This window comes from Lissotriton vulgaris, chromosome 7 (assembly GCF_964263255.1).
Source record: "Lissotriton vulgaris chromosome 7, aLisVul1.2, whole genome shotgun sequence".
Lineage (NCBI taxonomy): Eukaryota > Metazoa > Chordata > Amphibia > Caudata > Salamandridae > Lissotriton > Lissotriton vulgaris.
The window spans coordinates 46,707,683-46,851,861 of record NC_141695.1 but is presented as its reverse complement, the minus strand read 5'-3'; the positions used below and the strand labels follow the sequence as shown (position 1 = coordinate 46,851,861).

At 44.1% G+C, this 144,179-nt stretch overlaps 1 protein-coding gene across 1 annotated transcript; it reads left to right on the top strand.

Annotated features, from left to right (window-relative positions):
* The first annotated feature begins 77,530 nt into the window (after positions 1 to 77,530).
* On the top strand, positions 77,531 to 78,496 carry LOC147700683 (taste receptor type 2 member 125-like). The gene has a single exon (XM_086929179.1). The coding sequence runs from the start codon at positions 77,531 to 77,533 to the stop codon at positions 78,494 to 78,496; it is 966 nt and encodes a 321-aa protein (XP_086785305.1).
* Positions 78,497 to 144,179: the final 65,683 nt, after the last annotated feature.

Genomic DNA, 144,179 nt, shown 5'->3' with positions numbered 1-144,179 from the left:
CTCGTGTATTTTAGTATATCCCAATATGAATGAATACCACTTTATTAATATAAAAATATAAAAGAAATACATAAAAAAAGAAAAATGCATTTTTGAAAAAAAACAATGAAGTGAAAGCAAGATTACTAAGCCCCCATTTTTACCAATGAAAAAACAAAAAGTCCATCAACTATTTTTATGAATGCCCTTTAACCTGCAATTAGCCAAAATGGCTGAGATTGCAACAAGAAGGGGGCGATTCCGATCGTGTTGGGGAAGCCCTCCATCCCAGTTGGATCCATAGTGCTTTCTGACCGACTCACTCTCCGGGTCTCCTAACGCCCGAGTACGATGTGAACACATGCTTACGGAAAAAGGTAGGTTATGCAGAAGGGCACCCCCTTTAGAGGGTACCCATCTGTGTCACCCGCACCATACAGGCACGTGTAAGGGGGGCCCTTGGGTCCCCAATGTGACGTACTCTTAAGGCTACGGGGAAGGGGGGTCCTGTGCAGACCCCCAAAGTCCACTTCCGGGAGCTTTTACTAGTTGGAAACTCGATCTCTATCCGGCTGTCCGAATCGTGCATCGTACTGACTAAGTCGGAAATCGCCTCGATTGCAAGGCACGATTCGCTTATGGCCAACACATACTGAGTGACCTAGACCCGGAAACATCTCAGTCGGCAATTTCACGTTTCCCGCATCGTACTTGCACGCTCCTACAGTTGTATGACTCGGTCGTAAAACACACGTCCGGCTCGTAATTTTTCCAGACCGGATCGTTGTCGGCGCCATTCCGTTTGAGATCGGAATCAGCCCCTAAATGTTTAACTGAACATTTTAAAGCTATCAAAATAATTCTAGTTTCTGACAGCTTCTGAATCACATAGAAAACAATTTACAGAACATATTTTCTTTTAAATTATCGTTCACCATCTAAAAAATGTATATAAGCAGCCGTCCACCATTTTGAAAACAGTGGTGAATTGACTCGCACAGAGACCATGCGTGTTTTTCAAGCCAGCAAACTATTGAACTTTGGATAACACAAACAGTGCCACTTACAGTCCCAAGTAAGTTTACCATTAATGTATTTCATAAATTCAAAATTTAAACATAATTCAGATATACTAACCATAATAAATTTAAATGGATTACAGTATTTGCTGTATTTCAAACACAGCAAGATTTATTAAACAGATATAAGACAGCAAAAAAATACACAAAATCTGTAGGTAAAAATAGGTATTATTTTTATATGAAATAAATATTATTAAGCTTTTTAAAAATAAAATATAAATTCAAAATAAATTTAATGCAGCTGTTAACAAAATATTAAACCAAAAAACAGTTCTGCTTTGGACTGAAAAAAAGGATAGTTGTGTGGTGCGAATTTACTGATCCAACTCCCACCTGTGTTTACCTCTAAGAAAGTGTGAGATGGTGGTTGGGGCAAATTTACTATTCGAACTCCAACCTCTCTTTACATCAGGGAAAATGCTGGATGGTATTGAGGGCATATTTACTAATCCAACTCCGACCTGTGTTTATCTCTAAGAAAGTGTGAGATGGTGGTTGGGGCAAATGTACTATTCCAACTCCAACCTCTCTTTACATCAGAGAAAATGCTGGATGGTATTGAGGGCATATTTACTAATCCAACTCCGACCTGTGTTTACCTCTAAGAAAGTGTGAGATGGTGGTGGGGGCAAATTTACTATTAAATCTCCAAGCTTTGTTTGCCTCAGGGAAAGTGTGGGATGGTTGAGGAAACAAATTTACTATTCCAACTCTGACCTGTGTTTGACACAGGGAAAGTAGTGGATGGTTGGTAAAGCAAAATACCTTTTCCAACTCCGATCTGTGCATGCGTCAGAAAAAGGGTAGTATGTTGGGGGTGGGGGGAATTTACAACTCTCACTCCGACCTGTGTTTGCCTTAGGAAAGTGCTGGATGGTGGTGGGGGAAAATTTACTATTCCAACTCCGACCTGCCTTTACATCAGGGAAAAAGCTGGATGGTATTGAGGGCATATTTACTAATCCAACTCTGATCTGTGTTTGCCTCTTCAAAAGGGCTGTTTGGTTTTGAGGGGCAAATTTACTATTCTTATTCTCACCTGTGTTTGTCTCAGGGAAAGTGCTGGATGGTGTTGAGGGGCAAATTTACTATTCCAACTCTGACCTGTGTTTGACTTAGGGAAAATGCTGCATGGTGGTTGGGGCAGATTTACTATTCCAACTCCAACCTGTGATTGCCTCAGGGAAAGTGCTGGATGGTGGTGTGGGCAAATGTACTATTCCAGCTCCAATCTATATTTGACTCAGGGAAAATGCTGGATGTTGGTGGTGGTGGCAAATTTACTATTCTGACTCCAACCAGTGTCTGCCTCAGGGCAAGTATTGGATGGTGATGGAAGCAAATTTACTATTCCAACCCGACCTGTGTTTGCCTTTGGGAAAGTGCTGGATGGTGGTGAGGGTAAAATAACTATTCCAAGTCTGACCTGCATTTGCCTCATGGTAAGTGCTGGATGAGGTTGAGGAGAAAATGTTCTATTCTTATTCTGACCTATGTTTGCCTTGCAAACATATGTAAAATTACAATACATTTTTTACAGACTTTTGCTATATCAGAACATTCAATACAGAAAGCATCCAACTACAAATTTAAAACAGACTCTCAGAAGAAAAATACATTTCCCAGGTACAGATTTATATATGTTTTTATAAATAAAGTTTTAAGACCTCAACACAAAAAATCAGTCAAACCAAAGCAAAATGCCCCAAAAAAGCAAGACAAACTTAAAACACTACTCTCTCACATTGAAGGGTAATTGAAATATAAAAAACACTAAAAAATAATTCTTAATTACTATTATTTTTTTTAGAACAAACAAAACAATCTAATTTGAAACACAACCTCAGAACAGAGAACAACACACAACACAGGACCTCAGAAAATTCAGAAGCAACAAAAAAGAACACTGAAAAAAGTAAGCTTTGAAATTAACTGTTGTGTATAGCAACCTATTGATTATTCATTTCTAGTTAAAAAAATATGAACAAAACTAATCAAAAGCAACATTTTTTTTGCAAATAGCAAATCAACAACACTTCAATGAGGTTTACCAATATTCTTTTTCTTTTTCAATTCTTTACAGATAATGGCATTCAATAAAGAAGCCAAGTACATAAAATCCAGCAGAAGAAATAGTCTTTTAAGTCATAGTGAGTACGTTTATTGTAAGGAGAGACTAACTGACCCCAGGTGTCACTGGAGGTGTGTGCAATACTACCTATCACATTGCAAAGGCAGAACAGTTATTCTTTGTGACTCTGTTTTAAGAGCCACAGAGCATAACCACTCTGCCTCTGCAATGGAGTAAAGGTATGAGAAAACATAATTGAAATAAAAGCCCTTGCATACACCTCCAAAGAACCCTGTGACTGAGTTTAAGGGAGGTTTCACAACACATTCCATCTCATGTTGCAAGTAGTATGCCCACAATACCCAACCTACACAGAATTATTCAGCATAAAAAACAAGCAAGTGACCCCCTAAGAGTAAAACTTCAAACCTTTTCTGACATTAACATTCTTTATGAACTTTCTATAACAGTTACTAATGAACCATTTTGTTTACATGACAACCAAAATCTTAAAGGAATAGTAATCTTTAGCACACACCATAATCTTGTTAAGTTGGAGAGTAGTCATATTGGGATGATGGACGGTACGTTTAAATCCACACTGCATCCATTCACCCAAATACAAACTATTCATGCAGATATTAATCATACGTTTGTTTCCTTGGTGTACAGTTTACTCCCCAATAAAGAATCCTCAACATACACTGATTTTTTGTCAGTGATAAAAGCTAAAACAATGAACAAAAGTGCTAGAAAAGTGTAAATTGACTTTGAATTACCAGTGATTAACACAATAACCAAAATGTTCACAGATACCCAATTTCAAGGATGTTTTTTTCACTTTTCACAGGCATATTGGCAAACAATTAAAAAAACATCCTTAGTTGTGGATTATATAGCAAACTACAATTTGAATTAAGAAAACGAACTGCACTTTGTTTTGTTCGTCCTGACAGTGTAGATGAATGCTACAGTGTAGATGAATTCTACTGGACCAGGGTCAGTGGACTCAATAATTCTCGCCTCGGTGCCTACTCTAACCAGGGATCACACTCGGCAACTCTGGGCATTAGCTTACCTCATCTCCACAACGGCCCCCCACATATGCCAGGGATGCCTGGTTTCACCTTGGAGATCCCCAGTAGGGACCATCTGACAGGGAAAGCCAGGACGGGTTGCCCAGCGGTCTACAGCGCGGAGATACCCCATGTGGGGTGATTCATGCGCTTTACAAGACATCATTACATTACATTACATCTATTACTGAATCTGAATACTTAACTACTTTACTGCAAACAAAGACAAATTGGCACCCCTACCAAATTACTTTGAAGACACTTGAATTGGCCATATAAGCAGGTCAGTCGCAGGAGGAAACCGCGTTTCCATGTGCAGTACTGGAACTGCTATTCAACCTACTTAGAGGTAGGAGCTGAAGGACCGGGTTTTAGAACCCAGCGGCGTCAGGGAGAATGCCCGATGCCTTCGAGTTCCCCTGCCTTGGCAAACAGAGACACGGGATACTTCTTGATGACGTCAAAGACCAAAGTTTATTGGCTGCAACCAGGAACAGAGATCTACGAAGCACACACGGGCGGTTCGCTAGAGACTGCAAATTCAATGAGCGGAGCATGGTCTTTTATGCCAAAAATCAAGCCTCAGGCAACATTCAAAATTAGCATTTGGTTCATACAAATTGATCAATGACAGTGTGACAATTTAAAAGTAGCGTATGAAGACAATCCCACTTTCCGTTGTCCAGCCCACCAGAAATGACCAAGCACATTCCATTTTCTTGTTCCATCAGGCCGGACAAATCCATCATAAAACCCTGAACCCAAATCAGTGATTATGTCGTAAAGGAAGGAACAGAAACAGATTGGAAGCAAGATAGAAAGGTGGGAGCAGTGTACTGAAAACTCGGGCATGTCCTGCTCTTTGATCTTTTTCTATCCAGCTGCTTAACAAGGAACTGGCTCAGCGAGGTCAGCCTCGGGCAAGGAGTCAGTTCGGCCAGGTCACCCAGAAGTCAGCTAAGGCATACGTGTCTCAAGGACTCGTTCGGCCGCAATCATCGGCCTATGTGAGGGCAAACACTCAAAATGGCTGCCGTATACAAAATGGAACCAGAGGGTTCAAACAAAATCCCCAAATACGAAGTGTTGTCATAGATCGATTCATACGAAAACTCGTACATGCTACACTCGTCATTTGCGGTCTGCTGACACCAAAATCGTCTATTTCCGACGACCTTCATTAAACGGGTTCGGAACCACCGAACCGGACCCACAAACTCACGGAACTACAGAGCAAAAACAAACAATGCCATAGAGGGAAGGATAAACTCCTTCAATACATCAAGTGGGAAACCACATCCTAACTTCTATCGTTTCTTGGAAATTTTGAAGAAGGAGCAAAGATATAATTGCACACATCCTACATTTCTAATCTACACTATCTCCTATAACTCCTTACTTGCCGGTTTTGACCCAAGTACCCCTAATTCAATTGCCATTTTTCAAAAATACTTACATTTTAATGAAAAGTTGGGTTTCCTTAACTTCATATGTCTTCTTTTTTCAACTCTTGGATTTACGTTCAATACAGTTTTTCACCAAGAGTCCTTTACAGTCATTTAAACCATTGCAAATATTCCATAGTCCTTGCTTTAATACATGACCTGAATGAAACTATCAATAACGGGCACAGGTTTGCATAAACTTATTTTTACAGTTAAAAAAATAAACTGTAAAAATTACTGTGCAACCATACAAAAATCGCACCCCAAAGAAAAAATACTCTACCCCGATAATATAAGGGCTCATTATGATGGCGGGAGGGCCGGTGGTGACGATCTTCCCACCATCATAATGTGAATTACCCACCACCAACCACCAAATTAGGATAGCAGTGGGAATCATATAGTGTCCCCGGTAGAAGGAAAGTCTGTCTGCCATGGTCCCACAAGGCAGTCCTTTTCTGCCCACCTTGCGGAACCCGGAACTAGGGCATCATTGCGGTGGTGCTGTGCAGGCACCGCCATAGTGATTAGCATGGGCACATAATGAATGTTAGAACGCCGGAAAGGTGAGAGGACTGTGCACATAGGACAGACATTGGAACACCCAGTGGGCTACAACTCCCAAGGTGTGCTGCATCTTCATGCAATTACGTCATTTTACAATCTACATTTGAAAACAATATTTCACCTAATGTGCACGAGATGTCTGTAACTGATAGTCTAGTAAAGCAGGCTGGTAGGCAGTTACGGGGGAGCCGGGAGGGTGCTATACCCAAAAGGAAACGTGTGACTGACAAATCAGGGGAGAGAAAGGCAAAGCTCGCTAAGCAAACAAGCTGCTTGCTTACAGAAGGAATGACCACCATAGAGGTTTCTGCCGCTCCTAACAAATTCGGTTGTTGTAGACACTAGTAGTCTAATATCACCGGAAGATGAGCTTACAATTGCCAATCTGGGTGTATTTTTTAAGAATCTGCTTAAACCCCTCGAAGCTAGACTTGCTCAGTTAGAAGCAAAGCTGCTAAGTATAGAAAGGGCCTCGGTGGCAGCTGGTGACGGCCTGAATAAGGTGAAGGATATGCTGGAAGAGGGAGTGAAGGAAAAGGACGAGGGGGAACTCCCAATACAGACCTCCAACCCTATAACAGAGGGGAACTCGTTAGCACAGAACATTCTTATTACGAATGCTCCGCCCCAATCTCTGGAGGCGCCTACGACCACAGTTAATAACTGTGATCAACTCAGCAAAAAGAAAACGTCAGAAGATAGTTTTACCCCAAGTAAACTGATATTAGATTTACCCCCTGAGGTGAACCCCCTGGTAGTCGTGCTAACGGGTGTGCCGGTGTTGGAAGCATCTGGAAGGGAATCCTTCGCCTCATTCAAATATAAGGTTGTCAGCTGGTTGAGCAAAAATAAGCCCCTTCCCCCCCAATCTCGAGTGAGATTTTGATGGTACGTAGGCTATCATGGGTAGGCAACACTGCTAAAAAGATAAGTGGGGACTGTGTAGTGGTCAACTTTAGAGACCCGAGAATAGTTCACCACACATGCTCATGGCCCCATCAAGATTTTGACACGACTATTCGGCCCCAGCCTCTGTCCTTCTTTTATCCACCAGGTTTTCAGAGCGCCAATTGGGCAATGGAGGAAGGTTGGACGAGAGTGGGAGTGGGTCAAGGGAGAAGAGGGTACAAGGATAGGAGAGGATATTCCGAAGCACCAGGTCCATTTTTTAATCAGAATTGTTATAGCTGTCTGGACATGGTTGATTGACTCTGCTGTAATGAAGCGGGGGAGGGTCGATCAGAATTAGTGGGCAGTAACCATATGTTCACACAGCTTACCGGATGTCCCGCACCTGTCCACGAAGCAACGCCCCTCTTTAAAACTCAAGAAATTCAGCAGGGTGGGAGTAAGCACTCGACCCGCCTCGAGCGGCCACTTTCAAATAACACTTACTTTACAGTTCAAATGGGGTTAAGGTGGGACAAGTTAATAGTCCCGATCCAGGATCCCTAACTATATTGTCGTGGAACTTGGCAGGGCTTTTTAATAAGATGGATTGCCCAGAATGGGGATCATTTATAGATGGGAAGGACGTTTGTCTTTTCCAGGAAACCTGTGCTAGAGAGGACAAAACGCGTATCGGCTTTGCCTCTCATTTTGTTCCGGCTAGATGGGGGGGCAAGGGGTGGTCATCGGGTGGCCTCACAGTTTGTGTGGGGTCCCACCTGGGCTGCGCGGCCAAGCCGCTGAACATGTCATCTGACGATGTCCAGTGCGTGCTTTTGCAGTGGCCTAATGGCTCTAGGCTTGCACTCGTCAATGTGTACTCTAGACCAGTGAGTATCACTGCAGAGTCTAAAACAGTCGAGGAATTGTCCATCTTTTTAAGCACCATTCCTAGTGGCACTCAGCTCGTGATAGGGGGTGACATCAACTGCGATTTTGAGCCACTCCCTGGCCTGGCGGATGGTGTCATCATGGAAGATGAGCAGTGGGCAATACCGCCTTCTGCGGAACTACCTCCCAGGTCTTGGATACCGTTAGTAGTCCAAGTTATGGCTCTAACACTAAAGCACTTGCTCAGGACATGTAATGGATGGCTAAAATCAGATGTGCCTCCGAAATGCACCTACAATAAAGTGGGTCAGGAGTCTCTTATAGATTATATATTCGTTGACATTATCTCTTGGGCTAAAATAAGGGACTTTGCTGTGGTCGCAAGAAATGATAGTGACCACAACGTGTTAATCTTAGAATTCTCCATTCCTGGCATTAATATGGAGAACAAGGATAGTAGTGACGTTCCTGATCCGAGACTGACCCTCTCCAATGATAGGAGAAGAGTGAAGTGGGCTAAATTAGTGGCAAATCCAGAGCAGATATCGAAGCTCTAAGCCCGAATATTACCTGTACTCGTTGAGGTTAGTTCCTTAAACATGCTTGAACATTCTTCAGACAAGCAACACAAGCTGGGGGTGTTGCATGAACAGTTAATACTTAACCTGGCTGAGGTGTTCTACCCGCGCACTACAAAGCGTTTGACTAAGGCCAACAGAGCTACATGGTATAATTCCGCTTGCAGAAAAGCGAAAGCTGAATTAATCTCTGCCCTGAAACAGATTACTGATAAAACAGCAATTAAAGCTAGAAGAGCTGAGTATAAACTTTTACCCAAGTCCGCAAAAGAGGAATGGGACCATGAAAATTGGATAAGTCTAACTAACGCCCTTGCAGCCCTGGACTCGCGCAAATTCTGGTCAATTGTAAATACTGTCTCGACGGATACCATTGTGGCTGTCGTTGCAAATATAGCTGCAAGTACCTGGGAGGACCACTTTTGGACTCTATATGCAATGGGTAATCCGGAAGGGGGAGCAGGGGTGGTTTCTTTAGATCCCAATTCTGTAATGGATGATGTGGATTTCACGGTTAAGGAGGTTACTGAGGCAATACTCAAATTAGCCGCGGGAAGAGCCCCGGGGATGGATAAGCTCCCAGGCGACATATTCAAACATGAACCCATTATATGGGCTCCATATTTTACAGCCATCTACAATGCAGTCCTTAGATGCATGTCTCTACCTAGTACTTGGCTGGGCGCAGAGATCGTGCCCATTCTCAAGAAGGGCTCGCCTTTGCTCCCAGCCAGCTACAGGCCTATTAGTTTGATTGAAGTGCCACAAAAGATCTTCGGCAGGATAATCTTAGAGCGCCTACAGGACTGGATGGGGGATAACTCTGTATTGAGTCCATATCAGGCAGGGTTCAGAAGAAATGCATCCACAACAGACCAGATCCTAATCCTGTCCATGTTACTCTGGAAGACTGTTAAGTTTGAGGGTGGATGTCTATACACAGTTTTTGTGGACATACCTTTGACTTGGTCCTGAGAGGCAAGCTTTGGGTAGTACTGGCTGAAATGGGCATTCCCCCCCACTTCTGAATATTTTAATCCGATTCCATCAAGGGGGGTAAGGCAGGGATGCGTTTTAGCACCCACCCTATTTTGCCTCCATGTCAACGGGGTAATCTCCCATCTAAATGGGACACCGAATACTGATGCACTTAAGTTGGACGGCAGCAGGGTGCCTGCAATAATGTTTGCAGATGACACCCTGCTGCTGTCAAAATCTTCGATGTGGATACAACGGGTATTGAATGGCTTTGCAGCATTCTGTGTGGAACGTGGTTTGGAAGTCAATGCCATGAAAACCAAGGTCATGATGTTTAACTCTCCAGCAACCACACGCCCAAACCCCACAATAGGAGTAACCAGATAGGAAAGGGTTGGGATCTTTGATTAATATGGGCTAACTATCAATGAAAGCATGACCTTGGCCCTTCACCAAATCAAATCCCAACTCAAACTTACTCAGCTAATAGGAGGCATTTCCAAGATCTCTAATTCCTCCACAATTAAATCTATTGGTCCTCCCATCGAGATTTACAAAACACAGGCAAGAGTTGCAGTCATTTATGGGGGTGAACTATGGGGGCATGTCTGTAGGCCTGACATTGTCATTACAGAAAATAAATTCCTTAGACAACTTTTAACTTTACCCCCGGCACTCCCCTGCTTCCTCTCAGACTCGATATGGGTCTTAGGCCGATAGATGAGGTTGTGGATCTCAAGCCACTGACATTCTGTCGAAGGTTATGGAGCAGGCCAGAGCTCTTGAATTATAGGCAGGAGCTCCTTGAAATTTTAAACCTGGCAAAAACGATGAAAGTGTCTTTGCTTGAGCACATTAAAAATGAATTCATCAAGCTAGGGATCCCAGAGCTGTGGTATGACCCGGAAACAGCTTGCACCAGGGTCTTAATAAAAAGCTTATCCAAACTCTAGAACGACAATAACTTATCTATCTCCATAGCCAATGTACAAACAGGCACCCTTACAGACAGTCTTTTAAAGATAAAAGATTGCTGCTATTTTGAATGTGTTCTGGATGATATGTTTCCTGTTTTAACTAGGAAGTTGTATCTGCAGTGGAGGTATGGGATTTTACCAATAAGAGCTTTTACCACCAAGTGGTCTCCCACCTCCCCGGAAAAAAATCCCAGTTGTGACTGTGCCTTGGAAAACGAGTTACATATTATGTTTTTCTGTCTCGCTTACTGAAGAACAAGGAGGTATTGGCTAATTCCCTTACTCAGGAACATGGGAATCACACACTGTATGCAAGCATTTCGCATTCTAAAAACAGATCTGTCTTGGTGTAGCAAAATTCCTAGCCGCAACATAGGCCAAGCGCAGAATTTTTGTAAACAACTCCTAGTTTTAATCCCTGTATATGTACTTTTTTTAAATAATTTTGAGAATTAATGATACAGGTGGCAATGTTTGAATTTGAATAATGTATAATGTTCAAATTCTATGTTTGTCATCCAGACATATTGCGATTTTTTACCAAATTGTTTTTATTATTGTATGTTCATCTTTTTGGGCAAAAATTGCCGAAATAATGATAAAATGAAATGAAATGATTAGCATGAGCCCTTCCGCCTGTCTTTTAGCAGCGGGAATATTGACATAAAAAGACAGAGACTGGCTCTGGGGGCCCGTTGCGTGCCCCCACTGTGTGTGGGGTTGGTGGTGCACTAGTGGGTACCCATGGTACCCCCTACATTTCAGTGCAAAGAGGCCTGCTACCTTGTGCATGGAAATGTACATTGTGGCATTTTCATATTGTGGACAGTGCTGCAGCCATCAGCACTGTCCACAATGTGAAAAGGCCAGGATGCAACTGCCAGTCTGACAGGCGTATCCTAATTGGGCTGGTAAGAACGCCGCACATCTAGTTGGCGGGTCCCATCACCGTTATGATTGCGGGTGAACTGTTGTCCTGTGGAAAATAAAATTACAAGCATGAACATTTCTGCTGCCATCTTGCCCAGCAAGAGCCTCTGCTTTCGCGTAATCAGGCAACCATTTTAGACATCACAGCCATTTCATACTCTGCTGGTCACCTGTGTGTCACCCAGACCTCGCTATCATCATCCAGTGCTCTGACTAACCCTGAACAAATGTACTGGGGTTGTAAAACATTGTCAACATGACAAAGCCCCGGAGTCACTTCCTGTGCCAAACCCACTTGTCCTTTCATCCTCCATGCACAGTCAAACCCCTTTGTTAACCTCCTTCCCTGCACCTGGCCACTCAATCCGGTCCCAGGCACTAAACGACCCCTGTGGACATTGTTTATTGCCTACACATGGCAGGGCTTGTTTCACCAACAAAGGAGCCTGACTTAATCAATACCCCAAACCCTTAGATCTGACCGATCCCACATGTTTTTAGATCCTGTCGGAATGTCCAGCTGCGAGATAGCGATCATCTGTTACATCTGGGTGGGGCGATTGCTGCTATATTTGTGTGGAAACTAGCTTGAGGCAGGGATTCCAAGGATGTTTGTCCATGCAATAAACTGATGCTAAGAATGTTTGACCATGTAATAAAGTGACAAACCTGTGTATATAAGGCCGAACCACAGAGATGCAGTTAGAGCACCTCCTGACGATAGCCCCGGTGTCTGATGTGATGTGTTCTCCTCCTGGAGTAATAAACCTGTTCCTCGCTTTCCAGTTACCAGCGCCTGCCTCTTTATTTTGATAGCAAAGATTAAGGTGAATTAGAGGTGGTTTGCAATGAGCGGCATCGAAAGTCTTGGGAGTCACGCTGCTTTTCATCAGTCCGCCCGCCATCATAATGAGCCCAATAGTTTGGCAAAAAAACACAGCCACATTCCATCTATGCTATCCATGTTTGGTTGAAATCTAAATCCAAAATACCATGAAAAAGAATTAAGCGTTTTTAAAAACCGCCTTCCAAAAAACCATTGTTGCAATCCTCTCTCGAAAAAAAAAAACAATTTGAAGTCCCAAAATCCTTTAAGCAATGGTTAAAAAATGGCCCAAAATGTATTTTTTTTTAAAGTAAGTCTTTTTGAAATACCTACCACCTAGCCCGATAACCGCAACAACGTATTTACTTATTTTCAAATAAACTCATCACTTAAAAAAAAGAAAGATTAACACTTTTGTTTAATAAAATTAATAATCTATACAATTTCATAAATTTTATTAAACAAAAATGTGTTACAAAAGAAAGAAACCTGATGTGGGCCTACTCCTACTACTTTTATCTGTTTTGGAATTATGTTATGTTAATACACAGTATTTCTACCTACCTCCCTCCTCTGTCATTACAATAAACTTTACCACTATATTTAATTTTTAATAATTACATTTCACATTCCCTGCGCGGAGCTCTCCCTTGCATCTGATTCGGTGCACGACGATCATCAGATTGACGAATATTACGTATACGCGGCAATGTCATGTCTTTCTGTAAAAACAAAAAAAAGACAATTTTACTCATTGACTTCAATGTTAAACTGTGGGAAATCCTAAAGAGAAATTTAAAATATATGTTACAATTCATAATAAATTCTATAAATATTTTATAAAACAGTATTGTTAATATATATTTTTGGGACAATATTTGCATATTTAATAATAACGTTTTAATATGTTAATAAATTAAATACAACTATTTTATAATATCATTAAACAGTTTATTATTTGTTTATTTTTTGCATTATATGCAAAAATAAAACACATTTCTTTACAAATGTATTATGTATATGTTTTTCATACCTATTTTGTACTATTAAGCTTAAATAATTTCTAGATTTAAATAAAATATATTTTATATGCATGTTTAATTCTATATTTTAACATAATAATGTCCTATTTTTTTTATTAATTAAACTATATTCTTTCCTTTACCACAAATCATCCCCACTCAACAAAATCTCCTTTTTGGAAGAGTACAGTATTTTTTTTTTCTTTTTTATTAATATTAATGTATATACTTAGTAGTGAAATATGCACTAGTATTAAAAATAATATGTGAGTATAAAATTACTACCCCACCCTAAACCCATGTTTCCCTAGCATCCAGTCTCAATGGATATGTGTGAATAATTTTTTAAATATGTAAAAAAAAATGTCAATCAATCAATCAAGGTGTTTGTTTAGCGCGACTACTCAACCTAAGGGTTTCAAGGCACTGGGGGGTGGGGTAAACGCAGGTTCCAGTGTAGGTTTTGAGGTTTCTTGTGAAGATGGGGAGTGATGTTGTCTGTCTGCGGTGGAGCAGAAGGTCATTCTAGGCTCTGGCCACGAAGAAGGCGAAGGAGCGGTCTCCCGATCTGGTCTTTTATCCATTTGGAGATGGTTTCCATGCCTTCTCGAAAGTTGTGTCTGGTGGTGTAGGTTTTGTTAGATAGGGAGAGGTTGAGTTAGATTTCAACTGCCTATGACACAATGTGGAGTCCGTATGGTTTGACGATGGGGGCGAGCTGAGCCATGTAGACAATGAAGGTCGAACGTCACTGAGAGGACAAGCAGGATGAGGGCTGCTGTTTCTTCTTTGTCCAGTAGGGTGCGTTTTTTTCTGAAGCCGAATTGGGAGGAGTTAATGACGTTGTGTTCTTTGATGAATGTGGCAAGTTGGCTCTTGATGGTTTTCTCAATGCCTTTCGCAGGAAGATGGGTCTGTAGATTTTAAGGTCGGTGGGGTCTGCCAAGGTTTTCTTGAAGAGGGGGACGATCTTGGCATGTTTCCAGTTGTCGGGGAATGAGGAGGTTGCCAGAGAGCAGTTGATGGTGTCCCAGAGCATGGGTGCGATGGTGTCGGCGGCTCTGTTGAAAATGTGGTGAGGCAGGGGTCCGTGGAGGCCCCGGAGTGGATTCACTTTGTCATCTTTAGTGTGTCTTTTGTGGTGAGGGTGCCCAGTTGTAGATCTCTGGCTTTAGGGTGTCCTGGTGATTAGTGAGGGTATCGTCATCAAAGATGTCATAAATGCTCTAGATTTTGTGGTGAAAAAAAGTGCTGAGTGTCACAGAGATCTTGTGATGGAGGGATGTTGGTGGATTTGCTGGTGGGTTGGGCGAACTCCTTGATGATGTTGTATAGTTCTTTGCTGTTGTGTGCATGAGTGGAGATTCTGCCTTCTATCGCTTTTTTCCTCATTTTTCTGACGAGTTGGTGGTTGGCGCTTGTGGCGGCTATGAAGTCGTTGTGGGCTTCTGGGGATTTGGTGTTCCTCCAGGCCTTTTCGAGGTGGTGATTCAGAAAAGGGGGTGGTTCCGAACAGAGTGTCTGAATTAAGCAGACCACTCTTACCCAGTCCAAAGATCAGGGCTTGATCCATCACCGTTTTTTAGCTCACTGCACCATCCCAGCTCAGAACTTGGCTATATGCAAATTAGTCTGACCCTGGCCCAGTGCATCATGGGAACGGGGCAGACCAAACTACCAAGCCAATTCTTATACAGGGAAGGAAACAAGCTACCGGGGACCGGTTTATGGCATTTCAGCCGTCTTCGGCCCGGCTTGCTTGAATCCAGATGGTGCAATGAGCTAGGGACTCACATCTGAGTATACCCTTCCACGCTTATGGTGGACAAAAATGATTCAGAAAAGGGGGTGGTGATGAACAGAGTGCCTGAATTAAGCATACCACTCTTATCCAGTCCAAAGATCAGGGCTTGATCCATCACCAATTTTTAGCTCACTGCACCATCCCAGCTCAGAACTTGGCTATATGCAAATTAGTCTGACCCTGGCCCAGTGCATCATGGGAACAGGGCACACCAAACTACCAAGCCAATTCTTATACTGGGAAGGAAACAAGCTACCGGGGACCGGTTTCTGGCATTTCAGCCGTCTTCGGCCCGGCTTGCTTGAATCCTGATGGTGCAATGAGCTAGGGACTCACATCTGAGTATACCCTTCCACGCTTATGGTGGACAAAAATGATTCAGAAAAGGGGGTGGTGATGAACAGAGTGTCTGAATTAAGCAGACCACTCTTATCCAGTCCAAAGATCAGGGCTTGATCCATCACCGTTTTTTAGCTCACTGCACCATCCCAGCTCAGAACTTGGCTATATGCAAATTAGTCTGACCCTGGCCCAGTGCATCATGGGAACAGGGCAGACCAAACTACCAAACCAATTCTTATACTGGGAAGGAAACAAGCTACCGGGGACCGGTTTATGGCATTTCAGCCGTCTTCGGCCCGGCTTGCTTGAATCCTGATGGTGCAATGAGCTAGGGACTCACATCTGAGTATACCCTTCCACGCTTATGGTGGACAAAAATGATTCAGAAAAGGGGGTGGTGATGAACAGAGTGTCTGAATTAAGCAGACCACTCTTACCCAGTCCAAAGATCAGGGCTTGATCCGTCACCGTTTTTTAGCTCACTGCACCATCCCAGCTCAGAACTTGGCTATATGCAAATTAGTCTGACCCTGGCCCAGTGCATCATGGGAACAGGGCAGACCAAACTACCAGGCCAATTCTTATACTGGGAAGGAAACAAGCTACCGGGGACCGGTTTATGGCATTTCAGCCGTCTTCGGCCCGGCTTGCTTGAATCCTGATGGTGCAATGAGCTAGGGACTCACATCTGAGTATACCCTTCCACGCTTATGGTGGACAAAAATGATTCAGAAAAGGGGGTGGTGATGAACAGAGTGTCTGAATTAAGCAGACCACTCTTACCCAGTCCAAAGATCAGGGCTTGATCCGTCACCGTTTTTTAGCTCACTGCACCATCCCAGCTCAGAACTTGGCTATATGCAAATTAGTCTGACCCTGGCCCAGTGCATCATGGGAACAGGGCAGACCAAACTACCAGGCCAATTCTTATACTGGGAAGGAAACAAGCTACCGAGGACCGGTTTCTGGAATTTCAGCTGTCTTCGGCCCAGCTTGCTTGAATCCTGATGGTGCAATGAGCAAGGGACTCACATCTGAGTATACACTTCCACGCTTATGGTGGACAAAAATGATTCAGAAAAGGGGGTGGTGATGAACAGAGTGTCTGAATTAAGCAGACCACTCTTACCCAGTCCAAAGATCAGGGCTTGATCCATCACTGTTTTTTAGCTCACTGCACCATCCCAGCTCAGAACTTGGCTATATGCAAATTAGTCTGACCCTGGCCCAGTGCATCATGGGAACAGGGCAGACCAAACTACCAAGCCAATTCTTATACTGGGAAGGAAACAAGCTACTGGGAACCGGTTTCTGGCATTTCAGCCGTCTTCGGCCCGGCTTGCTTGAATCCTGATGGTGCAATGAGCTAGGGACTCACATCTGAGTATACCCTTCCACGCTTATGGTGGACAAAAATGATTCAGAAAAGGGGGTGGTGATGAACAGAGTGTCTGAATTAAGCAGACCACTCTTACCCAGTCCAAAGATCAGGGCTTGATCCATCACAGTTTTTTAGCTCACTGCACCATCCCAGCTCAGAACTTGGCTATATGCAAATTAGTCTGACCCTGGCCCAGTGCATCATGGGAACAGGGCAGACCAAACTACCAAGCCAATTCTTATACTGGGAAGGAAACAAGCTACCGGGGACAGGTTTCTGGCATTTCAGCCGTCTTCGGCCCGGCTTGCTTGAATCCTGATGGTGCAATGAGCTAGGGACTCACATCTGAGTATACCCTTCCACGCTTATGGTGGACAAAAATGATTCAGAAAAGGGGGTGGTGATGAACAGAGTGTCTGAATTAAGCAGACCACTCTTACCCAGTCCAAAGATCAGGGCTTGATCCATCACCGTTTTTTAGCTCACTGCACCATCCCAGCTCAGAACTTGGCTATATGCAAATTAGTCTGACCCTGGCCCAGTGCATCATGGGAACAGGGCAGACCAAACTACCAAGCCAATTCTTATACTGGTAAGGAAATAAGCTACCGGGGACCGGTTTCTGGCATTTTAGCCGTCTTCGGCCCGGCTTGCTTGAATCCTGATGGTGCAATGAGCTAGGGACTCACATCTGAGTATACCTTTCCACGCTTATGGTGGACAAAAATGATTCAGAAAAGGGGGTGGTGATGAACAGAGTGTCTGAATTAAGCAGACCACTCTTACCCAGTCCAAAGATCAGGGCTTGACCCATCACCTTTTTTTAGCTCACTGCACCATCCCAGCTCAGAACTTGGCTATATGCAAATTAGTCTGACCCTGGCCCAGTGCATCATGGGAACAGGGCAGACCAAACTACCAAGCCAATTCTTATACTGGGAAGGAAACAAGCTACCGGGGACCGGTTTATGGCATTTCAGCCGTCTTCGGCCCGGCTTGCTTGAATCCTGATGGTGCAATGAGCTAGGGACTCACATCTGAGTATAGCCTTCCACGCTTATGGTGGACAAAAATCATTCAGAAAAGGGGGTGGTGATGAACAGAGTGTCTGAATTAAGCAGACCACTCTTACCCAGTCCAAAGATCAGGGCTTGATCCATCACCGTTTTTTAGCTCACTGCACCATCCCAGCTCAGAACTTGGCTATATGCAAATTAGTCTGACCCTGGCCCAGTGCATCATGGGAACAGGGCAGACCAAACTACCAAGCCAATTCTTATACTGGGAAGGAAACAAGCTACCGGGGACCGGTTTCTGGCATTTCAGCCGTCTTCGGCCCGGCTTGCTTGAATCCTGATGGTGCAATGAGCTAGGGACTCACATCTGAGTATACCCTTCCACGCTTATGGTGGACAAAAATGATTCAGAAAAGGGGGTGGTGATGAACAGAGTGTCTGAATTAAGCAGACCACTCTTACCCAGTTCAAAGATCAGGGCTTGATCCATCACAGTTTTTTAGCTCACTGCACCATCCTAGCTCAGAACTTGGCTATATGCAAATTAGTCTGACCCTGGCCCAGGGCATCATGGGAACAGGGCAGACCAAACTGCCAAGCCAATTCTTATACTGGGAAGGAAATGTTGCGTGCTTATCTAGGTTCCTGATCGATACTGTGACCTTATGCCCCTATTCGGCTATAAATCCATTTATTCCCTATATTGGCATAACCGTTCAAGTACGATTTTCTGAAAAGTCATCTCTGGCCTCACACGAACAGAGCCACATTCCAGCATGACTCTCTGCTACTTCCTTTGCGACCAATTAGTGCAATGACAGTGCAGCAGTCACTATCTGATATTCCTAGATAACACTCCGAGTTCTTCAACAAGATAAAAACTTAGCAAACCAGGAAATCCCCGCTTGCTATGTTTTGATTAGTAATGGAACTCTAATGAGCAACTGATAACTGTCACTTCCTAGTGACATCTTTATTTTGACGTCTTATGTCCAGCAAACTTGCGTCAAACCCGGCACCTGTCAGGTATAAATATTACCAACGTTGCCTTAAGCAATGTGAGTTCGTTGCCTGTTGCTGATGCCAGCTGCCTGCATGACCCTGTGTTGGTAAATCTAGCACTCTGTCGCTGCAGCCTGCTATCCTGTGGTGGTGAAGCTGCTGATTACCATTATCGCCGCTAAAGTGCGACCTATGGTGCAGTACGCTTAAGGAGCTGAACAACCGTCCTCTGCGAAGACATCCAGCCGAATCCAGTTGCCCGCGGACGCTGTCACCCCTCCTTCCTCGACGCGCTGAAGAGAGCCGCTGCCTTTCTTGTGCAGAGAAATCCAGTCCCGGCGCTTCCGGTTTACCCTCGCGGGTGACTGGGATATCGATAGAGACCCCTGAAGGAGATACCAATCCTCCATCATTCTATTCAGAGGTATGGTGTTGACTAAACCCTTAGACGAGAATTCTTGAAACAAACCTTGGCAAAACCAACTTAACTTAAAGCTACTTACTTACTCCCCTTTCACGTGTTAGGCTTAGGTCAGGCACACTGGGGTAGGCTTAGTTAGAAGCACCAGTTGAGTATGTTAGCCTAATGTATATATGACTGTATATATGTTTTATTACTTTTAAACCATTGTATGGCTAAGAAACCATATCAATGCTTTTACAGTTCTATTTCGCAATACTTATCTTACTGTACGTACTTTTTATAATAACAGTTATTGCAATTGTGGCAATACATTTCTCTTGTACGAGAAGAAAGACTGTTCAATAAATGTTAACCTTCATTGATACACGCCCGTCTCTCTATTCTCTACATCTGTGAAAGTAAACTGCACTAGACTGACTGAGTGAAATCTGTGTCTATTGTTTCACACGACCCTAGAGATCGACTCTTGATCTGAGGAGCAAAGTTGTCATGTTGCACGGTTGTTGGAAAACTGAATCCCTTCTTGTCTGTGCCCAGGAAGCTGATCACTTCCTATGCAGAGAAGAAAGTTTCCAGTGACCTCTGAGCTAGTTGGTAACACAACCCAATTAAGTTTAGCATAGTCAGTGGAGGCCTGGAATATCCGCAGTTCCACGTCGATACTACTGTTTATGTTATTCCAATGCGCAGGGCCTAGTGGGAAACTAGGAACTACACTACATGGCGCCCTAACGTTTGGTAAGGCGATAAACTAACGCAAGACTTATAGAGTAACTCAGTCGTGCATATTTCACACCCTTTCTCCCGTAAATACTCCAATAGACGTCTGGAGTGGGTGAAAGGTTAAAATCCGCCCGACCTTAGTAGGAAGAGATTCCTATGTAAAGCTCTGGTTTATTCAACGTTGAAGGATACAGTGTTCCAAAATATTGTGCACCTAATCTTTGTCTCCTTGGAGACCTACTCTGCAAAAACTGCATTTATACAATGTCAGTAGAAAACAACGGCACCACTGGGGCCGCAGCAGATGCGACTCAGCAAGGTCCCGAATACACAGACCCGGGTGCTATTATCATCCCGGTCCAGTTAAGAAGATCTATAACTTTAAAACTTATAGAACACGGACTGACACCTCAAGGTGGTACAGTAATTTTCGTGATAGAGGCTCACGAGTATCGGCAGACAGAGGTATTCTATTCATGGATAAACTTTCCAGCGGTAAACGCTATAACACAAGAGTTTCACTATTACAAAATAGAGAAACCTCCGGAAGAGTACCCTCCTTTCGAGGAGATTGAAATTCCACTTAAATTTCAAGAGCACCTGCTCTGGTTTAATGGCGCCCTAAAACACAATGATCACATAACTAGGCTCGGTCCACTAGGTAGACCAGGAGCCACGTGGCCGGTTCTAGCCAGCTACACACCATATCCGGACATTGCAAAAATGTCTAAAGAAGAACTCTTAGTTAACATAGGAGAATTAACAAAGGCTTATAGAGAGTTAGTAAAATTATTTATTAAAAATAATTTAAACACTCCTAAAAAGAGCTGGGATGGAAATAAACAATCCACTCCCAAGGAAAAAGTTTTCCAGTCCAGAGGAAGGTCTCCTCGACGGAGGGAAAGAACTCCGACTCGAGAACGCCAGTCTCCCCAGAGGGAGCCCTCTGAGAAAAGATATAACCTTAGAAATAGGGATAATCTGAAAAAACCTGATAGATATCAAAGTATTGATACACGTCCCTCTCGATCTCTTCCACAGAATTCGGAAAGAAGAGGACGGTCAGACCCAGGAGAGCACACCAAGTCCAAAGACAAGGAACCTGCTCAAAATAAGAAATCTCAATTTCAGAAAAAGAAGGTAGCCAGTATTAGAGTAATCAACCATGCCGAGAATACTGAGGACACAGTTGAAAAACGGGGAGTGGGCATTGACAATGTTGGACAGTGCAGCAGAAATCAGTATAGCGCGCAAGATCTTGATGAGTCATCTGGAGACAGTGGACACGAATGAATACATTCAGGTTGAAACTGCCGACACCAGACTTAGCGAGCCCCATAAAATATACGAAATAACATTGCGTATGGAGGGTGATAAGACTAGGAAAATTAAGGGTCTATTTTGGGATAAGCTCTCAAAAGGCTATGATATTCTGTTAGCTGAAAAAGATTGGCCCCCGGAGTTTGTCAGGGAGTGCCCTCGTGGCGAAGAAGTGATTATGCCTGCCTTCTCGAATCACATTCCGATTCACAAAAAATACACATATGCAAGGAAATGGGCAGTGGCCCAGGCACCTGCATTATATAAAAATCATGTAGGATGGGATGAGGATTCACCGCCTCACAAAATCCAACTAAAAAGTGAACCAACTGCCCAACGGCAGTATCCCATAAAGCAAGAAGCTAAAAAACAGGTCAGGGAGATCTTAGATCAACTTGAGTACCAGGGGGTGATTGAAACATGCACCTCTCAAATGAACAATCCTTTGTTTCCTGTCTCCAAGCCAGACAATTCATATCGTCTAGTTTTGGACTACAGACACCTTAATACATGTTGCAAAACTTTTGCAGTACAAAACTCGCATAGTGCAGCCCTAATGAATAATATAGTTAGGAAAAAAATACAAAACGACATTAGACATTTCTAATGGTTTTTTTTGTCAAAACATTGCACCAGAAAGCAGATATTTGACCGCTTTCTCCGCATTTGGGTCACAGAAAAAATTCTGTCGACTCCCACAGGGGTTCAAGAACAGCCCAGGACTATTCTCAGCTAGGGTAACAGAGTTACTACAAATCTATGATGATGAAGCATTATCTTACGTAGATGATATTTATCTCACAGACGACGACTTGGATACTCACTTGAAAAGAGTGAACACCATTATACTTGGGTTCGCAGCAGAGGGTTACAAATTCAACTTTAAAAAGTCCCGAATTGCCCATCTGACAGTACTATTTTTAGGGTACGAATTATCAAGTGAAGGGAAAAGCCTAGCGGACAACTTCTTAGAGAAGTGCGCTGTACTCCAAGCTCCAAAAATGCTGAAGAATTTACAATCCATACTAGGTTTTCTGAATTTCGGAAGAACCTACATCCTAAATTACGCAGAGAGGGTTAAACCTCTCTACGAACTAATAAAACCTGATTTAAAACAAATCAATTGGACTCAGAAACACACAGAAATGTTGAGATCACTGCAAACAGACATGTTAGCAAAAACAAAATTAGATACACGTGACAACACGATCGATCTTGTAATCCAAGTCATCCCAGGAAGATGCGGATTCACGTACCTGACCTCTAATGAGGGAGAAAAAGGTACCAATTTCAATTAAATCTCACTTGTACACACAAGCAGAAAAAGCATTCAGTCACACAGAAAGAACTGTGAACGCAGTGCAAATCGCATTAGCAAATGAACGAGAACTAGCACACGGCAAAAGGATTAATATCCTTACAGCGGAATCCGCCTTCGAGGCGCTATTCAGCCCAGTAAACCTGCCTACAGGGTCACTGGATCCGAAATGGATACAATGCATAGATTCTCTAGGAGCGGAAGACGTGAAATACTATTTCGCCCCGCAATTTGAAGAACTGAATGATTTAGAACATGAAGAAGAATATCCTCTGCCAATCGAAATCCTGCCTCTCCCACAATATGCCTGTATAATCTATACAGATAGCTTTGTACAGCATTTCAACGTAGAGAGCAAATCCTACAATGCAGCATGTGCGATCATTAAAGGTCGTTGGCTGTGCGGTAAATTCAGACCGAGAGTAACAAAAACTGAATCTGTAAGAAACTGTTCGGTTCAAAGAACTGAAATCAGATCTTTAAAGATGGCGCTCGAAAATGCAGAACGTGAATTCCCGACACTTATAGTGTGCGATTCTCATTTTTGCGTCAACTCTTACAACAATAAACTGCAGAGTTGGATCGAAAACGACTACAAAGATGACACAGGTGCCACAATAAAGCATAAATTGCTCTGGAACGAGGTAGCTCTTTTAAGTAAAGAACTACAAAAGACTCACGTGATTCACGCACAGAGTCTTCAACGTGATGGCGTTCACGTTGCAGGGAATTCATTGGCTAATACAGCCACAGCGGAAGCAACTAACCCGGCTTCCGTAGCCACAAAAAAGCGTACAGATAAGTACATAGACGGGGAAACCATGCTGGCAGTAAAAACGACCGTAAAAGGCGACTGTGCAGCACTACCCGTAAACTATCTACTCAATTATGCATACATAATCGATGCAAACTCCGTTCCTTTTGCTCGAATCCCTGGAGTGGGGGACAGAGTAATTCCAAACATGAACAGGAGAATATTTTTAATAGCAGACGCACACATGGGTTTGGGTCTAAGGCACAGAGAGATCAAGGAATCACTGACTGAATTACAATCAGTATTCTGGTGGCCGGGAATGAGTGTAGAACACCAAATATATGCAAACAACTGTGAAAACTGTAATAGGGATCGCAGTAGCGAACCTTTCTACCGGCTACCAGTCAGAAAGAGCGTAATGCTGCCTACACCCCTTCCTGCGTCCTATTAACAGTTAAGACGAAAAGCACTTAAAAAGTGTGGCCCCAGCGCTCGGCTGACGCTAGAACGGTTATAAAAGATTTGCGAGTCTTTATCGGCACATACGCAATTACCACGTTCCATTCTGACCAGGGTCCTGCTTTCAGCTCTCGAGCCTATAAGGAGGCCATGGCTAGCATGGGAATTGGGTTGCGGTATTCTTGTCCGTCATACCCCCGAAGGGAATAGTGTGGTAGAAAGAAAAAACCGGGACATAAAGCAATCTATAACAGCGAAGGTATTAGGTTCAGGCGCTGGGTGGGTCAAACATTTAATAAGTGTCCAGACTAGTCTTAACAACATGCCAAGAAATTCTCTAAAAGGTTTCAGCCCATACGAACTATTGTTCGGAATTAGAATGAACGTTCAGGACCTCGATAGTCAGATGTCAGTGGTACAAGAAGAAACAACGCAGTTTGATGTAAAAGACCGTTTGGCTGTTTTACAGGAACTGAATGAAACAAGAAAATCATTAAGCAACATAAAGTTAAAGCAACAGCCAAGTACCACTGACGAGGCACCACCCGCAACAGCCCCAGCAAGGCCTGTCTGGATTCCAAAGATTGGGGATCTAGTCAGAGAAAAGATCGCGGTTAAGAAGGAATTTGGGCCTTCTTACAGAAAAGCAGTACCTGTCTTAGCAGTCACCGGAACAAGATCAGTTGTGCTACCGCCCCTTGCTGGTAAAAAGGAGAACAGAGTCGTGTCTATCGATCTGGTAAAACCACAAGCATGTGGCCTATAATCAACAGTAGGCCCAGTGGACTCCCAAGAAACAACAGAATACCCAAACTTGCAACAATCCAAGAGGTTCAAACTGAAAGACTAATCACATTCGATCAGCCTGCAGTGCACAATGAAGGACTATGCAATAATGCCATGGAACTCGTGCCTCTTGAAACACAGATTGAAACAGTTCGTCAAGAAACAACACCAGTCTACAATGATGTGGCATCAGAAAGTGCTACCGAGGGACAGATTGAAAGAACAATCCCATCAATTGACAGAACTGCCTCTGGTTATTTCATCAACTTCGACAACTTCTCTGAAGATCAAAACGATCCCGAAGTGATGCCAGAAACAAAAAAGTCTTTTAAAGAAAAAGCAACGGAACTCTTTCATCAACTGAAGGAAATCTACCTAATTTCCCCTTGGCTAGAGTTCTGGTTCGGTCTAGGTGTATTTTTCCTCTTGCTTTGGCTCATCATGGTACTGTGTTTGGGAAAATTCATTGAAGGAAAATATATTACAATGGACACAGCAAGTCAGAACATCAACCTAGTCCTGAAACCACACAGATCATCCCACGTGAAGAAAAGAGAACTGTCAACAGTAAATGTCACAGCAATTCCAATACCTGGTGGGGTAGTATGGGAGAAAACAGACTATGAGATCTATGGTCCGGTCGAAATCCTGAAGTATCCTCATCAACTAAAGGTTTCCTTAAGTGACTTTGTGACACCAAGTACATTCTCTGATGATTGGGACTTTAACAGTATTAACAACATGATGTCTGATTTAGTAATGTCAGCTAGATTCACAGATCATGATTATTTACAAGGTTCATCTAGTTATGAGCAGTTATTCTGTTACACCCATTATGGGGATCATTACTTGCATAAATCTGCACAGCCTAGAAATGTTTTTATGTATAATCAATGGGAACATTGTGCTACACCACCTAAAAGCAGTTCTAAAGCATTTTTTGAAAAATTCAAATACTTCTCAGGGTTTAACACCAGTAATGCAGAAACGTTTTATTACAAACTGTTAGATAAAACAGGAATGAAAACAATGCTGACAAATTCTAAATTGATATATTCAGAAGCATTTTATGACAAAATGATGACATTTGGTTTTGATTATTGGAAAAATAATATTGAAACGAAAACGATTTGGGGTACAAAAGATTGGCAGGTGCAAGGCATTGAAGCACTATTTAGAACCTGCATGATACCTGAACAAATGTTATTTTTAAATGACACAATACACCAAACATCTTGTCTTGGCCTAGCTAGGATCAAAGACCTTAAAACACCGTCTATACCAAAGCCAATACCTGAAAATATAACTGCAGATATTGAGTTAGACGTGTCACAAATTTTAAATTTCAACAGAACACATCCTGATTGGAAAAAGTGGTTAATCTGGCCTACAGACACAAATAGCTGTCAAGATAGGTTCCTGAATAAAACACAGGGGTTAAAAATGACCAGATTAGACTCTAGATACTCCCAAAAACAACATACAGGGATTATAACAACATACAGTGTAGGGAAACTCTGCCTAGAATGGCTAACTACATCCACACTGGCTGAAATTAAGCAACACTTGTCTTTATTAAAAGATGGTGCTGATTTGCACGATTTCATTCTTGGACCACGCAAACAGCGTCAGAAGCGTTTCATAGCGACCAGTATCTATGCTGCTTACAACGAGGCTAGGAAAGTAAAGCAAATTGAAACTGCTGAAAAAATACGAGAAATTGATCGTATTAATTTGGAGAAATCACTTTCTGTGGTAGACAATGGGTTAACGACTCTGTCTTCCAGAATATATTCGTTGGACAATATTGTATACTCTGCCTTTGATGTGATAGACAGAGATTTGCTAATGTTACAACATGGCCAGTCTCAATTACGCTCTATTATAGAATTAGGCTGGACGCTGCAAAATCTTCGTTCAGGCTATGTGCCTTGGCGTTTAATCAACACAACGTCATTATTTTCCAGTTTTAACCTTACTGATAAACAGATCAGTTTGGCACAGAAAGGAGCAGACTATACAATCCTGAGCATCGAGAAACTCGAGAGATTACCATTGACAATGTCAGAGAGTCCTGTCATTGAATGGATAATACACGGAATTATCACAATTCCGATAACAACTTTCCGATTTCATAAATGCCTTGAATACATACCTGCTGGCCAATATGAACAATTGGGTAAGGGATATGTAAAATCCGAATGGAAATTACCATACACTCATTCTTGCTATAGTGACAGCGACAAAAATGTATTTCTTAGTGGTGAGAACTGTAAACATTCACTAAGCGGTATACTTTTGTGTCAGGGTATTAATTTACACGGAGCATGTGATGGAAATTCAAACAACCTTTCATGCCACCAGCTAGTCACACCTGCAACTCAGATAGAGCCCTTCTTTATGCAACTTTCGAACGGGAGTTACATTCTTAGAACGGATCACAGATGTTGTGGCCTGACGCCAGGGAAAAGTTATCTAGTACAAGTTACGTCCATGGTCAAATGTTGTATGCAAGCATTGTTCCCGAGCGGGCCTCCAGACATAGTGACTCCCCTCTGGCCTCGTCTGAATCTCTATTCTATACGAATTGATACATTAAGCAAAATGAAGTCTGTACTTTTACAGACAACAGTGCCTATAACGTCATCTAAAGAGACGTATGATCTTCTAGTCGCAAGGACGGCTACTGAAGTCCATGACCTTTTATCAACAAATTGCCCCGTGCATTTCGTAGAAATGTTCAGCCAACTCCTTAACATGTCTAGTGCAACAAGCATCCCAGGCATATTTAAGACAGTCTTTACGGGACTGCTAACACCCTTCCAGGCAATTTTGGGAATCTTTCCTAATTTTGTGCACTCCATTTTTGGCGGCATACCACTATTTTTGGGACTCGTTGCAGGGATTCTATTTTTGACCCTCCTGCTACGTTATGGCAAGCCTCGGCTCAGACATAGCTCCCATGGGAATGGAAGAGACAATCCTAGCAATGCGCTACAGGGACAGGATAACTAACGTCCTCGGATTGGCCAGGCTGAGAGATCTAAACATGACCTGGTTCCTTTCATTCAGACCGATATGGCAAAATTGCATTTTACCTGTGCTACGGTGTATGCTTTGCGGCGATGAATGCGTGTTGGACATCTGTCTTTCACTTCCATCAGCAGTACCAATGGACGTCGATACTTTGCTCAGTCCAATAACGGCTCACGCATTGTGTTGTCCCCAGCAGCTACCAATCCTGATGACGGCATTTGTGGAGACTCCTGTACTACAGCCAAGTGGTAACAGTGGAGCGAGTGACAAAAGCAACATCATCCAGGTACAACATTCTGTGAGCATTGCTGGTCCTGCCTTCGATGACAGCAATCATTCTCACACCTGCCAAGTTACAGCGCTATCTAATTTGGTTGAACTATCACCTGAATTTGTAGACCAATTCTTTGAGAGCCTGTCTGATACGATGTTCTCACCCACAGAGAAACAATAACTTTTGAAAAGCTTTCCGACACACAGCGTTCCCATGAACTCTGAATTCGGCCTTCAGTTTTGATCAACAAAAACTGCCAGGAGCTTTGGAAATCTATTTTTTTTTTTATTGGACATTTTTAATAATTCACCTTTTTTGGCACGAACAATTCTTTGCTTAACGTAAAAACTATTCTTAGAGAACAGAAGCTTCACACTTCTATTTCTAAATACATCTAGAGACATAACAACATTACACCAGCCTCTAGCACACATGTTTATTACAATGCATTTTTATGTGATGATTTATCTCGCATTTCTTCTGTCAGAGATACTTCATGTGTAATTCCTTTTGCATAATCGTTCATTGATTTCATATGCAATAACTTTTTGAATGATTACTATGCTTTAAAAAAACGTACAGTACCTAAATTCCATGTATTACAAGTACGCCTATTTCGAATGCATTTATGTATTTTGGGGTGGGCAATGTTACACATGCATCTTATTGCTTAGTTTTAGTAATTTTGATGGACATGAAAACGTGGAGTGGGTGTTGCGTGCTTATCTAGGTTCTTGATCGATACTGTGACCTTATGCCCCTATTCGGCTATAAATCCATTTATTCCCTATATTGGCATAACCGTTCAAGTACGATTTTCTGAAAAGTCATCTCTGGCCTCACACGAACAGAGCCACATTCCAGCATGACTCTCTGCTACTTCCTTTGCGACCAATTAGTGCAATGACAGTGCAGCAGTCACTATCTGATATTCCTAGATAACACTCCGAGTTTTTCAACAAGATAAAAACTTAGCAAACCTGGAAATCCCCGCTTGCTATGTTTTGATTAGTAATAGAACTCTAATGAGCAACTGATAACTGTCACTTCCTAGTGACATCTTTAATTGACGTCTTATGTCCAGCAAACTTTCGTCAAACCCGGCACCTGTCAGGTATAAATATTACCAACGTTGCCTTAAGCAATGTGAGTTCGTTGGCTGTTGCTGATGCCAGCTGCCTGCATGACCCTGTGTTGGTAAATCTAGCACTCTGTCGCTGCAGCCTGCTATCCTGTGGTGGTGAAGCTGCTGATTACCATTATCGCCGCTAAAGCGCGACCTATGGTGCAGTACGCTTAAGGAGCTGAACAGCCGTTCTCTGCGAAGACATCCAGCCGAATCCAGCTGCCCGCGGACGCTGTCACCCCTCCTTCCTCGATGCGCTGAAGAGAGCCGCTGCCTTTCTCGTGCAGAGAAATCCAGTCCCGGCGCTTCCGGTTTACCCTCGCGGGTGACTGGGATATCGAGAGAGACCCCTGAAGGAGATACCAATCCTCCATCATTCTATTCAGAGGTATGGTGTTGACTAAACCCTTAGACGAGAATTCTTGAAACAAACCTTGGCAAAACCAACTTAACTTAAAGCTACTTACTTACTCCCCTTTCACGTGTTAGGCTTAGGTCAGGCACACTGGGGTAGGCTTAGTTAGAAGCACCAGTTGAGTATGTTAGCCTAATGTATATATGACTGTATATATGTTTTATTACTTTTAAACCATTGTATGGCTAAGAAACCATATCAATGCTTTTACAGTTCTATTTCGCAATACTTATCTTACTGTACGTACTTTTTATAATAACAGTTATTGCAATTGTGGCAATACATTTCTCTTGTACGAGAAGAAAGACTGTTCAATAAATGTTAACCTTCATTGATACACGCCCGTCTCTCTATTCTCTACATCTGTGAAAGTAAACTGCACTAGACTGACTGAGTGAAATCTGTGTCTATTGTTTCACACGACCCTAGAGATCGACTCTTGATCTGAGGAGCAAAGTTGTCATGTTGCACGGTTGTTGGAAAACTGAATCCCTTCTTGTCTGTGCCCAGGAAGCTGATCACTTCCTATGCAGAGAAGAAAGTTTCCAGTGACCTCTGAGCTAGTTGGTAACACAACCCAATTAAGTTTAGCATAGTCAGTGGAGGCCTGGAATATCCGCAGTTCCACGTCGATACTACTGTTTATGTTATTCCAATGCGCAGGGCCTAGTGGGAAACTAGGAACTACACTACAGAAACAAGCTACCGGGGACCGGTTTCTGGCATTTCAGCCGTCTTCGGCCCGGCTTGCTTGAATCCTGATGGTGCAATGAGCTAGGGACTCACATCTGAGTATACCCTTCCACGCTTATTGTGGACAAAAATGATTCAGAAAAGGGGGTGGTGATGAACAGAGTGTCTGAATTAAACAGACCACTCTTACCCAGTCCAAAGATCAGGGCTTGATCCATCACCGTTTTTTAGCTCACTGCACCATCCCAGCTCAGAACTTGGCTATATGCAAATTAGTCTGACCCTGGCCCAGTGCATCATGGGAACAGGGCAGACCAAACTACCAAGCCAATTCTTATACTGGGAAGGAAACAAGCTACCGGAGACCCCCTTTTTGAATCGTTTTTGGCCACCACAAGTGTGGCAGGGTATACTCAGACATGAGTCCCTTGCTCACTGCACCACCAGGATTCAAGCAAGCCGGGCCGACGACGGCTGAAATACCAGAAACCGGTCCCCGTAAGCTTGTCTCCTTTCCGGTGAAGAATTGGCTTGGTAGTTTGGTCTGCTCTGTTCCCATGAGGCACTGGGTCAGACTAATTTGCATATAGCCAGGTTCTGAACTGGGGTGATGCAGTGAGCTAAATAACGGTGATGGATCAAGCCCTGATCTCGTGACTGGGTAAGAGTGGTTGCTTAATTCAGACACTCTGTTCATCACCACCACCTTTTTGAATCGTTTTTGGCCTTCACAAGTGTGGCAGGGTATACTCAGACATGAGTCCCTTGCTCACTGCACCACCAGGATTCAAGCAAGCCGGGCCGATGATGGCTGAAATGCCAGAAACCGGTCCCCGGAAGCTTGTCTCCTTTCCGGTGAAGAATTGGCTTGGTAGTTTGGTCTGCCCTGTTCCCATGAGGCACTGGGTCAGACTAAATTGCATATAGCCAGGTTCTGAACTGGGGTGATGCAGTGAGCTAAATAACGGTGATGGATCAAGCCCTGATCTCATGACTGGGTAAGAGTGGTCTGCATAATTCAGACACTCTGTTCATCACCACCCCGCTTTTTTAATCGTTTTTGGCCACCACAAGTGTGGCAGGGTATACTCAGACATGAGTCCCTTGCTCACTGCACCACCAGGATTCAAGCAAGCCGGGCCGACGACGGCTGAAATGCCAGAAACCGGTCCCCGGAAGCTTGTCTCTTTTCCGGTGAAGAATTGGCTTTGTAGTTTGGTCTGCCCTGTTCCCTTGAGGCACGGGGTCAGACTAATTTGCTTATAGCCAGGTTCTGAACTGGGGTGATGCAGTGAGCTAAATAACGGTGATGGATCAAGCCCTGATCTCTTGACTGGGTAAGAGTGGTCTGCTTAATTCAGACACTCTGTTCATCACCACCCCCCCCCCCCTCCTTTTGAATCGTTTTTGGCCACCACAAGTGTGGCAGGGTATACTCAGACATGAGTCCCTTGCTCACTGCACCACCAGGATTCAAGCAAGCCGGGCCGCCGATGGCTGAAATGTCAGAAACCGGTCCCCGGAAGCTTGTCTCCTTTCCGGTGAAGAATTGGCTTGGTAGTTTGGTCTGCCCTGTTCCAATGAGGCACTGGGTCAGACTAATTTGCATATATAGTAAGGTTCTGAACTGGGGTGATGCAGTGAGCTAAATAATGGTGATGGATCAAGCCCTGATCTCTTGACTGGGTAAGAGTGGTCTGCTTAATTCAGACACTCTGTTTATCACCACCCCCCTTTGAATCCTTTTCGAGGTGGTGGCAGGTGCGCCTGGACTCTTAAAGTTTGGTGGTAAACCATCTAGTTTTCATTGGCACGGGTGTTGTTGTTTTTCATGAGGGGGGCTATGGTCTTGGTGCTGTCAGAGATCCATCTGTGCAGGCTTCGGGCTCCGGTGTTGGGGTCGTCATTATCTGCGATGGTTTGGGTGGTGTTGCTGAGTGATGAGGTTAGCTGGTCATCCGTGATTCTGGTCCAGTTTCTTTGTGGGAGCAGGTGCTGGTGCCTGTGGATGGTGGGTGTACTGAAGGTGAATTGGATGCATTGATGGTCAATCCATGGGTTTTCAGTGGTGTGGCTGAAGGTGATGGAGTTTCCTGTTGTGAAGAGGGTTTAAGGTTGTGTCCTGCTGAGTTTATGGGTTTGATCACAATTTGGCCGAGTCCAATGTTGTGTAGGTTGTCTAGGAGGGATGTGGTGCTGGGGTCTACTTGGTTGTCAAGGTAGAAGTTGAGGTCTCCCAGTAGGGTGTAGTTGGTGATGATGATGATGTCCGGGATGGAGCTGGCGAAAAGTCTGCGGGTCCAGGGTGTCGGTAGATGAGGGTTCCTTGGAGAGTGGAGGTGGGGCTGGCCAGTATCTTGAAGTGGAGGTGTTTCATCAGGTCTGTGGGCACGGCGGGGAATGTGCTCAGGCGGAAGGTGGATTTGTGGACAATGGCGATCTCTCCTCCTGGGCGTGTGGGGCGTTCCTTCCTGCAGATCTTGTATCCTTGGGGAATGGCTATGGCGATGTCCCGTCCCGAGGTGGTGTTCGTCCAGGTTTCAGTGAAGAATGCTACATCTGGGGTGGTGCAGTTGAGGAGGTCCCAGATTTCGGTGGCGTGTTTGTGTAGGGATCAGACGTTGAGGAGGATGCATTGCAGTGTCTTCGGTTTGGTTGTGTTCTTGCAGGCAGGTTGCACTGGGTCCGCGGACAGCTGACGTGTCCATGGGTGTTGGCTGGTGATGCCTGCTAGCAGTTGTTGTTGTGGTCTGGGTTGAGTGCATGGAGTGCCTTTGGTTGTAGCTTTGGCGGTGAAGAGATCAAGGGTTCCTGGTTCTGGTCGCTGTCGGGTTGCATATAGGCAGCCGCACAGCCGCCAAAATTAAGTTGGAGTCGGGGAGGATTGGACAGCTGGGAGGCGGGAGCAGGGAGGGGAGCTGGATTGGACCCGTCGCGCTGGTCGTGCTGGGTGAGGTGGGGCTGCTGAGGCAGCAGCGCTAGGGAAAAACAGGTAAAAAGATAAAGGAAAAAGTCAAATAGAGAGGGAAAAGTGCAAATACGGCAGCAAAAGTGGAAGCAGAATGGAAGAAAGACACAGAAGACACAGAGGAGAGTGAAAGTAGGAGATTGCGATGAGGGTCAAAAAAGAGTAAAAAACTGAGGAAAGACAGGAGAGTGAAGGGGGGCTTGAAATGAAGGAAATAACGAGTGAAAGAGGAGGAAAGACACTGAAGGAGAGTGAAAGGGGAGATAGGAACGAGGGAAAAAGGAGAGAAAAAGCAGAGCAGGTTAAAGGAGACAGAGGTCCACTGGACTACCAGGGATGAAGCGCAGGTAAAACCTGCGGGTGGAGGAGGGCCTCGAACACCAACAGTCAAGAGTGCAGGGGCTTGGGGGAAGGCTTGACTTAATTGTGGAGCTGCGAGGGAGGAAGAGTAATTTCACTGACAATGAGTCAGTGGTCTAGCTAATATTTTCAAATATATTTTTTTTATTTAAATAAAATTAAACCAAATCATTATTACTACCTGTGTATTTCATCTTTATGTAGTACTTGTGTATTGATTTAATACACCCTCCTCCTTTAAAATTATATACATTTTAAATAATGTTTAAATAAAAAATTATATTTAATACACTTTAATTTTGAAATAATCATTATTTTTCTAACTTACCCCATTTATAATTAAATATACATTTTTGAATGAATACTCTTAAATCTTAAAATTATTTATAATTGTAAGTGATCAAAACCCTTTATTATTAATATTTTTTAAAAGAATGATTCAACTTTATTTTAATGTAATCATTTAAAACAATATTTTTAACACATAATATATATTATCAATTTATGAATATCATTTAATTCTCTAGTAAAAATATATTACCTGAATATGAATAAACTCCCCCAATCCACAATTTACCATACACCCATACCACCATTTTTTTGTTTATATATTACAAAAAAATAAACTATTACTCATTCTATGTTAAATATTCAAAAATAACACAAATAAAAACTTACCTCAAATACATTGATTACCTACCTTACAATGCGTTGTACTGACATGCGTTGTAATGGCATGCGTTGTAATAGCACATACGTTGTAATGGCAGTAAAAGTTACATTGTAAAGGCATTACGATGTAATGCCTGCGTTGCAATGGACGTCTCCCTTCGTCTTGGAGTTTGCACCTGCAGCAGGCCGTTATCACTAGCCTGAATACTTTTTACTCACTATTACATATTAAAACTCTCGAGTTTCTCCAGATGGCTGCGAGCAAGCTGGACAATGTCAATTCCATCAGTGCTATGGCAGACTGCTCTCAAATGCTGTAGTTCATGCCCGCTTGTTCCCCTGTGCTATTTACCATCACATGACAAATATTAGGACCAGCTGAACGTGCCAAAATAATGTTATGCCTCTCATGCTGATATGCATATAGCCATTGTCTGACCCAGGGTGGTGTGGAGTGCAAAAAACAATGGATTTAGGCCCAGATCGTTGTACTGGAGTGAATGTAAGACATTGTTCTGCATTCTGTCCATCGGATGTATGACGTTACAATGCATTATTTTACCACGCATGCCTTTACAACGCGGTTTTTACAACGCATAGTGCTTTTGGGCGCTGGATAGTGAATAGTTTAATTTACTATTCCAACTCCAGTCCCGTGGATAGTAGGGAAGGTGTTGGATAGTACATTAAACCTATTCCCTATCCTAGAGCGCCCCCAGCACAATACTTTGTAATGGTTTGTGTTGTAAAAGTTGTGTCGTAAAGGCACTGCGTGGTAAAAGTTGCGTTGTAAAAGATGTTCCTCCATCACAGGAGTCAAGCTATCCAGGCTGAAGAAGGCTGATAGCCAGAAACCGGTTCTTGGATGCTTGATTCCGGTCTAGGAAAGACATAGCTTGGTAGTTCGGTCTGGACTGTTCCCATGAGGCACAGGGTCAAGTCTGATTTGCATATAGCCATTGTCTGACCAAGGGTGGTGTGGAGTGCAAAAAAACGATGGATTTAGGCCCATATCTTTGTACTGGGGTGAATGTAAGACATTGTTCTGCATTCTGTCCATCAACTGTGTTCTTTGCAATCATATCATAGTGAGCACAGCTGGGTGCCAAATGCTAGGTAATCAGCACATTTTGCACACTGCACTTTAATGTCTTTATTTGCTGCTAATTATCTGGTTTTGCCTCCACACCTGCATTTTTTGCACACAGTCCTAAACGACCAAATCTTCTGCTCTACTCTCTGGAACAAGGTGTGTGATTTTAGAATATACCATTGCTTTCGCTCACTGTTTGCCCTGGTACTTCGAAAAATGCACTGCTTAGGCTGATCAGGTTCAATTTGAAAGCAAAAAAAGACTGAGACCTCTTTCTGCTAAATACTGACTGCAGATCTGTCACCCCATAATCGGTCTGTGCTTTGCATATTTTGCACATTGTTCCTGAATGTATTTACAAAGGTTTGCTTCGTTTATGTGCATTGATTGCTTTTTTTTTTTTAATAAAAGAAATCAGCTTAACTGAATCCTCTGATTGTATGCAGCTCTGTTCTTATTGTATGTTTTATTCACTCTGTATCTAGAATACTTTCACTTGCTTTTTTTGTTTGTAAATGTTTTAAATACCTATACAGTAAAACTAACTATTACTTTGACAATATCCATCTGTCAAGCCTCATTTCCATGAATGTAAATGCCCCATTTTCTCATTCTACAGCTGTATCTGCCAAGTTAATAATACCACAGCTACTCTCACCTCTGTGCAAATGTATAGCTCAGAGGCTGTCTTTACACAGACTACGAAACATTGAAGGTTTTTTCTGACATGTGCAAATCTGACAAATATCACCAACAACTTAGAACACGTCTGCCAGTTTGTGCTCCATATAGTCGGTGCACTAATGAATATCCTGTGCCCCATGGTGACACAACAATTCTCATGAGCTCAAGAATGGTCTAATGCCATGATTGCTTTATGAGGTACGGTTGAGCACTGGCAAGTTGGTGCACTTGCCTGGACAACATGGTAGATTACTACTGCATGCGCAGACACTGCAGTGGTAGGTCTGAGAAACATTTACAGGGCTACTCATGTGGGTGGCACAACCAGTGCTGCAGGCCTACTAGTAGCATTTGATTTTCAAGCCCTGGCACACACCACGCACTTTATTATGGACTTACCAGTAAATCAAATATGTGAATCATGGATAACCAATCATATCCTAATTTATACAGAGATCGTATGCACTTTAGCACTGGTCAGCAGTGGTAAAGTGCCCAGAATCCTCTAACCAACAAAAAGAGGATCAGAAAAATAGGAGGCAAAAGGTTTGGAGATAAACATGTCAAAAGGGCCAGGACTAACAGTCTGTTGGTGATTTTTTAATGCTAAAGTAATTTGCAATTATTCAAAACTTCAAAACGGAATGCGAAGAGACAAAATCGCAGATACCATTTCTTCCCCCTGTACCGTCTCAGGTTTCCTGCAATAACACAAATGTTCACTTTTAAACTTTGCATACACCAGGGGCTTCATTTATGAGGCCCCTTGCGCCATCGGAACTTCACTTTTCAGGATGTTATGTGGCGCAGAAGCCTGCGTGGTATTTATCAGGCAGCAGTACGCCAGTTTTTGTGGCGTACTGCTGCCTGATAAATATCAGTCCCTTTAACGCAGTGTTCTGCGTTAAAGGGGCGTGCAATGGGTGTTGCTGGGGACGTTCCCAGCAACATCCATGGCCTTTTGACACTGCCCCAGATTTACGAGAAATCGTAACTCTGAAGCAGTGCCAAAAGCTTACGCCTCCCCAGGGGAGGCGTAAGGGAGGCGCAACAGGGAGAAATGTATTTATTTCTCCTCGTATTTCCTTTTTCTATGTGTGCTGCCTTCTACAGCACACATAGAAAGAGGAAAAGCCTCTTGTGATTATTTTTGTACAGAAAGGTTTCCCTTCCTGTCCAAAAATAATCTTCCCCGCAACGCAGGCACCCTTGCACCATTGTGCAAGGGTGCCTGCGCTGGCGCAGGCAGCCCATTGTGCGCCGGCGCCGGGGAAAAGGACAGGAATGCGCCGTATCTTATAGATACGGCGCATTTCTGCCCTTTTCTTTTGCCATAGGGAAGCGCAGCAGGAAGGCCTGCTGTGCTTCCCTACGGCAAAAATTCATAAATGAGGCCCCAGTATTTGTCTGTTGTCATCCTCTTGAACTGATTAATGTCTGACACATTTGCTGAAACAACATTTTAACATTTGAATATTTAAACCATGCCCCCTATTTTAAATACCTGCGTCCTACTTTGTATATTTGTTTAAGCAAAGTGCTTTATGTAAATTACAAATATTTGACAAGCGCTAAGTTCAGCTGATGCCATTTACCTAAATTTAGTGACAGGGTGAGCCCACTTACATAAAGGGCAGGCGAGGATCAGATAAGATTGTGATTCAAGGTTTTAGGCTCAAGAGATGTCACACCAAAATGTGCACGAGCCACATGAATGCATTTATTAAGATACAGTGTAGGTTTCTGCTGAACGCCAATTATCTTCTGCAGGGAAAAGTGTAGACACAGCTCTGGATTGCATGAAAGAAACCCTTGATTGAGAAATCTTCGCCAGGAGCTGTAGCCTTGGATACACTTCATGTGGTTTCCATTGTGTCTGGGTCGATGTGAAAGATGTTCCTCATCTCTGTGAATTTCACTGAATGGGTTCAAATAAGTAGTGACCTCAGCTCCAGCAACCTTATTCTTTCCTATCGTACCTACTCCACCAGACTATGTTTTTAATTTGCAATCAAAACCAATTCTATCTTGAAAAACCCTTCCTGACTAAGAACGCTCCATTGCATCCAGTCCTTGTAGTTCTCTTTTGCCTTCACTGCGGCAGCCTCTAGTTCTCAACCTGCTTCTGCGTGTACCGCTGCACCAGGATTGTAATCTTCGCTCAATCCTTCATGGTTCACTTGGTAAGGATGTTCCTACAGGATGGGTGCTGGTTGCTCTGGGCTCTGTGGGGATTCCCCTGGCCTCAGGTCTCTCTGTACCGTAAAATTCTCAGGTACCCTGAGCTGGAAAATCACAATCCAAATTTTTCAATTGGACTGGATCTCTGCGGCCAGTCACAATCCGGAAACTTGAAGACAATGAGGTACATACCCATTACCTTGTCCTCAGGAGGTAGGGGATGTTGTGTGGTGCACTGGAGGGGAGGCAGAGTCTCACCCAGTGGTCTAACCTCCTTGAAACTCTAAAGACAGCTGAGAGGAAAGATGTCTTGAGGAGTTGACAGTGGTGGCAGACAGTGGTGAGCAGGAAAAGACCATCAGAGGCTCTTTGGTGGAGAAGAGGTGGTGATGGTGCGGAAATGCCGATGGAGATGGAAGGAGGTACCTGGAGTGAGTGAGTGAAGAGCCCAGTGGAGGAGGAGGCAAATGAACCTGATAAATATGGGAGTGGAGAGGAAGTAAGTGCCCCCACCAGAAGTTAACAGCAGTAGCACAAAGACCACACATGAGCCAGATGCAGTTGTCAGAAGCAGTTGGGTAACAGACTAAGGATTTGGGGCTATCAGGAGTTTACACATGTATTCATCTCATGCATTGGGTAACACAGAATGAAGAACTGAGGAAAAGGATCCCTAAAGAGCACCTCATCATGTGTTACTGAAGCCATCTGTGTCCTGTCTCATCCTCTTCATGTGTCTGCAGAGCGTGGAGAAGATCGCAGTGGCTTTTGAAGGTGAAGACTGCAAAGACCAACAAAATAGTGATGAATAGTGCGGTGTCCTTTGTGTCCATGATATGTTATGTTATGTTATGTTATGTTAGATGTGCTTGTATAGCGCACGGCTGCCCCAGCCAAGGGGCGTCCCGGCGCTAGCTGCCTATGTCCAGGGGACGGCAAGATGGAATTGCAGGAAGTCCAGAGGTGTACATAGCATAACTAGTTAAAAAGGTGGGTTTTTATGGCTTTGCGAAAGGATAAAAGGTCATTCATTGCGCGGATTTGGGCTGGAAGTCCATTCCAAAGTTTGGCGGCTAAGTATCCAAACGAGCGGCCGCCCATTCTGGATAACTTGATGCGGGGGATAATGACCAAGTTCTGCCCTTCTGACCGAAGGGACCGCCTAGGGACGTAGGGTGAGAGCAGAGGACATAACATAGGAGGAGAGGAGAGTTTCAAAATTTTAAAAGCAAGACAGAGAGTTTTAAAATGGATCCTCTTTTCAACAGGTAGCCAGTGTAGGTTCCTGAGGGTGGAGGAGACCGATTTGTGCCGGGGTAGCCCTGTGAGAGCTCTTGCAGCGGCGTTTTGGACTATTTGTAGTCTCACTTTCTCAGCTACGTTAGTTCCCAGCAGAAGTGAACTAGCGTAGTCCAGCCGTGATAGAATAGCCGACTGTACTATCACTTGGCGGGTTTGGCGGTCGAAGAATTTTAGGATGGGCCAAAGGTTTCGAAGAATCCCGAAACAAGTGGCAGCAACTATTTTTGTGTGGTGGGCAAAGTTCAGAGCAGAGTCCACCCAAACTCCTAGGTTTTTTACCACCTTCTTGGGGGCAGGCGGTTGGTCTAAGGTATCAGGCCACCAATTATTGCCCCAGACCGTAGTGTCTTTGCTTAGTAGCAGAACCTCCGTTTTACCGGCGTTTAATTGGAGGTAGTTTGCTGACATCCAGCTGGTGATGTCACTGAGGGTTTGCCTAAAGTTCATGGCACTCAGGCCATTATCGTCTTTTAGAGCCACCACCAGCTGGGTGTCGTCAGCGTAGGACAACAATGTGAGTCCATGTTTCCTAGCTACCTCTGCCAGTGGGAGGACATATACATTGAACAGGGTCGGGCTAAGAGCCGACCCCTGAGGAACTCCTTGTTCAACGGGACATTCCTTTGAAATGAAGGGTGGGGTAGAGACCCTAAAGGATCTGTCGGCAAGGAAGGCCCTAAACCAGTCAAGGGCCTGGTCTACAACTCCTACTTCCTCAAGTCTGGACAGCAGTACCTTGTGTGAAACTGTATCAAAGGCAGCACTGAGATCTAAAAGAATCAGTGCTGCCTTTCCTCCTGCGTCCAGTATGGTCCGAAGATGTTCAATGACGCTAAGGAGTGCAGTCTCGGTACTGTGCCCAGCTCGAAATCCATGTTGAGACCTGTCTAGAATGGAGTTAGACATTAGGAAGTTGGTCAGGATGGAATTGACATAGGCTTCTGCCACCTTGGCAGGCCAGGGGAGCAGGGAAATGGGCCTGAAATTCTCCGGGAGGCTAGGGTCAAGTGAGGGTTTTTTTATAATAGGTGAGACCCATGCTTGTTTCCAGGTGGTAGGGATGTTGGCCGTAAGGAAGGACGAGTTGGTGATGGCTCTGAGTGGGCCCAGAACGTGCTCACCAGCTTCTCTGAAGAATTCAGGTTTTAAAGGATCGGCGGGAGAGCCGGATTTGATTTTGGCACAGACTTTCAGATAGTTGTCATGGCTAATGGGTGGAATAACAGAAAGTTTAGGTCCATGAGAATTGGCAATGGATAAATTATGGGGCACAGTTGTAAACGTGTTGTAGATTTTTTAAATTTTGTCCATAAAGAAGGTGGCCAGATTATCGCACAAGTCAGGGGAGGTATTGATGTTTTTTACAGTTTTTTTAGCACTCAGCTCTTTCATTATGCGAAAGATGGTTTTAGAGGCATTGTGACTGTTCTGAATTTCCGATGCATAGTATGCCGCCCTGGTCCTACATATGTTACGATGGTAGCTTTTTTGAAGCTGGCAATAAATGCTTTTTAACGTGGGGTCGTAGTCCTTTCTCCATTTGCGTTCAGCTTTTTTTAGCTCTTTTCTGAGCAAGGTGAGCTCGTTATTAAACCAGGGGCTAGATTCATGGGCTCGTGGTTTAGTTAGTTTAGCTGGAATTAATAAGTCTAGAGCTTTTGTTATCCGGTTGCAGAAACAGTCGTAGTCTAAATGAGGATCGTAGCTGGAAATGGAGGGGTCTGCAGTAAGGAGAGTGTGGAGATCTTCTAAGCGGAGTTTTTTCCATGGTCTTTTCAAGACCTGGTGGGTGGGAATGGTAGAAAGGTCACTACTAGCGGGTAAATCCATAGTTACTAGGTAGTGATCTGTCCAGGTCATGGGGCTGGGAGAATGGACTTTCAGGTTATCCAAGTTAGAGAAAACTGGGTCGAGAAGGTGCAGACCGCTGTGTGTGGGACCCTTCACGAGTTGGCAGAGCTGTAAGGCAGCAAGGTCAGCAATCAGGGAATTGATCTTGTTTTCTGTGACCGAGTCAAAATGGATGTTTAAGTCCCCAATGATGGAGAAATTGGCGGTTTTGATGACTAGGGAACAGACATTCTCCAAGAGGGACTTTATAAAGTTAGTGTCCGCGCCCGGGGGTCTGTAGATCAGGAGACCCGTAAGGGTGAGTTGGGGGTTAACTTTGATGTGATACTGAGCACTTTCACAGTCCTCTATTACTAAGTTAGTAAAGGTGCACGTAAGATGGCTTTTAGCAATCATTGCTATCCCACCTCCTCTGGAATGTCTATTTAGGGTGTACGCGGTATATCCCTTTATGGGTTGCTAAGTTTATGATGGAGTCCATGTCCTCCTTCAACCATGTTTCTGTAACAAATAGAACGTCACAGGTTTGGTTGGATAGCAACTCGAAGAGTTCTAGATGGTGTTTTGGAAGAGACCTAACATTCAAAAGACCTAGTCTAAGGGTTGCAGGGGGGGATTTGATGCACGACGGTGGAAGTGTGAGTATGGGCGCATGAAATCCACATGGGCACACGGCAAGGGAGTTATTGCAGTTAAGACTGAATTTAGTACAGTTTACCTGTCTTTGGTTCAGAGACAGTAGCTCGTTTTTAGAGTATCTATAGTAACCTTCTTTAATGTCTCCTTGGGCTTGGGGCGACGTCCTGGCGCGGACGGGCGCAGACGGGCTAGTCTTTGGCGTGTCTTCGGCGTGCTGATGGTGTGCCCGCTGCGCTCGACCGCTGCGCTTTCGAGGGGTGAGCATGGTGAAGAGGACGTGGAGTGGGCGTGGCTACATGGGAGGGGCGTGGCCCAGAGTCACGTGGGTGGTGGCGTTCAGCGAGGGAAATTGATCTTCCCACTTGAAGCGCTCGAGAAATGCTCACAAGGGAAACACAGTTTTAGTAGTTTTAAAATGAACAGAAAAACAGTGTGCTCAATACAATTTTAAAAACAGTTTAGGAGCGACAAACCCCGGCTTCCGCCTCAGGGTAGCAGGTCAGCAAACCGGCTGCAAACTCAGCGCCGTGTTTTATGCTTCCGGGAGTGGGCGTGGCTACATGGGAGGGTTGTGGCCCAGAGTCACGTGGGTGGTGGCGTTCAGCGAGGGAAATTGATCTTCCCACTTGAAGCGCTCGAGAAGTGCTCACAAGGGAAACACAGTTTTAGTAGTTTTAAAATGAACAGAAAAACAGTGTGCGTAATACAATTTTAAAAACAGTTTAGGAGCGACAAACCCCGGCTTCCGCCTCAGGGTAGCAGGTCAGCAAACCGGCTGCAAACTCAGCGCCGTGTTTTATGCTTCCGGGAGTGGGCGTGGCTACATGGGAGGGGCGTGGCCCAGAGTCATGTGGGTGGTGGCGTTCAGCGAGGGAAATTGATCTTCCCACTTGAAGCGCTCGAGAAGTGCTCACAAGGGAAACACAGTTTTAGTAGTTTTAAAATGAACAGAAAAACAGTGTGCTCAATACATTTTTAAAAACAGTTTAGGAGCGATAAACCCCAGCTTCCGCCTCAGGGTAGCAGGTCAGCAAACCGGCTGCAAACTCAGCGCCGTGTTTTATGCTTCCGGGAGTGGGCGTGGCTACATGGGAGGGGCGTGGCCCAGAGTCACGTGGGTGGTGGCGTTCAGCGAGGGAAATTGATCTTCCCACTTGAAGCGCTCGAGAAGTGCTCACAAGGGAAACACAGTTTTAGTAGTTTTAAAATGAACAGAAAAACAGTGTGCTCAATACAATTTTAAAAACAGTTTAGGAGCGACAAACCCCGGCTTCCGCCTCAGGGTAGCAGGTCAGCAACCATTGGAACCATTCTGGTTTTGATTTCATCAGTCATTGACTGTCACAATTGATGGGTACTTTGAAAGTCCAATTGAAAAACTGGATTGTGATTTTCCAGCTCAGGGTACCTGAGAATTTAACGGTACAGAGAGACCTGAGGCCAGCGGAATCACCACAGAGCCCAGAGCAACCAGCACACGTCCTGTAGGAACATCCTTACCAAGTGAACCATGAAGGATTGAGCGAAGATTACAATCCTGGTGCAGCGGAACACGCAGAAGCAGGTTGAGAACCAGAGGCTGCTGCAGCGAAGGCAAAAGAGAACTACAAGGACTGGATCCAATGGAGCGTTCATAGTCAGGAAGGGTTTTTTCAAGATATAATTGGTTTTGATTGCAAAGTAAAAACATGGTCTGGTGGAGTAGGTACGATAGGAAAGAATAAGGTTGCTGGAGCAGAGGTCACTACTTATTTGAACCCATTCAGTGAAATTCACAGAGATGAGGAACAGCTTTCAGATTGACCCAGACACAATGGAAACCACATGAAGTGTATCCAAGGCTACAGCTCCTGGCGAAGATTTCTCAATCAATGGTTTCTTTCATGCGAACCAGAGCTGTGTCTACACTTTTCCCTGCAGAAGATAATTGTCGTTCAGCAGAAACCTACACTTTATCTTAATAAATGCATTCATGTGGCTCGTGCACATTTTGGTGTGACATCTCTGGAGCCTAAAACCTTGAATCACAATCTTATCAGATCCTCGCCTGCCCTTTATGTAAGTGGGCTCACCCTGTCACTAAATTTAGGTAAATGGCATCAGCTGAACTTAGCTCTTGTCAAATATTTGTAATTTACATAAAGCACTTTGCTTAAACAAATATACAAAGTAGGACACATGTATTTAAAATAAGGGGCATGGTTTAAATATTCAAATGTTAAAATGTTGTTTCAGCAAATGTGTCAGACATTAATCAGTTCAAGAGGATGACAACAGACAAATACTGGTGTATGCAAAGTTTAAAAGTGAACATTTGTGTTATTGCAGGAAACCTGAGACGGTACAGGGGGAATAAATGGAATCTGTGATTTTGTCTCTTCGCATTCCTTTCTGAAGTTTTGAATATTTGCATAATTACTTTAGCATTAAAAAAATCACGAACATACTGTTAGTCCTTGCCCTTTTGACATGTTTATCCCAAAACCTTTTGCCCCATATTTTTCTGATCCTCTTTTTGTTGGCTAGAGGATTCTGGGCACTTTACCACTGCTGACCAGTGTTAAAGTGCATATGGCTGAGATACCCGCCACCCCCTCTCAACACAATCCCCAAGGATGGGAAACCGGAAACAGTTCTGAAGTTTTTGGAAGACGGGAGGGAGTAACCCTCCCGGCCGTATTTATTAAAATATGAAACAAAATTAAAACATTAAATAAACAGTTTCATATTATGTACAATTGAATTTTGAATTTAAAAACATTTATATAGCGCACTTATACCATGCGGTTTCATGGCGCTTCAAATTGCGAGGGGTGGCAAACGAGGAGAGTTTAGGCAACAAAAGCACGAGAAAAGAGGAAGGTTTTGAGGTTTTTCCTAAATTCAGTGTAGGAGGATGTTGTTCGGAGTGCCACGGGCAAGGAGTTCCAAAATACAGGGGCCAGAACAGAAAACTTGGTGCCGCCAGCCTTTTTCTTTTTGAATCGGGGGACAGTTAAGAGGGCCAGGTGAGAGGAGCGAAGCACCCTCCCTGGGGTGTAAGGCTTAATAGCCGAGCAGATAAACTCTGGTGCAGTGCCCATTCTGGCCTGAAAGGTAAGGCACCCAAGCTTGAACAGGGCCCGCTCTTTCACCGGCAGCCAGTGCAGTGCCTGCAGTAAAGGGGAGGCCCGATGATATTTAGGCAGGCCATAGATAAGTCGGGCCGCCTGATTCTGCACTAGTTGCAGTCGGTGGATGGCGTAGGCAGGCGCGCCATTGTAAATGATGTTGCCGTAGTCAAGGCGCGACAACACCATCGCCAGCACTATGATCTTTAGGGCGGGGAGTGAAAAGAACCGAGAGATCTTCCTGATAGTTCTGAGGGAAAAAAAACAAGAGGAAACAACAGAACTAACCTGTGAGTGAACAGAAAGTGAGGGATTGAGGAAGATACCAAGGGTTTTGACTTTGGGAACCGGGAGTGGGGGAGCACCAAGTGGGGAGGGCCAGTGAGAAGGGGACCAGGGACTGCAACCACCTCCGGTCAAGACTAGTTCAGTCTTGTCCGGGTTGAGTTTGAGGTGGTTGCAGTTCATCCAATCCTGAATGAATAACATGACAGATTGGACATTCTGGAACGATGAAGGAGAGTGAGAAAGGTTGAAAATAAGCTGGAGGTCATCGGCGTAGTTGTACACCGTGACCTCGAGCTGCTGTAACATAAAAATGAGGGGGAAAATGTATAGATTAAACAAAAGGGGGGAGAGTGAGGAACCCTGGGGGACCCCGCACGTCACCTTGTGGGAGGCCGCAGCGAAACCGGTAAGATGGACTGCCTGGGCTCTGCCGCTTAGAAAGGACTCAAGCCAGGCGAAGGCTAGGCCCTCTATGCCCGCTGCCTTGACACGGGTAAGTAAGATGGAATGGTCCACCGTGTCAAAAGCAGCGGACAGATCTAAAAGAATGAGGGCCTGAGGGAGATTGGTGTTGATGCCTTCGCGTAGGCTGTCCATAACTGAGACCACTACCTTTTCCGTAGAATGGAGGGGGCGAAAGCCCGCCTGCCGAGGGGAGAGGCAGTGGTTGATTTCCACGTGAGAGCTCAGCGTGGCGGTGACGTGGGTTTCTAGAACCTTTCCCAGGTAGGGAAGAAGGGAAATAGGACGATAGTTGGAAGGGGATGAAGGGTCCGCACCAGCCTTTTTTAGAATGGGAATAACGGCTGCAAATTTGTGGGGGGCGGGTACCACTCCATTACTGAGAGAATCATTTAGGAGTGTGAGGGGTGGGGATGGGCATGTTAGAAAGATTTCTCTCAAAATGTGGGCGGGGGCGAAATCAAGGGGGGAACCTGATTTCACCCTGTGAAGCAGGGGGAGAAGCGTGGCTGTGGTCAGGGGGGGATGGAGGTGAGTTTGGAAGAAGCGGGGGGGGGAAGGGTTGGTAAAAGTGGGGGATGGGGGAGGGATGTTGGCCTTAATCTTTATCACCTTGTCCACAAAGAAGTCGTTAAGCGAGTCACAGAGAGATTGAGAGGGTGGAATAGAGGCCGAGACTCTGTTGGATGACGCGAGCTCGTGCACTGTGGCGAAGATTTCCTTGGACTGTGACTCTGCTGACAATATTCTATTGGAATAGAATAGAGTCTTGGCATCAAGGATGCTCTGCTTATATTCCTTGAGCACAGAGAGATAGATGGTTTTAAGAGAGGGACAGTATGCTTTTCTCCATGCTCGTTCTGCCCTACGTGCGGCCAACTTTTTCTCTTTAAGAGTGGAAGTGAACCACCGGTTGGCGGCGTGTGCTCGCTTAACCGTAATACGCCTAAGGGGGGCGAAGGTGTCGCCCGCATGGGTCAACCAGTTGTTGATGGTGTCCAGTTGGACAGGGGCGGCGAGGCCAGAGAGGTCAGGGCTAGTACAGGCTAGCGAGGAGCAGAAGGCTGGCAGATCGACTTTGCCCCATTTTCTGGCCCAGGTGTTCTTAGGGAGTGGGGGCTTGGTAATAGGGGCTAAGGCAAGGGAAAATGAAATTAAAAAATGATCGGACCAGGGGCAAGGGGAAATGGTGGGGGGAGTGGTAGGGATGTTCAAGGTCCAAACCTGATCGAGTGAGTGGCCTTGGACGTGAGTGGGGCTGTGGATGTGAGGAGTGAAATTAAGACTAAGCATAAGATCAGTGAAGTCTTTAGACAAGGGACTCTCGGCAATTTCATTACCACATTGCGATGTTTGGCTAACCTTAACAGATTCTCTAATACAAAGGTTCTCCTAGCCGAACTAACATCCTACAAAACATTCACTTGAAATTTTGAAATTGTACATCCTAACGTTTAAGGGCCAACGGCAAGGTCGTAACCGGTGTCAAGATCCCTAACCCAGAAATATCGCCCTCACTTGTGAGGGGCGGCCCAGAGGCGTACCTCAAGTGCAATTACCAATTTCCCTTGACTTGACGGGGGCCCCAATAAAACTCGACGCCACTTAGAGGTCGTACGAGGACTCGTGTGAGGTATCTAGAAGGTAGCGTAGACCCCCCCCCAAACCCCACACAACTTACCACATCTGCCGTCGCAGACGTCCTGGCCCCGGGAAATTCCCCAGGAGGGGGCTGTAACCCCTCCTACCCAGGAAGGGGCCTTGACCGCCTTTCCTTTTCTTTCGGCGACCCATCCTTAGAAGGGACCGCCTCCCCGTTGAGGGGCCAATGGCCACCTCCCCCGAGCGCTCCCATCCGTGCTGGGTGACGCCCACTCATAGGGATCTTCCAATTAGTGCTCACCGATCATGACCTTACCGCCCGACCAAAATAAATACGACAATGCTAACTAAATGACTAAACTAAAAAGACAGTAGCAACTACAATTTTATTAAAAGCATGCTTACCAATGAACACTAAAGCAGAATTTCTTTATTTGCGAAACGTAACACAAATCGACCATTCTTTATTAAATACTCAAAATCATCATGATAATACCACAACCTGTAAACGAAAATCAGAGTTAACCATCAACTTTATTCACAAAACCACTTGCTGTCCTCAGGGGCTGGTGGGTGGGTCAAAATTGGCTCTTCGTTCCGTCTCGAGCTCACGTGCAGCGAGGAGGTGCAGCTTCAGAGCACAGGAACAAGAGGATGCCTTCTGATCTTGCTTCTCCTTTTATCCGTCTTCAGGGCGGGCGTAAACCCGCCCCTGCCTGCCCCAGGGGCGTGGCCAGCCGCGTCAGTGTCTGGGCCAACCCACTCTAGGGCGGGAAAAGGCGCGCCCCGGCTACGCCGCTTCGGGCATACCAGCCGAGACTCGCCTCCCGCCCAAGATGGCTTCCCGGGGGGATCGTGGTACTCCGCCATACGTTCGGGGGGACCGAGTGGTCGCCCCTTTCCATATGGCTGAGATACCCGCCACCCCCTCTCAACACAATCCCCAAGGATGGGAAACCGGAAACAGTTCTGAAGTTTTTGGAAGACGGGAGGGAGTAACCCTCCCGGCCGTATTTATTAAAATATGAAACAAAATTAAAACATTAAATAAACAGTTTCATATTATGTACAATTTCATTACCACATTGCGATGTTTGGCTAACCTTAACAGATTCTCTAATACAAAGGTTCTCCTAGCCGAACTAACATCCTACAAAACATTCACTTGAAATTTTGAAATTGTACATCCTAACGTTTAAGGGCCAACGGCAAGGTCGTAACCGGTGTCAAGATCCCTAACCCAGAAATATCGCCCTCACTTGTGAGGGGCGGCCCAGAGGCGTACCTCAAGTGCAATTACCAATTTCCCTTGACTTGACGGGGGCCCCAATAAAACTCGACGCCACTTAGAGGTCGTACGAGGACTCGTGTGAGGTATCTAGAAGGTAGCGTAGACCCCCCCCAAATCCCACACAACTTACCACATCTGCCGTCGCAGACGTCCTGGCCCCGGGAAATTCCCCAGGAGGGGGCTGTAACCCCTCCTACCCAGGAAGGGGCCTTGACCGCCTTTCCTTTTCTTTCGGCGACCCATCCTTAGAAGGGACCGCCTCCCCGTTGAGGGGCCAATGGCCACCTCCCCCGAGCGCTCCCATCCGTGCTGGGTGACGCCCACTCATAGGGATCTTCCAATTAGTGCTCACCGATCATGACCTTACCGCCACAGGCCGGATAGTTGACCGGCTATCCGGACCCCCCACAACACTCCTACCTAAAGGTCATGGTGTAACGTTTTTAGCCATGCTAAGAAGTCTCCTATGAGTAACTCATTCCCCACCCGAGACAAATGCACTCCATCCCCCAAATACATACTGTCATCATTAATACACCCATGCGAAATAGAATGCAGTGTCTTGGAACGGAACAACCTACTCACTTTGTTATTAAGCTTTCTAACAGAATGATTTAAAGCAGGAACCGAAATAGCCCCCCGCCATACTTTTCGTGGGATCATATGGGACCACGCAATTGTGCACCCTGGAACTCTCCTCGCTAACCAACTTACAGTGGAAAGCATCGCCTCAAGAAGAAGTCGTCTACCAGTGGTGACCAAATCATTACCCCCAAGATGTACTATGACTACAGACGGCGGTGACCTCGTCCGCCCTAGCAAACCCTCAAAAAATGATTGAAACTGGTCAATACAGAGACCGCCTCTTCCGTAGAAGGACACACTGTACCCGTATTCCACAGCTACGTGAATCATATCACCTGCCTTGAATACGTCTGCGGCACGTCTCACGTATGAGTGGCCCACGACCCACACCTCCTTTTTCACAGCCGGTGACGTCTGACCGCTGGCCCGGTGTTGGGTCGACTGCAAAGTTCGCCCCGCCTCGTAGGCTTGCGCAACTGAAAACCAAGCAAAAACAAGAAGCGTGAGTACATTGTTACAGCTTCACAACATGGGCAACCGCACATACCTTTTATAACAATTGGAGGACCAACGCCCCACCCGTTTAACTTGGTCAACATTCAGACCCCTGGCTGTAGCTTCTGTAGCAGCCCCTATCCGAAAGGAATGGGTCCCAAACTCGCCCGGGTTCAAGCCCGCAGCGGCAATCGACATCGCAAGCACCCGCTGGAACTGAAACTTTGTCAGTGGGGTGGCGTCAGCATGTCTCAACAAGGTCCCCCCCATGATGCCACCCTTCGTGCTAAATAATCTTCTAGACACCTTACCGGGCACATGGAGGACCCGGGAATCCTGCGTATGATTACGCAGTCACCCATCCCACTTTGATCGGTCTTGGACCTGACAAATGAGACCGTCATCGTCTCCCCTCTGATCTGGACGTGCTCCTGGCACAATCCTCCTGTCACATCCTGCTTGTTCCTCGCCACTAATTTGCTTACCCGCATAGCCCCATGGAATGCCAGCGTAAAAGCGGCTCGGAATAACACTGTCTCAAACTGAGATGAACACGTAGCAGGGAGTCTGGATAATAACTGGGCCAGCCTATCCAAACCTATCGGGCGCCTCTCGTCTACTTTGCGACCCTCAAGGCGTTGCCACCCCCGTAGCGCTTTCTGTACAACGAAAGACGCTGTCGGGTCATGGATCCCATGAGCCCTAGCAACAAAGGAAATGGCAGCCCGATGCCTCTGAGCCGTGGCCACCGATTTCCCGACCAGATGTAAGGACATCAGAAAATTTACAACCCACTCCTCCTGGCCCCAAAGCTCCTCTCTATCAGTCCCCAAAAAGGCTAAATAGGACCGGAACGCCCCTTCATATGCCTTCCTCGTCCTGGGTGCTAAACTCTCTCCCACGAGGTTACGAAGTTCGGGGCACCGAGAGACCAGAGAGCTTCGGGAAAGGGTGCCGGCTCCGGGTCCGCTGTGGGAAGGAAACCCCAGAAAGCCTGCATACGAAAACGAGACAGTGCATCAGCCGCCTGGTTCATTACCCCTGGGACATGTCTTGCTCTGAATAGCACATTCAATTGCATACACAGTAAAACAATTTCCTTGAGCAGTCTCAAAATCCATTTGCATCGTGCTGCCTGACTATTGATACACTCGACCACGGTCATATTGTTAGACCAAAATACCACAGAGTGATCTTTGAAACCTTCAGGCCAAGTTCTCAGGGCAACTAAAATGGGGAAAAGTTCCAGGAAAGCAATGTTACTCGTCAGTCCACTGTCATGCCACCATGTCGGCCACTTTTGTGCAGACCATCTTGTGCCGAAGATGGCACCGAAACCTATGCTCCCTGCCGAGTCTGTCCACAGCCCCAGCTCCTCGGAGGACACGGCTGGTTTGTTCCAGACAACTCGACCATTGAAATTCGCCAGAAATGCCAACCAAATGCGCATGTCCTGGTGGACCTCTGCCGAGAGCCTTGTGCAATGATGGCACTCCTTCAGGCCGACCATGGCTTGAGCAATCGAACGGGAAAAGGGGCGGGCCATTGGTATAACCCTCAGGGCAAAATTCAACTGGCCAACTAACTGCTGTAATTGATGCAGTTTAACCTTAGTTTAACCTTAGGACCACTTATACACATTTGCAGGGATGTCCTGAACTTTGACACTTTGTCGGCTGGTAAACGAAAACAACCTTCTCTGGAGTCTAACTCGATCCCCAGAAACTCGAGGCAAGTGGAAGGCCCCACAGTCTTACCTGGTGCCAATGGCACGCAAAACTGATTCATCAAGACACAAAACTGCGCCAAAGCCTGCCCACATTCCGGATCCCCGGCTGCCCCCAGGAACAAAAAATCATCAAGGTAATGCATCACATGTTGGAAACCCGTCTTCCTTGTGAAGACCCATTGTAGAAAACTACTGAATTTTTCGAAATAGGCACAGGATATAGAGCACCCCATCGGCATACACCTATCCATGTAATACTGACCCTGAAACATGAAACCTAGGAGACGCAGATCGTCTGGATGTACCGGGAGCAACCGGAACGCTGACTCGATATCAGATTTCGCCATCAGCGCCCCGGGCCCCAGGCGATTCAAAATGGCTACGGCCTCATCGAAGGATGCGTACCGCACCGAACACACTTCCGGGTCTATCGCTTCGTTTACGGAAAGACCACGTGGGGCTGATAAATTATGTATCAGCCGAAACTCACCCGGGTCCTTCTTTGGGACCACACCTAGAGGGGAACAAACAAAGTTAGGAACCGGCGGTACACTAAACGGACCGGCGACTCGACCTCGAGTAACCTCCTTCCTGATCTTATCCTGTACCACGGTCGTATGCTGGAAGACCGATAGCTGATTTTTACATTTCTCTGCACCTTGAAAGTTCCCCACTGGGATGCGGAAACCATAAGCAAACCTGTTCCGCAACACCCCAGCAGAAGTACGATCCGGGTATTCACTGAGCCAAGGAATCATTGCCAAGGTATCAATCAGGGTAGGTAAAGGCGCCCCTCGGACTATGTTAGACCTGTTTGGCGCCTCCTCTACCCCCGTTATCACCCGGTTTGGCTCTGCACGTGGACTCAGGATGGGATGATTGCCCACACCCACTACATTCGTGTCTAAATTTGCACGATCCCTGGGGCCTAGTACATTTACCCCTGTTGAAGTTCCAACAAACCCCCCTTTTTCCTGTATTGCCGGCAGGCCTCGAGTAATTGTCGGTACCCGCACCTGATCGAAAGGGCGTCCCCGCATATTGGCGGGAGGATTCGCCAACGTTACTCCCTACTAATGGCAACTTTAACATACCAGTATCCTTCATTTTGGACCAAGACACAGAATCATAACAATCCCACGTTAAATTTTTATCATGTTCTTTAGCCTTTCTAAACAGGTTATCATAGCAGAACCAATGATTACCCTCGTGTGATACCGAGTACCCCATGATTCGTGACTGATAAATCGGCAATTCGGGTAACAGATCGGGCCTTCTTTCCCCCAGGATTGATGTAAACACCCCCCACGCTTGGCCCCAATTGCCAATGTTTTCATTTACCTTAAAGGCGGCCCTTAACATGCTCCATCTCATAGTGATCAGTAAGCAACGAGAAGATGTTTACGTACTCCCCTGCCCATATCTTTTCCTTAATAGCCAAAGGAACATGCTGACCCAACTTTTCCCTACGAGAGGGTGCTGACTCATCTCTCGCAATCGGCAATGGCCGCTTACCTGCACCGGACGTTGCCTCTGCTACCGAACCCGTCCCCTGCGGCTTCTCTACTGCGGCAGCCGGTGTGGACACCTTCGCTGCTTCCCGTGACTCACGCAATTGCTTCATCAGCTCTTGTGCGTCGACAGCCGTGGCGCCCTCGCTACCTTTTCCCAACCACGCTGCTAATTGTGCTGCCAGCTCGGGCGGCATATCCTCCCCGGACACGGGGGTGACCACAACGGGAATCGGATTCCCTTCCTCCGGCACGGGAGTGGGAGCCTCGAGCGGGGTATTGGGACCCGGGTTGTCTCCCCCAGCTGCTCCCCTCCTGGGCCTCTTGTTTTTTCCTCCCGGGGCTGCTCCCGCCAAAGGACGTTTCGGCCCCCCTTCCTCGTCCTTATCCATTCGCCTCTTTAGGTCGGTCACCTCTTTCATGAGAACGCGCAGCATCTGGTCAGTAGTCATGCGCTTTCCCGCCTTCTTCGGCATTCTCCAACAGAGTATCTGAAAAACAAACAAGAACGATTACAACGCTCAAAATTGGCTCTTCGTTCCGTCTCGAGCTCACGTGCAGCGAGGAGGTGCAGCTTCAGAGCACAGGAACAAGAGGATGCCTTCTGATCTTGCTTCTCCTTTTATCCGTCTTCAGGGCGGGCGTAAACCCGCCCCTGCCTGCCCCAGGGGCGTGGCCAGCCGCGTCAGTGTCTGGGCCAACCCACTCTAGGGCGGGAAAAGGCGCGCCCCGGCTACGCCGCTTCGGGCATACCAGCCGAGACTCGCCTCCCGCCCAAGATGGCTTCCCGGGGGGATCGTGGTACTCCGCCATACGTTCGGGGGGACCGAGTGGTCGCCCCTTTCCATACGATCTCTGTATACATTAGGATATGATTGGTTATCCATGATTCACATATTTGATTTACTGGTATAATGTGCGCGGTGTGTGCCAGGGCTTGAAAAGCAAATGCTAATAGTAGGCCTGCAGCACTGGTTGTGCCACCCACATGAGTAGCCCTGTAAATGTTTTTCAGACCTACCACTGCAGTGTCTGCGCATGCAGTAGTAATCTACCATGTTGTCCAGGCAAGTGCACCAACTTGCCAGGGCTCAACCGTACCTCATAAAGCAATTAGACCATTCTTGAGCTCATGAGAATTGTTGTGTCACCATGGGGCACAGGATATTCATTAATGCACAGACTATATGGAGCGCAAACTGGTAGACGTGTTCTAAGTTGGTGGTGATATTTGTCAGATTTGCACATGTCAGAAAAAACCTTCAATGTTTCGTAGTCTGTGTGAAGACAGCCTCTGAGCTATACATTTGCACAGAGGTGAGAGTAGCTGTGGTATTATTAACTTGGCAGATACAGCTGTAGAATGAGAAAATGGGGCATTTACATTCATGGAAATGAGGCTTGACAGATGGATATTGTCAAAGTAATAGTCAGTTTTTTTGTATAGGTATTTAAAACATTTACAAACAAAAAAAGCAAGTGAACGTATTCGAGATACAGAGTGAACCTCAAGGATTCCCCCTGGAGGGCGCTGTCGGTTCATTCTTTTCTCTGCACTGGTGCACAATTTCTTTGCAACTCGTTATTTAGGAATTGCGAGTCACAATTAGGAAGGGGCGTTCCCTGCCTAATAGCGTCCGAAAATCAATGTACAAATGTTTTGTGACCGATATTGCAGGTGCAAAACACACGCAAATTACCACGTCTTCAAGAGGGTTGTAATGAAGTCGCAATTTGAAAGGGGTTCCCAAGGGACCCCTTCCACTTTGTGACTGTCTCCAAAAATATTTTTTAAGTGTAAGGCAGTGGTCCCAGGGACCCAGCCTGCCCTTAAAAAATGAAACAAAAAACGTTTCATTTTTTATTTCAATGCATCCCATTTTCCTTTGAGGAAAACGGGCTGCATTTAAAAAATAAAATAACTGGTTTAGTTAAAAGCAGTCCCAGACAAGGTGGTCTGCTGAGGCCAAAGATCTACCATACCTGGGAGGGCCTGTCATTCCCAATGGACTCACAAATTGCGAGAGGCTCAATAATATTACGGAGCCTTCCAATTTGCGACCCCATTGGGAAACGCAAAGAGTGGTCAAAACACTGTTGCACAAGCAAAATAGTGCATCCCAAATTTCAAATTGCAAAAGAAACGCTATTTGGGAGGCACTAATATGCACGTCATTCATCTGGCCCAGAATGTGGGGGGCATCAGAAAGGTTTTTTACACGCAAGTTGCTGCTTTAGCTTGGCCAACAGGCCAAAGTCTTTGTCCAAGCATTTCTTTCTTCAGTCGCATCCTCACCTGCATGAACTGGTCTGTAGCTTCTGACAGATCACAGTCTGGCCACCCTGAGAATGGGTGTTGGTAGTCAAAGATTGCGTGTGTCCACACAATGATTTCTAGAGTCTGAGAGAAATCTAAAGGAGATGCTCCCCATGGGAACAGCCAGCCAGGTCCTTCCCAGACCTGAAGCAAGCATCCTAGGAGCTGTTTTGGGGTTTCACCCCTCATCAGCCAGGCTAGCTTGACTCCTGTGGCATGGAGAGCACAGGAGCCTCGTCTGGGCATACATGTCCTACTAACGGCGACAAATGCAAAATTAACTAACTTTCATGCTGGTCGGGGACACAGCTATGATTGACAAGCGCAACTTCTTGGAGCACCCTATAACCATTAAAGCTTCATACAATCCCACCATAGGAAATTCACTGCGCATGTACCCAAGTACTCACATTCACATGCAAGATACGTACGCAGGCAGAAGGAGGGGTGCAGTTTTGACCACTGCATGGATTTACCACTGAAAGACAAATATATTGTTCTCCACTACAATAGTTGCCACCAACACTTAGTAGTGTTATAGCCTGGGCTTGGACCCAGTTGTCATCCATGCTTACATGAGTGGACTTTAGAACCAGACAGCGATACGCACTCTCTTCTGCTGAACAACATACTATAATCATGAAGCGCTTGGGTCAGGGCGCTTGTAATACGGGTCTCTTGAACATGGACACATACGTGGTCTACAGTAATGCAAACAAATTAGCAACATGCCCAAGCAAGCCTCTCGTTGACCCATGTCCACTGCACGCATCTGCTTCTGGTGTGCACATAGCAATTTCTGATGTTGGACCTCTCTTAACCATTTTTTTGTTGTTGTCCTTTAGTTAGGTACATATTCTGTACCAATACTGGAAACAAGCCTGTACTTGCAGCAACATTCATCCACCATTGTAAGTTGGCAGTGCACTACAGAAGATGAGCACCTTTGGTGCTATGGTTGGGACTTCAAGGACAATTATATCTCTAATCAGGAATCCTGAGAACAATAATTGTAATGGATAACGGTCACACTCTTACCTGTCATCTAATCTAAAGTCAACCATGAGCCAACGGGGAGTGTCAAAACCTTAAGGGTGTTATAGACAATTTCATTCAGATTCAAAATGTATTCAATCAGCAGAGAAGAAGAAACAATATCATAAGAACATACATATTCATATGGTCATGCTGTCTGAACTCATATTATATTGGAAGGAAATTGCAAAATAGTATTGCAGCTCGAGCACAAAAGATGACCCAAGCATGTTCCATAAAGGAACTTCGCTATTCCAAGTAAAATACTGATAGTAGCAAAGAGAATTGTATGAGGAAGGCCACTGCACTAGATTAGATGAATTAATGGTTTAATGGAGAGAGTTTGAATCGTCAAGTATGAAGCTTACCACACTGGGCAGGGAAAATCATTGGAGAAGAGAATAGGTCTCCCCTCAGTAAAAATCAGGAAAGATCTTGGTATTCTATTTTAAAGAGCACATAATTAAAGCATGAAAGAAGACTCTAGAAAGCTCCCCCTAATCATCTTCAACCAAACAAACCAATCAAAAGCCAGTGCTCTCAAGGAGCAGGCAGACTCCCTAGTTTCCTAGTGCCCAACAAGGAAGCAATCATCTTGACGGACTTGGGTGTAACATCAATCTGGTCTGCCAGGTACAAGATACATTTTAGGGCCTGATAAGGATGGCATGCAGACATCTGTCCGCCTGCCACCCTAGCGGTGCTGGGACCGTCTGCCAGTGGTGTGGCGGTCACACACCGGCGATTAGGATGCCACCACCACCTTGGCGGTGGCATCCTCTATTCCTAGCATTGTGGCGGGTGGTGCTTACAGCACCAGCCGCCACAATGCTGGGAATGCACTGTGTGCATTGTCATGCACAAGGTGACAGGCACCGGGCGGTGCCTGCCACCTTGTCGATGACAATGTAGGGGGGTACCATGTGCACCCCCACCCCTCCAATACCCTGGGGGCCCGCAGTGGGCCCCTGAAGGCCGACTCCGCATTGCTTTCCATGGCGGGTTCTCCGTCAAGGAAAGCCATGCACCACTGCCCATGCTAATATGGATGGCGGTGTGTAGCAGACACCGCCACCATATATGCCCCTTTTTCCACCCGGTTGACTGGTCAGCCGGCGGGAAACCGGAGGAGGGTGTTTCCGTCCGCCGGGGTACCCCCACCATACTAATATGGCTGGGGAAATGGAAGGCTGGCGGGAGTGAATGTAGGGCGGATTGCCACCACCATGCAGGCGGTAACGATCCCCCCTACATTCTATTCAACCCAATAGTCTCCATGTCTAAGGGCACATGTGACGGACTTGGGTGTAACATCAATCTGGTCTGCCAGGTACAGGATAGTTTTTCCCACATCTTAGGGCCTGATTAGGATGGCGGGCAGACATCTGTCCGCCTGCCACCCTAGCAGTGCTGGGACCGTCCGCCAGTGGTGTGGCGGTCACACACCAGTGATTAGGATGCCACCACCACCTTGGTGGTGGCATCCTCTATTCCTAGCATTGTGGCGGGTGGTGCTCACACCACCAGCCGCCACAAGGTGACAAGCACCGGGAGGTGCCTGCCACCTTGTCCATGACAATGTAGGGGGGCACCATGTGCACCACCACCCCTCCATTACCCTGGGGGCCCGCAGCGGGCCCCCGAATGCAGACTCCGCATGGCTTTCCATGGCGGGGACTCCGTCATGGAAAGCCATGCACCACTGCCCATGCTAATATGGATGGCGGTGTCTAGCAGACACCGCCACCATATATACCCCTTTTTCCGCCCGGTTGGCTGGTCAGCCGGCGGGAAACGGGCAGACGGTCTGTCCGTCCGCCGGGTTCCTCCCCACCATACTAATATGGCTGGGGAAATGGGTGGCGGGCGGGAGTGAATGTAGGGCGGATCGCCTCCGCCATGCAGGTGGTAGCGATCCGCCCTACATTCTAATCGACCCCATTGTCTTCATGTCCAAGGGCACATTTTTATTTCAAGATCAGTACCCCCTGGTCTAAAAAGCTAAGAAACAAGTCTATTCTAACTTAATGGGAACATTAATACAGCACTTGCAGAAGAGAGAAAAATGGGTCGGACTGATGTATATGCCAATCGGGCAGTGCCCAAAGGGAATGTAGGAAGGTTTCTTAGCAGATTTTTGGCCTGTTTCATTGTGAGATGTTACCACGAGCCTGCCTGCAGCAAACACAAATACATGCACTATATCATACCTTGAAAATTGTCCATTCAGCCTGTCTTTATAAGAGCAAAACTGGCCTGATTTACAATTGAGGGCATATTCCTTAAAAACATACAATTAAATAAATGGACACAATAAAAAATAACATAACATGAAATAAAAACAGCAATCATTATAATGTACTATTGCACTACATGGAACAGTAGTTCATACTATTATCCTAAAATCAAAAGATGAAGGGATAAGAGCTATAGCAGCCTTGTAATCAACGATATGCTTGTTTAAAGTGCCAATGCTTTTAAAACAAATATGTACTACTCGATAAAAGCATATGAGTCTTATGGCAAAAAAATGCCCTTAATGAACAAGAAAGGCTATAGAAACACAATCATCTACAATTTAAGGTTGGCACTGCATTATACACTTGTAAAGGTCTGACACTTAAAGTTTCACTCGGTTGATACTCTCACGTGCAACATAGTGACAAACATATAGAATCAGTCACACATTAGAAGTGTAAACCTTTTTGCTGCCTCATGAACCCTACAACACATAGATAACTACTCACAGTATTCACTATCTAGGGGGTGGCAGCAGCTTTCAATATTCTTAATGCTTCAAGGTGGCTCCTGAAGCCGAGACGAACATATAATGGGCGTATCTATGTGCTTCTTGGCTTTACATAAGCAGAACAAAAGAACAAAAAGCTATGGGTTTTCTTTAGTATGCATTTGGCACAAAGGGCAAATGCCATCATCCATAACAGCCCTGCCTGATTTCCATTGTTATGTGAATGACCCTGTTGTAAGTGTATCATAACGGAACTTTAGGTACAAAGACTTTGCCAATTGGGATTGGGGAACATCCAAGAACGTCTCAAAGTAGATCAAAAACCTGATTTACAGCCTCCCCAAACTAGAATTTTGATGGACACTCGAGGTATTAAAATGCTAAAAAGAGGATTTCGAGGTTAGGGAGCCTGGATGAGACCAAAAACCTTCAAGACCCAGCTTTGAGAACCATGAGTGGACATGGACATGCCTGAAACATGGAAAGGTGATGTTCTTATCTAAATCCAAAAGTTTGGTCACAGCCTTTCTATATGGTGTAAGCTCCTCTATAGTCCAAATCCTCACACAGTATAAAGGAAGCCCTACCACTGCTATATGTTCCACACTTTTGCGTGCTACATCAAAGAACAAGGGAGCAAGTGTGGTACTTTTTGGGAGATGTAAGAGCAAGCATACAATAAAATGTTTGCTCTGGGTAAGAGACTCAATGTTAGCAAAGCCCCAACTTTCAGCACCATATAAGGCCACAGACTGAGCTTTTAACTTACACAGATCAAAAGCAGGGTGTATTACTGTTGGCAATGTAGCCTGGTGCGTATTAGAAATAGCTAAGGAATGGTGCAGGAGCACCAGTTTTTGCTTTTGAATATGGAAATTCAAGGATACATTACTATCTAACATGATACCCAGATACTTACATTTTAATACAGGTTCTAATTTTTCTGTTCCAGGCATAAGGCCTCTCCGAAGACATATGGGTCCTGATAACTGTGAATTTAGTCTTGAAAGCATTCATCTCCAAATCCTTGTTTTTTACAATAGGCATTAGAATTATTCCATAATTGTTGTACTGTAGATCAGGTTTTGAGGCAAAGTTGAATACAAAGCTGGGAGAAGGTCACTTATACATAGCGTTTGTAGACCTTAGGGCAGCCTTCGACTTTGTCCGCCTGCCATCGTAATGATGCCCCTATTCTCCTCAAGAGAGAAATATGGTTTTAATCGTATAATCTCTGTTAGAAGGGTCAATGTAAACAGAGCAGTATCAATACTTATCAGTACTATTTGAGTACAGCTTGGAAAAATGTTCTAACCAATCAACCGGATTCAAGTAACATTTGATCTGTGAGTCTGAGCTTTTGCTGTCATGGGCTCTGATTTTCCAAAAGGTCCTATTATCTCCTGAGCTTGCTCCCTACCGAGTTGCTCCAATCTGAGTCATCCCATTTATGCTGGGCTGTTGTTAGTACTTTCTATTTGTGGGCTCCTGACTGAGCATACCTCAGGTGGAGATTTGGACTTTAGTTTTTTTTACTAGGACAATTTTTTCTCTACTTCAGTCCTTTGTTCACCATGGGTTGCTCTCACTGCTTTTCATTCGAGGTCAATCAATCAATCAATCAGGAATTTGTAAAGCACGCTACTCACCCGTTAGGGTTTTCAAGGCGCTGGGGTTGAGAGGAGCTGCTACATCTCGAAGAGCCAGGTCATGAGGTGCCTCCTGAAGCTGAGGTGGTCCTGGGTCAGTCATAGGTGGGTGGGGAGGCAGTTCCAGGTCTTTTGCTGCCAGGTAGGAGAAGGATCTTCCTCTGGCGGTGGCTCTGTGGATCCGTGGGATGGTGGTGAGGGCGAGGTTGGCTGAGCGGAGCTGGCGAGCGGGGGTGTAGAGCGTGAGTCGGCTGTTGAGGTATTCCGGGCCCGAGTCGTCGGTCCTCGGTAGCTTGTTTCCGGTCCAGGGAAGGCATGGCTTGGCAGTTCGGGCTGGACTGTTCCCATGAGGCACAGGGTCAGACTGATTTGCATATGGCCATGCCTGAACTGGGGTGGTGTGGAGTGCAAAACATCGATGGATTTAGGCCCAGATCTCTGTACTGGGGTGAAAGTATGACTTTGTTCTGCATTCTGTCCATCAACTGTGGTTTTTGCATTTGTCACCCCGAGTGGGATGGGTGTGCTGAGACGTGAGTCCCATGCACTCCACACCACTGGATGATTGTAAGCAAGCCGGGCTGATGACGGCTGGAATGCCAGAAGCTGGACCTCGGAAGCTTGTTTCCGGTCCAGGGAAGGCATGGCTTGGCAGTTCCGGCTGGACTGTTCCCATGAGGCACAGGGTCAGACTGATTTGCATATGGCCATGCCTGAACTGGGGTGGTGTGGAGTGCAAAAAAACGATGGATTTAGGCCCAGATCTCTGTACTGGGGTGAATGTATGACATTGTTCTGCATTCTGTCCATCAACTGTGGTTTTTGCAATTGTCACCCCGAGTGGGATGGGTATGCTCTGACATGAGTCCCATGCACTCCACACCACTGGATTTAGTGGTTAGCCCCTCGCGGCGGGATGCCTGGCTTTCACCTTGTGGATACCCTGCCGGGGCCTCTCACAGGGGAATACCAGGACGGGTTCCCTAGGCAAGCGCCAGGATGCCCTTTGTGGTGACAGGTCGCGCTATATAAGTATACCTACATTTACATTTACATTTACATTTAAGCAAGCCGGGCTGAAGACGGCTGGAATGCCAGAAAACGGTCCTCGGAAGCTTGTTTCCGGTCCAGGGAAGGCATGGCTTGGCAGTTCAGGCTGGACTGCTCCCATGAGGCACAGGGTCAGACTGATTTGCATATGGCAATGCCTTAATTGGGGTGGTGTGGAGTGCAAAAAAACTATGGATTTAGGCCCAGATCTCTGTACTGGGGTGAATGTATGACATTGTTCTGCATTCTGTCCATCAACCGTGGTTTTTGCATGTGGGCGATTCGAAGAGTGTGGTGGTGAGATGTGGTCCTCTTGAATATGAAGTGTACGCAGCTGTGTTCGGTCCAGTGAATTCCTGTGGTGTGGTTGGTTGAAAGCGATGAGATTGCTGGCTGAGAAGATGATGTCGAGGTTGTGGCTGTCGAGGTGAGTGGAGGAGTCTACTAGTTGCTTGAGTCCGAGGCTGGCGAGGTTTTGCGGTTGTGTTGTCGTTGTTGTTCTCTAGGTGAAAGTTCAGGTCTCCGAGGAGGATGTAGTCAGGTGAGGCTAGGGCGTGCAGGCTGATGAAGGCTGCTATGGTTTCGCTGAAATGTGCTTATGGGCCCGGGGGTCTGTAGATGAGTGTGCCTCTGAGGGTGGTCTGGGGGTCGGTGTATGTCTGGAAGTGTAGGTGTTCGGCGGTGGGCATGGTGTCTTCGGTGTTGGTCGTGACGCTGATGGTGTTCTTGTAGATGATGGCGATTCCTCCTCCTGTTTTGTTGGTGCGGTCCATCCGGGTGATTTTGTAGCCTTCTGGTATGGCTATGGCGATATCGGGCGCTGAGGAGGCGTTCATCAAGGTTTCCGTGAGGAAGGCGACGTCGGGAGTTGTTGCGTCGAGGAGGTCCCAGAGGTCGATTGCGTGCTCGTGTACGGAGCGGGTGTTGAGGAGGATGCACTTGAGGTGGTTGTTGCTGTCGGGTTTGGCGGGCGTGGAGCGGTTACGGAGGTAGGTGAATTTGCAGGCTTGACAGGTGAAGGGTCCGTGGGTGTGCCTGGGGGTGGCTTGATAGCAGGCGCGCATTCGTCCCGTGTTGAGTGCGAGGAGGGCTGCGCTGTCGTATCTCAGTCGGTTGGGCTGGGTCCAGCAAGGTCCAGAGGTTCTGGTGCTGGATGCGGTCCAGGCGTGGATGGGCGTAGACGGGCTTGCCTTTGGCACGCCTTCGGCGCACAATTGGCACACCCGCTGCGCGTGGTCACTGCGCTTACCCGTGGTCTCTGCCATGAATGGGGAGGGGGGAGGGAGGGAGGGCAGAGCAGCTGGGAGGCGGGAGCGAGGCAGCGAATGGGAGGGGGAGAGAGGGGTCCAGAAGAAAAAAAGGGGTGGGCCACAGTGGAGCAGCAGGGCGGGAGAAACGGTCCTGAGAACGAGCGGCGGAAGACAAAAACAAACAGGAGGATCAGTGGTCACAAAAACAAATAGTCAATAAACGGAGTCACAGGGCACAAAATACAGTACAGCAATGAATACAATAAATACCAGGCAGCAGGGGGCAGAGGCGAACTCGCGGCAGCAGTTGTGAGGCTGGGCCCACCTACAGGAAGCTGTGCTGTGCGTGGAACGACCGGCCCTGAACCAGGGGTAGAGGTGTAAGTGGATTCCTTGCAGGTGCTTCATTTAAAAACATTTTTTAAATAACAGAAAGGTTGATATGTATGTCGAGTATGGGGATGTCAATAACCGGGAGGTGACTGAAAGAGACAAGGGCCATAGAATATATTATAAATATCAGTTAGGGTCATTTCCCACCTTTGGTGCTATGGTTGGAACTTCAGGGACAAGTATATCTATACCCAGGGATCCTGAGAACAATAATTGAAATGGATAACGGTCACACTCTTCCTTGTCATGTATTCTAAAGTCAACCATTGTGTCCCACATTGTGACACCAATCAACAAGTAATAATTTTTTGTTCTGGATAAATGTCTTTTAAAGGTAGGTTGAACTAGCAAAGATTGCCACCCTAGAGAGAACAAATGAATTGGTTTTAAAACCTCCTCCTCCTCCTCAGTTACCAGATTATAGCCATAAATAGGCCATATGTGATGGTAAGATCACCCCCAGTAACAATAAGATAGTTAGTGTAAGAGATTCCATATTAGGCATGGGCGAAATTTGCGAATTCGCGTTCCGTGAATTCACGGATATCCCTGCAAAATCGCAAAGAAAATCAGCGAAATCGCGAATTTCCCAGCGAAATCGCTGATTTTTTTGCAATTTGCCCTGGAGTACTTTCTACTGGCTAATCCAGTAAGTGCTCCCTCATTGGGTAAATGTATTGTGCTTTTACTACACTGCAGCTGCGTAAAGGGCCAGAAGATGTGTCTCCAGTGACCATGTGTGCATGTAACACAGGCACAGGCACACATGGTCACTGGAGACACATCTTCTGGCCCTTTACGCAGCTACAGTGTAATAAAAGCAATATGTGGCAGATTTACAAGCCGCTTGCGCCTCTTTTGCGCAGCAGTTGCGTCACTTTTGTGATGCAGCAGCAGCACAAAAGATGCGCCATGGTGCTGGGTATTAACAACGTGATGCGTCACGTTGTAAAGCCCTGCGCCATCAGGAGGCGTTCCGGCGCAGGGGAGGGCGTTCCTGCGAAGGAGCGCCTCCTAAAAGAGGCTGAGGGAAATCTACAAGATTTCCCTCAGTCACTTTTAGGCCAATGCTGCTTCAAAACCCTGCGCCTGCTTGAAGCAGGTGCACGGCTTGATGCAGCATTGGAGAGATAGGGCCCCCCAGAGCATTTCTGAAGCTGCGTCACGCTTGCGTCGCAGCTCCAGCAATGCGCTGCTTTTACGGCACAGATGCATAACGCATCTGTGCCGTTTTTGCCACGTGGTGCGCCGCATTGTAAATGCGGCGAACTATGGGTGGCGGAGCTGCGGCGCACAATAACTGGCACATCCCCGGGGATGCGCCAGTTATTGTAAATCTGCCCCTATACATTTAGCCAATGAGGGAGCACTTACTGATTAGACAGTAGAAACTACTCCAGTTGAGTAGAGGTATTGCACAAAAAGGTGGCATCTTCGTGGCAAACATGCAGGGCGGGATTCATTCTGCCCCCTGTTAGACTCGTTCTTTGTGTCCTTCTGCCCTCTGTTAGACTCGTTTTTCTCTTGTTTTTCTACCCTTCTGCCCCCTGATGGACTCGTTTTTTGTGCCCTTCTGCCCTCTGTTAGACTCATTTTTCCCTTATTTTTCTGCCCTTCTGCCCTCTGTAAGACTCGTTGTTTGTGCCCTTCTGCCCTCTGTTATTCCATTGTTTTTGTGCCCTTCTGCCCTGTTAGACTGTTTTTTTGTGCCCTTCAGCCCTCTGTTACACTCGTTTTGTGCCTTTCTGCCCCCTGTTAGACTCGTTTTTTGTGCCCTTCTGCCCTCTATTAGACTAGTTTTTTCCCTTGTTTTTCTGCCCTTCTGTCCTCTGTTAGACTGTTTTTTGTGCCCTTCTGCCCTCTGTTAGACTCGGTTTTTCCTTGTTTTTCAGCCCTTCTGCCCTCTGTTAGACTCGTTTTTTTTTGCCCTTCTGCCCTCTGTTATTCCCTTGTTTTTGTGCCCTCCTGCCCTGTTAGACTCGTTTTTGTGCCCTTCAGCCCTCTGTTAGACTCGTCTTGTGCCTTTTTGCCCCCGGTAAGACTTGCTTTTTGTGCCCTGCTGCCCTCTGTTAGACTCGTTTTTCCCTTGTTTTTCTGCCCTTCTGTCCTCTGTTAGACTGTTTTTTGTGCCCTTCTGCCCTCTGTTAGACTCGTTTTTCCCTTATTTTTCTGCCTTTCTACCCTTTGTTAGACTGCTTTTTGTACCTTCTGACCTCTGCATCACCACATCATCACTCAGCGCTACCCCAGTATCACTCGGCACCACCACATTATCACTCAGCACCACCACAGCACCACTCAGCACCACCACAGCATCACACACCACCACCACAGCATCACTCAGCACCACCACATTATCACTCAGCACCACCACAGCACCACTCAGCACCACCACAGCACCACTCAGTGTCACCACAGCCTCACTCAGCATCACAACAGTATCCCTCAGCACCACCACATTATCACTCAGCACCACCACAGCACAACTCAGCACCACCACAGCATCACTCAGCACCACCACAGCATCACTCAGCACCAAAGCACCACTCAGCACCACCACAGCATCACTCAGCACCACCACAGCACCACTCAGCACCACCACAGCACCACTCAGCACCACCACAGCACCACTCAGCACCACCACAGCATCACTCATCACCACCACAGCACGACTCAGCGCCACCACAGCATCACTCAGCACCACCACAGCATCACTCAGCGCCAACAAATTATCACTCAGCACCACAACAGCACCACTCAGCACCACCTCAGCATCACTCAGCGCCAACACATTATCACTCAGCACCACAACAGCACCACTCAGCACCACCTCAGCATCACTCAGCACCACCACAGCATCACCCAGCACCACCACAGCACCACTCAGCACCACCCCAGCATCACTCAGCACCATTCCAGTATCACTCAGCACCACCACAGCAGCACTCAGCATCACCACAGCCCCACTCAGCACCACAACTTCACCACTCAGCGTCACCCCAGCATCAACCTGTGCAACCATTCAACAACAACTGGTTCAAATATGTTCTCTCAATGTTTCAAGCTTTATAACAAATGTCACAAAAAGATGTTAATATTTCACTTCTGTTCTTGGATTTTCATCACAATAAAATACACTGAACATAATCTTCACAAACGTTATTTACAAAAGTTTAAGCTATTGCCATTATAAATTAAAATCACTTTTATTTAAGTATTAATTATTTTAAAAAATTAAAAGCCATTGTAATTTGTAATATCAATACATCTAAGTCACGTAAATACAAAACATGTTGCATTACAAATTCTATAGGTGTCATATTTGCGAAAGTTATAACTATTGGCATTGTAAATAACAAAGCTATTAATTTACCTATTTTCAAAACCAACACATAAATAAAAAAAATGTCATGTACAAGACCAATAGCTCAAACTTTCCTAATGAGAGTCCTATTGCATTGCAAATGCTTGTTTTTATATCTGTCAGTGCTTCCTGTTGAGGTTTAATTTTCGTGACAGGCGCCTCATTGAATACTTGTAACTATTCTCTGACCCTGCTTCAAGGGTCAGAGCAGGGTCAGAAAATAGTTGCAAGTAGGCAACGAGGCGCCATGAAGCACTTACAGGCTTACAGCAGCATGTGCCCAAGTTGAAGTTAATTTCTTTGTAACCCTTTTGTAAAAGGTTACAAAAAATTAGCTTTAACTTTTGCACCTGCTGCTGTAACCCTGTAAGTGCTTTGCTGGCTGAAAATTCGTCCCCGCTGATTCGCTGATTTTACCGCGATTTCGCGAGATTCGCGGTTCGCGAAATCGCGGAAAATCCGCAAATTCCACAAGCAAAACAAATTTTCAGCCCATGCTTATTCCATATCCGAAATAATGGCATCATATGTTGAACTTAAAAATCCCAATGCATTTCGGGCTTCACAACATGCCCTTCAAACACGCCCTTCATCAGGGGTATCTGTGAGATAATTATAACAGTCATTACTTAATATAAAACTGAGCAGTGTAAATTCTTGTGCTTACATTAGAGGATAGTGCTATAACGCTTTCACTTTACGCGGTCCTCTAGCAGCTTTTCTAATGCTCGGTTTGTGGAAACTGTCCTATGGTCACTATCCATTGACCTTACACTTCTTTTTCTTATTCTGCTGATTTTCAAGATTCTGGTGGTTTGGCACCTATGCACTTGGTTTTTTATGTCATCCACAAGGTAGTTTCATTGCCATCTACCTTGTATAGTGTTTTTTCACTAGCATCTAATGTAAGCACAAGAATTTCCACTGCTCAGTTTTATGTATTAAGTAATGGACTGTAATAATTACCTCACAAAAACCCCCTGATGAAGGGCGTGTTGTGAAGCCCGAAATGCATTGGGATTCTTAAGTTCAACATATGATGCCATTATTTCGCATTTTGTGATTGATGACAAAAATCTCCATGAACAATAAACAAGCATCTATTCTACGTTTGAAGACTCCAGGATACATTTTGTCAAAGCACTGCTTACACTTTATACTATTTGGGTTAATATTGGATGTCTTGTAGTAAATTGTTATTGTAAATTAGTTAAACATTGTTAAAAAACGTTACACTCTTTTGAGTGATTAGAGCAGTGCACTGGGTTTTCCAGATAGTCGTCTGGAGATTTCCCCATTGTATGAACAAAGCTTTGCAGGGCCTTTTAACTGGTGCACGCAATTTGTTTATTTGGATAATTTCATTTGTGTCATTGTATAATTGAATGAATTAGTAGATTGAGTGCATCCGAGCTGCTTTAATTCTATTTTACTTTGTAAAAGTGGCATTTTCAAACACACAAATTCAAAAACATCTTTACTAAATGATGTTTAGTAAACTCTGAGTGCTTAGTAAACTCTGGTGGTGAGTGGGCAGTGGCAGGGCCTATAGCTGCTTTGTGTTGCGCCAGCGCGGTGATTTTTAAATTGGTACACGCATGCTTTACTAAGGCTGCTGTCTTTTAACTCTTATTTAGTTGTGTATTTTTACGGAAGACTCTGGTGGGGCCAAGCCCTTAGCGGCTGAGGCGTCCCATCCCCCCCGCACTCCCCAGACTTACCTGGACGCATTTGGGGCGGCTGTCTTGTCTTTCCTTCCTCCACGCCTCGTTCTGACAGGGTGGCTAGCACCGTTGAACGGAGGGCGTGGAGGTGAGAGACAGTCACTTCCGCTGCGCGAGGGCCCGGTTAGCAGGCTAGTGGCTGGGAGGCAGACGGGCTGAGGGCTACAAAAGGCGGATGTTTCCCGGAAGCACAGCGGACGAGCGCAGCGGGCGCGACGAAGGCGCGCCAGAGTGTCGCCAAAGTCAAGCCCGTCTGCGCCCGTCCGCGGCCGTACGCGGGCTGGGGTGAGAATCCCTGCTCCACACGGTAAAATCTATTGGGACAGGGAGCTGCTCTTTAGCCTGCGTCCGGAGACCATTTGCCCATGCAGGCATGGTTTGACAGCTGAGGACGTGGAATGTGCTCATTGTCCGTTCCGCTTCGTCACCGCATTGCAGAGTACTGGTGAGCAAGCTGCGCTAGTATGTGGCCTCCTTAATGTGAGATCACTGCGGAAGCATAGGCTCGATATATTCGATCAGCTCACGGAAAGACAGTTTGATCTACTGTTTCTTACAGAAACGTGGCTAGACCAGTTCTCTGACTCGGATATTATCGAGGCTATGCCGGAGAATTACTCTATGGTCAGGCAGGACAGGCCAGTGGGGAAAGGAGGGGGATTGCAATTATTTTTAAAAAACATCTTGGATGTCTAATGGAGGTGGCCCCAGTTGCAGACAGCGAGGCGGGAGCCTTCACCATAAAAATTAATGGGGGAATGACGATCAAAGGCTTCCTTATATATAGACCTCCGGGGTCTTGTACCAAGTTCAGGGAAATTCTGTTAGATGACATGACAGAGGCAGCGTTACGTAGGGATAAATTCCTATTACTGGGAGACCTAAACCTACATCTGAATGGCCCAGGGGATAAAGGAGTGGAGGAGTTCTGCAGGGACATTCAAGCCCTTCAGATAGAACTTAAGATCTCAAGCCCCACTCATCGTCAGGGCCATCTTTTGGACCCGGTTTTTGCGAACTGGGGAGGGGTTGAGGTCACTGCAGTGGAGCCGATCCCTTGGACAGACCACTTCCTGGTGGTATTCTCCATAAAAATAGCATTAAGGCCACAAAACATATTCAGGCTCCCCTGAACTACCAGAGGAGGAAGTGGGCAAAATTCTCCTTGGAGGATTTTAATGAAGCACTGACAAGGTAAGGCCAGCCAGGAGGAGAGGACATAGAATCGGCTGATTCTAACCTGAATAGGCGTATCAAAGATGCACTTGACCATACTGCACCACTCAGCCGAACATCTGCGGCCGGCCGCACGAAGAGAACAGCCCCATGGTTCAATGGTGAGCTGCGGCAGACCAAGGCAGAATGTAAGCGAGCGGAAAGATCATGGAGGGTAGCGTATGACAGTCAAGCCAGGGAACTGTTTTTAGAAAAAAGGCGGGTACATCACAGGCTGATTAAGAAATCGAAGGCGGCCTTTTATGCAGGAAAAATCCTAGGGGCAAAGAACTCGGCCAAAGAGCTCTTCTGCATTTATAAGTCTTTGACAACCATTGACTCTTCTGCAGACCCGGAGAACTGTTCGACGGAATCATGCGATCGTATCGCCGACTATTTCTCCACTAAGGTTGCAAAGATCTATTCGACCTTTCCTAATCCTCCCTCCACAGGGGTTGAGCCTGATGTAACATCCGAGGGCACGGAGAACCGGGGGCTTCTTACAAATTTCATCACACCCCCGCCTGAAGAGCTAGTCAGGATATGTCTTTCTGTAAAATCTAGTTCCCCTCTGGATCCGGTATCCCCTAAACGTTTGGGGGACAGCCTGGAGGTCCTGGAGCCTTATATAAGGCATGTCCTGGATGTCTCTTTTAAGTCTGGCATGCTACCTAGAGGGTGGAAACAGGCAGTGGTGCTCCCCCTTCGGAAGAAACCTCACATTAGTTCTGAGGTGTTAGAAAATCTGAGGCCCATTTCTCTCCTGCCTTGTATGTCCAAAGTGGCTGAGAAGGTGGTAAACACCCAAATTATGGAATATGTGGAAGTGGCAGAGCTGCTCCATTCTACGCAGTTCGGCTTTAGACCTCGCCATTCGACAGAATCTGCCCTATTGATGGCAGCAGAACATCTGAGACTGGGTGTAGATGAGGGACAAACGATGGCTTTGATCCTGTTGGACCTCAGCGCGGCATTCAACACTGTAGCACATTCCACCTTGCTACAGTGTCTGAGCAGAGGTGGCATCGCTAATATTGCGCTGAGGTGGATCCGGGCCTTCTTAACAGGCAGAAGCTTTCAAGTGAGGCAAGGGGACTGTTACTCCAAAGGAGTCTCGTTGGGCCAGGGCGTGCCTCAGGGCTCGTCTCTGAGCCCGACCCTTTTTAATCTATATGTAGCGCCTGTTGCCTCCATTGTAGAGAGCCACGGCCTCCAAATAGTATCCTATGCTGATGATACACAGCTGGTCATCTCCCTGTCACACGCGCCCTGTCTTGCGGCAGACAGCTTCTGGTAGTGTATGAAAGATCTTGCCGATTGGATGGCTGGGAACTCTCTGAAACTTAACGGCAGCAAGACAGAGGTGCTTGTGGTGGGGAGAGACCAGTCTGCCTGGTCGTCAGCTTGGTGGCCTTCCTGTCTAGGGCCGACCCCCACCCCCTGTCAGGAGGCAAAGAACCTGGGAGTATGGTTTGATGCAGGTCTCACTTTCGGACCTCAAATCAACCGTGTGGTGGGTTTGTGTTTCGGAATTTTGAAAAAGCTGAGGAAAGTTCTGGATCTGCTACCCACGGAGGCCCGTAAAACCTTGGTACATGCATTGGTGACCGCAAAGTTGGATTATGCGAACCTGCTGTACCTGGGGGGAACCTGGGAAAAGCTTTGGTCGCCTTCAAGTGCTGCAGAATGCGGCAGCACGTCTCATCCTCAGGCTGCCCAAAAGGCGCCCTCGCGGGGGGCCTTGCAGAAACTACACTGGCTTGCAGTGAGGAGCAGAGTAGAGTACAAGGCCCTCTGCACCTGCCATCGGATTCTGAATGGCAGGGCACCCCGACCATTGCAGAGCTTGATTGAATCCTATGAACCTGCTCGAGCGTTAAGATCTGCGGGTGGGGGACTGTTGAGAATTCCCAAGGTGAAGAAAGCCCGCATGGGAGGCAGATCGTTCAGGTACTTAGCGGCATACCATTGGAACAAACTTCCGGTGGGCCTACGTTTGGAATCTGCAGAATCTAGGTTCCGCGTAAAATTAAAAACTTACCTGTATGTCAGATAGACTGCCCGCCCCTCAGCTAAACTCCCAGCTTCCGCCCCTCTCACCTTAGCGCGGGGACATGCCGGTGTGCGTAACTCAGCGCTCTATAAATGCCCCTATTATTATTATTGTTATTATTTATTTCCGTATCTTGTCCCAGTGAGAAGTTATATGTGTAAGATATCACTAAGTATTTCCCACGCCATCCTATGGGACATGCTGGACTTGGCCCTTCTGGCAGGTTCACCCCTAATCTTTTTGCTTTTAGAATGTGATCTGTGTTAGTGATTTTTGGTCTCTGCGCACTTTTTCCATGTGTCCCAGAGTAGAGTGCGTGCGTGTAGTGAGGCTGGCCTGCCCTCCCATAGGAATGCATTGGGAAAGTGTGTGGCCATGTTAATTCCTGAGGTGTGGCGTGTGGGGAGTCCAGGCTCGAGTTTGTTATGTGCGAACTCGTGAGATTGAATGTTGTGCAATGATGTATGCGGCTGGTATGTGTCTAGTGTGGAAGTGCCACTTCTAGACATTGGTGTGTGTGTGCAGTGAGTGTGCTGGCGTGTGATTGGCTGGAGCTGGCTGGTGAGCCTGGCTCCAGGAGTCTGGATGGGTCTGCCCGGTGGTGAGTTGAGAGATTAGCATGAGTGATGTGAGGAAGGAGTGCACCTGGGTCCTGAATAGGGCTGGGCTTTCCCCACACAATGCTGGCTCCACCCCCTGTGGTGTGTCTAATGACCCTAGCCCTGCCAGTGAATAGTGTGAGGGGCTGAGCACATCAAGAGTGCTCACAAACCAGCTGAGACTGGTTTTTCCCCTCACCCTGAAGCCAGACAAAGGATTTTACAGTATAAGAAGGGGCTGTGTCCCCCTACAATTCGTTCTCATCCAGGATCCTATCTGTGGGGGGCTGTTGCTGCTGGGCGCCAGGATGACCGCAACTTGGACTGCCTCCCTGCCTAGAGGCCCAGTGAGCTGGCTCTGGGCCCAGCCTTTTCCCCCCCTGCCTACCTAAAAAGACTTTTGCTGGACCTTCCTGTCCTGAACCTTGTCCCTGGATTTTTTTTGGACATCTGCAGCCTGCCGGCGAATGGGGATTGCTGGCTTCCCCTCCCCAAAAATAGTGCTTTTGCGCCGCTGGTGTGGGATCCCTCGAGGGATTCCCGGCGTGGGGATTCCCCCTTTGTTTGGCTGATTTGCGGCGTGGGTGCCTACCCCGCTTATTTGCTGCTTATTGCGCCCATCTCTTGGTTGATTTCAGGCCAGGTGCCCAGCCTATTTTATTTATTTGATTTGCGGGAGCCTACCCCGTACTTTTGCTAAAAATCACCGCGCCGCAATTCCCCAGCACGTCCCAGAGTCAAGGGGCCTGTACCCAGGACCACGCTGCCATTAGCGGCTCCAAGGAGGAATTGCAGCGCTGTGATTGGTCCCCAGCCGCAGGGACTCCCTTCGCGTCATCCTGGGGCAGCGCAGGGATTTGCCAAGTCCCGAGGGCTTCCCCGAGCCCACCCAGGAAACAGACCGGCCCCCCAGCGAAGTGAGGGAGGCGTGCGCAGGGCTCTCGGAAGTCTGGATAGAGCCCCGCGGCCCCGGAGAAGAGCTTTCCCCCCGAAGCTTACCGGGAGGTGGAGAAGAGCTGCAGAGCCGAGAGGAGAGAGAGAGCTTCCCCTGCAGCCGCCGCCAAAATCAGGAACTAAGAAGCAGCCGGTGAGTGCGGTGAGTGCCTTGCCTGAGAGAGGCCCAGTTGTGATTAAAGCCCGCTAGAGGCTCCGGGGGCCCTTGCATTTGTGCGCAGAGTCCACGAGGGACTCCAACTACGGGGGCATTTTGTGTATTTCGAGCCCCCCACGAGGGACTCCACCGAAGGGGCCAGATTTGTTAACGAGCCCCGAGAGGCTCTACCTTGCAATTGGTTGCTAAGAGCCCATGAGGCTCCGAGAGGCTATTGTTTTCCTGAGTCCCCCGAGAGCGACTCAAACGAGTGAGGCATTCTTTATTTAGAGCCTGCGAGGCTCAAGGGGGCATTTGTGTATCTTGAGTCCCCCGAGTGGGACTCCAACGAAGGCACAGCATTGTTGTTAGAGCCCCGAGGCTCCCACGCTGTGTTTGGCCCCATTGTTGTTCTTGAGCCCACGAGGCTTCAACGTGGGCCCCATCAGTGTTTTCAGCTGCCCAGCACTTAGTGGGCAGATGCCACGTTTAGGTTTGTTCTTGGCTGCCTGCGCAGCCTGCCCGGACATTTTGGACTAAGGGCATTTCAGCCCTTGCGAGGCCAGTTGGCCTGAGGGACAGTTCTGGTGTTGTGCCATGTGCACCTTGCGCAATTTGTGATTTACTTGCTAATGTGATTTCTACACAATTGGTATTACTTACACCTCTGAATGTTTTTATGCATCATGTGTTTTGCTTCTTTCCCTTTGCTATGTGTTTGATGCTTAGGTGATTGTTTTTCCTTCTATAGGTCCTGCTAGCAAGGTCCTAGGTCCCCGTGTGATTCTCCTAAGGTGGCTAGGGTTGCGTAGGGAGTATTTACCTTTTACCATCAATTACTGGTTGTGTGCTACATGTACTATTTTGATGCTACAGTTATTATAGGTTCTATGTTCTAGTGTTATACCTACAAGTATTATTATTCCTACGAAGTGCTAATTACAACAAGTATTCTAATTCTAAATGTGCATACCCCTGACAGTGGTCCATGTGGCACTGTCCTGTAAATAATCCCCTGTAAATTCTGCCCATGCCTGTTGGCACATTGTAAAGTGTGTGTTTTTATCTAATGTGTTTTACTATAATACAAAGGCTATTTTTCATATAACCTTTTGTGGAGTTTCCTTTGGGGTTGGCCTTGGGTGTTGTTGCTGGATGCGCGCGCAAACGCTTTACTCATCGCCTCGGAGATTAGCCTTGCTGCTCGCGTCACATTACCTAGAGGCTGAGCAGGGGTTATCTTGGTGTGCAACTCCCTTGCCCTGACTTAGGAATAGTGATCTCTGACTGACTTTGGCGCGAGCCTTGGCCAGCCAGGGATCTTGTTTCTAACAGGACAGTTAACCTTGCAATAGTGAGAATACAACATTTACAGTATTTCAGTATCAGGACATGTCACACACACCAGTACATGTCCTATCTTTCCCATACACTGCACCCTGCCCAGGCAGGTACCTAGGGCCTACAATAGGGGTGTCTTACATGTAGAAAATGGAAGGTTAGGGCCTGGCAAGTGGGTGCACTTGACAGGTTGACATGGCAGTTAACAAATTGCTCACAGATACTGCAGTGGGGATTCAAAAATCGGTTGAAATGGGATAGGACACAGCTAAAAGACCCCACCCACCCATGATCATTGGCTGGCTTGCATCTTTGCCGAGATCAGTATGCTTCAGCCCAGATCGGTTTCTAGGGCACCGAGGGCAGCATCAGCACACGCTAGCTACTACCTACTCCAGTACGCTGCCCAAGCGCATAGCTTCTCTACACTCCCAAGACACAACCTATGAGCTCTAAGTGAGCAACCGGGCTTGGGGCCATAACTAAATGACAAAAAGCTCCCCGGCACTACAAGGAATGCCCTTGAGAAGAAGATAGACTGTCTAAATTTAAGAGAGGAGGGAATACATTGGCTCATAGCAAAGAAGGGTGATTATCTTACCCTTCTCTTTTGTCTCTACTGTTAAAGCATGGCAGCTGCTATTCACTATACCTAACCTGCCTCAGGCATTAAACCAGGCTGGTCAACTTCTTTCAGGATCTATATACTCATGGTACAACAGCTGCAGAAGAACAAATAGATATTTGGTTAAATGTGGATACTCTTTCTATATTTGATCAGGAAAATCATCAGTATCTAATCAAGGAATGAGTACAGCAGAAGTATGCAAAATTGCGTGAGGGTTAAAAAAGTGGAAGGCACAAGGCCCGAAGGTATACCAAACTAGCCATATAAGGTTTTGAAAGATGAACTTACTCCCATTTCGCCAGCCTAATAATTGCAATACATGTATATCACCTACCTGCTCCACCATCATGGAATTAAGCTACAATACCAATAATTTTAAAAGCCTAATAAAAACCTATAAAGGTGTGAATCATATTGACCTACATCTTTACTTATCAATGATTATAATATTTGCACATACATATTAGCTAAAAGACTTGATAAAGTGATTATTGGGCTTGTTCATGAAAAGGGCTTCTTGATTTGGTGGGTGTGCTGGACATGGATATAGAAAAAAAACTCCCCCCTCACCATCATAACTGCTGATGCCCATAAGGCATTTGATAGAGTGATTTGGCCATTTCTATATGCAGCCATCAAGCAAAGTGGTTAAGGTGATAGTATCCTTAAGGCAATAAGAAATATTTACAGCAAATCGACTGCCAGGATATTAGTCAATGGTTCTCTCACAGCGTAATTCCAAATAGGAAAAGGCACTCATCAAGGGTGCACACTATCGCACTTATTGTTCAATTTGCACATTGAACCACTCGCTAGAAGGATGATGAGTGAACAGAAGATCATACCCTTCCAATTTCATGCATATATTTAAAAAAAAGACCCTGTACGTGCATGACCGATGATTTATACACAACACTATAAGGCTCCTTTCCCATGATTCTAAACATTTTAAATTACTTTGAAAGAGTTTTGACTTATCTAGTAAAAGAAGACAAAATTGAAATTATGACCTGGAATGGGGTCACTGATAATACATTAGAAAAAAAAGAAATCAGGTATATAGGAGTACGAGTGGTGAAAGATCTGGATTTCCTGGTACAAATAGACTTTAATAGACTTATGCTGGAAACCAAGAAACTCCTCTATGTATGTGCCTACCTTCCCCTCTCTATTTTAGGGAGAACTAACCTAATTAAAATGATGGCCCTTCCAAAACTGATTTTTATTTTCAAAGCATTACCCTTACACTTCAGAGCAGAGTGGTTTAAAAAACCACATGGGGGAAGTGAGCAGCTTCATCTAGTGCGAGAATTGCCTGGACACAATAACACAAAAGAAAACAGACAGAGGCATAGCATCCCATACTTTCTGCTATACTGTTAGGTTTTCCAACTGAAGAACATTAGGCTACTACTGACAAATAGCTATCAACAGGTATCCTCATGTTACCGTGCAATAACAGAAGACATTCAAATCTCCCACGTCCCTTGCAGCTATAGATTTCCCTGCAGCAAAGCTCACTTGTTATGGTTATACAGGCATTGAATAGCACCTTACCCCTGCCCCCTATGCACAGTACCTCTGCAGAGACAAGATGCTACTCTTAGAATTCTTAAATCATCCTCCTTATTTAAATTACATGTTATGTTTTATTTCAAAATGTTTTCAAAAAGATCTTCTATTCCCTTTCAACTTGTGTTTCTACACAGTATATACTCATCGCGTGTCTACATTTGTTGTCTTACGGATTTATGCAAATTGTAAACAACTAACAAGGGCTACATTTGAATCCCTTATTCCACATTGCAAATTAGTTTCCATTCTGGGCGGAAGAGAAGCACAGGACAATGATGAGAATCAGGAGTCGCGGTCACAGGCTCGAGAGTGGAGCAGGCCACCATTTGCATTAGTTAAATTAGTGCATTTATGACGATGAAGCATATTTTCTTGCTGAGGGCAACCTCTCAGCTGAAGGGGAATACATTGAAGCTTTGAAAAAGCACAACTATTTCCTTGGATTGAAGCACCTTGAAGCAGGTGACCAACCCGAGCTTGAAAAACCATGAAATGGCTTCTCCGGTGGATGCAGTCATGCTTGCGCTTCAAGTGATCGCCTTGATATCTGGGCTCATGGGAAACCTGTTCATCCTCACGGTGAATTTTATTGAATGGGTTAAAAGCAGCAGTGACCTTAGATCCTGTGACCTCATCCTCTCCAGCCTTGCCTTCTCCAACATTGGTCACCTGTGCCTTTACTTTGTCATCAAAACCAACCCTACCTTGAAAGAAGCCTACTTCACAATGGACAGTGCCCTCAACCGCTTCTTTGTGGCTGTGTTTTGGCTTCGCTGCTGCAGCCTCTGGTTTGCCACCTGGTTCTGCGTGTACTGCTGTGTGAAGATTGTGAGCTTCACTCAACCGCGTGTAGTTCGACTGATCAAGGGATTCTTAAACAACGTGCACTGGATTCTTTTGGGATCAGCAGTGGTTTCTCTGGCCTCATGTCTTCCCTCAGCCTTTAATGTTGAGGTTCAGTCAGCTGGAAATGATCCTTCTAACTTTTCAATTTTTTCAAAATCTAATGTATCAGTCCTTGGCCCAAAAATACTGGATGTAAAAAACACAGCATATATCAGCAACATATTGTTGGTCTTTGCAATATTTACCTTCTCCGCTATAGCGATCCTGAGCACTCTCTGCAGACACATGAGGAGGATGAGACAAAACACAGAGGACTTCAGCAACACACGGATGGACGCTCACTTTGGTGCAGCGAAAACAGTGGCCTCCCTCCTCCTCCTCTATTCTGCATTCTATGTGACCCAATGCCTGAGATATTTACATGTCTACCCTTCCGATAGCATGATCTCCTTTACGTCTACCCTTGTTGTTGCTTATTTTCCAGCCATCAATTCTATCATCTTAATGATGGGAATAGCCAGACTAAAGAAGGCACTCATCAGGATCTTGACTCTCTCCATGTGTTATGAAAGAGAAGAGCCTGAAGAAATACTTAAAGGAGCCATCCCCTGAGTGATGCTACAACAAGTCCCAAAACCCAAACAGCTGTCATCAAACAACAGAACACTCTAGATAGTGCTTCCCAACATTTTAGAAACACAACTCACTTTTTAATACAAGAAACTTTCAACACCTACCTAGCTTTAGTGGACATGAGGTGGGCAATGTTCTATTGTAAGTAAAGCACAGTGTGGTGGCACATTACTTGCAGACAAGACATTTTTCATTGACATGGTGACTAAATGTGGACAGATATACAGTTTTATAGATACAACTATATTGTACACAAATTACAATGTGTGGAAATTTGTTTTCAGTTATTATTTATCATTTATTTAAGTAAAGTGTCTCAATTTTTTCTGCTCCTACTAAAAATCTTTGTCTCCATCACACAGAATGACATGGAAATGTGCTGTATGTTGCTCTTCTAACTGTTAGGTGTGTACAATTGATTTACAGGTATTTATTTGTCATAGGAACAAATGACATTCTCCAACTTTCCTTTCACACTTCATGTACCCCAGCAGGATTGTCACTTAATTCACTTTCCTTTTTCCTTTCTCCCACTGCAAAGTGGGAGAAGTTCATAAACACCAATCCCTCTGTGAAAAATAAGCAGCAGAACATGTATCCTGACATTTGACACCTGTCTTTGAAACGTAGGGAATGTGACAAGTACATATAGAAATTAAAGGCATATTTGTTTATAGTCTTAACTTTTTGGGAACCCTGCTCTAGAACGCCAATTGTTGGTGCTTGTCAGAGATGCAGGCCAGGGTGAAACTATCTACCATGTATCTCCCCTTTAAGTTATCTCCAGATCATTTTTGCATACCTGCACCACTAGAATGTGTGAGTCTTGTATGTGTAGTAAGTCTTTTCAATTTGACAATATGGCAGTAGTTTTTATATCACAGTCCTAAGTAAAAAGTTCACCATATTTCACTTCATGTTTTTGAGTGATTTGAAATTGCTGTTTTCGCCTGAAATCATTTGCTTCCAGGACTAACAGCATGTAATGTAATTTGGGAAACAGAGCACTCAAGAAGGGCCTTCTTCCAAAAACAGCTCCAGAATTGCCTTCAATTTACAGTATGATGCATGGCAAAAAGATTAGATGACATAGAATATCACAACCAGATTCTCTTTAAATTTGATGACTATTTAAGGTCAACCTTGCTCTGTTGAATTCTGTCAAATGAATGTAATGTGCACAGAATTGTGTGGAAATGCTTTGGGTTGAGAGTTGGATGGCCAAACGGATCAGACATGTAAGTGGAGAAAAGTTAAGTTTAGTTTTAAAAGTATGGGCCTCATTTGCAGCGCAGCCGGCTCACGAATGGCATTGGTGCACCAACGCAGACAAGCTTGTTTCATGTTGCAAGGGTGCCTGCATTACGATGATGATTGTTTTTGTGTAGAATGCAGCACGCATGGAAAGAGGAAAAATGGGGAGAAATAAAAAGTATTTCCCCTTGTTGCACCAGTCCGACTCCTCCCCTGGGGAGGGATAGGATTCTGACGCATTCCCAGGCTTACCTTTGCTCGTAAATCTGGGAATGCCACAAATTCCATGGGTACCGAGTGGTAACACACACAGCAACACCCATCGAACGCCCCTTTTACACAGTATTCTGCGTGAAAGAGGCACATGAAGAACCACATAAAGTGGCTTGGAGTGGCCTTGGAAATATGCTGTGCCACCAGAGCATAACAAAAGTCATGCTAGGACTTCGTAAATGAGGCCCATGTTGATACATTTGTGGATTTCCAAAAGCATTCTGTAAAGTTTTAGAACTAAATGTGCATTCAATGTATCTCATAGTTTATACTCTTATTTACAGAGGTCCCTTGTTAATTTAAGTATTTTCCCTTTTTTAACCTCTGCTCGTTTGGGTATGCATTTCTCTTCAAGTTCATCTTTCATTTTAGATATGTTTGAACAATGGAGGAAGTTTATGTTTTACTAGGTAAGTAGTCATTTGATTTTCAAACATTATTTCAGGTTTAGCAACCAGGTGTGTCATTTTGGGCCTCATTTACAAGGTTTCCTGTGGGGCAGCACCACAGGCATCCCTGCCGATCTGCCCTACGGTAAAAGAAAAGAGCAGGAACTCTCTGAATCTATGAGATATGGCACATTTCTGTCATTTTCCCCCAGCGCCGGCACACAATGGCACCTTTGCTCCATGGTAAGGGTGCCTGCATTGAGGGGATGATTGTTTTTGTGCAAAAACAATCACAAGAGGGTGTTTCCTTTTTCTAAATGCGCTAGAGAATGCAGTACACATAGAAAAAGGAAAACAAGGAGAAATGAATATATTTCTACTCTTGCCTCACTTAGGCATCCACTGGGGAGGCGTACGTTTTTGGCTCTGCCTCAGATTTATGATTTCTCGTAAATCTGGGGTAGTGTAAAAATGCCATGGATTTTGCTGGGAACGCCCCCGGCAAACCCCCAATGCACGGCCCTTTAATGCAGAAAACTATGTTGAAGGGGACAATTTTTATGAGGCAGCGATAAGCCACACAAAGTGGCTTACTGCTGCCTCGTAAATATGGAGCAGGCTTCTGCGCCACAGAACGTCACAAAAATCTCTGTCAGGCAGCTCCCAGTGCACCAGAAGGATGAAGGCCCAAGCCTCTCCCTGCCTAGTGGAGGCTACCAGACATATTTTAAGATCCCTATCCTTTTGTCCCTAGCATTCTGCCTCCTTTCCATCCGCTGCATTGGTTGACGCAGTGTAGGCAGAGCAGAATTAATGATTCTGGCATGTATCTCAAAAACTATATCAGGGCACCAATATTAAAATGCAGAGAATCGGGAATGTCATGTGTACCCATGAACACTTGGGACCAGATTTAGCAAGCCTTTGCATTGCCCTTGCATTGTGGAAAATGCAATACTGGTGGCGAGATGCACCCCAAATTATTCCCCTTTTATTACGCTTGTTTGCGCCATGCTTAACTGCTTCAGACGTATACTGGCGTGCTCGCTGGAAACGCGCTCCACGCTTTTGTGCTAGCAACATCAAGTAAACACACAGGGGACCTATTGAAGTTCCCACTCCAGCTGCACAGCCATATCTGCTGCCAAATGAATCCAATAAACCAGCGTGGTGCAGACTAAATGTTTGACTCCGGTACTGGTTTTACGTTTTATTTGCGAGCATGTGACCATGAGGGGATGATAAAGGAGAACACAGGTTTGAACCAGTCCTAACGAATTCTGTTCGAAAACTGATGCTGGAACACTGTGATGAAATATGAATGCAGCGCTAACTGGGAATAGAACCAATTGATTTTAGAAACATCACGACATGGTAAGCGTGCTTTATAAACACCGTGGGAGTAAAAAACAGGCTTTTGGCATAACAAACGGCAATTTCATAGTAGAGAGAATTTCACTACAGAGATGTGCGGTGTCTTTTAGTAAACGGGTGGTCTGACAAGGATTAAAGTTGGTTAATGGTGCTGATTAAAACATGAATTATAGCAGACCGGCCCGTGCAGGGCGTTATACCGGGGCGCTGACGTCAGGCGGGCGAGGGGCAGGGTGGGGGTTTTTAAAATGCAGGATATGGACCATTACAGGTAAGTAACGAAAAAAATAAATAAAACGAATTTCGTTGCCTACGCTGCCTCACATTTGGCGATGCAGCGTGGGCAACGGAATTCGTTGTATTCTTTTTTTTCGTTACTTACCTGTAATGGTCCATATCCTGCATTTTAAAAAACCCCACCCTGCCCCTCCCCCGACTGACGTCACCGCCTTGGTATAACGTCCTGCACGGGCCGGGCCTGAATTATAGAAGTAAATGCTAATAAGTAGCTGGTTGAAATACAACGTTTTTGAGAGACAAGCTCCTTTTTTATAAGTCTTATGTTAGTGTATTGCAACTATTAATGTATATTTCAGCTGATGGTTGTATTACATTTTCCAGAGAGAACATAAATGCTCCATATATTGGTAAATAGGGAACATGTCTGCTCTCTCCTTTTCACAAAATGCAGCACATCAATTTTGCTTGGCCTGCAATCTTTTAACATGAGCGGAATCCCAATTCCAGCTACACCGAGGTGGAAAATGGCAGCAGGTCTGCAGCTATCCTTAAAGGATAAGCACCTGGTAAATTAATATCTAGTTTTTTTACATTTGTTAATGCGTGGAGCTGAAATAACAGGCTACTCAGAATTAACTTGAACAGTATTCTATCCCTGACCAACATTTAAGATACAGTTCTGGATGACTCAAAAGTAGGGTTTTAAAGTGCTAAATACAGAGGTGTGTCTGAGAGCTCGGCTTCATAAATCTTATATCATCATAATTTATAATCACTTTATTTGTTGTGCCTCGCAGTGCAATACAACGATAAAGTTAATAAACCGAGAATGCAAGTGATATAATAAATCATAAAGCATTGACTAAAAGGAGTAAATCATTTTCAGTCTGATTCACCAAAGGGCCGTTTTGCGAGTCTATAATAGCGATTCATAAGGAATCACTATTACTGACTTGCAAAACGGTATTCATGTAGGAATCGCAAAATAAAATGCGACTCCTACATATTCCTTATTTGCGATTAGCTAATTCCTCATCGCAAATAAGGAATAACTCCCCATTCATTCCTATGGGGCAAAAGGCCCATAGGAATGAATGGGGAGTAGTCCTTATTTGCGATTAGCAATTAGCTAATCGCAAATAAGATAGCGATTTAAAGGGTGCCAGGGGTGTCCAAAGGACACCCTGTAGCACCCCTTAAATGCAAATTTAAACAGGTGTTGCGCCCACACATGTCCAAAGGACATGTGTGTGTGCAACATGCAACTTAGAAAAATGCTTTTAAAAGCATTTTTCTAAGTTTTCGCTATTTACCACGAGGTTTGACCTCGCTGTAAATAGCGGCCCGAAATTGCGAATTTGCAATTGAAAAATGGATGATGAATTGCATTTAAGGAATCTCTAATAGAGATTCCTTAAATGTAATTCCTCGCAAAATAGCGAAATCGCTATTACCGATTTTTGCATTTGGGATGATGAATCCAAAAAGCAAAAATAGCGCTCGCAAAGGGCCAGATTCTCAGAATCTGGCCGTTTGCGAGCCCATTTCGGCTTGATGAATCAGGCTGTTTGTACTTCTCTTTTTTGATAAACATGTTTTTCAGTATCCAAAACCTAAAACCTGGAACACACTTCCCATTCACCTTCGCCTCACTCAGAACCACCTAGCATTCATAAAGCAACTTAAAACCTGGATATTCGACAAGTAATTCCCCACCCTTCCTCAAGCGCCTCGAGACCCTCTGGGTATGTAGCGCGCTATATAAATTCCTTGACTTGACTTGACTTGACTATCAAGACTTGTTAGTGGATCATCCGTGCAACTGTCATGAGCGCAAGAAGTAGAATGTAGTGGTGAAAGTAACAGTTTCCTCAATGTCTGGTAGCACCTCAACTCCTTTCTTATCAATGATTTGCAACCTAAAATGAGTGCAGATGTCAGTGATGTAGGCAGAAGCGGGTTTCGTGCATATGTTTTGGCCATTCCATTAGATTTCCTCCCTAGACCAAGACTCCACTTTCAGCAAAATCTCTTATGATCCACTGTACTGACATATGCTTATTAACCAATATCTTAATTACAGTGCGTCTTCAGAAAAATCTCTACTGTTTTTCCAATTACCTCTTTTTTCCCCCACTTCTGCAAAGCCTCATGTTCTGCTGTAGTTTTCACTTGTCCTGCTGCTTGTATTCCATGTACAGGTCGCCATGGTGGCGAACAAAAACAATCTTGGGAGAATAGATTAAACAATTTCTAGTGGTACAGCTACATTGTATGAACTTTGAGGTCTAAAGGGTGAGAACAATTTATTGGCATTAATAAAATTAGTTCAGAAAATGGAGAGGCTGAAAAATCCCTTGAGGCTATCCTACTTAAGATTCACAAGTATTCCATAAAAAACTGAAGCACACGCATCTATAGAAGAGTTTCACAAAAAGGTGATCTCTGGCACCCTCCTACCACCCAAGAAAATAAATAATAGATTGCTGATTGACAGAGTTCATAGAATTCCGTACCAGAAATCAATAAAAGGTAGTTCCCCTCAGCATAGTCTATTTCTAGGATCATATAATTAAGGAAAGGATTCTTGAAAAGTCCCCACCTGGCATTTCTTATAAGGTATTTTCAGACAAAAGCACCCAACAAGAAATAAGACTGCACTATATTTCTCCAGAATTAAAGTTAAAGGTTTTCCTGCACAGATCACACAGCAAGCAAAACAGAAAATACAATGGAAGGGGTATTTATGTGTTTAAAAAAATTACAGAGTTTCAGGGATTTTTTTTCAAAACATTGATTAGAATCAGTACATTTCTGGAAACAGCTGATTACAACTACAAACCAAAGATTCACTGTGAGAAACACAGCAAGGGATGATACTTTAAGTGGAAAAGATCCTGGAATCTATATGTTGGTACAAATACTATTGAATGATTACTGATGTTGATATTATGAATAGGACACCATGTTTATTCTAAAGGATGAGATAAAAATGGAAGGGGATGGGACAAATTCCTATTGATGACTTCATTAGCGGTTAGATTATCTTGTGAAAGTTAGTTTGTTAAAAGCATCTAATACAATTCTGTCCTGCGTTCCTCTACCCAGACAGAGTGTGATCTGATCAGCGCATTCCACATACAGATTGTCTAAAAAGTCTCTGGTATCATCTTCTACCACTTTATTCTGCATGCTTGGTCTCTTGTGCTAATGGCACTGCTTGGAATGCCCCTGCTCTCGCTCCTTTGTAAGTCTAAGGACCGGGACAGTGCAAGCGTTATGGGATTAGGATCTCTGTAACTTCTCTAAGAGATGCTCAGTTTGCGGACTGCAGACACCAGAGGGGCAGAGACCATTATAAAGTCAATGGTGGTCTAAGAACCCCTACCTGAATAAGTGGGAACAGAGACATCCACTCCAGTCTCTTCTTGGCAAAGTTAATTGTTAGTCGCGAGGAGCTCTTCTAAACGACAACCTGGTTCCATATGCTCAAAGTGGGCAACCAATGGTATTGTATCCATGTGGCCCTTTGGAAAAATACAGTCATGCTGGCAGAGATGTATATTGAAAACTCCTAACATTATAACCCCATAGTTGGAGCGTTTGTTCTCTCCAAATTGTTCTAGATACCCCTCTAGTGTGGCAATAAGTTTGGTATCAACATTTCTACAAAAGGAGTTGAAAAAAATGTACTACCAACAGGGGGATGGTTTGTAAACGTCAGCTCCTATGCTAGCAAATGGGTTGAATGACAGGATGCCACTCTAGTGGTACAATGTATTTTAAGTGATACCAGAACAAGCAGACCACCCTTAGCTTGTCCCACTGGGCAAAGGAATGCACTTTTAAAGAAGGAAGAAAATATCCAAAAGTAAGGGCCCACTAGTGTACCATGTTTCCTGCATAGCTATTATGTGGCAACAAGTGAGGGACGTCCGCCACATGGTGTCATCGCTTTTAGATCTCAGTCCCGCTATATTACAGGTCATAATCTTCCTACAGAAGGAAAAATGAATGATAGGAGCTAGCTTGGGTGGAGACATCGATACATTAGTGGAGTGTAGTGGAGTGGTGTGGCTCACTGGTTAGAGGTGGCAGACCTGTAAGCAGAGAACGGCCTGGGACCAGGGTTCAATTCCCGACGCGGCAGGGTCGTGGACCAGGGTCAAACGGACTTGATAATTCTCACCTCGGTGCCTACTCTAACCAGGGAACACACTCGGCAACTCTGAGCATTAAGCTTGCCTCATCTCTACAACGGCCCCCCACTGACGCCGGGGATGCCTGGTTTCTCCTTGGAGATACCCAGAAAGGGACCATCTCACAGGGAAAACCAGGACGGGTTCCCCAGCGGTCTTCAGTGCCAGGATACTCCTTGGAGTCACAGTGCGCTTTACAAGTACACCCACATTTACATTTACATTAGCCACTGAGCCCACAATTCTGAGACCCAACAACAAGGCCCAAGCAGATACCTGTCAATCATTACCATCTAGACCATCGAGGCCTATCAAGGGTTCAAGACTGATTCGAATCTTGATTTTCATTCGGATAAATAATATCTATAAAAGTACATACATTTCACAAAGCCCCTCATTTATTAGTAAGGTTGCAACTAAACATTGACTTTATTACAAGCGTATCATTTGGCATGTTCGTTATCAGTTGCATAAGCCTTCATCAATAAAATTTTAAAACAGTTGTTAATAAAATATTACAAGGATATCCCCGATAGCCAAATGCAACTTAGATACTAAAGTGCAAAAGCGCAATGTGCAAATATGCAGTGGGCTAACAAATTAATGGATCATTTAGTCAATTGCAAACTTCAAAACTAAAGTGCCAAAATTTACACTGTGCAAATAAGCAAAGAGAACACAAAATAATAGATCACATAGTCATTAGCAGCTTCAACTCTAAAGTGCCAGAGTGCAATGTGCATAAGTACAAAAACACATAGTCCATTGCAACTTCAATACTGATGCGCAAAAGTGCAATGTACAAATGTGCAATGTACAAATGTGCAAGAAATGGGCAAGTTAATAAAATAGGGAATTGTAAACACTCAAATCTGGGCACCCTTATATTAGTTGTATAACGTATTTACACCATTAAGGGATACCATCGATGGGCATATATAAGGTGCAATCTAATCCAGCATTCATGGGTTCATAGAAGTGCGTGAACGAATGGCAATTTTCAAAAAAGTGCGTAACCGATATGTTAAATCATCGTTATTACCTGCAGGATTGTTTTATAAGCAACCTTAAAGTCCGTTATCCCCTTTGCCCTAAAAAACGGTATCAATAACTGCATGCTATATGTTTGATAAAAAGTGCAGAAAAACAAGAAATGCAACTTGGACTGTTTACCTATATTGCCATATGGGCAGGCCAGGTTATCTATATTTGATTGGTATCCTAAGGGGAAACACAACAAATATTTTATCGTCCCTGATCTAAGGCAAAAAAGAAGGCTTCGTTCCCAGTGAGTAATACCTTTTAATAGATAACTGGCAGGTAAACGAGATTCAAGGTCTCCTTCTTCAGCCATTGTTCTGTATTGTCCCACAGATGCTTTAACAGACTCCTTGGCATGTCTTTAGTCCCCATAATGTTTATATAATATTTTACGGATAGTCTTTCCATCAATACTATATAGTTGGTCGGGGTTATAGAAAATATGATTGAGGTTAACAGCTATCAGATTTTCCCGTACTTCCGCAATCCATGGTATTTCACCGCCCCTATCACATTTTAGGCAATCGGCCAGAATTTCCCTTGTTAATGAGGCAGCAGGATTTTGCAAGACTTTTAACCAAAACAAGGTAGGGTGGGATCTAATGTAGTTCTCCAAATAGGGGAAACTTAACTCTTTATGACAAATAAGAGCAGATGAGCTAATCGGTAGGCCTAAAATTTTCTTCTGCTGGGGCACTTTTCGAGTTTATGTAGCCCCAAATTTCAGCCCCATAAGTAATGACTGATACACATTGTGTCCTATAGATTTTAAGTAAGGATAGTACCACCTCTATTCTTTTTGGTTGGGGGAAGCTAATCACGGAGTTTATTGCTTTTGAAAATTTAGTTCGCCCATTTGCTGAATGCGGTGTCCAGGACCCATTATCTGAGAATTGTAAACCTAAGTATGAAAAAGTGCAAGTGCAAATCAGGGAATCTGTGCCCAAATTAATAGTATTGATAGAACATTTTTTAGAGCACATAAAAAAAAACCCAACTAAAATTCGCAGGGCATTGGGCGTGTGTCCCATTAACCCCTTAGCTGCGGCGGCTATTCCGCCACAGTGCTAAGGGGGAGGGGGAGCCTCTGGTGGGCTGTGCTTGTGACGGAATGGTTCCGTCATGGCCAGCCCACTTAATAGAACGCGCTGCACAGGCGTGAAATCAGCGCTGCGCAGGCGCGGCGAGCGGGCCGTGACGGAACCATTACGTCACCAGCACAGCCCACCCGAGGCTCGTGACGGAGCAGTTCCGTCACGAGCACGCAACGGGTTAAAACAGCGTCATCCACGTATAGTAGGGAGGACAATTTATTTCCATTAATTATTGGGACGTCTGTTATTTGGTTAGACAGGACGTTATGTAAATCATTAATATATAAATAAATAAAAGTGGGGAGAGAACGCACCCTTGTCTAACGCCTCTACCCACTACTATGTCCCCTGAAACTGCCCCATCCTTACTTATTCTCACCCATGCCCTAAGGGCCTTGTGCAGATACACTAAAAAATACACCATATCTTTGTCCAACTCGTAATCTAAAAGACATTGCCAAAGCCTGGATCGATTAACAAAATCAAAAGCGGATGAGAGGTCCATAAATGCCAGATAGAGGGGACTGTGTTGAGCAATGGTATATTTCCCTATGATTAAGTTTAGGTTCAGACACTGTTCCACTGTTCCAAGATGACTTCGGAAACCCAACTGAGATTTAATTAATTTGTTTGCATCCTCTGCCCAGCTTCTGATTTTATTAAATAAAACTCTCCCCAATATCTTTAGAGTGTTGTCTATTAAGGAGATTGGCCTATAGCAGGTTGGTTTAGATCTATTTCCTTTTTTAAAAATGGGGACGATTATAGATATGGACCAGGTATTTGGAATCTTTGTAGTTGTTAAATTGTTAAAAACATTAAGTAGAAATGGAGCCCAAAACTCTGGTTTAGATTTTATGAGGTCTATTGAAAGTCCGTCCGGACGCGGGGCTTTGTTTCCCAAGCTCTGGTCTGTTGCATCCCCAACTTATGTCAAAGATATTGGAATTTGGACAGGAATATAATTATAAATGATGTCATCACATTGAGATGAGGAGGCATATATTTGTGAAAAGTGTGCTACCCATGCTTCACTTGTAATATTACAGCATAACGGGGTAGAAACAGTGCCAAACACTTTAAGTGATTTAGTGGCTGACCAGAAACCGTTTGTATTATTAAGCTTGGCAGCACAAGTCAAGTTACTCCAATGCTCTTTTAAAACTACATCCCACCTATGCTTTACTTCACTTTTATAGGTATGCCTTAATACTCTGATTAGGTCAGGATCTCTAGGGGAAGTTCACAAGGCAGCTCTAAGTTCCCTATTGGCCCGGGAACAAGTACTATCAAACCACCTAGGGTCAGATTTGGATATGGCTATGTGTCTAGAAATTAGTTCTTTGATGCCTGCACATAGTAAAGTAAAAGCAGATACTACCCTAGGGTTGGGGTCTGCAAATGTCAGACAAGTCTCACAAAGTGATGGGTACGTTTGAACAACTTTGTGCAGTCCATACCCTGCCATTTAACTCTCAAATTGTCGGTGGAGATTACTAAGTTACTGAACCCTAGCTCCTTTCTAATTTTGGGTCTAGGGGCTACCCTAAGAGAAACCAAAATAGGATTGTGATCCCCAAAAGTTGAAGTCCTGACCTCTGCTGATACTAAATGATCTTCCAACTGAGTAGATATAAAAACATAATCTATAATTGACGCTCGTCCAGAGCCTCTATAAGTTGGTACTAAATTATTCTCATTATTTATGTCTGCGATATCCATGACATTTAAAAAACGACTATTTGATAAATACGATATTAATTCATAACCTGTCTTGCAAGGTTTAACTGGGATGTGTTTGGTGGGGGTTACAGTATTTCCAACTGCTATTTTGGCGTTAAAGTCACCACCCAGACATATCGCTACCGGGTTATATTTTTCCAGTAAATTATCCAATCCTGAAATGAAATTAAAAAGATTAACAAAATTGAAATTAGGTGAAGTTAAAAAATCATTATTATAAAAATTAATAAAACAGATAGAGACGCCCCATGTATAAATCAATGCTTGGAAGTTAGCAATGTTAGTGGGGATTACTTTCACTGTGCCACCTGAACTAATACTGACCCAAATCGATAAACCGCCCGAAGGTCTGCCATGCTTAGGGTATGAACTTTACTACAAGTGAGGTTGTGTCCTGCACTGTGGCCGGGTAGGACAATTATAATTTCAACAAGAAGAAGACCCGGTCACTGTTTTTGTTTTGCAACTTTATTATTTAGAGCAGAGACTCACTCTAAGGTAATTAGTCCTTAGGTGCTTTGTATATTTTGTTTGTTGTGGAATAGTGAGACAATTTGTTACAATCTTTTGACAACAGTCCGAGGTTTACTTGCTGTCTTACACAGGGACATATATATTTACAAGTGCTGAAAACAATTATTGTGATGTGAAACAAACATTAAATACGTATGACAATTTTTTATCAAAAACATTTATCAAGCAGAATCAATATTATTCTTCCTCGTGATAGTACCCTACCAACCACTTCTACAAGGCCACTAAGATGCAACTTTTGCTAAATGTCTGGCATAGTGACACAAAGGCATGCAATACAATTTTTCTTCCAATTCAATTCAAAAGTGCTTTATTCGAGTGTATACTCATAAAAACAAACATACACAAAATATTGACAATATTAAAATAGAATTACATTTTGAATCAGACACATTTGCATAGCACTAATAAATCCATAAAATACACTTAGTTAAAACGAAGTCTCGCAGTAGTTACAAAATATTTAAAAAGAATTCATAAGAGATTTGATTTAACATTATTATAAAAAGCATATACAATTTAAAGAGCGAAAGTGTCAATTTCATAGGAACAAATTTTACATACAGAGAATAGTCAATTAGCTAGCAGTCTCTGGATAGCTACCAAGTTCATTATTAAACTGAAAACTAAAGGATGATTCATAAAAACAGATTTTACAGACAGAGAATAGTTGAGTAACTAGCAGTCTCTGTCTGATCTCCTAGAGAATAGTTAATTGTCTAGCAGTCTCTGTCGGATCGCCCATGCCCAGCCAATATATTTAGCAGTCGCTATTAATATCCATGTTAATGGGCTTGTACATATAATGCGCAGAGCAACAGAACTGCAAGTGCTACCAAGGTTCCTACACATGGGTACTAACCAAGCGCGCCTTGGGACACAATATGCTTTACAAGAGAACAAAAAATGTCCAAGAGTTTCCTTCCCCATTCCACCGGCTGGGCAGATATCACACCCCCCTGAGCCCCATTTGGCTGTCAATGATTTTATGGGGAGGGATCCAGCTCTCAGTTGGAATAGGAGCTTCCTGTCTCCCGGTTTTGAGATAATATCCCAGTACGACTCCAAAACCGGGTACAGTTTGACCTCAAGGAATCCCGCGGACATAGACCCATTACTCGAATTACTCAAACTCTTATTAGCAAAGTGTTCCCAATATATATTTTTTAAGGCAGACTTGGTAGGGAATGATGCACCTGTTGGGTCAAGCCATATAGAACTTAACCCAAGCTTGAACAGTATTGCCTTCAGTGAATTGAGCCAACTGATTCTATGGAAACAGTCCGCCTTTATGACATCAATAAAACCTTCAGCATAGTGCGCAAGCTCGGGAGTAGTCCAAAGTCTTCGCCAATATAAGATTGGTCGTAGTCTGGCTAGATCCTTGATTTGCTTCCTGCCAAGCTCATATCTTAAAGGCAGGAGAGGAGTACTTTTCGGGGTGCCAGTGACTAATCTTAAGAATGTATTCTCCGACCCTTGTAAAGAGTTAAAATTTTCAAAGCCCCACATCTCCGCACCATGAAGTGCGGACCCTATAGCCTTTGCTTCATAAACCAGCAAAGCTGGCTTAACAGGTTTGGTCAAAGATTTCCTATGTTCCGTATTAATGGCACCCGACAGAGTGGCGATGTTTACATGCTGGCTCCATCTATTATTATCTGCAATGAGAACTCCTAGGTATGTGAATGAGTTTACCACCTCAAGAAGCCGCCCACTCATGACAATATTAGACTTACAGCTACCGTGTGGTTTAAAAGCCATGAGTTTAGATTTAGTGGCGTTCACCTCTAACCCATGTTCCCCACAGAAATTCTTAAAAATGCACAGAGCACGCTGCAGACCACTAGGCGTTTTTGACATAATAAGCGTATCGTCCGCAAACCTTAATATAGGAATTTTTAACCCTGAGAGAGATGGGGCATCTACAGGGGCTGTTACCATACGGGGGGACAACACCATTTATGTACAGAGTGAACAAGGTTGGGGCCATTGAACACCCTTGCCGAACCCCCCTTTCAACTGGAAATTCATCTGTGACCATATCATTGCCTCCCCACTGTATTTTAGCAAAAGTGAGCCTGTGTAATCGCATTGCCAAGGTCAATAGTTCCTCAGGAACCCCCAAACTCTGTAAAACTTGCCACAATTTTGCCCGTGGCACCAGGTCAAAGGCAGCCCTCAGATCAACAAATGCCACATATAGGCTGCCTCCTCCCAGCACTACAGTCAAGCAATTGGAAACGGAACACTTGGTCCACCGTGCTAGTTTCCCTTCGAAATCCTGCTTGGTACGGTGATAGGATATTGTTGTCCTCTGCCCAGGGCCGGACTGGGAACCAGAACCGGCCCTGGCAAAGTGCTCAGCCGGCCCCCTCCCCCCCCTCCGGGAGGAGAGGGGAGGGGGGAGAGGTGCGACCGTGCTATGTGACAGGGCCGGTTTTCGGACGTTTTTGTTACAGGGCCGTTTTTGCAGCATAACGGCCCTGTAACAAAAACGGCCCCAGGGGCCCAAAACCGGCCCCCAACCATGCGGCCCACCGGGGGATTGCCCAATGCCCTCAACGGCCAGTCCGGGCCTGCCTCTGCCCAATCTAGGAGCCTGTATACAATGACACGGCCGACTATTTTTTGTACAGTGTCAATAAGGCTTATTGGCCTATAGTTACCCGGCTGTTTACGGTCTCCCTTTTTAAAAACAGGGATAATCACAGCTCCTCTCCAAGAGGCCGGGACCTCTGCACCCTTGGCAATGAAATTGATAAGTAAATGGATATATTTGCACCATCGCTCTTTATCGTTTAATAAAATGTCTGCGGGGACGCCATCTGATCCAGGAGCGCGTCCTCTATTCACAGCATTTATAGCAATCAAAATCTCTTTATCATTAAAAAGGTTACCGTGAGAAAAAGACATAGTAATACTGTCCCCACCTGTAATCTGTGTGTTAAGATCATACTGCGAGCTAAAAAATTCGACCCAAGCTTCCTGAGGTACATTATTATTAGGGCATTCTTCAACTCTCTCACTACCCCATTTAACAATATTCCAAAACGCTCTTGAATCCTTTCTATCACTAGCTTTTTTCAATTTACACCAGTATAGCTCGTCCCAGGCTCTTTTGGCTTTCACTATGCAGGCTTTATAACTCTTTCTAGCTAGACAAGTGTTTTCGACCACCCTCTTTTGGATTGCCTGACCTAAAGCCAGTCGTGCAGCCCTACATTCGGCATTATACCATTTTGCATCTTTACTAGCTCTAGCCCCATTTCGCCTACCGGGTTTCAGGAAATGTTTTTTAATCTTGGCGACCAGGGTATCATGAATATTAACCACTTCCTTCAGGCCAGAGGGGGAAACACTGGTTATTTCCAAAGCAGCCATAGCATTGTCAGTTTCATAGTTAATATTATCAATAGCCTGCTGATTGGTCACAACACTGGCCCATTTAAGCCTACGCATGTTATTTTCTGGGATGAGCAAAGGCGGAACAAGAGCGTTTAAGCAATTAGGATTTGTCCCAACGGGCCACCATATGTGCTCGACACATAAGGGATTGTGATCGCTCTTGGGTCTCATAACGACCTCCATATCACGAACAGATGACCACAGCAATAAGCTGCAAATGACATAATCTATCCTGCTTTTGTGTCTTCCATTATCAAAGGTCATGGAGCCTTTTCTGTCCAAAGCTGTACGTCCGTTCAAAGCTCTCAGACCTTTTTCTAGGCACATTGCATTAGGATCTATAATGTCCTCAGTCCAACGAGTAACTGGCTTCAGATCTAACGCAGGATTACCCCAATGGGAGTCCTCTTCTGCTCCAATGGAGAACTCAGACAAGACCCAGGGCTCAAAAGTCCGATTAAAATCGCCTGCTATCACCACATTATTACTAAGGGAATGCAATTAGAACATCAGATCTACCACCCTTGACACTCCTAGCATATATGTTGTATATATCTAGTGGCCCTGTTATATCACTGGTTACCCTAATCAACTGGATGTCATATGGCTAGTCTCTAGGCTTTTTATGGTAAGTTTGAGGGTCTGACAAACCCAAATTGTAAGACCCCCCATCGGTCTCCCTTTCGGACCCTTAATTGCTGGCACTGAAAAATTTAAATATCCTAGCGCAAATACAGGTTCACATGCCCAAGTCTCTTGAAACATACATACATCATATGAGTTAACAAAGCCAAGCCAGTCCCCACTATCTAGTTTGGAGCATAGCCCAGCCAAGTTCCAAGAGATTAGATTCCCCACCCCGGTTGGACAATCAAGTTGAACATCAGGAGTTATAATCAAAGAAGAGGGCACACCTGCTACTAGTACTAATGAGCTTGTCTGCGCTAAAGTGCTTATAGGATCCAGTTGGGTGACCTCATTACCTTTGTGTACAGTCAGGGAGCATAATCTCTGTTCTTTTACAGCTGATGGTACTAAACTGTTACCCCCTGGGAGTAAATCACAATCATTCAAATTGGAGAGGGCTGAGAACCTATTCTCAAGATTAAATCCCCACTCAGAGGGTTTAGCAGCACTCCTGCCCTTTGCAGAAACCACATTCCATCTTGTTCTTAATGTACACCGATTAGTACCCCCCCTTTCCGGTAGTAGAAGAAGTCTAAGGTAAGAGGGATGATGTCAGTGGACCTTCGCTGTGGCAGTAAGAGATTGGGCAAGATGTTAGTTAATACCTCAGGATCTGAAAAATTCAAAACAACACAGTCGCCCCTGAATCTTTTTGGGCTGCTACCTATCCACTCCACCCTCCTGGCCATAACTAGTTCCTCTGCCAGTTGTTGCTTACCCCAGGGGGTTATCACCATGTTATTGGTTAGCCAGTGTAAGGCTTTAGACGGCAATGATGAGGTAGTTTCATCCTGTCCTGGAGCCAGTTTTGGGATGTTAGCTAGGACAAGGACTAAGGGGGAAGTCTCAACTATAAGTTCAACCGAGCTTTTCACATGTTCCGAAGCTGGAAATACAACAGGAGGGACAGCTACCCCTTGCGCACCCTCCCCTAGCGCTACCTGTGGAACCACAGGATGATTAGACAGGGGGAATGCTCCTCCTTCACCCTCAGAACTAGATGTACTATTCTTTAGCTCAATCTTGTTTATCATTTCTGCAGGCAATTTTTCTACTTCCTCCAAAGTTTTACTCAGAAGGCCCCCTAGTCGTTTGACCTCATTAGTGAGCTTATCTATCTTTCCCACCAATGGCTTTATAATTCCCTGGATCTTGGTGTCTATCATGGCCAGCAGCTTCTTAAATTGCTCATTAGTTAAAGACACCCCGACTTCGTCAAGTACCCCTTCTTCCTCCATCACGATGTTACTTGTAGGGGAGACAGGCTTCTTACGACTTGAACGAAGCCCACCACGCTTTGGCTGGCCTTTTCTTACTCCTCTGGTAGTGCGTGGCGCAGGTAGTGGGGTAGGGGTTTTTACCTCTTGTGGGTGTGATTCAGCCTCGTTTTCACTATAACTAACTTCAAGTGCACAATTAGTCTGATCCAGGAGAGCAATGTCGTCAAGATCAGATATTACAACTGGACAGTTATTAATAGCTAAATCAGGGGATTGAACAGGGTCAGGGCCAGGTGCCGAAAGAATAGATGTAGGAGACTTAGGAGATACACCCAACCCAAGTGAGGATCTCCTCTCACTATTAATTTTAGCAACTACCTGCACTAAGTAGTTATCCATAGTGTTTTTTGCCGGGGATAGCTTTTTACTAGGCATAATACACCAATAAACAATACCCTCCCAGATGCACAGTGATGATACGCTGTAAATGTGTACCTCAGGCCCTCAAAACAATTTAACCACAATGCAAAAATAAGTCAATGTCTACAAATGTCCAGGGTCGGCCTCGAGCAATGGGAAAGTCTCACCTTACAGTTACAGGCAGAGTAACTGGCCCAGCCCAGTCTCTGCCTGTCCGCCCTTGGTCCGGGCTTCGTCCGGCGCGTCCCGCGCGCGTCCTCGCTGGAGGAGGGACCTGCCGGTGCTTTATGCGCCTCCTGGCGCGCTGGTTACGGCATCGTCACAGGCCCCCTAAGGATGCTGGGTCATGAGGTCCGGCCGGCGGAGCCAAGCCCGGCCGGTCGTTGCGCTGTAAGAATGGAGGAGCCAAGCCCGGCTGCTGAGCAGAAAGGTCAGGAGCCTCAGGAAAAGCAGCAGCGTAGAAGAAAGGGAAACAGGGGACTCAGCCCCTGCCAGTGCTTTATGCGCCTCCTGGCACGCTGGTTACGGCGTCGTCACAGGCCCCCTAAGGATGCTGGGGGATGTGGTCCGGCCGGGGGAGCCAAGCCCGGCCGGTCGGTTGCGCTGTAAGAATGGCGGAGCCAAGCCCGGCCGCTGAGCAGAAAGGTCAGGAACCTCAGGAAAAGCAGCAGCGTAGAAGAAAGGGAAATTTTTCTTCCATTCATTAGAATTGTTTGAAACAAGCCTTATGCGAAAAGGAAAAGAACAACATTCAGAATTAAGACGAATGTATAAGTAGCCCAAGGCCACTAAGATGCAACTTTTTCTAAATGTCTGGCCTAGTGACGCAAAGGAATGCAATACAATTTTTCTTCCATTCAAGAAACGGAGGGCAGGTTAACTACAAAAATGTTTAATTAACCTTGCAGCCCTTGGTGACGTCCGATTGAATAAAACAGGAATCACAGACTGGGTGACATGTACTGCCTGACAATCACGTGAGTTGAGTGTTTAACTATTGTTTTAAACTAGCGCCAAACAGTCCCCTCAGATAATAAATAGAGACAATATCACTGTTTTTATTGCAGAACACAGTGAATTATTTTAACCAAGAGCCCAAAGAAACGGATTAAAACACATAAAAATCCGACAATAAGGTAACATCAGCTGTTGATATGTATAACAACCAGTGACACCATAGGTTAAGGTCCTAAACTAAAGTATGTCCTCCGTTTACATTTACACAGGTACCCAGCCCAAAGCCCTGAAGAAGAGCCTGACAAGTTAAAGACAGGCTCGGAAACGCGTCGGCTAATTATACATTCGTCTTAATTCCGAATGTTGTTCTTTTCCTTTTCGCATAAGGCTTGTTTCAAACATTTGTAATGAATGGAAGAAAAATTGTATTGCATGCATTTGCGTCACTAGGCCAGACATTTAGCAAAACTTGCATCTTATTGGCCTTGGGCTAATTATACATTTGTCTTAATTCCGAATGTTTTTCTTTTCCTTTTCGCATAAGGTTTGTTTCAAACAATTGTAATGAATGGAAGAAAAATTGTATTGCATGCCTTTGCGTCACTAGGCCAGACATTTAGCAAAAGATGCATCTTAGTGGCCTTTTAGAAGTGGTTGGTAGGGTACTATCACAAGGAAGAATAATATTGATTCTGCTTGATAAATGTTTTTGATAAAAAATTGTCATAAGTATTTAATGTTTGTTTCACATCACAATAATTGTTTTCAGCACTTGTAAATATATATGTCCCTGTGTAAGACAGCAAGTAAACCTCGGACTGTTGTCAAAAGATTGTAAAAAATTGTCTCACTATTCCACAACAAACAAAATATACAAAGCACCTAAGGAATATTTACCTTAGAGTGAGTCTCTGCTCTAAATAATAAAGTTGCAGAACAAAAACAGTGACCGGGTCTCCTGGAGCATAAGAATATCAAATTGATTAACCATATTGACCCATTCTTCAATATCTAATTTTGAGGCCAAGCCGGCCACATTCTAGCTCAGCACCCGTAATAAGTATGGATCACAGTGATCGTCTAGTGTGATAATGTCCATCTCATTGTCAATATTAGTTATAAGGATCTCCGTAGGGTCAGTAGAAACAGAGTCAATTGGTTGGGAAAAAAGTCAATCAAGGGTATCTAATTTGGAAATGGCAATAAATCTGTTTGTCAGCTGGAATGGTGGACTACTGAATGGGCATTGTATACGCGGTGGTCTATAAAAGTACCCAAGGGGTAATACACAAATATTTGTGGATAAAGGGCAATTAGACTCTCTGGAGTTCAATATGGATCTAACAGTACCGACGCGATGGAAATTGATGACAATACAATCGCCCCTTATGGTTTTTTCTGCTGGTCCCACCCATTCCACCCTTCGTACCATTATAATTTCCTCTATATCTGATCTCCTGTACCCTTTATGTTTCGCCAACCAATCCATACATTTGTTCCGTAATTGGTCCCAGGATTCTGATTTGTTTTTCTTTAATGGGGGTACCCCTGCAAGAATTAAAACATATGGGCAAGAAGCAATGCATACAATAAATGCCTGTGTCATGGGTAGCTTTAGCATCAGCAAGCTTACTTCACACTCAGGGCAAGTTTAGTATGAGTTGAACTTGAGTAGTATGGTTAACCCACACCAGTGTCAAGATGTTCAATGCTCTGAAATGTTCTAGGCATACAGGAAATATATAAAAAGCTCTACCGTAAACTTGTGGGGGACCTCTTACGGCCACTGACTGGCATAAATGGGCCCTCTCTTGAACTAGTCTTCGCCGAGGACGTCCTTGGGCATGTCCTGAACATGGTCCGCGCTGCTGGGAGCCCATCAGGGCAGAAGAAGGCACCTGTGGGTATGAGGACCAGCAGTTGCACTTTCCGGCCAATAGGAGCAGTGGGGCATTTGATCCACCACACAAACCATGGAGCAGCAGCTTCTGGCTACCGTGCTGCAAGAGCCCCTCAGGACAGAAGTAGGCACCTCCGGGCGTCAGGACCATCAGTGGTGGCTTCGGGCTGTTAGAAACACTGGGGCACCTAGCCTGCCCCACAAACTATGGACCAGCAGCTTTTGTCTCTCGTGCTGCTTGAGCCCATCATGGCAGATGTAGGCACCTCCGGGCGCGAGGACCAGCGGTGGAGGCTTTCAGCTGCTAGGAACACTGAGGCACATAGTCTGTCCCACAAACCAAGGACCAGCAGCTTTTGGGTGTTCCCTTCCATGGTTGCCTGTGAATTAAACTGTATCAGTTTTAGTTTGTATTATAACACATGGCTTAAAGTGCAAATCTCACATTTTCTGGAGCCAACCAAACCAACAGTATGGGTGGAACTAGTATTATGTGAAATGATTTAGGATTAGAGTAGATATAATACCTCAACTGCATGACTTTCAAGACTCCCAGAAGCTAGGATTTGGATCTCACTCCAGCGGAAGCTGCCAGTAAGGTCCATTCCATGTACACGCACTAGTCATTTCAGGACAAAAAGACTCTTGTAGCTATTGTTGTCCTTGTAGCAACAAGGAGGCAAACCAAATTACCTCTAGAGTCCATTTGTTATGGGTACAAGAGGAAGCAGGTCTGGTCCTTAAGTGAATCAGGTCAAAGACAGTAGGTCCAGTGCTCTTCTGATCAAACAGTGTTCTTTGGATAGTGCCTTAAGATGCCACATTGTGATTGTCACTAGCAAGTGAATGGGGAGACTCCTGGCTTCCACCTAACCAATGGGGTAAAAGGACCCTGAGGAACCCATACCCACTTTTGCTATAATCCCCATTTGTTCTATTGTAAATAATCTCATAGTGCACTTTACTTCCAAAATCCAGACTAGGGGAACTATTTCTCCCTTGTGAAGGTCTCTGTGTCCTCTGACCCCGTGCAGCTAGTGAAATCAGCAGAAACCTTCTCTGTGGTGTCTTGAAAGCAGTTCAGGGGTTAGCTTCCCTTACACATGGTTTGGAGCCAGCTGCGCTCAGGGAACAAAGGTTTTTCCTCTCAGGTCTTATGTTTACTTGTTAAAGGGCAGGTACTTTACAAGTTAATGTACTTCCTGAACCCATCCAAACTGGTCTTCCTACAAGAGAAAGAAAAACATTTCCCCACAAACAAGCAATTGTCTCTGCGCTGGGAGCAGTTTTCAAGCCTTGTTTCATGTCAAGCACTGAATGGGCAGGTGCTGAAGAGCTATTTCAAATTAGACTCCAGGAAACTGAGGCAGTGAATAGGTGACTTTTTAAATATGTATTCAAAATCCAACTTCACCACTGCAGTCATGTCAAAGGTTACGTATTACAGTGCATCATATAGTGAAAATATCTTTTGGGGTCTGGTCATTGAAGTAACATGATAACGCTAGTATTGCACATGATCCACTTTAAAATGTCATGCAACCTACTTTTTGGATGACAAGGTTTACTTAGGGAATGACACTAATATTTAAAAGCAGGTTTTGCAATGCGCTTTTCCTCTGCCACACTGGTGAATGTTGGATTCACATGCAGAACATGAACAATATGGACTGCTGCAGTGTAATCTTCCCTCACATAAAGAATATGTACCACACAGGCTACTACAGTGTAAGTTTGATTGGCTGTGAGTTGCGGAGAGTATGTACAATACTTGGACTGCAGGAGAGAAAACCTCATACAATACACGCCTGTGTTATGGGTAGCTTCAGCATCAGCAAGCTTACTTCACACTCAGGGCAAGTTGAGTATGAGTTGAGCTTGAGCAGTATCAGTGCGAACAGTCTGAACAAAACAAATCCAATTTCCAAAATTGATACAATGTGGCCGTGTTATACACAGACTATGGGGCATATTAGCAAGAACCTTGTTAAAATGATTGCGGTTTAGCGGCAGGAAACTGCAGCTAAAATGGCGATAATGGGCTTGCTAATAAGCGTTATAGAATTCCAATCAAAGCCCAGGTTAGATGTGCAGGACATCTAACCTGGGCTTCTGTTGGAATTCTATAACGCATATTAGCAAGCCCATCATCGCTGTTTTAGCGGCAGTTTCTGCTGATAAAATTGCGATAATTCTATTGAGGTTCTTGCTAATATGCCCCTAAGTTAGAAAACTCACAGCTTGGCCATCATACAGCTACTTTTTTGATCTATGTGGAAAATCATTTTGAAATTGGATTCATTCCTGTCTAATAGGAATTTAGCCCAAGATAAACATTAAAAATAAAAGGTAACTGCATGTATAAAAATAACTAACAATGGAAGATAGAATGCAGAGAAAATACCAACAATATTGGGGAAATGCAATCAACTTAAAGCTACTGTAATGTGTCAGGGTGAGGCCCGGGAAGAAACACATGATTTTACATACACACATTTCTTAAATTGCCTTCTTTCTTTCACAATGCCTTTTGACATACATTTGCTTGTGTGACTGTGCAGAATATGGTTCTCAGAAACCACAATGCTTACATTTCCAATTCGTAGGCACACTATCACAATGCCTTGAACATTTAGTGCAAGGGATAAAATTCACTGCACAAAAGTTATTGTTTGTGGATCCCCGTTAGGTGACACAGCTATCAAAAGAAGATAAACAAGTGGAGCTTTGGCAGGGTAGCATGGATGTTGTATAATATATATATATTCAAAATAAACTTAAATCTGCCCCCTGGTTTGGGAAAAAACGTAGGACTGCCAAAACAGGATGCAAGTGTCTTGAAAGACGATGGAGGAAAGATTTCTCCGTCCTCTTAAAAGAGGAATAGAAAAGCTTTATTACTCCTACCATTCGCTCATTAAGAAGGCAAAGTCAGCCTATTTTAAAGAGAGAATCCAAACAGCCGAAAATTCTGCTAAGGAGCTTTTTAAGGTTTTTAAAGAAATTTCCTCCTTGGCATCTATCATACCTCCCGTTGTGGGATCTGAGAATTCCTGCAATCGATTGCAGAGTATTTTGCGGCGAAGGCAGAACAGATTTATTCCTCTTTCCCTGATTCTGCTTGGGCAAGCATGGAAGGGGAGGGGGAACAAGTAGATGTTCCTGTATTACATATCTCCATAGATGTTTGGTGCCTGCACCGAATGCTCTTAAAAAGACAGTGAATACTATCAAATCAGGGTCCCCTAGGTATCCAGGGAGCCCATGGGTGCCTAGAGGGAGTCTGGACATATTAGAGCCCTTTATTAGACACCTTATCAGCATGCTTTTAGCGCATGAGTGGTTCCTAACAGATGGAAGGAGGCAGTGGTGCTTTCTCAGCAAAAGAAGCCCCATATTACCATGGAACAATTAGACAACCTGCTACCCATCTCTCTGCTTCCCTATTTTGCTAAGGTAGCAGAGATTGTGAACATACAACTGACAGAGCACATCTGTAAGAACAATCTCCTCCATCCCTCTCAGTCTGGCTTTCGGGCCCTCCACTCCACCAAATCAGCATTATTGAATTCCACCGAGATCATTCGGAAGCACGTGGACGACGGACAAACAGCGGTACTAATTTTGTTAGACCTAAGTGCCACGTTTGACACTTTTGCCCACCATACCTTGTTGCAAGCTTTGAAGAGAGGTGGTGTTATTGATGGTGCTCTGAAATGGCAGGAATCCTTTCTGACCGAGCGTAGCTTTCAAGTTATGCAAGGGGTCAACTTTCCACGAACATCAAACTGATGCAGGGGGTGCCTCAGGGCTCAACCTTGAGTCCGACTTTGTTCAATTTCCAAGTCGTCCCCCTGGCAAAAATAGCAGATAAGTTTGGGATTAACGCCTGTCCTATGCTGATGACACTCAGCTGGTAGTCTCCCTGACTCAGGCTCGGTCCGATGCTGCTGTTAATTTCATGTCATGCCAGCCAGAACTGGCCGAGCGGATGGCAAGTAATTGTCCTAAGCTTAATGGTACCAAGTCCGAGGTACTGGTAATAGGGAAGGCTCCATCAGTCTGGTCATTGGCATGGTGGCCTCAGACGCTGGGTTCTACCCCGACACTGTGTGAACTAGCAAAGAACCTCGGCCTATGGGTGGACAACAAGCTGTCTTTTGATCACCACACCAGGCGGGTGACAGGCGCTTGTTTTGGCATCCTATGAGGTCTATGGAAGACCCTGGATATCCTCCCCATTTCATCCAGAATTATCATGGTGCATGCCCTGGTGAACTCGCACCTTAACTACTGCAATCTCCTGTATGTGGGTGCAACTGACAAGTGCATACGGAGATTGCAGGGTATCCAGAATGCAGCTGCAAGACTTGTTCTTATGTTACCCAGAAGAGCGTCAGCAAAGAAAGCACTTGCCTCCCTCCACTGGCTTCCCATTAGGGAGAGAGTGAAGTTCAATGCTATATGTGTAAGCCACCGGATTTTTACAGAAGAAGGGCCCTGTGTATTTGCACAACCTTCTAACCCCCTATTCACCGACTAGGTTGCTTTGATCAATTGGGAGAGGAATGGTGCATATGCCTAAGATCAGGAGAGCTAGGATGGGTGGCCACTCATTTCGTTATGAAGCGGCCCAGCTGTGGAATGCCCGACCCCAGAATCTCCGGCTGGAAGAATCTGAATCCATCTTTTGTAAAGGTCTGAAGACCTATTTGTTTCCTGTAGGTTAATCTAATGTGTTATCTGGCTATTTTAGTTGTGGCTTTCCGGTTCTATGGCTGCTACCTTAGCGCGGGACACACTGGGTCAGCGTAACATAACATAACATAACATATATATATACACAAGCATTTCCATGTTTAGATCAGTGGGGCAATCCTCTGAGACTGCAAGGTTGCAGCATGCTGAAATTCCAGCCCCGCTGATTCCTGTTCTCCCTCTGCGAGGAGGCATGTCCAAATTGTGACTAAGACGGCTAACCTAAGCAGACTTAACCATAGGTAATGCACAGTTAAATCATCCAGTGGGGATCAACAACTCTAGGAAACCAGGTTAGTGTGCGCTGAGGAGGAGTACACAATAATACAGTTGTAGCACTATGTTGGAATTATCTTATTCACTATTCTCATTATCCTAATTATGCTATTCAGTTTGATGCTGTTGATTATTGCAGCGAACATATTTCATACAGAATTCACACTACGTGTATAAATATTGAAATGCTTCTTTGTGCATTCCTTGTGTATCTTGTTAACTATGCATGAATAACTGAGCAATAGAGTTCCAGATCTGTTAAAAAAATTAACTGTTAAAACAATTACCAGGGTTGTCATGTTCTGAGGTTGCACAATCCATTTTTTACCTGTTTAGAGTTTAGCGGCACTGTGAGCTAAAAGGACTACAGGCCAGCATATCATGAGGGGAGACATGGAATCAGTCCGGCACAATCCCAAAGTTTATATTGTCCAACTAATGCACAGTTCTTACCGAGAAGTAGAAGCTGGACGACAGTCCCACTATATTAAATAGATCTTAGCATGCCAGTGCTCCAATGATGATGCGAAATAATAAACAAAAGCACACAAAATGCCATGACAGCACAAGGTTTTTAGGAACCAATATATCACAACCACAATTCTGATATAAAATGAAAAGGGAACACAGGTTGTGTTTATCTCTTTTTTTAATGGTCCTCAAAACTAGGGGTACCCACCAGAAGAGATTGAGTGAAATCAAGGGAGTAGTGAACCACCCACTATTCAATCTTAAGCAAGAGTGCTACTGGGGCAGATTGAATAGTTTTATAGCTATTCTTTACTTTTATCTTCGGCATGAATGTCATTGCAAGTCAGAAGAAGAAACTAATACATTCTGCAAGAATAAACTACTATAATGTAGGTGTGGGAGGAGGTCAACAAGAAAAAGCAGACTAAAATGTTTTAAAGAGACAGAAAAAATATTAAAATTGCAAAGAAGAAGTAAGTCAGAGGCAAATGGAGAGAGACAGCTTAACGGAAAGAAGGTAAAATGAAAATTATGAAAGAAGGAAGAAAAAAGGAACCATACAACATGATACCAAAGAACAGAGGAATAAAGGAAACAATGTAAAGGAAGGAAAGGAAGAAAAGAAAGAAAGAATGGAGGATGGAAAGGAATTGGAAGGTAAAAAGAAATAAAAAAGAAAAAGGCAGAAAAAAATATAATGACATAACTAAGAAGAAAAGTGAGGTTAAAGCATGGGCAGCTGAAAGAAAGAATAACAAGAAATACAAAGGAATTGAAGGAATACAAAAAAGAAAACATGTAAAGAAGATATGAATAAATGAAAAACGTATGATAGTAATAAGGAGATATGAAGAAAGATAGAACGCTAGAAAAAAGGACAGATGGAATGAGAGAGGAATAGACAGAAGTAAAGAAAAATGTAAATAAATAATGAAGTACACATAAAAACAAAAGGTAAATGGTAGAAAGATGGAAGGAAAGAAGCATAAAAGAAAAGAAAGAAGTTAGAAAGGATACATGAGAAAAATAAGTAAATACTGGTTATGTTGCAGTTTTGGCCAAAATTCCTTTAACATCAGGCAATGATATCTATCATTGTGCACCATTTCTCTGCAAATGTTCCCCAGGGGTAAAATTGCCATGGCACTTCAGAGGAAGTGTTGGTGTTGCTCTATTTACTTGCACATTTGTTGCCTACATCTCAAGGTGGAGGGCTGATATTATTTTTCTGGCTACTTACTTGAGTGAAATTGAACTTTTAATGAATTGATTTTTCTTTGACACACCAGTCTTGAAGAAGCCTCAGGCTTGTCGGCTATTCAGTGGGCAACACATTTGCTGGCTGACTCTGAAAAAAGGAAATAGGGAATGATGCAACACAAATATTAATTCAAAGCCTTTACTAACCTCTGCGCTCGTTTTAATTTGCTAGACTCTTGGAGGTTACAAAACCCCACGCGTAGAGAGTACACATTTTTTTCACCACCCCATGATCCCTACACTCATATTGACTATATACTTATCACAAGTAACGCCATCTCTAGAATCGAAGAGACATCGATAGAGCCCAGGTTAACATCAGACCATTCCTGCATTTCACTATCCATTTCCAACGTAAAGCCGAACAGTTGTCAGTCCATCTGGAGACTAAATGACGAAGTGTTGGATAAGAAACAGCATAGGAAACTCCTAGAGAATGCAATCCAATCTTACCTAGAGCACAATAAGAGGGACAACACTTCAGATCTAACTCGATGGGAAGCTCTGAAAAGCACTATTATTGTGTGTAATCATTAAAATCAGATCAGCCGTAAACAAAAAGACCAACAAGGCCCTAGAAAGTAAGCACCTGGCATCTAGAGATGAATTGATACTAAATAAACTGGCTAATAAAAAATACGAATACAATAAAATAATAAGTAATACAGCAAGGGTCTGGATAAACAGACAAAAGAGGTTCGAATAAGGCGGGTAAGAATTTAGCTGCATACTTAAAATGCAAAGTGCAAAAAAACAAGATTAATAGTATAAAAGATCATAATGGCATGACATACTCTGGCCCAGACAACATTGCGGAAATCTTTAATGACTTTTATAACACCTTATACTCCAAAAACAAGGATGTAGATAACGCTAAAATTCAGGATTATCTTAACGAACGTGGCTTACCAACTGTCTCGGACACAGAGTAATATGAGCTTAATAGCCCAATAACCACCCTGGAAATTAAAAACTCAATTAAATCTCTAAAATGTGTGAAGGCCCCTGGGCCTGATGGGTTCAGCGCAAAATTCTATAAATGTTTCCGGTCTCTCTTATCTCCACCACTATTACACTTGTTAAACTAATTCAATGAAACAGGCAAAATCACAGGTACACTGTCTGAAGCCATCATTGCAGCTCTGCCTAAGGCAGGGAAAGACCCAACACTCCCCAAAAACTATACACCGATTTCCCTTATCAATATAGATTGTAGCCTCTTTGCAATGATCCTAGGCAACCGTCTTCAAATGTTCCTGCCCAAACTTATTCATCCGTCTCAGGTTGGTTTTTTTAAAGAACAGGCTTTCCAGCAACAACACCAGGATCTTAGCTCATGTATTGGATAAGGCTAAACTTACTACATCTCCCACGGTAACGATACCGCTTGATGACAAAAAAGCTTTCGATAAAGTTGATTGGTCATACCTAGAAGTTTGGGCTTGGAGGAAATTTCACGAAGATGATAATGTCGCTATATTTCAACCCTTCGGCTAGGGTCCGAGCGTTCTCATCACCCTTCCATCTACAACAAGGAACCAGGCAGGGTTGCCCCCTCTCCCCCTCATTATTTTTACTCACAATTGAACCATTCTTATTCCACATTAGGAACAATGACCGTATCTCAGGAGTCCACTTTAACTAATGCGCAGTGAAAATTACTGCTTATGCGGATGATGTTTCAGTGGTCTCGGAAGATGCTGAGGAGGCCATCCCTGCTCTCATGTCCTCAATTGAATGCTTTTTCCGTGTGTCAGGGTACAAGCTAAACAAAGATAAAACTGAAGTAAAACTCCTGAATAATCGAGGCAACAAGGAGGTTATGGGGGACTCTGGCCTGACTTGGCAACCAAAATGCTTTAAATATGTGGGCCTGGATTTTGACAAGGATTTAATCTCTACCCTCCACACCAACGAAAATCTAATCTTCCAAAAAATCTCAATCTACAGAAGGGTGGTCACCTAAATATCTTTCATGGTTGGGTAGGGCTGAAACACTGAAAATGATGGTGACTCCCTTAGTGAATTACCTTGCTAGTACGTTGCCGATGACTTACTCCTCTGACTTCTTGAACAAGATTGATAAGCTCTTTAATACTTTCCTTTAGCAGGGGAAGAAACCCAGAATATCTTTGACTAAGCTGCAGCTATCTAAAGAAAAAAGGAGGTCTGGATCTCCCTAACTTCAGGAACTATCAGATAGAATTTTTACGCAAACAAGGAGCCAGCTGGCTGACTGTAAACACAGACTACACACCAGTCTGGCTAGATATAGAAGAATCACTCATCAGCAATTTGCCTTTACCTGCATTCCTCACTATGGATCTTTCCCACCTGCTGCATTCTCCATATATTCTCCTCAATACTAGACGTGCCCTCCTGAGACTAGATCAGCTACACAAATCAAAATTAAGATTAAATAAGTCTAATATAGTCTCTTTGTGGCAGAACCCCTCACTGAAACTCAAAGGTAACATGCTTTATTGGGAACTCTGGTCTCGGAAAGGCAAAAACTTAGTAAAAGACCTCTATGCAGGACCCCATCAATTACCTTTTTCAACCCTTCAGGCCCAGCACAACTTAACGCCCATGGATTTTTACGACTAACTGAATTTGAAAGCTCTCCTCTCAGTGAGCTCCATTAAGCCCTATGACCCAGGGCTCACTTCTCAGATATCACAAATTTTGAAAGAAGGCCATATTGTATCAAGAATGTATAAACTCCTTCTATCCCTCCCTCGAAAATCACACAAACAAATTGAACACAAGTGGGAATCAGAACCCGACTCTACCAATCTCATGTTCGACTGGGATACAATATATAACACAGCCTTCTCGAATAAAATTTCCCCTATCCTGTCTCAAACCAAATATATGATACTCAATAGGTCATACTGGACTCCTAAAAAGCTTTTTAAACTACGTTTAAGAGAGAATCCGACATGCTGGAACTGTAACTCTGCTGTCGGAGACCTTGCTCACATGCTTTCCAATTGTCCCTCCTTACAACTGTATTGGGAAAAAATTTATAAATGTATAGAGCACATTTTTATTTCAATCTCCCTAGAGAATTCTCATACATTCTATTAGGCGTCCTAGAACCAACATCAGCCAACGATAATGACCAACAGCTGCTGGACCTCTTGCTCACCTTGGCTTCTTGTGCAAATGGAAGAATGCTAAAGCTGTGTCATTTAGAATCTGGCAAGAGTGGCTATCCTTCCTAAGAGGAGCGGACAATCCGGCTCTCCACACTTCTCCTTGGTGTAAGACTCACAGAAAACTCCGGAAGTCCCTAGACGCCTCTTCATTCTCATTTGATTCCCCATGAACTCCTCCTATTACAGTTACATATGTAACTTCATGGTAACTTCATTGCTTGAATATGACCACACTACTTGTCTGCATGGTCATTTGTAATAGTTAGCTTCGTACGCTGATGTGTCTGCATTTGCTATTGTTATGTTGACACTGGGTGTTACCAAAAGGAACTTGAGTATACAAACTTGTATGTATCAACCAACTTGTATGTGTTATTTTGAGTCCGACCCATTTATATTGTTTTTCATCCTATTTCTTTCCATTTTATTCTCTACATTTGTTTCCGCTGTTTCATGTATGTATTTCCTTTGCATATATTTTTTCAAAAAAAATGATTTGAATTTAAAATAAAATATTATGATTATCAAGAAAGTATTTCATCAACTGAACTTTATGAACCATTGGATTGAGTGGGACTATACCAAATATAGTGGAGGGAACAACTGAGCATACCTTAATGGTTTTAAGATCAAGATGATTTAGTAATTACTGGAAAGACTGTGGTAAATAAACATACCAGATATTGTTGAGAAGGCTTTGATGAATATATTGGAGGCTATTATGAGATATTATGTCAAGGCTTCCAATTTTGTGAGATGCCATTAGAAGTTAATAATGAATGATCAATGAATAAAAGAACATTTACTGAAAATCCATATGGTGTGTTCAATAACAAAGATCACACAATGGAATTGATTTAAAAAATAATCATTTTCTTTTTCATAAAATGATTTTCTTGGGAACGATGCATTCCATATTTCTTCATAACTTATTCATTTCAAGAGGTATTGCTGGTCCTATTCTCAAGATTGTATAACTCCCTGCAAAAAAGAAATTACAAAAATAAAGTTTTAGAAAACTTTTTTAGTGTTGGCCCTTCCTTACCCTTCTGACTAATATTTGTTACCACTGACCACTAAGATTGATTTGATACATAAATTGCACTTTCTGTGTCAGTTTTCATATCATATTAGCCTTTATTGTTGACCATTGTGACAGGTTTGCAAAGTTTTGTGATTTTATTTGGCCCACTTACAAAATGCAACTGCAATATTAATACTCCTTTTTAAAAGATCAAAATAGCTCTTGTCCAAAAGGGTTAAAACACTGTCAACAAAAAATAGTCATGTTAGGCAATGGACAAATGATTAATACACCAGAAAGACTTTGTGAATGTGTTAGTAATCGGTACATAAATACGTATGGTTGCACCCTGTGCTACAGAAGTTTACTATTTACCAACATAATATATTGTTTTTTAAATCAATAAAAATGTGTTCCATATAAATGCATGTTGTCACCAATGTATATTAATTCATTATTTAAGCAGTTTAGTACCTTACCATGTTCTACACCTGCATGGAGCACTGAGAAGAATTACATACAAGGGTAAAGGAGCCTAGTGTGCAAATGTAGCTTTTTTGTCTCCACATAGATAAAAATTGTGCCCCTACAGGAAACTCATCCCCTAGCCCTGTATCAATGCAGTGGGTGAGACATTCCCTTTCAAAGCCTGGGTGATAATTATGCATGCCTGTAGAGTGCAATGATACACGAAAGAGGGTGTTTTGGCACTAACTGGTGCTATAATTTCCTCTAAATGCTTGCAGGTGTTTGTTTGGACAGTTTGTGTACTACACTTGAGTGCAGAACTCTCAAACCTCTGTATCTACCAGCCATCAGCATCATTAGGAATAGGCACAGTGTGGGGGACATGCACTGCTGGGCCAGGTGATTACAATGTGAATCTCCACTTGTGCACGTTGCTAGGATCACACAATTCACACGTCTGTCAGCCATGATGGACTGATCATCACATCCGTAGAACCAATTAGAGGATCAGAGATGGAAAAGCAGTGGGAATGTGAACATTGATAGGAATGGGGGGAGGGGAGAGCTAAAAGACCCCCACTCACCCAGTGAGCTTGTGTAAGGAAGGATGCAATTATTTTCATCTTAGGCCACACTAAAAACAAATAATGTTTCCACAGATGACTATTTTGAACTGTAAATTCAAACATCTTACTTATCTGCGAAATGCCATGAGCTGATAAAAAAAAAAACCTAACAGACAGTCCAAGATGTCACTCCCTGAACTGGGCTTGCTCCAGTGAGACAGAGGCAAAACAAAAGCTCCATTCTCATTTCATTTGTGTATTTATGTACATGTGAATGGTATGTGGTGTAGGTAGTCTGGGGTGTGTGAAACAGACATAAGGTCTGCCAAAAAGTTAAGGTTGCCTGTAGTCTCATCTAAAAGGAAAGAATTTTAAGTCTTTGCCAATGATTATTTAAATAGGGGAGGATTATTGAATATATAATTGTAATGCATATAAAACACACTAATCCATATTGATACAATAGTACTAGAGAAAAATGTAAAAATAAAGGAAAATATTTGCCATGGGTTAGAGGTGATTTTATTGAATTAGAAAATGTTTGCATACATTTGCCAGTGGCTGCAAAAACCCTGCTGAAAGAAAATTGTGGCATTCAAATCACCCATGTCTCTTCCATTTATAGATTTCCCTGTATCAAATCTCACTTTCCCTCATTATACAGGCCTACTCCAGCACTATACCCCTGCCCCCTCCTAAAGCATGGTAACTCTGCAGCGACAAGATGCTGCTCTTTGAGTTCTTAAATCAAATTCCTTCTTTACAATTTCATGTCAATTTTTACTTCTTTTTCTTTAACAATAGTTATTTTAAAGATCTTTTATTCCCTCTCAGTTTCAGTTTCTAGGCAGGATACATGCATTCTGCTAGTACATTGTTTGTCTTAGGGATTTATGTAAACTAAAAACAATTAAGAAGGGCTATTTTTGAAATCCCTTTGATCACATTGCAAATTCCCTTTCATTATGGATGGAGGAGAAGCTCAGGATAATAATGAGTATCAGGAGTTGTGGCCACAGGCTTGGGAATTGGGCTGGAAACCTTTTGCATTAGTTAAAAAAAATGAATTTAATCAGATAAAGTGTATTTTTTCAGTGAGTGCAGACTCTCCACTAAGGGGAATACATGGACGCATTTAAGTAGCGAAATACTTTTCCTGGATTGAAGCAGCTTGAAGCAGGTGAATAACCCAGCTTGAAAAACCATGAAATGGATGCAACTGTGGCTGTGCCTTAAGTGATCGCCTTGATATCTGGGCTGATGGGAAACCTCTTCATCCACTTGGTAAATTTCATTGGATGGGTGAAAAGTAGCATTGACCACAGCTCCTGTGACCTCATCCTCTCCATCTCTTGCCTTCTCCAACCTTGGTCATCTTGCCTTTACTTTTTCATCAATCAATCAATTAATCTGGTGTTTGTTAAGTGCGACGTCTAACCTGTTAGGGTCTCAAGGTGCTGGGAGGTGGGGGGGTCGCAGGTTCCAGTCTAGTCAAGGAGGGGGTCTAGCGAAGAGCCAGGTTTTGAGGTTTCTTGCTAGGATGGGGATCTATATTATCTGTCTGAGGTGAAGTGGAGGGTCGTTCCAGGCTCTGGCCGCGCGGAAATATAAGGATCGGCCTCCTGATCTGGTCTTACTGGTGCAGGGGACCACGGCGTAGGAGAGCTGGGCTGATCGTAGGGTCCTTTGGGGTACGTGGAATTTGAGTCGGCTGTTCAGGTATGCTGGTCCGGTGTTGTGGAGGGCCTTGTGAGCGTGTGTTAGCATCTTGAAGGTGACTCTAGCTCTATGGGGAGCCAATGGAGTGTGCACATGAGCTGGGAGATGTGGAGATTATCATCAAACACAATGCTACCTTGAAAGAAGCCTACTTCACAATGGACAGTGCCTTCGATTGCTTCTTTGTGGTTATGTTTTGGCATCACTGCTGCAGCCTCTGGTTTGCCACCTGGTTCTGTGTGTACAGCTGTGTGAAGATTGTGCCCTTCACTCAATCCTGTGTAGTTCGACTGATTCATTGATTCCTAAAGAACATCGACTGGATGCTTCTGGGCCCATCCGTAATTTTCCCGGCCTTGTGTCTTCCCTCAGCCTTTTATTTTGAGGACCTGTCATTAGAATTGGACCTCTCAACTTTCCAATCTTCTCAACGTGTAATGTATCAGTCTTTGGTATAAAAATACTGGATGTAAAGAACACTGCATATTGTTGGTCTTTGCAATATTTACTTTCTCAGCTACAGCGATCCTCAGCACAATCTGCAGACCCATGAGGAGGATGAGACAGAATACAGAGTACTTCAGCAACACACGGATGGATGCTCACTTTTGTGCAGTGAAAACAGTGCCCACCCTCCTCCTCCTCTCTACTGCATTTTATGTTACCCAAAGCATTAGATATTTACATGGTGACCTTTCTTATACCTTGGTCTGACCCTTTTTATACCACGGACTCCTTTGCATCTGCCCTTGTGGTTGCGTACTTCACAGCCATTAACTCTGTAATCTTAAATATGGGAATATCCATATGGAAGAAGACGCTGACCAGAATCTTGACTCTCTCTATGTGTTATGAAAGAGAAGAGCCTAAAGAAGTACTTAACACCTTGGCTGCTAGGCGTTTTCCCCCTCCTGTGCTGGATTTTGCCATTTTGCTGTTCCCATGACGAGCTCAGCTCGTCATCAGCACACGACACCCGTGGGTGATGACGAGCTGAGCTCGTCATCAGCATCGAAAGGGTTAAAGGAGAAATCCACTGAGTGATATCTCAATATGTCTCAAAACCCAAGCAGATGTCATCAAAAGAAAAGAACACCGTAGAACAGCTTTTCCCAACTGTTTTAGAAACACAACCCTCATTATCTATACTACCTGTCACATGCTTGTCATAGTAGTCATTTATATCTTTTACAATAGCCTTTTGTGAGAAAGTGGGCTGTAGTTTGAAGAGAGGAGGGTGGGGTGACCTCTGTTCAAGCAACAGCCACAAACCCTATCAAGTGAACCACCAAAGGTCACTAAACAAACCTGTTATTTTTCTCTGAGTAGCTTAGTACAAAAAGCAATCAGGCTTAACTTTATTATTATTTAGCGATTTATAAAGCGCCTGGTGACCCGGAGGCATCCCCGCGCTAATGATACAAGTGAAAGGGGGAGAGGGAGCTTATTTGGGGGAGAGGGAGCCTATTTGGGGAAAAGAAAAGTTGGGGAAAAGAAAAGTTTTTAATTTCTTACGGAAGAGGAGGTGGCAGGGTTCCAGCCGCAGGCAGCGGGGGAGTAAGTTCCATCCTGCGGAGGCTTTTACTGCGAACCGTCTACCGCCGGTTCGCACCTTCCTGAATCTTGGCACGATGGCCAAGCGTTCGTTGTCCGAGCGGAGTAGTCTAGGGGCCTTGTAAGGGGTGATCATGCCTCTCAAGATAGAGGGGCCAAGCCCATTGAGGAGTTTATGGGCAGTACACATCGCTTTGAATTCTACCCTCTGACGCACTGGAAGCCAGTGTAGGGCCTTGAGCGCTGGTCTGGCCGAGGTTCTTGAAGGGAGGCCCATAAGGAGCCAGGCTGCTGCGTTTTGAGTTTGCTGGAGTTTGGCCAGGGTGGATTCAGGGGCTCCCAGGTAGACAGCGTTGCTATAGTCTAGCCGGGCAAGGATCAAACCTTGAATCAAGAGTTTCCTAGATAGGGGCGGGAGTATTGGGAGTATTTTGCGGATGGAACGCATGAGTCCGAAGCAGGTGCCTGCTGTTTTGGCTGCCTGGGTCTTCATGGACAGCTCTGGTTCAAGCCAGACTCCCAAGGTCTTGATTTCTGGTTTCGGGGTGGGCACCTCACCGAAAATGTCTGGCCAGACCGATGGGGGGATGGTGGTCCATTTCTTGCCCATGAGCATGACTTCGGTTTTTGATCCGTTGAGCTTCAGAGATGACTCGCACATCCAGTGGTGTATTTCCTGGAGGCAGTTCAACAGATTTTCCAGGTGATTGTCAAGATGAGAAAGTGAGACGACCAGTTGCGTGTCGTCGGCATAGCTCACTATCTTAATTCCGAAGGGGGAGACGACATCCTCGAGGGGGGCCATGTAGGCGTTAAACAAAGTAGGGCTTAATGACGACCCCTGGGGGAGTCTACTAGTGAGGGGGAGAGGGGCTGATCGGGAATTTCCGTCCCAAACCTGGAAAGAGCGTCCTGATAGAAAAGATTCTATCCACGCAAGCGCCGTGTCCGCGAGCCCCGCCACGGCCAGCCGGTGGAGTAGGACACAGTGATTCACCGTGTCAAAGGCTGCACTGAGGTCCTGGAGGATCACTGCCACTGATCCTCCTGAGTCCAAAATGCACCTAGCCTCCTCGATGACAGCGACTTTAAGGAAATGTGTAAAGTATTTATGCAGCACACATAAGTAAAACATAACCCAGGAAAAATCCCAAACCCATTTATAAGAATAGAGTATATTTTAAAAAAATATTGACATCAAAATAACAGAAATCCAAACAGTAGAACCACAGTTATAATTTCTTTAATGTTTTTAGTAAAAACTAGCACCTAAGAGATCAAAGCACCAACCAAGGACATCTAGTTGCACAATACCGGGTCTAAAAATATGTCCGAACGCGATGGAGCATGGGTCGAATATAAGGAGTGGATTAGTAGATGAAACTTCATCAACGTGGAGCCACTGGACGAAGTCCTGATGAAGATTTCTGTTTTGACTTTTTGGGAAGTCCACAATCTCCAGTGAAAAGAAGCAGAAGGTTGTAGCAAGGGAGAGTTCCTCCAGGAGACCTGATATTCCTTTGATGTGAATAAGACCATAGCAGGAGCTTTTGCGGAGTCATGCCAGTGGGTGGTGCATCGTGGGTAGATAGGAAAGTAGGTGGGTCTTGGTCTTCCATGTGAGACGTAGGCCTCAGAGCAGTAAAAAACACATTTTCACTACCAAAATATGTAAAACTTCAAAGTACATGCTCAAACCTATATTTACAATGTACCCTCCCGTGTGGGCTACCTTAGGGGGGACCTAAATATAATAGTTTAGGACTTGGCATGGGATGTATAATGCCAAGTGGAATTGGTAGTTTAAAATGCATTCAGGCTGTAATGGCAGGCCTGGGACATGTTTTAATGGCTACATTAGTGGGTGGAACACTGCACAGTGCATGCCTACTAGTAGCATTTAATTCACACACCCTAGGTATATGGTATTCAACTCTAAAAGGGACTTTAAAGTAAATTAAATATGCCAAACTGGTGTAAGCCACTTTTACCATGCTTAACGAAGAGAACACAAGCATGTTAGCACTGGTTAGCAGTGGTAAAGTGCACATAGCATAAGGCCAACACAACAAATTCAGCAAAGAATGAGGATTAAAGGAAAAAAGCTTGGTGATGACCCTGCAGAAAGGGCCAAGTTCAACTAGACCCTTTCAACATTAGTCACATTAGTTACAATAATTGCCCACAAAACAAAACTAATTTTATGGATGTCATTAGGGACACCATTTGGGGCAGTTGATTTATGACTAGGACTAATCTTGCAAAAACTACCTCTGCTAGCACAAAAGGTGTCATTCTGTGCCTCAACAGCCTCACTTATCCCAGCAGAGGGAGTGTGGCTAGCTGGCAGGAAGATAAGTATTATCAAGCAATATTAAAATGATCCTTCTGCTTGACAGCTGTAAACATCATGCATGTATTTTAGCCTCTATAACAAATTACCTGCAAATAAGAAATCACAAAAAAGAAAACATCACCCAATAAGCAACAGAAGCTTTGCATCCATTCTCCTTCCAAAACATTCTCCTAACCATGATATGTCCTCCAGCATCTGTGGAGTCCGGGCTACTTGTATGGCCATCCCATGAATCACTTTTGTTTTTTAAATCATGCAAATCTACCTTTTGTTTGGTATATAGGGGATGCACAATCTTGATTAACAATGTAGGGTTCTGCTTCTCTGGTAGTTGTAAAAAGACAGAACTTTCTTCCACTGCCCTGATTAAATGAGGGGATGAAAGAGCTATTTGGTACATGTTCATCATAACAGCTCTACCTCAGAAATGCCTCTCTGACTCACAGCAATCATTTCCTGGCTTGGAGACAGTTTGGGGATTTTACTGGAAATCTCTTATATGTTTGAATGTCCTCAAGTGTTTTTTATATTTTTTATAAATGTCAAAATATTTACAGTATTTCATTTAAGCAAACCTAACCCTGATGTAGTTCTACTCCAGGAATCCCATTTTACTGAAGCTGCAGCCTAAAAACTTAAAAACTTAAACGTAGATGGGTGGGTTCTGTATTTGTGTCCCCATCATCCAATAAGAAAATGTGATTATTGGTATGTAAGAAATCTCTTAAACTTGTTGTGCTCTGAAACGAAAAAAATGATATAGATAAGGATTGTTATTAGTTTTCTAATTGACAAAATCCCTCTAACTGTTTTGTATGCTTCTGCCGTCACTCAAACCAATAGTACTTTGCAGTCCTTAATAGCACAAAAATGTACAAAATACCATGACTCGTACTTTATGACTGTGGTCAAGTTATGGATCCGTTCTTGGATAGACAACCCCCACTTCATTTTATGCCTCACAAAATGCACAAACAATTCTAATCCACTATTTCCCAAGGTGCTTTGGTTCATTCTTGGATACTATCAAATCCCAGGTCTTGTGATTACATGTTCTACTCAGACTCACATGGTATGCTAACAAGGCTTGATCACATCTTTGGTTCCTCCTCAGTCTGACTTGCAAAGATGGATACTTAACAGTTCATTATTACAAGATGCAAACATCTCTACCTTTATATTCTCACTAAATGATTTATCCAATAATTTCCCTTCTTTACAATGGGACCCCTTTAATGCAGCAGCTGCTTGGAATTGTATAACAGATTATGGGCCATAATATCAAGAATGACAATAACATTATCGCCGGTTTAGTGTCAGGAAACTGCTGCTAAAGTGGCGATAAGGGCTTGATAATATGCCCTAGAGAATTCCAATAGAATCCCAGGTGTGATACCCTTGACACCAGAACTTGGAAGCACATGTGGCACAGGGCTTTACAACGTGACGCATCTATCTAGATGCGTCACGTTGTAACTACCCTGCAGCATGGCGCTGGCTTTGCACTGCAGCTGAGTCACAAAAGTGATGCAACGGTGGCGCAAATGTGCCGTACGGGGCTTGTAAATCTGCCCCTATATTTTCATCATACCCCTCACCCTATACACTCAGACTTGGATTTTGATTGATTGGAAATGAATCTTACACTTGATTAAATTTCTCAAGCACTAAAAGTAGGGAAAGCATCAGGACCTGATGGTTTTATGGTAGAGTTTTATCTTAATATCTTTAATATTCTACTATGCACTTGCATCATCTATTTCAGTACTTTCTCGAATCTCAGGTAGATTTCTGGAAGCCACAATATGCCTTATCCACAAGGAAGGCAAAGACCCTGCTCTTTTGAAAAATGATATACCTATCTCATTGGCACATGAGAATTAGAAGTTTTATGTTAAACTCTTATTAACCTGTTTAGACTCTTTTCTCCTGCAACTCACCGGCAAACAACAGTCAGCTTTTATTAAGGCTAGACTAGATAATACCATATTATTCCCTAATGTGCTAAGCAAATGCCCCTTTCTCAACTCATGCAGCAATACCAGTAGATGCAGCAAAAGCATTTGATAAAATAAATTGGGATTTCATGTTAAAAAGAATAGTGTGGTATGGATTTGAACCTAAAATTATAGCTCTTGTCTCCTCCCTTGTCTTTCTGTATCCACGTTCATCTGTTATTGGTAAAGTTAAAGTTTCTCCTTATCTGTCTCTTCAGAGTGGTGCTAGGCAAGGATTTTTCTCTAAATATTTATTCTAGCACTTGAACCTTTCCTCTCATGTATCCATCTTAGTTCGTCTATTTCTGGCTTTTTTATAGAGATCAACATCTAAAACTTGTAGCTTATGTCGATGATGTTCTCATATTTGTTTCTTCCCCAGAAACATACCTGTTCAGGAAGTAACACTTTTTCTGATGTTTCTGGTTATAAGATCAATCATCAATAATAAAAGTGAAATTCTACCACTTAACAAGCTTACCGTAAAGCAACCCTTTATGATCACGAGTTTTCAATGGACTTCTTTATCCAAAATTAAATATCTTGGTATTTCGTTCATAACTTCAATTTCAGATTCTGTTCAAGCTTATTTCAAGGATCTCTTTGTTAAGACTAAGAATATCCTCTCTTGTTGCAATCACTTATTTGTATCTCGGTAGGGGCACTTTGACTGTATTAAAATGATGATATCCCCTTTTATTATGTCTCACCTCTAGGTTAGCAGTTCATAGTCCTAAAATAACTAAATGCTATGCTTATTAAACTCATTTGGAATAATAAGAAACCAAGAGTGTCTTAATATCTCTTACAAGGGTCTAAACTTGGAGGAGGAGTGAGTTGGTTTACATCAAGCCTCCTGTCAGACTTTGGACTCACTCTCCCCCTTTCTTTCTTTATGGCTGGATGTGGAAAACACTCTTCACCATCCATTTTCTCTAAAAAAAATATCTTTGTCCGCTAAATCTCCACTTCTTAGTTCTCTAATTTTTCATCACACTATCTATTTGGTTAACTCTATGTTTTCTACAAATTCTCTTAACCCCTTCACTGTTCCTTATAAGACCAACATGGTACAACAAATTCATTCAAATTAATAGTAGACTCATCTTCTGGCCTTCCTGGAAGAATAAGGTTATTGTGTTGATTTCACAGTTATTTGTAAATGACGCCCCTATTTTCTTCCGCCAATTAAAAATGTTTTTCAATGTCATGAATCTTTCCATACATTTTCTGCATTTGAAAACTGTCTTAGATGTTGATTTCTCCTTACAACATTTTCCTATTTCTGTTCCCATCCCATCTTCCTTATCTAATCTAATTAAAACCTGCTCATGAGCTTGTTTCATTTATTAATCTATCTCTCTTTATGACTCTTCTCAAACCAAATCCTAAACGGAATTTTTATGGGAACAAGATCGTTGCATGAGCTGGTGCGTCTTCTTTTGGGATAAGATTTGGTCATGTATTTATAAAATTTCTAAATCTGCTAGTATTACTCAATTCTTGTTTTTCCTCTATCATAGATTATTCTTTACCCCTGTACAATGCTGCAAAATTTCACTGGACTTTTCATCTAAGTGCTGGTCTTGTGACTACCCTAAAGGTGATCTTATGCAAATGCTTTTTAGTTGTCCTGACACAACTTCTTTTTGGCACAGGATTTGGTCCCAAGTAAAGAAAAATTATATTTTACAACAGATATTATCTCTTTTAGTCACTTTGACTTATTATATTACTAAATCTTTTGCTACGGGTAAATTACTTATTGTATTAGTGATAACCTTTCTGCAATTTACCTTTTAAATGGAAATCCTCGTCATATATGTTTTGGTGAGAATGTTTTTGTTCACATCATAAGTTAGATATTAGGTATTCTTCTCAATGTTTGACTTCCCATAATGTACAACTGTTATACTTACCATTGACTACTTTTCTTCATTAAGTTGGCAATTGTGTTTCATCTACTATTGAATGCATTTACTCTCTGTTACTTTGTATTTTATTGCATTTAATATTGATTTCAAGACTCAATTGTTATTCCAATAGAAGCCCATGTTCTGGTGTCAACATGGGCTTCTCAAGGGTATATTATCAAGCTCATTATTGCAGCTTTAGCTGCAGTTTTCTGCCGCTAAAGCAGCGATAATTTTAATGCTGTGCTTAATAATATGACCCAACATTCTTTGACATTCATTCTTGCTTGTACCTCACTATCACTAGTACAAAGATACTCCTTTATCTGGATATGAGATCACAAAGAGGCATCTGCAGAGGAGAGAACATTGCATAAAAGCAAGCCATTTGTACCAGTTAAAGGCTAAGTGTCCAAAGCTGTAAAGTTAAGGTCCACAGTTTTGCTATTTTAGCAAATCACTTCATTATGCACATTGAATACATGTGTGCATATAATTGAACATAAATGCACCCGTCAATAAAAGAAATCAGATTTTAAGGCAAACTGTACATTCAATATGTGCAGTATAAGTAGAAAGTCTTACATATATAGGTAAATGAGATCCGCAAATAGTCACATTATAATAATAATAAACTTTATTCGGATTATTACAATCCATAAAAGCAGTACAATTAAAAAATCTTCAAAGAGATCTGATTATCAATTACCTAAAAACAGCAAAAAGGAATTTCAATGATATATACAGTGAAAATATTTTTAAAGGTTTTTCCTATGTCTGCATATACATTTCAGAAAATTAAGGACATGGTAACATGTGGCTTCGGTGTCCAAAAGCTGCAAGCTCAACATGGCTGCTCTGCATTGTCTGAGACCCCATGATTTTAAAAGGGTCAGTAGCCAGAGTTTGCGGTGTTCCTGATAAAATTTACAGAACAGAACTGTATGAAGAGTGGATTGACCTGATATCCCATCACATGGGCATGGAGGTGAGTTTAGGTCCCAAACGTTTGGTGTTGGGAAGACCACCAGTTTGTGAAATATGTTCAGTCTGAATCTTATCAGGAGAAATCGTTCAAAGGTACCAATGTCAAGATTTAAATAGGGCTGCATTGAAGGGGTAGATTGAACCAGCATGGCATGCTGCGCCGACTGTTTCCCAGCTTCTGCCTGAAGTCTCAAATTAGTCAAATGGTCCAACGCTCGCTTTTTTAGGTTATCATTTGTGAGTTCTCCAATTTTTTCGGGATTAAGATAATATTTTTCCATTCCAAGGTCACGAAGAAATGTCCGGATGTAGGCCAGCCATTTAATTTTTAAAACGTAGTCCAGAGACATTGCATCCGCCACTATTGTTTTTGTGAGGTCGTTTTTATCTGATGCCCAAATACGTCGCCAGAGTAGAAGTGGTTGGATTTTGGCAAGGTCTTCGATATATGGTGCCCCTAATTCCAAGTGGCAGGCGTAAACGGAGGAAGTTTTGGGGGCAGATAGGATAAATCTGAAAAACGTATTTTCTGCGATTTGCAGAGAGGTGACGTCCGTATGTCCCCATAGTCCTGCTCCATATAAGGCTGTGGATTGGCACTTGGCTTTATATATGGTTATCAGTTCTCTGGGTGGACGTTTTCCTAATTTTTGAGAAAACGACACCAAGGCGGCTACTGCTCTTTTAAAACAATGGTTTCTGGCTTCTACTGCTGGTTTCCAGGAGAGTTTATTGTCTATCATGACCCCCAGATAACAGTATTCTTTTGTTGAATCAATTTTTTGACTGTCGAGGTAAATAGAGTTTTGCTGTTTTTTCCCGACCCCAGCATTCATTACAAAAGTCTTTTTCACATTTATATGGAGGTCAAGAGTTCTCATAAACTGGGAATATCTATTAAGGGACCTTTGGAGTTCACGGGGAGTTTGTGCGAGGAGGACGGCGTCATCCGCATACAGCAGAGCGGGGATCGGGCGATGTTTGGCCAAAGGGAGGTCACGGGCACCCTTTAATAGCTCGACCTCCAAGTTGTTGATATAGAGGGAGAAAAGGAAGGGTGCCAGGACACATCCTTGTCTGACCCCACGCTCTAATGTGAAGGACGCCGTCAATTCTCCCTTTATTCCATAGCGAACTCTTGCGGATGGGTTGGAATAGAGTTCCCTTAAAAAGTTCAGGAGTGGTGGGTCTACCCCCATCTGTGCCAAAAGGGACCACAATTTTGTGTGGGAGACGCAGTCAAAAGCCGCGGACAGATCTACATAGGTCATGTAAAGTTTTGCTTTTTTTGCATGCACATATTTTCCGAAGATTATTGATAAATTTAGAGCTTGTTCCACGGTACCTAATCCTTTTCTGAATCCGAATTGAAGGTCGGATAGGATACCTCTTTCTTCTGCCCAGTCCTGAAGTCTTTCTAAAATCACTCTTCCTGCTATTTTCCCCAATGAGTCCAGCAGGGAAATTGGGCGATAGCAGGCGGGGTCCATACGATTACCTTTTTTAAAGATCGGCACCATGATGGACCTAGTCCAAGACTCCAGAATTCCTATTTTTGCCGTAGCGGTACAGACCCTTGTTAAAATTGGTGCCCAAAGATCTGTTTGGTGTTTAAAAAGGTCTGCCGGGACACCATCCGGCCCTGGAGCTTTCCCTTTTTTGGTGGAGTTCAATGCCACAAGAATCTCAGGAATTTCAAAACTTATATCTATTGGGTATGGTGGGAATGTTTTTTCCTCTTCTTCCAGGTCTTGGTCGTGGGTTGATTTTTGGAAGATACTGGTGAAATGTGATACCCAAGTTGCAGCGTCTATGGCGGCTTCGATTTTTGGGCAAATGTCGTCCGCCAAAAAAGGAGTTCTTATAATTCTCCAGAAGGCTTTAGAGTTTTTTTCCTGGGCACTGGTGTGGAGTTCATGCCACAGCTCTCGCTTCAGTTAGTCACATTATGATCAAAACATTAAAGCACACTTACAGTTCAGAATCTCTAGTCCCTAGAGAATATACTGCATTAATTGCATTTTAGCTCACCACTTTATATTCTAAATCTATATGGTCTATAAACAAATACATTTTAATAATGGCAGGTGATTTGATAACGCTCTATATTGCAATTCTCGTTAATATTATGAAGCATATTGAGAATATAACATCCGGCACACGTAAATATTGTGTTTCAGTGAATTGTAAGGGTGGCGACAAATCTCCTGCTGCTCCAGTTCATATGTTAGACTATTGGAACATGATTATCTTTGATTCACCTACCGGATGGTGCAAGTACAACACATACAAGTGAGAGAGTAGCTTTGGAATTCAATCCACACAAATGACATTGCACTGCTATGTCGTGCAACAGGTGAATCCCTTTCTATTTTCATATTTCTACTTTGGTTGGCACCATAACAATACAAAATCATTAATTTTTTCACAAAGATGTGAACATCATAGTTTGATTGTGTGCTAATTTATATCTACTTGGTCCAAACATCTTGTTTGAAACACTACAGTCAGGCAGTGCTGAGGGAGTTGCTGTGGTGACCAGAGTGAATGATACTATTCTCTGTACTTATTGCCTTGGCAGTCACATATTTCCAAATCCCTCAGTAGATCTCAAGGACAAAGTACGAGGCAGTAGATCAGAATTGCGAATAGAATGAGTCCCAGATTTACTAAAACTTCAAGGAATGCAGCGCAGCAGCCAAAAGTACTGCACTGCGGTGCGTGACCTGGAGGTAGAATGAGAGCGCCATATCTACACAGATATGGTTCTCTCCTCCCCTATCCTTAGAGCTTGGGCAACTGCCATGCACCAGGCACACACCTTAGTGCCATAGTGATACAGTGCATGCCTGAGTCAACCATAGGTTTTGTACTGGAAGAGTGTGTCTTCCTGTACAAAATACTATATGTAGATACACATTTGAAACTTTGCCTACTTTGCATGGGTGCTGTACAGTGCAGCACACATGCAAAGTAAGTCAGAAAGGAAAGAAGAAATAAAAAGATGTCTCCTTTTAAATGGTGTTACCTTTTGATGCTAAACCCCGTCTACTCTTGTTTGTAGATAGGGTTTTGAGTCAAAAGGAATGGAAGGTAGCATGCGAATGCCTATGTACCACCCGCGTAACACCCCTTTGGCGCTAAGCAATGCTTCATGCTGCTTTGCGTTACTTTCAGGGTATTTTCCAGTACAAACAAATGTTGCACTGGAAAGTAATTTAGGAAAAACACATTTTGTGCTGTTAACGTCAATTTTGTGACACTAAGGGGCCCATTAGGATGGCGGGTGGATCGTCCACGCCAGGCCGGCGGTAGCCATTGCAGGCCTGGCGGGGGCAATCCGCCCACCACCTGTCCCGGAATGACCCCCCGCAAGATAAGAATGGCTGGGGGGTCCGTGGCGGACGGAAATATCGTCCGCCGCTTTTCAGCCCCGGTCACCTTGCGACCGGGGCAGAAAAGGGTTTCTATGGTGGCAGTGTCTATCTGACACCGCCAGCCATATTAGGATGGGACTTTTTAAATGCCTTTCTGTGGCGGCAATGCCGCCATGGAAAGGCATGCGGAGTCTGCATTAGGGGCCCGATGCGGGCCCCCATGGACTCTGGGGGGGTTGGGGGTGCACATGGTACCAATGGTACCCCCTATCAGTTCCATGCACAGCATGGCAGGCATGGCAGGCACCACGCTGTGCCTGCCATGCTGTGCATGGAACTACTTAATAAATAATATATAAATAAATAAATAAATGGCAGGCATGGCAGGCACCACGCTGTGCCTGCCATGCTGTGCATGGAAGTGCACTGCATGCCTTCCTGCGATTGTGGCGGGCGGTGCTGAGTGCACCTCCCGCCACAATGGTAGGAATGCAGGATGCGCCCGCCACTGTGGCGGGCACATCCTAATGCCAGGCACGGGACCTCAGCCCTTATGGGGCGCGGTCCCTGGTACCGTGAGGATGGCGGGCGGGCAAAGTTCGCCAGCCATCCTAATGGGGGCCCAACTGTGAACAAATTGTAAGTAAATCTACTCCTCAGTGTGTGCGTGTCTATATTCTAGTAAATATTCTTGGCTCTGGTCAGTGTTGCTATTGTTTTGATCCAGGTCAGCTGATCCCATTCCAATGGTGGTTTGAGCACCTGCCTCCAAAGTCAATACACACACGTACAGTAAAATACGAGTTGTCAACATTTTTTTTTGTTAAAATTGTATAATTGAAACTCATAGTATGGTACACCATGTTTTTTTGCAAAATATACACATCATCAAAATGTAAAGAATTGTTGACTTGGTCATCTCAAATCAAATCACAGGCAAACAAACATTCCAGAATTGTGATATATACTTGGATGTGTGCTATTCTACCAACACAAATATGTTGATTAATATTATATTACTCAGATATATTTCAAGCTAGCTACTGAAAACATCCAAGTTGTAGCTTACTCATTAATGTCAACTTATATTAAATAGCACTAATGATACAAAGGCACTTCCTTCATGCCCCTCCCCCCTCAGAGCACAGGATGTGAGAAATGATAATGCAAAGTGTCTTTTTTAATCTGGAGATCCCAAATATTAATATTATTGAGTTCACAGCAGGAAAGTAGCCATGCATGACATGAGCTATAGAGCCTGTTGGACTGTCAGTGGAATAATCATGAGTTAATCCGATACACTGAGCCAAGTAGAACAAGGAATAGAGGATGAGGAGCAGTGCCACTGTTCTGACTGCCCCCAAGTGAGCATCCATGCGCGGGTTAGTGAAGTTGTCTGCATTTCGTCCCATCCGGTTCATGTGTCTGCAGAGGGTGATGAGGATCATTACAGCGGACAATAGGAATATCATATAGACCAATGATATACTGGCAAAGTGCACACGTGTTAGTTTAATATGATACTCAAAAAACTGTAATGCTAACACCGAGCCATTGCGAGAGCCACTATTATTTTGGGAGGTTGAAATATTTAACGGACCATGGGCTGCTGTTTGCATCTCAGTAATAATTGTTACTGGAAGGCTTGTTGCTAAGGAAAGGAATACAGAAGCCAGGAGCAGCCAAGGAACATTGGCAGAGAATCTCATTGCCAGTTGCACAAGTACGGGGTGCGTAAATCTCACGAGCTTCACACAGCAGTAGATGCAGAACAAGGTGCAAAACCAGAAGCTGCAGCATTGAGTAAAAGTCTGTATAGTTACCAATGTTTTTAATGCCTTTCCAAAAGGAAGTAAAGCGTGAGAAAGAATGAGATTTATATTAAGGATGAAGAGAAGGCACAGGTCACCAAGATTGCAGATTGCAAGACAGGAGAGGATCAGGTCACAGGAGGTGAGGTCAGTGTTGCCTTTGAGGCAATGAATGAAATTTGCAATGAGGATGAACATACTTCCCATCAGCCCAGACAAAAAGGAGAAGAGATAGCTGGCAAGCCAAGTCGTGGCAGCAGATGACAGCAGGTTTGCTTCTTCAGAGTTGGACTCCAGTTTGATTCTGAGATTCTGCACCTATCGACTGGCCTGTAATCAGCCAGGAAACACATTGCATCTAATAATAAACACAGATTTGACTAATGCAAACACAGAATAGCTCTACTACCACACCATAATGGAAATTGAAATTTAATATCCCTGATAAAATGTCAGTGTGCCCAACTAAGTGCATCTCCTCTCAGATTTACATACGTCAAAGTAGTTCAAGCTTGTTTATAGATTTTCACTCCACATTAAAATATGGTGTGTAAATGCTTCTTATGGTTACCCCCACTTTTTGCTTGACGTTACACTATTTTTGACTAGTCTGACTGGAATCCTGCTGACCCCAGTCTATCTGCTTTCTCCCTAAACTGTAATGACATGTACTTAGGTACACTCCAGATTGGATATTGGGGTACCCTTATAAGTCCCTAGTATATGGCACACATATACCCAGGGCATAGTAACCCCAGAGGCCTACCATGGGCTGAAGCATGTATTTTGCCACCCATGAGAGGTCATGCAAAATGGAACTACAGGTCTGCCATTGCAACCTGTGTAAGCTTGTGCATGCACCACTTACTTTAGATATAGGTTCACTATACTTACGGTTCACTCCACTTAAACCATATTAGTCACCCCTATAGCATGCCTTGACAATCCTGAAGCGGTACAAAAGGGGGTGGTACAAAAGGGAGTGGTGATGGACGGAGCATCTGAACCAATCAAACACTTACACCCAGTCAACAGATCTTAGTTTAATCCATCACAGTTCTTTAGCCCACTCTGCCACCCCAGTTCAGACATGGCCATATGCAAATCAGTCTGACCCTGTGCCTCATGGGAACAGTCCAGCACGAACTGCCAAGCCATGCCTTCCCTGGACCGGAAACAAGCTTCCGGGGACCGGTTTCTGGCATTTCAGCCGTCTTCAGCCCGGCTTGCTTGAATCCAGTGGCAAATTGAGCAAGGGACTCACGTCTGAGCATACCCTGCCAACTTATTGCACAGGTCAGACTGATTTGCACATGGCCATGTCTGGTCCCTGTGACTGCAGATTCAAGGTCTCCTTCTTTGCACCTGAAGCTCCCAACATCAGTGGGCATTCATCTACCAAGCCCTTGCTCACTCCAGAGTGACCAAGACTCTGTTGCCTCTGCTTTCAGGTTCCTTCCATCAAGAATCCACCTGCGGATTCCACCAGACACTTTTCTTCTTTCCAGCACTGGTATTTCTTTGAAGACTCCCACTGAGAACAACAGTGGTTTCCTACGCCACTACAGCCCTACACACCCGGCTTCCCAGGGATAGGTAACTCTAGTTCTTCGATATTCACGGTTGGGGTGGCTCTGCAAGATTCTATTTTTCAAAGGGTTTCCTTTTAATCCACTGGGAAGGGTCCTTAAACTATAAAAGTGAAATGATGAGTCTCCCATTGAATTGTACGAAACATGCAGTCATGTTCTAACACTGCACCCGTCCTCCGTGGGGTCCCTACTTACTCACCTTGGGTGATTCCTTTAAGTCTTAGTGATTCTACACTCTTCAGACTTATCTTGACTCAAATCATGGTTCTTATACCACTATTTTAGTATATGGTTTTGTCTCCCCCTGGAACCCACTGTGTGTTAGTGCTACTTACGATTGTTTCTGTGCTACTGTATTGTGTGATTTGTGTGTATTTGCCTGTGGCAGATACTGTGTGGTATTTGAGGTGTTATAATAATAAATATATATTCTTATATTTACTGTGTGGTTCTCCTTTCATTTAACCAATACAATAATATTGTATTCTGGTAAAAGAAGCTGCTTAACATCCCTTCAATAGTAAAGGCTGCTCTCCACAGTTACCACTTGGATAGCTTTCCAAGGTTATCTTTGACCTCTTAAATCACCATCAGGGTTGTTTTGGACTGTACAAGGTACCCACTTTAATTAGTGGACAGCAAATACCAGGCCACCTTCTTACAGTAAATATGCATGAAATGCAGCTAATTCCTCCCCATTGCTGACTGATCACAGAAGCAACATTGCTTTCAGCCATGTCTATCGATGTGGCTCATCCCTAGAACCAGATTTCTGTCCCGTCATCATTAAATATTTTTCAACAACAATCTGGACCCCATTCACAAAGGCAAACTGAGATAAAAGTCTAACTTTACGACTTTTGGAATTCAAAGAGCTCATTTATGAGTCACATCTTTACGCCCGCAGTCGGGCTGGAATCTCCACACCCGGGCTGTTCTCTCCACACCCTGGCCGTACTCCCCATCTGGGGCCATATTATAAGGCTGGAACTGTACTCTCTGGCTTAGGCCGGATTAGGTGTAATCAATGGGCCAGAAAACAAAGTTCTATGAAAAGGAACATTAGAAACGTGTGATAAATGGTAGATGAGGTCATGGAAATCAGTTTGAGCAGAGAAAAGGGTGTGGCTAAACAATACATCATATCCTAGAAAAGGTTTCTCCATTGCATCATGGTATATGATGTCTACGATTTGCGCTCCTCTCAGTGAACGCACTAAGGGGAGCGTAAATCGTGGACTGCATGTACCATGCACAATGAGCAGGGCACAACTTTTGATGTCATCCTCTGCCATTTATCACATGTTCCTAATGTACCTTTTTGTAAAAAATGATTTTCCGGCCCATTGATCACACTTTATCCGGTATGAGCCAGAGAGTACGGCCTGAGCCAGGGAGTACTGCCCGAGCCGGAGAGTACGGCCCAGATGTGGACATTCCAGCCTGACTACAGACGTGACGGATACAACTCTTAAATGACATCTGTGAATACCAAAAGTCATGAAGTTAGACTTTTGTCTCAGATTGCCCTTGTGAATTGGGCCCCTTATCTCTAACTTTAAATCTGAGGGGCCCATTGAAACAGCTTGGGCAGAGAAGTTCCTGACAACTTTAAATACCCTATGTGTTCAAAGTGAACGTCTGTTGAAACTGCCCTAGCCGGCATGGAGGAACCGATTTTTTCACCTAAAAAGAATGGCTTTCTAATGCTAGTCTAGGGGCTGTCCTGAATTTTGTTTTCCTATTCCAAAATTGTCAAAACTTTGTGGAACCCATGTATCTTAATGTTGTAAGGGAAACGTGTGCAGGGTAGACATCACATCTGTCAGTCTTTAAGAGAGGTCATGCTTCTGCAAAGCTCTAAATGAGGTCCTTAATGCCAAGAGAGAAAAGTGCAAACAACTGTAGGGGTTAAGAGCCAAAGAACCAGGGCCAGGTAGGGCTATTCAACATTCAAAACCCAAAACAACAAACTGGCTCCGTGCTATCCTAGTGATTTATATCCCGGCCGCCGGATTACAAGTGCATCTGTCATGTTTGTGATGAAGTAACCTGTCCGCCAAACTCTAAACCAGGCCTTAAGTCTTCTATACCTGTTTCAGCCCTTCTAGAGATGGTTTGGTTCAGATTGACTTACACCTTCATCTTGTATTTCATTCATAGTTGTTACTGATGGAATGGATATGTGATATTTGTATAACTTTCACATTGCATTATGTTTGTTACAATAGATCAACTATGTAAAGCTCTTTTCATACTGTGACTTGATATCACCATTTGAAACTATAACAGTCTAACTAAATAAATAAAGAACTGCCCTGTTTATTTAGACACCGGATCACAATGGTTTGGCTGTGCACAGAAAAAGCCTTTGGTTGTGTTATATGGGAATTTATGTTCAGGTCACTAAAATAACTTAAGTTTAGAAAGTCATCATTCAGATCTACAACTTATAGACAAAGATATACAGTCTGGTGTAGACACACATGGAACAATCTAAATATTTCTCTCACATTGCACAGGGGCATTAGACAAGGGTGCCTTTTTTCACCCTCACTGTTCTTACAACCGTTAGAGACAGTACCTCAAAGTCCAAAGAAATAATGTTTGCATCTGATTCCCTGTCCCTGCATTCAACTCCCATCTGTGTCTTTGGGATCTTCACATTGTAGCCACCCCCTCATTCAGTATTATCATAGTTGCGTTAATACCAAGACTTTAGGGCACATTCCCATGATAGAGTTTCAGTGGCCAGTTTAGTATAAGCTGGTTTAAACATAAATGGGGAAGTAGTGATGCAAAAGTACACATTTTGAACTTTCTAAGCTGAAGAAGAAATCTATGTGCTTATGAAGATCGCATCCATGAAAAACTCTAAATGAAGAGAAAAGACTGGGGTATAGCAGTCAGCATTGCTGCATTGATGCGCCTTTTTTGTCTTCAGGTCTGCAGACAAACGATCTTAAAAATGCGGGCCACAGATAACAGAGGGCAAGCAAGGAAAGTTAAATACAACAAGGAAATTAAGAAGAAAAAAGAGAGAAAGAAAGAGATAGAGGGGGCTGGCTGAAAATAAAGAAGAAAATATGACAAGAAGGAAGGGTAAAACGGATGAAAGGATGGATGCAAGGGCAAATGGACTGATGGATGTAAGGATAAAGGAATATTTTGATGAGAGAGAGAAAGAAAGTGACTGGAATGATAAAAGCATGGATGAATCGGTGCATAAAGGAATGGCCGCCTGGATGTACATGTGGAAGGATGGATTGCTGGACTGATAAAATCAGCGTGATTTGGTGGATGTATGAAGAAGAATGGATGGGTACAAAGATGTATGAATGTTCGGAAGTGTGTGAGGAAGTATGGATGAATGAAAAACTACAAATGAAAGGGTGGATGGATGGAATGGTAAAACAATGGATATAAGTATGAAAAGATGGATAGATGGATGTATACATGAAAGGCTAAAAGATGAACTGAGGGGGTTAATTAGGGACCTCATCTAGAGTTGGTAGGTCAAACTCGCTTCGCTCACCCAATAACGTTCAAGCTATGGATCAAAGTTGGGGTATTTTAATTTTTATTTGCTTACTACTCCTTTGTTGATGAGTACTGTTTGCTTTTCTTGAGGAATAATATCAGTTGAGGTACAATAGAAAATCTTTCTTGAAATCTCATATGGAAGACCACACTTCAATTTGTTTTTCAATTAAAAGGATCTGTGGATCCTCTTTTACCACCACAAATAAAACATTGATTCGGGTTATTTCTTTACTGGTCTTGGCTATCCATAGTCTAGCACTATTACATGACTATTGTATTCTATCACTGTTCAAACACTATTCCCTCCCTATACTGTTGTTGCACTTAATACTCTCAGTCAGTTGTTGTCCCACCAACCAGAGGCAGACATGCATCGCAATAAATGTCCTTGTTCCTTTTAGTAGAAGGCAGTAACAATATGGAACGAATAAAATGTACACTTGTGCTCTGCATTTTCAAGGTACATTCAGGGGAACTATGAATACTTTGTGGAGAAATCCTGCCAAGGTTACAGTAGAAATAATAATAATGAATCATTATTAAAAAAATATTCCAGAGGATATTTATCATATGCAAATTTACCCCTTGCATACTTTGTATTACACAGGTGTAATCTTCTGTAAAACAGGAACTTTGTGTTAGATTCAGTACGTGTCACAAAGCACAAGAGTGGGTTTGAGCATGGAATGATAGTGGAAACTGTGTAATACTGGCTGTGCTGCATGTTTTATTCTCAGAGTGTTTGCCATTCAGGCAGTGTGACCTATATACATTAACTGGGAGGATGTATGCATCGGTCTGTTTGAGAGCTATTATTTATGAGTGGATTGTTGTGTAAGAAACAGTTAAATGAAAGAGTTGAAAGCATGTTATTTAGAGTGAGGATGCCACACATAGTTGTTATGCTTTGAATACATTTCAAAAATTCATTCATTCATTGAATGACTGACAAACTCAACCATGGTGCCATCTCAGGTTAGGAGAGCATTGATTTCAGCAGAAAAAATGGTTTAACAAAATGTAAAAGTCTTGTCTCAGTGACTATTTCAGGGAGGAGTTATTACACCACTGCTGAAGGGATTTATTAAGGAGCAAGATGTTAAGGCTCACAAAGTCAAAATGAGACCTTGACATGGTTGGCTAGTCTCTACTGGGTCAATGGAGGCTTGCATTGTCTTTGTCCTTGAAATGGAGCACCTATGGATAGACTGGATGAGTGAATGGCACCTGTTGCGAGATTGGCATTTCACAGGGTATTCCCTGGAAGTAATTGCTTAACAGTTCCTTTGAGCATAAAACTGCTGCAGGCCAAAATATACAGGGGGAAATTATGGTATTTAAATTATATTTATTCACAAATAAAACACTATTACACCAAAAACTAATTCCAACCTGCACCTCTCATGGTTGAACTGAAACCTTAACCCAAATGCCAACTCCAAATATGAGATTTCTACCTGTCCCCTAAGAGAAGATATCCCTTATTAAATGTAATAGGGTAAACCAGGAGCGGAGCTTCTGTGCCTGTTCCCAAGATGGCTGGACTGGAGTGTGGCTCAGGGTGTCGGGCCAAGATCCAATAGCTTCTTAGTGACATAGATAGGTTTTTGCATCAAAAGGTATGGGTGTAGCATGTCAATGCCCATATACCACCCATGTAATTCCCCCTTGATGCTAAGTCAGGCAAGGCAGTGCTTAAGGCTGCTTTGCATTACTTTCAGGGTACTTGCCAGTGCAATACAAATTTTGCACTGGAAAGTAAATTAGGAGAACACTTTTTATGCTGGTTAGCATGACTTTTGTGACTCTACCCTTTGTTAGTTAATCTACCCCTGAGTGTGTGAATCCTCTATTATAGTAAACATCCTTGGTAGTGCATGCAGAAACTGTGAACATTATGGAAACAGGTGCAACTATAAATCCTTAATTTACACAGATGCTCAGTGTGATTCTACACAAATTATTTAAAACCATACATTTCAACAAAACACATTTCCCACACTAAAACGTTTAAGTGATTCAACACATTACATGTATATGAACACTACATTTCAGTAGACAATCCTGACTCATTTTTCAAATACATTTCAAATTTGCTGCATTATATTTTTGCCAACATTACAAGCAAAAATGAGACACAATAAAACAAAAAACAGGCCCAAGGGGCTTGTCAATCTACCTAAGACTGTATGCAGCAGTCTATGTATTCTGGCTGAGGAATTCTAAACAGGGAGGTAAGATGAAACACTGTGCTTTAAAAGGTCAGACAAGCCAGTATAAAAAGAATGGAGACGATTAAGAAACAAAGGAAACAATAAGGACAGAGAGACACTAAGAGTACAAAAGGAACTATGATAACAAGCAACACTATAAGGAAAGACAAGTAAAAATAAAGAAAGAGAGAAAATATCACAACAGATTAGACAGTATAAGCAGAGAGAGGTAGACTGTCAGGAAAAACGGCAGATATTATGGAAAAAGGTGCAGCTCTAAATCCTTAATTTACACAGATGCTCAGTCTCAATGACGAAAAGCACTTTGCTGTGGTAGGGTGAGAGCCGCGAGGCTCTGCCCTACCACAGCAAACAGCAGTGTCCCGGGATTGGGCACCCCGGGACACTGCAGGAGCCGTCCCTGGGGGGTGGAGGTCCGCGGGGCTGCGGAGGGGCAAACAGCCCCCGCAAACAAATACAAAAAGCCCCAGGGGATGGGGTCCCCGGGGATTATAAAAAATTTGTAATAGAGGCTGTTTTTTTTTTTACGATAGATTTACCGTAGACGTACAGTGCGAATTACGTAAGTCGTCCTGGAAGCGAACAAAGCTAATTTTTTTTTTTAAAACTGAACATTGGGAATCAATGTAAAACCCCCTTACTAACCCAAGAGAGTCAGGAACTCCTATAGCAAACAGCAAATATTTCCTGTCAATCTACACATTAAATCCACACACATATACAAATAAATTACAAATCACATTTATTCACACATTAAATTGAAATGAAACACACTTTTAAATTGCTTGAACTTTTGAACCCTTTACAACTGACAACACTTTCAACCCTTTCCCCATTCCATATTCTGCCAGTTACCATAGCAACACTTCAAGGAACACCTAAGTGACAAAACAGGTGAAAAGTTCATCATACATTGTTGCAAATCAAAACAGCAAGTGTGCTTGACTTGTCTATATACCGGCTTATCCTAAGTAATGTCCTTTTCTATCACTTTTTCTTAACCAATAAATAACAGGCTTTTAAAAAATAGAAAATCGCACCCTACTTTTGTAGTTAGTAACATTTCAAACAACCAATCACTTCTTTGCTTTTTTTCAAAACTCCACTTATCCACCATTTTAGAAAAAAAACCTTCAAACTGCCCTTTCATTTACAGAGTCCATCTGAGTGCATCAAGACCTCTTTTCAAGATGCTTACAGTGTGGATTGTGGGACACAGCTATATTTTCTGGAGTGAAAGGTACGCACAACAGAAAGAAATTCACAGAGACTTAGGTTTACCAAATGTGGACATTAAATGGATTGGACAAAGAGGGTTAAAGTGGCATCAATTAATGCCATTGGTGAAATCCTTTATGCATCTCCAACACCCTGACCTCTTAAGTGTGCACTGTGGTGGCAATGACCTAGGCACTTTATGCTAGGACTAGAAATGTTTATGAAGGACACCTTTACAGAACTAATGTCACTTTTCCCCCAAACTGCCTTTGTCTATTTAAATATATGCCAAAGGCAAAAATGGAACTTGTCCAATCAATTTTGTCCACAAATTGAGAAAGCTAGGAAACATGTGAATAAATCTGTTTCTGTGTTTCTCAGAGACTATAGAATGGGGTCCATTTACCATAACAACCTGTGCTTCAATATGCGTGGCATCTATAGGAGAGATGGTGTGCATTTTACAGATGAGGGGAACAGGGTCTTCCTCTTGAACCTTAGACTCTGCATCGGTACTTACATGTAGGTACTAAAATTCCTAATAAACACAAGGGCTCTTTATAGAGCCACCAAACATCTAAACAAATATCTAACAATATTTAACTTTTTCTTGCTTAGGTAAACTTACGGGACGAATTACGAACTTCGCACCGTACGTCGTATGTAATTCGCACCATATGCGCAGGTTAAATCTATTGAAAAAAAAAATAGCGTCTATTACAATGTTTTTATAATTTCTGGGGACCCCATCCCCGGGGCTAAAAAAAATGTTGGGGACCGTGGGGGGACCAAAAATGCACCCATGGTCCCACCCGGCTCCCCACGTCCTTTGGTGGGAGCAGGCATTGCTTTTCATCAGAGAGACCAGCTAACATGCTGGTCTCTCTAACGAAAAGCTGTTTGCTGTGGTAGAGTGGGAGCCGCGATACTCTGCCCTACCACAGCAAACAGCAGTGTCCCGGGATCGGGCACCCTGGGACACTGAAGGAGCTGGCCCTGGGGGGTGGCGGTCCCCAGGGCCATCGAGGGCTCCAGGAGGGGGGCTGCGCACCCGCCTCCCAACATGAACAAAGCCCCGGGGGGTGGTGGTCCCCGGGGCTGGAGGGGGGTTGGGCCCCCCCCACAATATTTTTTGGGCGGAGTTTGCATACCGTACCCGGACCCCGCGATTTAAAAAAATATATATTTTAGGGGGCCTCGGGGATCCTTGTGGGACCCCCTGAGCACACCTAGGGGGTCAGGGTATGTCGACCCTGCCCCCTTTGCATGTTTTACGCATTTGTTTTCAGCTTTCTTGTACCTCGGTTCTACCGAGGCACAAGATGGCTGCCAACACTTCCTGGTTTGGAGTGTTGACAGACAGTTGACATCCAATTAGCATGCAGTTTGTGCTCGGGAAGGTACGCGTACGGTAAGCGCACTGTACAGAGTACAATACAGAGTATGGTAAGCTTCTATAGATATACTTATGATTTTACTAATGATTTTCTCAGGAACTATTGAACGGATTTACACCATTCAACAAACAGTGTGATCCGCAAACAGAACTCTACCTTTTTGCCAAAATGCGGTGTAATACCATTCAGCCGTTTGGGCCGTTCCTATGGTAAATTGCATGGGAAAAACATGTTTTGGGACACCCCTTTTTTCTCGGCCCCTGCTTCACAAATCACCTCCAAACTTTTAGGGAAGGAGCGGAGCACATCAGGCTCTTTTCTTGGAGAAATGTGCGAAGATACGTCCACCGGCACCAAAGTTATTCCAAATAGAATGTTGTAGATTTCCTATGGAAACTAGGTTTTAACTATAACTACCTACTGGCGACCGCCAGTAGGTAATATATATATATAGTGATCAATGGCGTAATATAAGGATTAAGTGGAGGGCATGGCCCCATGAGTGCCAAAGACTGCAATTCCGCTGAAGAAGGTACTTATCAGAAACGCGCCCGGACAACAGTCTCATGCTCATTTGTTTGGTGGGGGCGTTTGTTCTTACCGATTAAAAGCTGTTGGGGTTAAAGCTCTTTGCACCCGAGTGCTTCTTGCATGTTGGACCAACCCCAGGAGAACAATTTCTAAGCGGCCGTCCTGCCGCTGAGAAGCACCACCCCATAAGCGGGGGCCACAAAGTCACAAAGTGAGTGGCTTCTGTGTGGGGTACAAATGATGGATGATAAACAAACTGCGCCCCCCCGGGGCTCATGCGGAGCCTTTAATACAGCATGGATAATACAGCACTCTGAGCAGTAATGGACTACGCCTCCCAGAAATCAACGTGCAGCCTCAAGTTAGAGTAGCCAATCAATGGCGTACGATAAGGATTAAGTGGGGGGCATGGCCCCATGAGTGCCAAAGACTGCAATTCCGCCAAAGAAGGGACTTAACCGAAACCCGTCCGGACAACTGTCTCATGCTCATTTGTTTGGTGGGGGCTTTTGTACTTACGGATTAAAAGCTGTTGGGGTTAAAGCTCTTTGTACCCGAGTGCTTCTTGCATGTTGGACCAAGAACAGGAGCATGATATATATATATATATATATATATATATATATATATATATATATATATATATATATATATATACACTCCACAAAGATCCTCCGCCAACTCACAGCACTGTCAGCACTTGCTTCTGCCGCAAAGGAACCAATATTTATTGTTTTTTTCCTCAGATTACCCGTTTCCGGCAACACTTTTTTTAATGCTTAAACCACGTGATGAGACACAAAAAGTACACATAGTGAAAACACTACCACCAAAAAAGTGACATAGTGTTTTTTTGCTCTCTTCTCATTTTGTAATCTTTTTTGGGGTATTCTTCTCTTTCTTATCCATATAGAGTTGATATGTCCAAAGTTTTAAGGCAGTTTAAATACATATTTCAAATAAATACACCCAAATCCATCTATAAGGCAGGAAAATATAAATGCCATATAAATAAATAAATAAATATATTAATAAATACCCATAAAAGCACACACAATGAATAATGTCATCAAAATAGTATTGAGTACATCTAGCTATATGTGTATATGCGTTCTCCTAGATGTAAATGTTCATTTCAGGTCTCCGCTGGTGCTGAAACACTTTCAAATAATGTTTGAACAGCCCCCGATTCCTGCATAAATGCTGCTATATCGAAAACAACTTCCAGAACATACTCCATTCTCTATTCTAATTTTGAGTAAGAACTACAAGTACCTATCAACCTTCTTGGCATAAAGTGCAACAAATATGTAAAGTGCTAACCAATGTGCAAATAACATACAATCCTAAAGTGCAAGTGCAACATATTTGCCATCATAAATACTTCATACTATAGATACATTTTCAACTAATGGGCCTCAAATAATTAAATCTAACCAAAACTGAATGAAACCCAATCTTGCTTGCACCCAATTAAAACGGCTGCTGCCGGAACTGATACCTATTTACAAACAGATACAGGAATTTCATCGTATTAACAGAAGGCCATTGCCATTAATACCAATAGAGCATATAGTCGGTCGGTCCCAACCGACCTCTATAAAAAGTTATACAGGTCTTCAGTGTTGTTCAAACCGTAAGGGAATTTGCTGTCTAGTTCTGAAATCATTTTCGAATCCAACCATCTAAGGGCTTTCTCCTGATCTCCTCCTCGATGTAGTTTTTGAATGGCTGCCACAACAAAGTATCGTAAACAATTACGATTGTTATTGTGTTTTTGTTTAAAGTGGCGAGCCACCGGATAGGCAGAATCATTGTTAACTATGGCCCACAGGTGCTGTAATAATATTCTGACAAGCACCTGCAACTTTGTGCTGCCCACATATCTTAGTCCAAAGGTGCATGTCAGAATATATAGAATATATACCGCAAACTCCGCCCTGCATGTAAAGTTGCCTCTGATACCTTTCTTATCTGGGCTTGAAGGTGAAGAATGATAAGTAGTATTCTTCCCAAACTTACATGCTCTACAGGGGGAACATTTTGTGAAGCCATTTATGGGTTGTAACCACATTTTAGCAGCTGCCAACTCAGGGCAGGACTTCCCAATCTGCGTGCACATGGAGATACCCTTCCTATAAGTAAGAGTTGGTTGAGATGGTGATCTAGCAGACAGCACCCCATCTGTCAAAACAACCGGCCAATGACCCTTAATGATGGCTCATACTTTTCTTTCTTGCTTTCTGAAGGTAGTCATCAATCTAGGGGCCTCATTGCCATCCTAAGTTGTATGCAAATCTGTATTATTGGTAAGTAAGGATTCTCTTGAGCAGTTCTTAGTTTTGTCAATGGCTACCTTTAGGACCCTCTCACTGTAGCCCCTTTGTCTGAATCTCTGGTAGGCCTCCTCAGTGCATCTGTTTAAATCCTCACTGTTGCTGCATATTCTCTTGCGTCGCAAAAATTCACCATGGGGAATATTGCTGATCAAGTGCTTAGGATGAGCACTGTTGGCATGATGAGTCAAATTGCCAGCAATGTCCTTCATGTGTAGTGCGGTAAATAGTTGCTCCTGACTCTGGAAAATCTTTAGGTTTAAAAATTTGATGCAGTTCCTACTGAGAAATTGAGGTTAGCAGTGTTGTTATTTATCTGCTCAATAAAATTAGATGCACTTGAGCCACACCTCTCGTCTGCAAGTAGATATCATTGCCAAAAAGAAAATAGTTATTGTGCGGACACCATGAGATCAAACTTAAAAGCATCTTATTGTGTTGATAAAATTCAATTGGCCTAGAATCTAAAAAATACTTAATTGCATTAAGACCTGTGGAATGTTCAATCCCCGTGTATAAAGATTCAATGTTCAACGTGATGAACAGTAAATCATGCGAACACGTAATTCCTTGACCTTATTTAAAAAATCACCAGTGTCCTTCACATAACTTGGCAATTGCTTCTCAAACTCTTGAAGGAAGAAGCCCACATATTGTGTAATTGTTTTCCCCTCGCTATTATTTTCTTGTTGACTTTAGGGATGAAATAAAGTTGTGCTAAAACCATGTGTTCTATATTTAAAAATGTGAACTCCTCCACAGATATCACCCCTTCCCTTTTCCAGGACATTAGTTCTTTGCTTAGTCTCTCTCACCACATAATATCTAGTGTGAGTGGACTTTTCATAAAATTCCCTGTCTTGAAAGTGTCTATTAGCTTCCAATACTATGGGGCCCATTAGGATGTCGGGCGGATCGCCACAGCCATGCAGGCGGTGGTGATCCGCCTGCCATCCTTGTCCGCACGCCACCCGCCCGGCACCCATTTCCCCTCTGCCATATTACTATGGTGGGGGGACTGCGGCGGACGGAAAGACCGTCCACCGATTTTCCGCCCCGGTCGTGGCGGTGTCTATCAGACACCACCAGCCATATTAGTATGGCTTTTGGGGAATGCCTTTGCATGGCAAGGCAGGCGGTCTTCACTTTGGAGGCCCCCTGCGGGCCCTCATGGTGAAGGCGAGGTGGGTGGTGCACATGTCGGGCTGATCGCCACCGCCATACGGGCAGTGGCGATCTGCCTGCCATCCTTGTCCTCCCGGCACCCATTTCCCTCGCACCATGGTGGGAGACCACGGCGGGCGGAGAGACCGTCCGCCGCTTTTCCGACCCGGTCGAAAGGCGACCGGGCGGAAAAGGTTTAATATGGTGGCGGTGTCTATCAGACACCGCCAGCCATATTAGTATGGGCTTTGGGGAATGCCTTTCCGTGGCATGGCAGGCGGTCTTCACTTTGGGGGCCACCTGCGACTTCCCATGGTGAAGGTAAGGTGGGGGTGCACATGGGGGTACCTGTGGTACCCCCCTGCATTTGCATACACAATGCGGCAGTCACTTTGTGGTGCCTGCTGCTTTGTGTATGCAAATGCATCGCATGCATTTTTAGCATTGTGGTGGGCTGAGCTGAGAGCACCGCCCGCTACAATGTTAAAAATGCAAGGTGCACCCGCCACTGTGGCGGGCGCATCCTAATACCCCCCACGGGATCCCTGCCCTTATGGTGGGCGGTCCCATATTCCCCATTGTCTTTCTGGGGCCAGATGACCATGTTCCCCTCTTTGTCCGATTTTGCCTCAATGATCTCATGGTTACCACCCAACCTTTTAATCAGCTTGGCATATTCCACTTCGTTTTTACTTTTGTAATGCTTTCTTTGCTTTGTACGGTGATGTAACTTCTTGAGGTCTTCAATCAATACCTCGTGATAAATATCAATCACAACTTTAGGCATATTGGGAATAAACTTGGATTTGGGTTTCAACGGACTGATTCCTGTTTCTAATTGTTTTATATTCTCATTTTACAATCCCTCCTGTGTGGAGCTCATCTCCCCTTCCACTTGTGTCCCCATGTTGCCCTCCTTATTCAGATGTTGCAAAGCTTGCAATACAGGAAAATCTGATGCCTGTAATTCCATAGTGGCTCCCTCCCATTGTCCTCAATGTTAAGATGGCTTGTCTGCACTTCTTTCAACCCCTCCATGATGGCAAAGAACTTTCGGAGTTTTAATATTCTTAGGAAGCAAAAAACGTCAACCCTAGTTTGTAAATAATTTAAATCTCTTACCGGACAAAATGATAATGCCAAACTCAGGAGCTGTTCCTCCACTTGTGATAAAATTGTAGTGGAAAGATTGATGATGGTATAGTCATTCGCATTTACTTTTTGCGCCAAAATGTTTTTTTTTAGTGGTGCTCATTCGCTTCTTGCGCCGCTCCCTTCTTGTGCATTTTCCTTGCTCAGTTTTTTTGTTGTAGTTGTTTTGATTCCATGGCCTCAAGGTCTGGCGTTGATCGAACGCTAAAAATTGCACTTCTTCCCCCAAGTTTAAAATCTTCCTCTGACCACTTGGTCTCATTCACACACATATATATATATACTATACCCATGATACTTTTCTATTGCGTTATAATTGAATAACAGTTTCCTCCTGCATATCTTTTTTTCTATAGATAGCCATGTACAGACTTGGGGTACTATACCCAATTATACAACAAAATGAACAGAGGGGCTCTGATCCCCTCTCCTCTTGCCTCCCGGTGGTGTGGGGGCGTGATCTCCTGGCGCCCAATGGTTACGTGGGAGGTGCGCGCCACACCACCGGTCGGCCGACGCCCTATCCCTGACCCGGGAGGCGTGGTGCAGTCTCCCGGGTCAGGGGGGCGAGCGTCGAGGGGTAAGGAGAGGGGGCGGCCCGCCCTCTCCCCGCGTCCCTGTGAATAAAGGAGGGGGAGCGCTCAGTTGGCCCCTCTTGTCACCTGACGCTCCCCCACAGAGGTCGTGCCCCGCGCTCGGGGCCTCCTAATTTTCTGTTTTATCTCTGAGGTCAAGGATTGCTGATTGGAGTGTGTGGTAGCGCAACGTTGGAAGCAGACAGACGGAGTGTTGACCGTAAAGACCGAAGCGTTCACGCGGTATACCGGTTTACGGTGGATCTGTAGAATACAGGACAAGCAAGGCATCGATGGTAAGAGGAAGCGGGGGACTTGCATTTCATCGCTTCGTGGGGGTGCCGGATGGGTCTACGTTAGAGTTTGGCCACCCATAACACTTGAAATAGTGAGGTTCCGTGACGATTTGAACCCGTGTTTTCAATATTGTCGGAAATACATAATATTGGTATCAGCGAACCGCAAATGATCCATTTAGCATATCCTGGTGTTTTCGCTATGCTACGAGCAAGAGTACTCCTGTTGCGAACACATCTCCGATCTACCCATGGCATCCATCTTAGATCATAGCAGCCATTTTGTGTTTCTTGCCCTCACATACGCAATAACCTTTGATTACTTCATTTCGATTAAGGACACGTAGCCTTAGCCGGCGATTCACCTTTCTAGTGACACGTGCACCCTGGAACAGAACACGCTGTAGCTGCATGACTCGACAAAGGCTGCCTCCTCTGCCCGAGGCCAGTCCTGCTATACTGGTTCTTGTGTTCGTTGGCCTGATCATGATTAGGCGGCCGAAGCCGGTAGCCTTGCCCATTTACAACCCACAAACATCCCTTATCCTGCTTTTCTATCTTCTGCACCTGGCTCTGCTCCTTTCCTTCTGGGTCTTTATTAGGGGGAGGTAACGAAATTTACGATGAGGCGGTCCGGGTCTTGAATGAAAAGTTGACATGAGATTATGATGGAAAAGTGGGAACCCCTCGTTCGTAATGTTTTGACATCAGATATTGTCGACGATTCCTGTGCAACGCCAAATATTTATTGTTTAGGACACAAAGGTTTGGGAATGTACTAACATGTGAAGAATTTGCCTGAAGGCCAATATTTAGGATATAAGGAGCAACCCTCTTTGTACAAATCGAACAGGCTCCTAGATACTGCCCGTGTGTAGTTTCTGTGACTTCTGTGTCCCTGCAGTAATAAACCTTTGGTCTTTGACGCCACCATCGAGAAGCCCGTGTTTCTGTTTATTTGTGCACCGAGACAGGTGGAACTCCGGGGTCTTCGGGTGTTGTCCCCTGACACCTCTGGACGGAACCAAAAAGTCCAGAACTCCAATTGGCGCCCAACATGGGGCGACGTCATTCGGTACCGGTCCAAAAGCCTGAAGAGTTCGAGAAGCTTCGTGTGAAGATTCCTGAGGGAGGCGCCCCACTTCATCGATCCCGGCATATCGCAAAAGTGGCCCGACGTTCTCTTCCACGAG

What these genes read in the sequence shown, in the direction of transcription:
- LOC147700683 (XM_086929179.1), top strand. Translation starts at nt 77,531, where the DNA reads ATGGCTTCTCCGGTGGATGCAGTCATGCTTGCGCTTCAAGTGATCGCC.